Source organism: Saccopteryx bilineata, chromosome 2, assembly GCF_036850765.1.
Source record: "Saccopteryx bilineata isolate mSacBil1 chromosome 2, mSacBil1_pri_phased_curated, whole genome shotgun sequence".
Lineage (NCBI taxonomy): Eukaryota > Metazoa > Chordata > Mammalia > Chiroptera > Emballonuridae > Saccopteryx > Saccopteryx bilineata.
Genome location: NC_089491.1, coordinates 262,549,682 through 262,665,509, shown reverse-complemented (window position 1 = coordinate 262,665,509; position 115,828 = coordinate 262,549,682). Strand labels below are relative to the sequence as shown.

The 115,828-nt window shown below is 47.5% G+C and overlaps 3 protein-coding genes and 1 pseudogene across 5 annotated transcripts; 2 read left to right on the top strand and 2 right to left on the bottom strand.

Annotated features, from left to right (window-relative positions):
- Positions 1–1,724: 1,724 nt before the first annotated feature.
- Positions 1,725–53,551, bottom strand: UBE3B (ubiquitin protein ligase E3B). Of its 2 annotated transcripts, none has more exons than XM_066260367.1 (28): positions 53,165–53,551; positions 48,895–48,996; positions 47,459–47,640; positions 47,217–47,337; positions 45,411–45,470; positions 45,137–45,241; positions 43,136–43,232; positions 41,811–41,896; positions 40,847–40,929; positions 35,440–35,545; positions 34,710–34,830; positions 33,566–33,743; positions 32,013–32,179; positions 30,810–30,977; positions 28,504–28,675; positions 26,612–26,730; positions 26,004–26,118; positions 25,154–25,253; positions 21,308–21,427; positions 16,757–16,933; positions 16,516–16,626; positions 14,004–14,141; positions 13,600–13,665; positions 11,765–11,823; positions 8,016–8,198; positions 7,476–7,587; positions 4,753–4,845; positions 1,725–3,824 (listed from the first exon to the last, which is right to left on the bottom strand). In XM_066260367.1, exons 3-28 carry the CDS (start codon positions 47,617–47,619, stop codon positions 3,633–3,635), a joined length of 3,210 nt encoding a protein of 1,069 aa, XP_066116464.1. In that variant the 5' UTR covers positions 47,620–47,640; positions 48,895–48,996; positions 53,165–53,551; the 3' UTR covers positions 1,725–3,632. The 2 variants fall into 2 exon arrangements, with proteins under 2 accessions (XP_066116464.1, XP_066116463.1); XM_066260366.1 differs by having other exon boundaries at positions 53,180–53,551.
- A 55-nt stretch (positions 53,552–53,606) lies between these two features.
- On the top strand, positions 53,607–74,287 carry KCTD10 (potassium channel tetramerization domain containing 10). Of its 2 annotated transcripts, none has more exons than XM_066260365.1 (7): positions 53,607–53,698; positions 57,089–57,302; positions 66,668–66,837; positions 69,573–69,659; positions 69,954–70,006; positions 70,956–71,151; positions 71,947–74,287. In XM_066260365.1, exons 1-7 carry the CDS (start codon positions 53,696–53,698, stop codon positions 72,169–72,171), a joined length of 948 nt encoding a protein of 315 aa, XP_066116462.1. In that variant the 5' UTR covers positions 53,607–53,695; the 3' UTR covers positions 72,172–74,287. The 2 variants fall into 2 exon arrangements, with proteins under 2 accessions (XP_066116462.1, XP_066116461.1); XM_066260364.1 differs by having other exon boundaries at positions 69,570–69,659.
- A 1,124-nt stretch (positions 74,288–75,411) lies between these two features.
- MYO1H (myosin IH) lies at positions 75,412–115,558 on the bottom strand. The gene is made up of 31 exons (XM_066255051.1): positions 115,400–115,558; positions 113,004–113,119; positions 112,322–112,520; positions 111,320–111,400; positions 106,665–106,844; positions 104,859–104,957; positions 103,750–103,863; positions 103,382–103,453; positions 102,620–102,739; positions 101,363–101,430; positions 100,685–100,790; positions 100,310–100,390; positions 97,313–97,404; positions 94,477–94,571; positions 93,386–93,432; positions 92,097–92,177; positions 90,685–90,790; positions 89,842–89,959; positions 86,757–86,870; positions 85,669–85,745; positions 83,938–84,006; positions 81,897–81,981; positions 80,699–80,858; positions 80,050–80,133; positions 79,217–79,310; positions 78,974–79,029; positions 78,133–78,268; positions 77,712–77,782; positions 77,465–77,562; positions 76,326–76,425; positions 75,412–75,435 (listed from the first exon to the last, which is right to left on the bottom strand). Exons 1-31 carry the CDS (start codon positions 115,523–115,525, stop codon positions 75,412–75,414), a joined length of 3,069 nt encoding a protein of 1,022 aa, XP_066111148.1. The 5' UTR covers positions 115,526–115,558.
- On the top strand, positions 108,812–108,939 carry LOC136327694 (U2 spliceosomal RNA; annotated as a pseudogene).
- Positions 115,559–115,828: the final 270 nt, after the last annotated feature.

Sequence of the window (115,828 nt, the reverse complement as noted above, 5' to 3'; positions counted from 1 at the left end):
TTTGGGCACTTTGCAGTATCTTTTCCTTTGGCAGTACAAAGGAAGCCTTCTATGCACGAATTCCTCTTGGGTGCCCAGGCTTGGTGCCAGCTGTTATAAAAGGGCCGGTAAGGCTTTGAACACTTCTTTCCGGAATCCCTGGATTTTTTTTTTTTTTGAATCTCTGGATTTTGACAGGCCAGTGTCCTACCATGACCCTCAGGCACTCCCAGGCCAGGGGTGGGGGGAAGTAAGCCCTCACAGATGAGGAAAGCCACGCAAGGCAAAGCTGGAGAAAAGGGCAGGTTTGAGATGGCTTTCCTGCTGGCTGTAAGGCTGTTTGTCAAACAGAATGAGACAGGGCCATGTGTCCTCAAGTCTGATCCTCACAAAGGGACAGGAGCCGAGTGTGTCCAGACGGAGTTGCAGAACATTACTTCATACACTGATGAATTGTCTGGATTCTTTTCAACCGCACCTACCACTTTTTATCGATTACTGTGTAGAACATGCAATGTGGCCCTGGCTGGTTGGCTCAGTGGATAGAGCGTCAGCCCAGTATATGGACGTTCTGGGTTTGATTTCTGGTCAGGGCACACAAGAGTAGCGACCATCTGCTTTTCTCCGCCTCCCTCTCCCTTTTTTCTCCTCCCTCTTCCCCTCCTGCAGCCACTGGCTCAACTGGTTTGAGTGTTGGCCCTAGGCATAAAGAAGACTCCGTTGGTTGGAGTGCATCAGCCTTAGGTGCTAAAATTAGCTCAGTTGATTCGAGCATTGATCCCAGACAGGGTTGTTGAGTGGATTCCTGTCAGGGTACATGTAGGAGTCTGTCTCACTATCTTCCCTCCTCTCATTTAAAAACAATAAAACAGCCTGACCTGTAGTGGCACAGTGGATAAAGCATCACCTGGAATGCTGAAGTTGCTGGCTCAAGGCCCTGTACTTGCCTGGGTCAAGGCACATGCAATAAGCAACTATGAGTTGCTTCCTGCTCCTCTCCTGTCTTTCTCTCCTCTCTAAAAAAACCAAAAACCAAAACAACAGAGAAACATGCAATGCAGAGTGATGGCTGCCTCTGGGAAGTGGGTAAGAGGAACAGGAGCCTGGATGGTGCAGAAGGGGACTTTAGTTTTATCAGAAACGTGTGACTTAAAATCAGAAGCAAATGTGACAAATTGTCACCCGCTATCACCTCTGGTTAGGCAGTGAGCAGTTAGACTCAGGTTCTGTTATGTGACTTTTTTTTTTTTTTTTTGTATTTTTCTGAAGTTGGAAACGGGGAGGCATTCAGACAGACTCCCGCATGCGCCCAACTGGGATCCACCCGGCACACCCACCAGGGGGCGATGCTCTGTCCATCCGGGGCATCGCTCTGTCGTGACCAGGGCCAGTCTAGCGCCTGGGGCAGAGGCCGAAGAGCCATCCCCAGTGCCCGGGCCATCTTTGCTCCAGTGGAGCCTCGGCTGCGGGAGGGGAAGAGAGACAGAGAGGAAGGAGAGGGGGAGGGGTGGAGAAGCAGGTGGGCGCCTCTCCTGTGTGCCCTGGCCGGGAATCGAACCCGGGACTTCCGCATGCCAGGCCGACACTCTACCACTGAGCCAACCGACCAGGGCCTTGTTATGTGACTCTTTGTATCTTCTTCCCACTGCGGGAGCCCATGTCCTTAAGCCCCAGCCACCCCATCCTGAGCTACCCAGGGATGTGGTCGGAAAGCGCTCCTTCAGATAAAAAGCGGAACACAGCCATCACGTGCTGAAGTACAAATTTAATAAAGCCTTTGACTACATTTTAATCCATAAGTTATCTGTGAAAACAAAAAAACCCCAAAACTAATTAGAGCCATCAAGAGCCATTGCGGTGTCCCTGAACACCTGCTATAAAAGTACAGATTTAGTGTTTTAGATAGTGCAATATTTCCAGCTGTTGAAGAGAAGGATTTAAATGAAATTACAAACTACCCCTCCTCGTCAAAACAAAGTTGATGTGGGTGCTCAGGAACCTCTCTCGGCCCAGTCCCACACAGGACAATCCTCAGGTGATCAAGACGGGACATTTTTTTGCGCACGCTAAGATTCTGTGGGCCATTCACTAAACGCACGGAACCTGCTCAGTGCACACACAATGGGACTGAGCATTTAGAGAAGGGCAAATCCACAGACTCAGAGATAACAAATCCTAATGATAAGTTCCTGTCTGTAAATTCTTTGCTGTCCTTCCATCAAAGGAAAGCCCACACTGTTCTCTAGCACAGGGTTCCAGCATAGCCAGACTCAGACCACAGAACGCTGGTACCCCACAGAAATGCTGCCGGAAGCCACGGAGACAGGTCCTGGCCACTTGGCCGCTGAAATGGAGGTTGTTGCTGAAAGGTGCTTTGCTGTTGGGAAGAGAGTGAGCAACAAGCCCGAAGCCGCTCCACGGAGCAAAGGGACCAGGCACTTCTGGCTTCCATTCTGGCTTCCGTCTCCATGGTCGGGAGACAGGAGGGGGTGATGAGTGGGCGAGAGTGGATGGTTGTCAACACAGACCACTAACGTGGCCTTTGCCTCGATTCCCTGGATCTGAGGTTCTCATGATAAAGGTGAAGAATGAGGAAAGAACACAATGGATTGAAAGAGAAAAAGTAGTAAAAAAATAAAACACAGATAACCAACCCAGAGGGCCGTGAGTCCGGAGCCCCGTGAGCTGTCAGTGCGCAGGGCCCCGGGTTCCCTGTGCTGAGGAAGGATGAGTGCGAGACCCTAGTCTCCTGGGACTTTACAATCAGTGGAGCAAAGCCGCGCCCAGACGGGACAGGTACCTTCGCGAGTGTTTGTTCCTTACTAGGTAACAAGTGGGCAGACAAGCAGGAGAGAGCTTCAGGTAACAGCCAGAGCCTTCTAGAAATGGAGCTGCTCTTAGGACCAACAGGTTTTTTTCTGGCAAACCCAGGATGCCCACGTGAACACACAGCCGGGAACAAGCCAGTAGAGGCTCCCTGGCAGCGCAGCCCACTGAGGACTCGTGGTTTCCTGGTGGGCACAGCGCCCCGACCTTTCTGTGCTGGTGACCTCCCCAGCAGGCATCTACTTCTCTGGGGGGCCGGGGACTCGGCTGGCTGGAGAGGCTGCTGTGGACGGCATGGAGGCAGAGGCTTTGTTGGGTGCATAGAGACTTGGCAAGGCCTTACCTGAGTAGTTTTCAGAACGGAAGGAGAGCGTCCCATGCGTACTAGGCTTCGTGCACTTGGACCCTTGTCACGAATGCCACTCTGGAGCCTTGGAGCGCCTGGGTCTTGTTCATGCACATCTCACTCAGAAAGTTAAGGAAAGAAAGAGTCACAAAAAGACCAAACTCTCAAAAAGAGAAGCCCCTCTGCAGTCACAGGCCTGGGCTTCAGGCCACTGGGATGTAGGAAGAAAGGACCAATGCTGGCGGACTCCAGAGGTTTATTTCCGATACCCTTTCCCCTTCAGTGTCACCTGGAGAATGCTGTGCAGAGTCGTCATGTGCGTCTAAAGTTCTTGAGGCCACAGGGGAGTGTCATGGCTATAGAGAGGGCCTGGGGGCCACTGTCTCCTGGCATGTTGGTCCCGCTGCTAGGGCAATGCAGCCTTCTGGTGCGGGAGGTCCCTGGCGGGCCAGGCGTCTGTGGGGCAGGCGGCGGGGTGGGGCTAGGACAGCTCGAAGCCCGTGTTCATGCTGACGGCATAGCGCAGCTTCTCCCGGAGGACGCTCTTCTTGCTGTAGTTGGGCAGCTTGAGCAGGTTGAAGCAGGTGGAGGAGGTGGGCAGACGGCCACCTGGCTCCCGCTTGCGGATGGTGAAAAAGCCCCGGAGGACGCTGCCCAGGGTGTCGCCGGTGTCCTGCAAGCATACATCACAGCCTCGGGTTGGGAGCTGTCTGGTGTGGGAGCCTGGGCATGTGCCAAAACGGGAGGCCAAGGAAGAGGACCCAACCAGCACCAGGGTGCCGAGCGGAGTGGGCGTGCGGCCCCGGTGTGGCTGAGCCTGAGTGTGCATCCCAGTGCCGACGTCAGGCCCCAAACTGAGAGCAAGCCTCAGGGGCGAGCACACCGAGGCAGCCCTGGCTCTGCGGGCCTGTACAGGGGATCTATATTAAGCTCTAGGAACTGGGAACTCTGAATAACCACTAATTATCAAGTAACCAATTTTCAAAGAGCCAGAATACTGTAAAAATCATGTAGGTCCCAAACCTTTTCCTCCTTGACCTTACCAGTGCTGTGGCCATGGCAGACTGTCACTTGGGGCAGCCTTCCTAAAGCAAGGAGGCTAGTGTCACCCAAGAGAGACTGGAGCCCAGACTGCAGCATCCTGAAAGGGGTGACGCTCAGGGGCCACTAGGATGTCAGGAGTGGGGGGGAGAGGCACTTTTAACAAGGGCTACTATTTGAGCACCAATCCCACAGAGCAGGAACACCCCTAAGGCATTCATTCATTCATTCTTTCTTTCTTCACAGATGACAAAAGGAAGTCACTTGTCCAGACATGCAGATGGAGGAGTTGGCAGTCAGTCCTTGCTTGTTCAATTCCTAGGCTCCTAGGCCCATGTCCTCAACCCCCTCACACTGCCTTGCCCTGGCCAGACCACCAGCTACTAAATGCCCCCAGCTAGTCTCCCTGAGGCAGCAACAAGAAAGGGACTAAGAGCCAAAGAGGCAGGGCCAGCCTGTTCTCCCCGCAAGAACTGTGGAACTTTCTCACTGGCTCCCAGGAGCCCAGCTGCCTGCCCTGTGGCGGGCACAGCAGACAACACTCCCCCCAGCAGCGGTACCTGGTCATCTGACACTTCGACACAGCGAATGGAGAAAGGAGGCTTGAGGTAGGCGAATCCCAGGAGTGGAGGCCGGGAGCAGCTGGTCACAAACTGCAACACAAGGCATGGAATCAGCAGACAGAGGGGCTCGTGCTCCCCCAGAAACGGGCCCTTGCTGTCTGCTGTGCTGTTTTATTTGCTCCAGTCTCAGTATCGTTAACTGCTGTTCAGCTGGCAGGTTGAGTCACAGAAGGCACATTCAGCCCAAGAACTGGGACACATCTCACATGGCTCTTAAGGGCTCTCTCTGGGGCTAAAGCACATGAGATCCCCAGCAGCGGACACGACTAGTCATTTGTGGGTGTCTGGTGGAGAATGTGTGGCTGAAGAGTTAGGACCAATGCAAACGGCCAGCAGGGGAGTGGTCTCCAGCTGGACTGCCAGGAAGGCAGAGGAATCACTCTGTTGACAACTCTTTTCAGGGATGCCATGCAGCAAAGGCACTGAGAGGACAGCAACCAAGTGTGGCATGGGAGAAGGCTGTGCCAAGGGCTGCAGCCCCAGGGCTGGGGGGCAGGGAGCCCTGATGCAGCCACACCGCTCTGCTTAGCTTCTTAGCCACGCAGGGAGGACGCACAGGTGTGCTTGCCCAAGCCCCCACCTGCTAGTTTGCAGAGCAGTCTGTGCGTTTGGCTCCAGGGGGCCCTTCTCTAACAGACTAACCTGCTCTCAGCACACTGACAAAAATCAGGCCTCAGAGCCAGCAAGATGGAGGGGCAGACCAGGGCCCCGGGCACACCAACTAGGACCTAAGGGCAGGCAGCCACACTTCCCTGCTACACTCTGGAATTCATTTCTAGATGGCAGCACCACTGTCATTTCTCACAATGTGCACAGGGAAGTCCTAAGAAACCATTTGCTTCCTTTAGTTCAACAGTAGCCAAAACTGTTCTCCCTTCTCTGGGGGATGCAGGGAGCTGCTACTCACAACGAGCTTGCTTCAAAATTCTGTGGTGAGTTCACTGTGTAGGTCTTTTAATAAGCACTACTATTTAAACAGTTATAACTGGGTGTGAGATTCCTGAGGTCATCTGAAGATGGTTTGTGTGTCATGCTTCAAAAATAGTTTTTTATAAAAATATTGACAAGACAGATTACTGTTCTAATGTGTTTTCTTCACCATCAGAACCGTAGAACAGTTTCTATTTAGCAAGCACTGTGGAGGCTGCACACTGCCAAGTGCTCCGTGAACCCGACCTCATCTCATCACTCTGCAATGCTGTGTGGTTCGACCTGGATTAAGGAGGAGGAGACAGACCCGAAGAGCCTGTGCACATTCCCACTCATGCTGCCCAGCCAGGCTTGCAGCCAGCCGCTGCTGGGGAGGGTAGGAGGGAGGGCGCTCCCACTCTCCTGGGACAGGAGGAGGAACGGAGGCACGGGAAGCCCCTAGATGTCCTGCTGTCATTGCAGCTCAAGAAAGTAGTCACGTCCCCTCCCGCACAACAGTTCTGTGGCTCCCACCTGGCTCTGGGGACTGTCTGAAGCTGCGGCAAAGGGCAGACTCATGACAGGAACTGCAGGTGACAGGCTCTCCAAAGACACCAGACACCTGCCCACAGAGGGGACCAGGACTGCATGGTGAGAGACACTGGCTTTCCTCTCTAGGAGAGGCAGGAACTATTTTTCCCACAAAAGGCACTGCTGGAAAAACAGAACTCATCTCTTAAGAACCAACTTCTGGAAGTGTGTCTGCTTGCCCACCGAGTCCCTCTAGATCTGCGAGGATGACCAGTGTGTGTCTACATCTGTAGACTGAAGGGAGGGCCTCCCTGACCTCTTCTTGGAAATACAAAACAAGGAGAAAGAAACCCATTTCAACTGGTGATGATATTGTCCCTGAGGTCACATGGGACTACATGAAACCCAAATGTCTACAGGAAAATATTTCAAGAAACTTAAATTTACCCCCAAGAGTATGGCAAAATGTTCATGATGAAATAGCAAATAGAAGAGCAGATAGCAAAGTGATATGATTCCATTTCTATAAAAATAAACACATAAAACACAGCCATGTGTGTCATCTGGTGTCCTATGAAACACTTTGCTGGTGTCAGTAACAAAAACAACATGGTGGCACTGGGGGAACATTTTGAACGTTATAACTTTAAAGACACCATACAGGAGTCTGGGTTAATGTCAGCCATTCTGTTTGCAAAATATACATTAATACTCGTCTACTTAATTGTATGCATTTTATTGGGACATCATATGTATGGTATTGCCTGTTCATACTCTTGAGAAAAAGGGTACACAGAGGTGGTCCCTGGTGAGCAGACATGGAGACTGTTTAAAGCCTACACTGTAGGAACACAGACTGTTTAAGAGCTTGTCTCTATTTTCTTGAGATAAGGTGATAAACACTGTTTACTTCTATAATGACAGGAAAGCAAGAAAAAGGTTTGGCAAGGCCAGCACCAGCGAAGGGCAGATGCAGGCCTGTCCCTGCACAGCGTCCGCAGCAGGCTCACTGGCTCACTGGCCTCAGCCTCAGCCACCTCGCAGCCCTCTCTGGTTACTACCTGACCCACCACCTAGGTCTGCCTACGGGAAGGACATGCTGATAAGATGAGGTCCTCTTGGTAACTTAATTTTTTTCAGTATAAATTATTAATTAGCTTCTAGATTTATGAGAATATCCATGTATGCACGAATGCGTGACTAGGTCACATGTACAATACCTTCAGAAACATGGCTCTCTCGTTGGGGGTGAAGTCAGAGGCCAGAATATCCCAGAGCCAGATAATGACCCTGTGACTTCCATGGAAACCACCATAGTACACTGTGTGCTTCCTGAAAAGAATCCAGACAACGGGCTCAGCCACAGACACAGATAAGCACGAGATTCAGACAAGTGGCACTACTAACTAGTAAGTTCTCTTAAAGCCAGGAGTTCATGCCTTAATAACCCAATGTCCCTGGAAGCTGAATAGGCGGAGGTTTCATGAGCTAGCCCTTCTGTTCCCAAGCACGAGCCAACAGGAGATCCTGCAATACTGTTTCCTAGAACTTCAGAGCCCAGCAGTCCTCAAGATCTGCTTCCACTTCACTCTCCAGGCAGACAAGTGGTTGAGCTTTTATCCCACAGCAATTCACCCATGGCTAGGGAGCATCTTTGGCGATGGGCTCCTGAAATAACTCCGAGAGGAACCCAGCAAGCGAGCAGCTAGCTTTCTAGGAGGCCCAAGTCTTTCACCCTCACCCTCTCACTCACTCCTTACTTTAAATCTTCCAGATCAATCTCAGCATTGTCACCGGAGATGAGGCGCTGAAGCTCAGGGGTTGAGAACATCCGGATCCACTCGGGTTTGATGATAGAACGGAATCCACTAATGAGGGCAGCTGTCTGGTTTTTGATTTGCGTGTGCATTCGAAAATGTGCCATCAGATGGATGTAGCTAATTCTGTTGCCAACAAAAGAAAACAATGGAAATTAACAGGACAGGGCAGGCTGTTCCCAGTGGGCTGGAAGATGAGTTGTCACTGATGGACCATTTTACAAAAACACAAATAGTACCAGAACATTTCACCAGAACAACGGAGATGATGATAGCTCTCCTGAACAGTAAGTACACTGTGCGCCACTGTGAATGCATTAAATGTTCAAGGACATGCCCTCATTCACTCCGCCAAAAAAACACTTGGGTCATACATTAGGATAACACCTACCCAACGTGTCAGGAATCAAAGCAAGACATTCTCCAAGTAAGGAGAGAACCCTTCTTGGTACAAAGGATATTTTTCAGACTTGTATTCACCCTTTTGTAAACAAACCAATTAAAATATAATTCAGTCCTACAATAAGCTTTAAAGCAGAGAAAAACAGTTTTGTGTTGAAACTTCAATCAGAACCTCACTAATGTGGACCAAGAGTCTAGACCATGAAAAGGTAAACCTGCAGAAAGTTCTAATCAAACGCTGTTGGCTTAGGTTTAGTTTCAACTAGGAAGTCAGAGCACTAACAATGGCTCCAAGCAGACGGTGTTCTGGGTCTGGTTTTTTTTTTTATTAATTGATTTTTAGAGAGAGAGGAGTGAGAAAGAGAGAAGGGAAGGAGCAAGAAGCATCAACTCCCATATGTGCCTTGACCAGGCAAGCCCAAGGTTTTGAACCGGTAACCTCAGTGTTTCAGGTCGACGCTTTATCCCACTGCGCCACCACAGGTCAGGCTTCTGGGTCTGTTTTTATGAACACAATGATCACATCTACAACTCTGTAGTATACTTCAATGTTTTGTTTTTGTTGTTGTTGCTTTTATGTATTTTTTTTTCTTTTTCTGAAGCTGGAAACGGGGAGAGACAGTCAGACAGACTCCCGCATGCGCCCGACCAGGATCCACCCGGCACGCCCACCAGGGGCAACGCTCTGCCCATCAGGGGGCGATGCTCTGCCCCTCCGGGGCGTCGCTCTGCCGCGACCAGAGCCACTCTAGCGCCTGGGGCAGAGGCCAAGGAGCCATCCCCAGCACCCGGGCCATCTTTGCTCCAATGGAGCCTTGGCTGCGGGAGGGGAAGAGAGAGACAGAGAGGAAGGAGGGGGGGGGTGCAGAAGCAAATGGGCGCTTCTATGTGCCCTGGCCGGGAATCGAACCCGGGTCCCCCGCACGCCAGGCTGACGCTCTACCGCTGAGCCAACCGGCCAGGGCTACTTTTATGTATTTTTTTTTCTGAAGTTGGAAACAGGGAGGCAGTCAGACAGACTCCGCATGTGCCCGACCAGGATCCACCCGCATGCCCACCAGGGGGCGATGCTCTGCCCATCTGGGGCGTTGCTCTGTTGCAACCAGAGCCATTCTAGCACCTGAGGCAGAGGCCATGAAGCCATCCTCAGCGCCTGGGCCAACTTTGCTCCAATGGAGCCTTGGTTGCGGGAGGGGAAGAGAGAGATGGAGAGGAAGGAGAGGGGGAGGGGTGGAGAAGCAGATGGGCGCTTCTCCTGTGTGCCCTGGCCAGGAATTGAACCCGGGACTCCTGCACACCAGGCCGACACTCTACCGCTGAACCAACTGGCCAGGGCTTGTTTTGGTTTTTTTATAAATAAATTTTTGTTAATTTTAATGGGGTGACATCAATAAATCAAGGTACATATATTCAAAGAAAACATGTCCAGGTTATCTTGTCATTCAATTATGTTGCATACCCATCACCCAAAGTCAGATTGTCCTCCGTCACCTTCTATCGTTTTCTTTGTGCCCCTCCCCCTCCCCCTCCACTTCAATGTTTTTGAACAGTTAAAATCATTCCAACAGTTTTGCTAGCATTGCTGATTTCGTAGCAAATCATTTACTCAGAGATAAAAGAACCTGAACCCAGAATTCCGAATCAGTACAGCTCAAATAGATCCGTTTTACTCCACGGCACTCAGATCTAAGTTACTGACCTGGAGAATATCTCTATTTAAAAAAATTATCCAGCAGCAAATGTGCACATTAATATACTTCAATACAACCTTTTCTATTATTTATTATCTGTGACTCTATCTGATACTCTTTGAAGCCACATACTAACACTGTTCCATTTTGCCAAAAGAAAGAGAGGGACTTACCCAGTTAACAACTAGGAAATGCAAGATCAAAGATCACCCTGAAGGAGGGAGAACTGGCATTGCCAGGCCTCTAAGGGTAGTTTACAGTACTGAATGCCCTCGCTCTTACACTGCGGTTTTACGCTGAGAACACATAAGGGTTTGTGAAATAGTTTCCTACATAGGTTTCCGGGCAGTGCAGGCATCTCACTCAACAAAGGTGTGCTGATCCACTTCCTCTGGCTGTCATACAAGCAACTCCTACCATCACCCCGTGCCTTCATGTCTGGCAAAAAGAATGCCAATCTCAGGGTGGCTGGCTGTGACGTGTCAGGTTTGATGATGGTAACAATCACTGCTCTCCTTTATTAAGGCCCTTCTTTGAGCCTGATACCCTGGAAGGTACTGTTCATGTGTCACCTCACATGAAGCCCTCTGAAGGGAAGGTTAGAGGGCACGTGGTGGGCAGTACCAGGATCCACTTGTTCTGATGCCTCCAGGCAGATCCTCCCAGCCAGGCTCTCTGTTCTTTCTTAGTTGTCAAACCAACACCTTGGGGTCAAAGGTCAAACTGCTGTATTTTAATCCTGTTGAGAACTGGGTCTGTTCTTCTGACTTCAGACAGTCCAAATACAAGCTCCCACGTAAGCACACTGACCAAACCAACCAACCCGAGAGAGAAGTGATGCTCAGGAACACCGGGCCAAACGACTCACCAGGTGGGGCTGAGCTCACACTCATCACTGAAGAGAGTGACGCTCAGGTTACAGTTCAGATGCTCAGCCGAGCCTGGTGGCAGGAGAAGATCGACAGATTGACAAAGGGGCCAATATCAACTCCTCGTGCTGGGTTCTGCTGTTTTAATTAGGTAGGAACAGGGCCGGGTGGAGACAGTGCATTGAAGGATTTTGCTTCTAGGGACCAAAGAGGTTGACGCTTATAGATTCCTAAAAGCCTGTTATCTGTGACAACAGCTGCCAGGCCTCCGAGTCTCCCCATGTCTAAGGACCTGTCTGCTGCATTTGAATTCGTCACTATGTGATCCCCAAAACAGTGTGCTATACAACTGCCACACACTATTATTCCAACGTGATCTGCCCCCCGAGGTGTCTTTCTGCCTCGGAGCCCTCTGGGTTGAGACTGCATGCCCGAACGGCTCAGAACCCATCTGTCTGCATCTAGAGCCGTCATTCAATTCCTCCAGACACTGTGGCCTGGGCGCCTCTGACCTTAGAAGTGCTACTGCAAAAAATAAATTGTCAATTCTTATTTTGCAAATCGAATTTAATACGATTTTGGCCTATGAACTGTAACCAGTAAATTCCATTATGATATTTATGGCCTCTTTCTACTTCAATCTATCTTAATAAATTCTCAAAGTAAGCCCAGGGAGCCGGAATGAAGTCTTTTCAAGTGGTGACCTTAAAAATCGAATTGCTATACTCACTTATTTTCATTTGTAACAGGAATGGTCTTCCCTCCAGGAATCAGTTCATGGCAAACAAGCTGGGGAGAAGATGGGGAACAATTACTCGCGAGAATTCTAATGGGGGAATAAAGCTCCTGGAGATGAGAGGGTCCGATACCAACACCCACAATGACAGAATTAAGATGAGACACGTTTGTGATTCATTATTTTCACAAAAAGCCTGGGCTTAAACATCGACAAGCAGCCCTGGCATGGTCAATATGGAGGGTTTCCTCTCATTGGGTCCTTGTTCAAACATCTGTATGAGGCTTTGAACGCGTTAGCATTTAAGCACAGCAGGATGATTAAATCAATGCTGGTGCACTCACACCTTGGAACACTGTGCAGCTGTTAAAAAATATGATAAAAATGTATATTATTGAAAAGGTGTGTGCATGGGGGAAGCACGCATGGCATGGTTTCATTTCTGCAAACAGAATTACGTGCGTGCCCAGGGAGGAACACCTAGGAGGACATGCACGTGTTCTCAGCGGCACTCTCCAGGCCCGGCGTGGTGCATGGTTTCCATTTTCATCTTTATGCTCATGTTAGAGTTGATATTTGGTTAGGAGTCTGCATTATTTTTAAAGTCAGGAGAGAAAATTAAGAATGTCATGAGAAAGTCTCAAAATCTGATTTAAAGATTTGGAAATGCTATACTCAACTAGTTGCCTCAACTTCAGTAACTTCTGTGAGTTACCTATAAAAATCAAAGAATGCATCCTTCTAAAGCTAACTTTAATAGAGATATTATTAATATAACTCTGAAGATGTAGAAAGTTTGGAAAACAGTGACCTCTAGAGCCACTGCTGTGTAAAGCTTAGGGCACACCAGAGGATTTTAAAACTACAAGGGCCCTCACGAGTCGCTCAGCATGGTGTTTCCCACAGAAGGTTCCAGGGAACACGCTGTCCGTGAGCTATGATCTAAGAAGGCTTCTGTGAGATGGCATCTCCCTCTCTGAAAGGAGTCCCATGACCAAGAGGGCTGGGAAAGCTGAGGCTAACATACCCACACTAGGTCTCGTTCTCACAGGCCTCTCGGAGCCCTTCTGTGCCAGCACGCTTGGTGCTCTCAGGGGGTGGGGGCATGCAGGCATTTACAGAGCATCTGCTGACAATGGTTCACATTTGGCAAATGGTGCTTTTTGAGACAAGAAAATTGTGGCTTAGACCTCTCCAAGGCAACACAGGCTGGGCTCCACAAGCCAGCCCCGCACTGTTGAGCTCAGGGCGTGGTATCTCCAGAGTGGCCCTCTGACCACGTGCACACAAAGGCTCGTCAGTGTCCACTGGGCCACAACCGGAAAGGACGGAGGGCACTTCCAAGAAAAGCCGAAAGGAAAAACTCGGGGAGGAAACAACGCTGCTGCCACGATTCCCAGGGTCCTTCTCTCCGCTCTTCGAGATGAGTTGGAACAGGGTAGCATTCTGTTAGCGGCACGCCTCCTCAGTGCTGTACCCCCCCTTTCTAAGTCACACCCGTCCTCGTGTGTGATGGCTAATCCTCACCATGGTAACAAAAATCTACAGACAGGGAGGTACGGCTTTCATCAGGAATGACCCAGAGTGCAGAGCAGGGGATCTCGGCAGAGTGGGGGCCGAGCAGACAAAGGTCAGGTCAACTGGGAACGGAAGGAGAAATGCCTTCCTTCCGGCCAGGTGGGTCGAGGGGGATGGACACGGGACCCAGGGGGCAGAGAGGCCAGACAGACAGATCGCCATCCGTGGACCTCATAGGGAAGCAGCAACAGCAGGGTGGGCCTCAGGAAGCCAAGGAGGGAGAAGATGAGTTCAGCCAGAGGCCGGCCTACCTGACCCATGACGTCCTCATCATACGACAGCGTGAGGCCCAAGTCAGCAATGTCCCCATCGTAGCGCTAATAAAACAGAGAAGGAGAAAGTGTTGGGACCAAGGAGAACTATGTCCTTGAAATACTGAACACTCCTGCCTACAATGTCTGCTTGAGCAGTAACTGCTGCGGCTGCTGTACAGCTTGAAGCAAAGCAAAAGGTCCCTCATCACTTTGAGGAAGGAGGCCATGATCATCAGTCCCGAGAGGTGTCTCCAGGGGCACGTGGGGGCCTGCGGTGATGGCACAGAGGGCGTCTCCACCATGGCAGGAACCCTCCTGCTGGCACACCACACCCTGCAGGGCCTCACATCTCTGCTTTCATGTTAGTGCTCAGCTAAGCCCTCCCACCTTTCCACACTGACCTTAATGGAAGTGAGGTTTTTATAGAACTCAGAGTCCAGGGAAGGCAGTTCGTCCACAGAGCTATAGAAGATACTGTGGTGGTGCCCGAGCAGCTGGCTCAGGAAGAAGGATGCAAAGGGCACGTCCACCACAATTCCCTGGGAGAGAGGAGAGAGAGAAGCTTGCCATCCGCCGTCTGTCTAGGATTCCGTCTCAATAATCTCATCGGGGCAGTTCAGGCTGCAGACGGTGCCAACAGCACCTCTAAGCACTTCCTCGATTTTCAATCTGGACAAAACCTCCCATCACTTAACACAACTGAGTACCTCTCGGGGACATGACAGCAGTGGTTAGGGGCATAGGCTTTGGAGCTACACAGTTCAGGGATCAAATCCCAGCCCTGCTGCTGCCGGGCCACAAGGCCTCGGTTTTTACACCTGAGGATGGGTAACAGCACAGCCTGTCAGCAATAAGAATTACAGAAGCAGGAAGTAGGGGAGCACAGAGGACAAGCTCTCCCCCGGGAGGCAGAGTGGGGGAAACTTATAGGAGGAAGAGACATGTAAGCCAGACCTAAAGAAGCACAAAGCCTTTATATGAGGCCCCCAGGCATGCTCTGGGAACAGAACACAAATCTATCACAGCACAGTGAGAGGGACGGAAAGTGAGTGCAAGGCCAGGGAGGCAGGCAGGGCCAGGTGAGAGGGCTTCACAAGCCCCTTGGGGCCTGGATTCTATCCTGAGGGCAGCAGGGCGTGCTGGCAGGGCTCTAAGCGGGAAGTGCTACATTTGTCTACTGCCAGGGAGAACTGCCTACAGTGTGCACCAGGGCAGCGGCTGAAAGGGTGGAGAGAGGTGTGTGAACTGGACAGATTTAGATGGAGAGTCAACAAAACTCAGTGATGGCCCGTCACAGAGGATCAGGAGGGTTACGTGAGTTAACAGGTGCTGCTCCTCGCATAGGGCCCAGTATGTCCTAGTTTTTTTCTTTCACCGGTACTATTCTCATCGTTGTTGGAGAGGGAGACAGAGATGGGAACCAGGAAATATGGGACGATATTTACAACAGCTGGGAAATCACGTTTCCCGGCCAGCCTAGATTCTTCTGGGTCTCACCACAGCTACACATTTAAAGGAGAATCATGGCATATACCCAAGTAGGTCCTCATGGATTTTTCTTTTTAATGGGAATCAATTGAGAAATTGTTTCCATTTTGAGAACATGAAAACAAGCATTGAGAATGAGCCCAGGCTCCCCAACTAGTCCACAGCAGAAGGAGGACTCAGATGGGGCACCTGACTTCACCAAGGCCAGGGGCTGAGGCTGTGGACGGCAGCTGTTTACACAGAGAGGATGATGGATTACGTGAGAGTCAAGGATGTTCGCCCCACACGGCCTCCTTCCCTCCTGGCCCAGCGTCTGGCTCCTCGCCTTTGGAAGCATCCTGGCTTCTCTGGGCTCCCGACAGCATGTGAGCTGAGTGGTGCTCAGGTGGCTCGCTTCCTCACCGCCTGGACAAGCTCAGCAGCGGCTGAGTCCCAGACAGGCCCCCTGCTGCTTTGGAGCCCAACGTGAAGGCCATGAAGACTGGCCACTGACCAGCTCATGCTGCAGGTCTCTCACAGTGCGGGGTCACGTGCCGCCTGGAGGGAGTTCTGCCAGCGCCGTTCTCAGGGGACGGGGACTCGGCCTCACCAGGGCCTGCACAAGTCCACACAGCCCTGACCCCATGGCACTAAGAGGAAGTTCGTACACCCTTCCTCTTAATAACAGCCAAAATGGCAGCTCTACTTACCCATGACCAAGTAACAGGCAACACAGGTGTTTTACCTGTACTACCTCCTTTACCATCTACAGCAACCCAATAACATAGCCTGTGTTAGTCCCACTTCACTGAAGAGAACAGCGACCTGATGGAGAAAAGCGACTCACACGTGCAGTCACATGATTAGCCGGGAAGGCCCGTCTCCACCAGCTGCTATGGGCCACGTCCTACCTTCATGTTCTAGTATATAGGCATCTCCCAGGAAGCTCTGGCTCCCTTTGAAGCACTCACTCAAATAACAAAAGGTTTTTTTAATTGTTAACAACCATCAAATTCCATAAAATGCTGCTCGCCTACAACTGAGACCAAGCCTCCATGTGGAGACCTGGCTCTGATGCACCACCCCTCACCCCTCTGGGACGCAGAAGGCTGGTTTAGGACTCAGGCTACCTGGGTTCAAATCTGGATCCTACCACTTAACTGTCAATGAGACTGCGTAAGAGACTCCTTGCAGCCCCAGTTCTCATCCCTGCATGAATAGGACAGCTGCGGCCAGGCCACAGGACTGCAGGTGATTAAATGGGAGAACACATGGAAGCACCAAGCACTTGTGGACAGTCATTTTGGTTCCTGTCCTCTTTCCTTGCCTTTATCCTAATGACAGGTAGTTCGCACGGCCAGGCCCGATCACAGAAATGCCCACAAAGCCCATGGTATGTCTTACATGCTATTTTCCTTTCTGGTTCAATGCTCCTTAACAGCCTACCTCATACACAGCCTTCCCCAGCATCTTGCCCACGAACTCAAAGAGCTGCAGGTAATTCTCATGAATGTAAGATGTGGGTGAAGGGTAGAGTCTCTCATCCCCACTGGTTGTCTGCAAAGCAAAGAGACAGATAGAGGCAGGGAGGTTAAAAGCCTCGTAACGAGCAAGCCCAGCCCTTCACAACTCGTTTGTCACCTTGAATTTGGCTGCTGTCAACCCTGCTCTCACTCCCCTTAAGTACCTTGAACAGGTTGAGTGCCGGGTCAAATACTCTCTTGATGATCTCTTCCAAGAACTCCTTGAAAACCCCGTCTTGATCAATCCCTGCCTCGTCCACCCCGAGGTCGTTGACGAACTTCACTCGGATCACGCCCTTCATAGCATGCTGGGAGAGCTGCCGAAGCTGCTCGTAGCCGTCCTGCCAAGGGCAGAAGGGAGCCCGTTAGGAACCCAAGGCCTGCTGCGTAATCAGGGCTCCCTCTTTGGCTCCTTCTCCCCGTGCGAGGCCTCCTAGTATCATAAACGTGCAAATAGGACGCACGGGTGCATGAGAAGAGCAGTCCTCACTCAATGTTAAATGGGAGCCTGTTAAAAGGAAAATGCATTTTGGGGGATGTGACTTTACCACTCTTGGGCAAGGGGACACTGCCCTCGAGAGGGGCAGAGCAGCGAGACAGGAAGTCAGACAAGATGAATCATGATAAGTCCTCAGCCATCAGACAAGGGATGAAAGAAACCTGGGCAAGATTTCCCCCACTCTTTTTTAATGCTAGAATTATCTTTTAGCTCATGGTAAAAATAAGTAAATCAATGTAAAATAAAAATACCCTCCCCTCTCAACTCCTGGTACTTAACCCCTAGATCATGAAAAGCCTTGTGAGTCACACTGAAGAATTTAAATTATATCCTCTGAGGGCAATGGGGAGTCACAGAAGAGTTTATGCAAGGAGCAACATGGCTGGCTCTCTGTCTTGAAATGATCTGTCTGCTGGCAGCAGAACAGATGGTGACAGGGGAGAAGGCAGAGCGTAGGGAGACGGGGTGCTGGGCATGGATGAAGGCAGGAGCTGGGGGGCCTCCGTATGCCTCTGGTTGATGTCCAGCTCTCTCGAGGCACCCAGCCAGTCAGCACATCTCCCTGTCCAGACCCCCTCAGACATAACTCCAGAGTTCTGCTACATCGTCATGCTTAGTTTGTCTCTGGATTATAATCTTTTGGGGTCTCCCTGGCTCCTGATTTGGCCATCTGACACGCACTTCCGGCATGCGGATGGCAAGCAAGCTGCTGAGCTTTCACTTCAGTGATTATAAGCACAGCTGTACAAGACAGGACGCAGGGAGGCGCCCTTCGGCCCAGCAGCGGCCATCACCAGGGTGAAATCTATGTCTGCAGATACTGTCCCAACCGCAGCGCTGCCAGATGTTCTGCTGACATTAGAGACGCCATCTCCACAGCTTCCATCCACTCATCTGCCCTTCTGGTCCCTTGTCACAAAGTGAACAAGGCCAGTCTGGCGAGACCTGTTTTGGGGAACCCTTGCTGGCTTCCTGCTAATCACATTTCCCATGTGCTCACCTAGGGATCCAAAAGACTGTCCTATAGTAGCCCCCAATTCTATTCAGAGCCAGGCTCCAAAGTCAATGAGCACGGAAAAAAAGTGATCCCTGAAGTCCCCTAAGTCACCTGAAGGAACAGGAACACGATTTTGAGTGCACAATCCTGAAAAGTACTTTCACGTATACAAAGTTTGGGAACCATTATGTTGGATGAAAAGTAGAGAAAAATTGGAAGTCGCCATGCAGCTGCTGCAGCATTTAAACCATTTAGTCTAAATTTTTTTGTTTGTTTTTATTTTTTAAATTTATTCATTTTAGAAAGGAGATAGAGAGGGAGAGGAGAGAGAGACAGAGAGAGAGAAGGGGGGAGGAGCAGGAAGCATCAACTCCCATATGTGCCGTGATCAGGTAAGCCCAGGGTTTCAAACTGGCGACCTCAGCATTTCCAGGTCGACGCTTTATCCACTGCGCCACCACAGGTCAGGCCCATTTAGTCTAAATTTAAGATAATTATTTTGGCACTGAATTGGGGACCAGTGGAGAATACAAACGTGTCCCCGTTTGCCTGCAGATTGCCTCCATTCTGCTTTAAAACGGTGCCTCCTTGACCTTAGTGCACATTAGCAGGTGTTTGGGCAACGCAAAGTCAATGAGAAGGTGTACGTGAAAGCACTTGGCACACAGATGAACACACAGCAGGTAGCCAAGGAGCATTTGCTGGACGCAAATTTCCATTTGGCTTGATCAGGCCCATGTTGGCCTCCTCTTTGAAAAGTTGAAGAGAGGGATTTGCCACCTGCCTCCTCTGATGTATTTCCTGTTGTACCCACTGCACAGTGGGCACTGATGGCATTAGGTGAAGACTAGAACTTGCCCCTTGGGCGGGTGAGCGGGGGCAGGGCATTCCTCTTCTCTACTGCCCCTCAATGAGCAGACGCAGACCCCTGACCTGGGGATGGGAGAGCTGGCTTTGTTCTTCAACCCCTTCAAGGCCTGATACCCAAGTGCCTCTGACCAAGAATCAAAATTGCTCTGGCCTCAGTTTGACCACTGACAGGGTGAGGGGAAAGGGCTGGGCAAGAGTTTGTCTAACGTTCCTCCTAGTTCTGAAATGCGCAAAGTTCCAGCTCCAGTTCACCCTCTGTGAGGGGATGCTTGCCCGCAGAACTAACACCTAGGCCTCATGCTGAAGCACAGCTTTCAATACAAACCACAGAAAAGGAAAGAAAAAAAGCTTTGGACATCAGGAGTCTATTATCAGCTTATGATGCCCCCTTGTGTCCAAATCAAGCAAAGGCTCTCATGACCCAATAATCAAACCACCAGATCACAAGACTGCAAACTGAATAAACGACCCTCTCACCCACCTGATTCAACAGCAACACCAGGAATCAATTTCACGACAAGATATTTCCAATGGGACATAACAAGGGAAACAGACTTTGCCTACAACCTAAGACAGACATCTCTCCTTTGACATCCCTGAGAGTTGTGTTTTAAGAAGTAAATCAGTTAACCGGGATGTCAAGTGACGTTTCCATTAACAATGACATATAAGGGAGGAGACATCAGACACTTGACTGCCTCAGACTTCCCATGGGTGTTGGTCACATTGGGGTGGGGTGTGACAAGTGGTGGGACTGGGAACGTTAAAAGCTAAGGGAGCTGCACCTGAAGCAAACGCTGGAGAAGTGAGTTCCTACAACACAACCAGACTTTTTCGAGTCAAAGTAGAGGCTGCAAGTCGGCTGGATGTGGTTGGAAGACAGGTGTTATCTGACCTTTCAGGTACTTTATAAAATTTCATTAGTTCCCAACATAAAAGATCTGGGGATTGCATACAAACCCTCAATTCTGGCCTTCTCTTAAAAAAACAAGTGTCATGGAGCCCAAATCTCCAACAGTCAGGTGGAGCCGAGTGCTCTGCGGGACACGTGTTTTCCCTTGCCCACTCTCTACTGCTCCCCAGCTCCGAGGCTAGACGTTGGTTGTCATTGTTCAGCTCATTCATGGGCTGTTTCTTAGGTAGCACTGCCGAGACCAAGGGCTGTGTTCAAGAACAGTGGTCATCAAGAATGCTTCCACTTGTTTAGCGTGCAAACAAGGCACTCCTGTGCTGAGACTGCTCAGCCAGCTTTCCCCATTCCCATGACCTGCAGGGTCCCTGTGGGCACCTTTCGTTTCTTATCGCTGCTTTTAACAATGTAGAAAGTATCACCTGTTCATGACATGACACCTTTCCCCGGCAGTCCTCAGTGTCAATCGCCAGCGGTCAGGGGAACTGAAACAAGCTCTGCAGGAAAGACCATGAGGCCCCAAGGGAGAGAATGAAAACACGCAGCGGGGAAGGCTGGACCGCCATGCGCTGCCCTGGGACCCCACGACTGCCCTACATTGCACAGCACGACCTTATAATGAGGACCTGGGGCTGGAGTGGGACAAAGGGTCTAAGGAGCAAGCATGGAGAAGTAAATCAAGCCAAGCCTCTCCTGGGAAAGGATGTTTGGGGCTCAGTCACCACATCCACACTGCACAGCCCTGGGGAAGGGTGTGGCACGCACACGGCTACATTGCAGGCATGTACATTCAGCATGACAGTGTTCCTGCAGGTGGTAGCCAGTGTTTTGTTCCAACAAAATCAATGTATTATGACAATCTTCTGACACATGGAGGTACAGTGTTCTGAGACCAGGCCACCTATTTCTAATTCACATTAAGTTGACACAAGTGGTAACTGTGGACACCGGCTTTGACTTCAGAGGGCCACTTCCCCTATGTCTTAAAGTTTATGTCTACAAAGAACTTCTAGCTCCGTGATAAATGCATTTCCCTGTATGGCTCTGTAAGCTCAGACCTACACTACAGCCTCCACACTCACCACTGGGAGTCTGGGTGAAGGCCCACCGGGACAAACGGAGTTCACAGACACGAAACTATATGTACCCCGCACTTCCTGTCCTCATTTCAGGAGGCACGAAGTGTTTGATGCTCTAGCCCAGGGCCCTCCCGGTGATAAGGAAAAGAAATATTACACTGTGGTCCCCAGCCCTGAGGACACGTTCAATCAAGCAGCCCTCAGAGCAGGAAGCAAGACAAACGGCCATTCTCCTGCTCCCAGAGCCTCGATCTCAATGTCATCAGATCAAGGAGTGACAAGAATAAGGTCAGAGGCAACAGATCATCCACTATACCTCCCACATTTCACACAGAGCACACCCCTCTGTGGGCATCTCACCTCCAGCATCCGGGACCGTCGGATGGTGATGTGAGTGACGTGAGGGGAGGCGGAGCTGGTCTCCACAAGCCCCAGCCTCTCCTTCTCCTTGGTAACCATGTTTCGGAACAGGAGAACTCTCTGAAATGAGCAAAGGGGAGGCCAGAGACACGGTCAACACTGCTGATTCCCTAAAACACGCTGTGTACAAAATGAATAAAATTTAAGTCGTACGAGATGCTACCAGAGCGGGATGTTTCCGTATGTGCTGCAGGTTAGAAGGGACTTGGGGGAACAGGAAACATTCCCCAAAACACTCCTGGGAATTAGACATATAGCTGAATTCATGCCAAGGAATCAAGGTTCCGGAGAGAGTGATCTGGCTGCGGCTCGAGTCCCAGTTAAGAACAGTTGGGGAGAAATCAGTCTCCCTGTTCAGTCAATAACCCACTATGAAGGCCTGGCAGTGAGACAAGTTCCAGAGGCAGCTTTAGACAGCCGCGCCTGCTTTAAAGGAAATCAATATTACAAATTTAAAAAACAGAAACATTTCCAAGGTAATTTTTTCCACTGTCAGAATTTTCTTAGATGATCCTACAGAATAAAGGCTCCCAACCTTTTATCTGCCTCCTCTGAGCCCTCCGGCATACTGTGGTCCCACTGGTAATATTTCTCAATTACTGTTTGGAAGGAACCTTCTCTCTCCTTTCTCAAGATTCTGATAAGGCCCTTCAGGTGAGCACTGACCTGCCCCATTCCGGGTTTGAGGATCACTGCTGTAATAACATTCAAATAATGCCACCTGAATGAATAAATAAATCCAACCACAGCTGTTTTTTTAAAAAAATCAGAGTCCCCCCCAAAGCCAAAGGTTTTGTTAAACACAAATAAGAACAGTAATAAGAATGAACTATATACAAAGGGAGGCTGGTGCATTGCATTCGATCATTTCTTTTAACTTAGGAAGTAAATACGGTTGTAATAGAAAAAAGCAACTGCCAACAGCCTCCTAAAAGGAGAGATGTATTTGGTGGAGGTGCCACTGTGGAGTGAAACAGCTCAGTGCGGCTGGTGCATGAGTCTAGAAACAAGGACTGAGGTGCTCTCAATAGTATGATCAGTTTTGGGACTCCGGGCCCACGTGCACGGGGCAGTGGGCTGAGGACAGTGAGGTGGGTGAAGGGCACTCTTGCGTCTCTTCTACGGCAAGGAAACTGGAGACTTTGAGAAACAGGTATTTAACATGTGTGGAGCCACATGGCACAAATGCTTCCTGTACCCCAAATCTTTAGCATGATCTCCTAAACAAGGGGTGCCATTGCACGGAACATGAGTGGGTGAGCTTCACATCCGGGTTAACTGGTGCAGGGCAGAGAGCACACATGGAAGCAGAGCTGCAGAGGTGACCACAGGGAAACCAGCCTCCCAGGAACCAAGGAAAGACTGGATGGGGCTGGGCTTCCATGGGGTGTGGAAGGTCTGAGGCAACCATAACCAGCTTTCAAGGGACAGTGACCTCAGCAGCAGCAGAGGACATCTGGGTGAGAATCATCATCCTTACCCAGATAAAAAAACTGACTCACCCAAGGACACACAGTTGGTGGGCAGGGGGGTGAGTTTCAAACCTAAAGCTCATGCACAGAACACTGCACAGCCGCTGTCCATCCCACATGGCACTAAGCCTTCTAGGGTAAAACAAGAGAGAAGCCTGAAGTCCTGGTTAGGAGATGAATTGCATATTAACACGTAATAGCCACGTAAGAGAATGCAGAGAATGAAGTGTTGTGTGGGTGAAGCAGGCAGCTTAGGCTCTTAAAAACATTAAGGAAATCAAGAAAGGCAGGAAAAGCCCCCTACTTGAGGGAGATCAAGAGCAAGGGAGAGGTTCAACATCATGGAAAGATGCTGAAACTGCTATCTTGGCTAGTACTTTGTATAGTGTCCAACAGATTTCACTGTGCTCCCCATAAAACTTCAAATACCCTGTGGCAACCCAGGGTGCCCCAGCAGACCATCTGTGCGCTGCAGATACACTGAGTGCAGATTCCAGGCTGTAAGATACGGGAGCGCTATGGTCCAGGGCTCAGTTCACGGACACACAGATCCAGGAGGTGGCATGGCGTTTTAAGTCCGACTCTACCAAACTGGACTAGGCCCAGGAGACAAGGGGCTGAAAACTGCTTTAACGAGTAACAGTTGGAGAAAGCTGCTAATCCTTGAAAACAGGAGACTCAGAAGGCAAATGAGAGTTGCCTGCAAACCTCAGAAAATTATATAGATTCTACTGTTAGTGGCCAAAGGGCAGAATTACAGAGAACTGAATCGTCACAGAAGAGAACAGCGACGGAACAGCCTGCTCTGCAGAGTTGAGTGTTCTGTGAGCAAGGTCAGGGAGACTGCTGAGGGCCTCTCTCCCCGGGGCATGTGACTAAGCCACCTCCACGCGGTCCCTCATTTCTGAGGCGCTCTGCTGTCAGGGGCAATAAGCATTTAAGCAGGAATGCCCATTTGTGAGCCACCGCTGCAGGGTAAAGAAGGACTACCCTAAGTATTCCCGTCAAGGTCAAAACAGTATCAGAACTGTGAGAATTGCCTCTAAAAAGCAAAATTTAATTTGTAAAAATGCAACATAAAAAAAAAGAAATGTGACAGGCTTTTCTAAAAATGTCTACTTTGTCAAAAACAAGAAAGGATAGGAAGGGCACATCTAGACCTGTCAGAGCCTCTCCTAAAGGAGCACAGCGCTGTCACGGCACCCAACAGACGTTTCTAGAGTGTCCATGACACACGAGAGGTGAGCAATGCTTCCCGTCGGCCCCTGGACACTCCTGCCACAGTAGCTGACCCCTCCCAAGTCTCTCATGTCCCTTGGGTCTGGGATACCACACTCTGCTGGTGTTCTCCCTGATTACTCTTTGTACTGGCCCTTCAAGGGACAAGTTCCGCAGGGCTCGAGCCTCAGTCCCCGATCTCCTTACTCTGATTCCCTCCACACTTCACCCATGGCCATGCACGCAGTTAGGAGCTTTGGGTGCTGTCTTGAGCCCAGTCCTCTCTCCTGAGCCCCAGACCCATGCGTCCAATGGCCTTGAGGAGTCACAGACACCTCCCATCCTTACCTGCTCAAAGCTGACCTCCCCAGCACACCCCAGACCTGCTCTTACCATGTTCCTACCATAGGGAAAGGCTCCCCCAGGCACCCAGGCCAGAAATTTGAGTGTCACCATTATCCAAAGCCTGTAAGTGTCACCTCCTTCAAAACCTCTTCATCTTATTGTCTTTCTACTCCTGCAGCCCCACCCAAGTCAGGCCAGGTTGCCTAAACACCTCTGCCTCTAGCCAGTGCCCCATACTATACCCACAGGAATTTTCAAAAGCATTGCTTTCACCAGGTGCCTCCAAAGCTAAAAACTTTCCAGTGCCGTTGGACAAAATACAAGTTCCTGCCCTTGCTCGACAAGGCCCTTCTTATTACAGTTCCTATAAACGCTCTGAGCTGCTTAGCTCCCCCCTTATGTTCTCTGCAGCAGCCTGCACACCAGGCTCTCCAACAGCACTGCACTCGCCCTCGCCGGAAGCCTGAAAACACTGCCCACTTCCGCCTGTGCTCCTGACCCTGTCCCTGGACCCCCACAGCCCACATCCCTGCAGCACACCCCCCACTCCACCAGGACTGCCAGTTCACGTTGTCTTCAATCTCTGTATTTAGCTTCCTACCCAACACAGAGTAAGATCCCATCACGGTTTGCATTTGCCGAATGAATGATCTCATTTATTTATTTCCAATTGCGGTCACAGAGATGGAGAGTCTGGAACCATGTGATGGGTCAGAAAGACACATAGGAGCCCAGCTCTGGTGTGACTCACGTTTTTGTGAGGAATGACATGAGGGATGTACTGCAGGATCAGCTGGGCGCGTTTTCTGTCCTTGTCCAGTTCTTGGAAGAGCACACTAGGTTTGAGATCCCTTAAAAAGAAAGACATCAGTTTGGGATAATTAAAAATACAAACAAAAAAACTTCTTGGCAAACTATACCCTGCCCTTCAAATCCAGCCTGCCACTTATTTTGGTAAATAAAGTTTTAATGGAACACAACCACACTCATTCATTATGTACTGTCTCTGGCTGTTTTCATGCTACAACAGTAGAGTCGAGTAGTTGCAACAGAGATTGTCTGGTCTGCACGGCCTAAAACATTTACTGTCTGGACCTTTACAGAAAACGTTTCCCAGTCCTGTTCTAGGGCCATGACTTTGAGATGACATGTCACTGATAAAACAATCTGGAAATGATCTTATATTTAGTTGTTGCAAAAGGATTCCCCAACCCTATCCCCCAAAAGGACCTAGCCACAGTTTTTATCCTACTAATTCTGATTTTTAAAAACTGCCATTTAGCTAACATATCCTGTTGCTCAATTCAGCTGGAAACTTTTCTTCTTCCCAGTTTGGATAAGAAACATTTGCTAAATGGCCTGGCTTTGCACTATGGTGAGCTCCGCTCCAATCATCTTCAGCGCTGGCACACTCTAACAGAAGCGATGCTAGGTGATCGCCAGCAGGTGCTTCCCAGGAACGACAGCAAGCACAAGATAAAGCAGAGGGACAAGTCTCTCTCGGCCCTAGCACACACGTGCAGAGCACCCGGGCAGCTCTGCCACAGGCAGCGTGACAGTGGGGACCGGCTCACAGCCCTGCTGCCCCACCCGCCGCTCACTTCCGCAACCAGTGGTCCTCAGGGGCGAAGCGGCGCCGACAGTCCCGCTCGTACAGCACCATCAGCCAGCCGTGGACGGACTGGAACAGCTCCAGGGTCTCGCCCTTGGCGTTCTCTATGGGGCACACAAGCAGGAGCGTCACACTCACAAAGCTGATCAGAACTGGAGAGAAGCTGGGGGACAGTTCTCGTCAACAAATCCCGTTATGGTCTTCCTCTCCCTCACTGAATTTTACACAGAACCGCAGAATTCAGAGGCACGGGGTATGTTCGAAGTGTCTACAGGCCTGAGGATTGCTTAGACACACCACTCACTCAGGCTGCCTCCCACTAGTACGTCATCCAAGGACCTTTTAAAGTCTAAGGGGCTTTGTACTGAACCACTGGAAACACATCAGGAGGTAGACTCTAATCTGCGGTATGACCCAGCTCACGTTTTATCTTCTCAAAGATAAAATCAACTCCAAGATTTGAGGCAGAATTAATCATCATTAATAATTCTTGACACATACACGCAAATCTTGTAAGGCTAAGAACCAGCTGTGGTTACCGACTCTGGCCTTCCTACCAGTAGGGTAAACAGAACAATGGCTGCCTTCTCTGCTTACCTACGATCCCATCCCAGATCATCTTAAACACGAAGGAGTTCAGGAAAGAGGAGATGGTGACCAGCTCTTCCAGTTTGAATGAAATTTGTTCTTCGTAAACTTCAATGTCATCAAGGATCCTAAATCAGACAGAAAATGATTCACAACTGTCTGCTGAGGAAAGGGAAAAATGAGATCTGTACTTCTCAGAGGACAAAATAAGGTTAAGAAATAAGCTCTACCTTTTAGATACTGTAAAATTTACAAATAAAGTGATAAAAGTCTAGGACTTATTTAAAAATAATGAGTGAGGAGAGCGGGTGGGGGCATAGAAGACTGGCCATGAGTTAACTGCTGAGGCTGGTGATGGGCACAGGGGCTCACTGTACTGTATTCTCTCTACTATTGACTTGAAATTGTCCACAGTAAAAGGCTAAAAACACAATTAAAAAAACAAAGCTCTCCTCTATATTTTTCTTACTCATAAGAATTCAACTGTAACACTTTCTTAATTCATGCCTGAAATCACACCCAAATATCAAGGAGTCTTGACTGAGTGTCTGTCTACTGAACAAAGCTGTGGACTCTTATCTGCACCCACAATTGGCACTAGCAGCATTTAGTATGCACTTGAGAAATACTCATGCATGAATGAATAATGTCTGAAGGAACATAAGAAAAAAAAGAACCATTTAAGATACAGCTCTATTGAAAATATCCTAAAGCTGCTCCATTCATTTCATAACATGACTCATTCTTGGCTCACCCTTGACCCAGCAATCCAGGGCACCTGCACAGCAGCTACATACCCTGTTCTTGCCTCTAACTCCTCCGTAAGCCTTTCCCTCCACAATTCTTACCCAACCTACCACCTACAAGACCCTGATGCCCTCCTGCAATGTCTTCCATTCTAGCTTATAATTCTTCACCAACCTTTTGGGGAAAAGTGGAATTAAACTAATACCAAATATACCAAAGACGAACTGGGCCCTGGCTGGTCAGCTCAGTGGTAGAGTATCGGCCTGGTGTGTGGAAGTCCTGGGTTCGATTCCCAGTTAGGGCACTCAGAAGAAGCGACCATCTGCTTCTCTACCTCTCCTCCTTCTCTCTATCTTCTCCTCCCACAGCCATGGCTGGGTTTGAACAAGTTGGCCCTGGGTGCTGAGGATGGCTCTGTGGCCTTGCCCCAGGCACTAAAGTGGGTCTGTTGCTGAGCAACAGATCAGTGGCCCTGGGTGGGTAGAACACCGCCTGATGGGCTTGCTGGGTGGATTGGGGTTGGGGTACATGTGGGAGTCTGTCTCAATCTCCCTGCCTCTCACTTAATTAAAAAAAATTTTTTTTTAAAGAACAAAGGAATTGAATGGGACTAACGTTTGTTAATTTCTCATGCTGGGCCAGGCACTGCAATAATTGTCATTCGTTTTCTCATTTAGTCCCTAACACACTGGTGATGTTATCTCCAGTCTACTAATGAGGAAACAGAGGCTCAGGGAGGCACAAACTCTAGTGCCATGGCCTAGGGTATCTCAGTAAGTGGTGGAGTCACGTTCTGCACTTTGGCTCCCCGGCTCTGAAACGTTGTGGTAAACAACTAGCACAGTAAGGAAGTGGCCAGAGTAATTTGGACCCAGGTCAAAGAAACCCCAAAGCCCACATTCAGTGGTACTGATCCCGCTCCCCTGAAAGGAAGGGAATGGACACCTGCCAAACCCCTACGACATGCCACCTACTTTGTAAATGTTTCCTCATCTAATTCTTCCAAAACTTAATTTCAAAATCAAGCGGCGGGCCCTGCCACACAGGCCCGAATGTTAACAGTAATCACATCAGTGATGGCTTCCTTCTTGACGCTGTTATTTGGTTTCTCCATATTCCAGGAAAGGCATTCAGGACCACAGCAGTCAACCTACGTGATGAGGTGCCGGGAACAGTCACAGAACAGCATCAGCATGGCCAAGAGCTGCTTAGACTCCTCAGTGTCGTTGTTGAGGCACTCCAAGAAGAGCTTTAGCCCTCCATGAGGCCCCAGCTCACAGATAAATGCCCATAGTTTGGGCAGCAGGTCATCAAGGTAAGTGAGACCTGGAAAATAGAGAAACCCAAGCCTAAGGTGGGGGCACCTGGTCCATTATTTCTTTATCCATAAGGAAAACAAAACATACCTGCTAGTGAACATTTAACATGTGTGAGAGAAAGAAGGGGTGCACTTACTAAGAAAATCATTATCACCATGAGAATAATGGAAACAGCTAACATTTGATAGGTGCTTACTATGTGCCAGACACTATTCCAAGTACTTACACACACTATCTCCTTCCCAGTGTGAAACCCAATGTTATCTCCGTTTTTGGGGAGAGGAAATGGAAGACCAGAGAGGTTAATTGGCTCATCATCACACAGCCAATAAATGTCAGAGCCAAGAACATAACCGAGGCCTGTGTGATTCAGTGTTTATGTTTTAAATCAGAGATCAGCAATTTTTCTGGAAAGGGCCAGAGTCAGTACTTTTAGGCTTTGCAGGCCAATCTCTGTCACAACTACTCAATGCAACCATTATAGCACAAAAGGGGCTACAGCCAATATGGATGTGGCTTTGTTCCAACAAAACTTTATTTAAAAAAGCAAGAGATGGGCTGTATTTGGCCCACGAGCTATAGTTTCTCAAACCCTAAACTATCTTGTGGGCTTACCCACCTTAAGCAAAGCCAAATCAGAACTCTCCCGCCCCCAGCCAGTCATTCCCAGCCCAGCAAATGGCACCACTATCAACACTGTTGTTGCTTGGGCCAAAAATTGGGCCTCATCTTTGAAACATGTAGAGTCCAGCGGTAGTCAACCTGGTCCCTACCGCCCACTAGGGAGCATTCCAGCTTTCATGGTGGGTGGTAGTGAAGCAACCAAAGTATAAATAAAAAGACAGATTTAACTATAGTAAGTTGTTTTATAAAGATTTATTCTGCCAAACTTAGCAAAATCTGACATAAGGTATTTGGTAATAATTATTATTATATGCTTTAACTTGCTGTAACTCTGTTTTATAAATTTTATAAAGTTACTTCCCTACTTTATAAATCACCATTACTGTGGAACCGGTGAGCAGTTAGAAAATTTTACTACTAACAGATACAAAAGTGGGCGGTAGGTATAAAAAGGTGGACCATCCCTGGTGTAGACCCCAGTCTCCCAAATCCAATCTGCCTCTGAAACATATCATAAACCCTCCCACTTCCATCTCCATCACTACACCAGTTCAGTTGCTCTTAACCAGGATGATTCTATCCCCAAGAGCATTTGGTAAAATTTGGAATCATGTATGGTTACCACACCCAGGGGGCAGCGGAAGGTGCTACTGGCACCTGTAGGTAGGGGCCGGGGCTGCTAAACACCCTACAGTGGACAGGACGGCTTCGACAACACAGGATTATCTGGTCATTATCTTCACTGTCACAGAGCCCAGCATCACATTTATTTTTCCCTAACTTATGACTGGTCTCCCCCTCCTGGAATATAATGCTCTTGGAACACAGACTATGGTTGTCTTTTCAAAAAATATAAAATGTAGCTGAGAAGTTCTTAATTCTTTATGTAATAAACAGCTTCATAGCTTATAGACTTCTTGTCTTTATAATACCAATTCATAGTAACTCCTGCACTGCCACCTGAAAGACCCTGGTGTCCAATTCTTTGCACACAGAGGGAACTTTCTTGTCAGCTAAAAAGGAAAATGTTGGGCATATCCATGCAATGACATATTATGCAGCCTATACAAATGAAGTTTTTGACATCATAAAATGCTTACAAGGTGACTAGTGGAAAGGGAAGGAAAACACTACATGTTTCAATCTAAATATACAGACAAGTAGCACACTCAGGCACAGGTAGTTGCGTCTGGATTGTGGGATTAAGAATGGCTTAAGTTTTCATTTTTCTGCTTCCTTGTCTTTTCTAGTTTTCTGTTCAGAAAATACAGTAACTTTTGGGGAAAAAAACACACAATAAAAACAAACCCTGTACTTCATAATAAACATAAAGAGCCAGGTCAGAGGAATGAACCAGAAGGGCAGGACAGAGGTTAGTTTGATCTGTTTAACTATTTGGTCTCTAAAAATGGCTCAGAAATGCCCTCCTTGAAGGAAGCCAGAAGAAAACCAACTTGTCCAAGCAAAATCGTCAGCCAAATGTGAGAGGCAGGAGGAGATGCCTCAGGTCTCCAAACCTGTGAGTATCTGCAGCCGGATCTGGGTCAGAGTGGTCAGCGAGGTCTGATAGAGGACACAGATGTTGCAAACCTTCTGCACCTCTGCAGAGTCAACGCGTTTACCCCCCACGGGCTTGAGAATGTTCCGCACCGACGCAGACTTCTGAAACGCCCGCTTCAGGAGATCTGGCAGTGAAGAGGAGAAAGAACGTGTAAGCAGAAGTGTAGCCATCTGCCACGTTCCACCCTGTAGAAGGAAGAGCACTTCAATAAAGCTCCTAATTTATAACCACAACCAGACAGTGGGGGTTGCTGCTTGATTCAAGTCATCTCTTTGGGATAAATTAGAAACACATTAACAATAGGTTTTTAGGTAAAACCGCAAGACGTCTGCAGAAGCAGAGAATTTCTCAGAAGCCAGACAGTCTGATCCTCACATGGGATCCCCAACTTTCTGTGCTTTTTAGATGGAAGAAGGGACGTCAACCTCAAGTAGTGATGTTCAGCTGGGGCTTGTGCTCCACTTTTGTGTTAAGCCTTCCCATTTATATCCCACTGAAGTTACATGTGTTGAGCCCACGCTTGCTGAAAGCTACAAGATGGAACTCTGTAGCACACTGGCTGCCAGAGAAAAAGCCACCTTGAACCGGGATGTTTGAATTGTGTTAGCAGCATTTCCTTAAATGCTATCAGAGCAGGCAACAGGAAATCTTTCCACAAAATCCATTACTGACCCTGCCATGGGGACAATGCTGAGCTGGTAGCCCGGTTGGTGACCCAGTGTCCCCTTTATCAGAAGCCCTATAGGGAGATTTCTTTTATGATTAGGAGCTCAGAAAGCTCTACTCCCCCTAAGAAACAGGTCTTCCTATTTATGAGAAGAATGGGTCCCAAGTCCCTTTTCCTTTTGGCTACTAGAAATTCAGAGCCAAATGGAAGTTAAGAGAAAATGGCAACAGCCCTCATCAACCATTTATCAGTGGACATTGTCTATGTGTGACCTTGATTTTGTTCACCTGTTTCTATTTCCCAGGTCCTTGTTTTCTATACCTAAGGGTTTTCTGTCATTGTTTTGCTAGACGCAAAATCGATTAGCAGTCTCAAAATCTTTGCAGGAGAAGTTAGAGCATCACAGGAACAGGGAGGCAGGCACCCGGGAACACGCATAAGTGGTGCTCCGGCCCAGCAGAGCCACGGCCCAGGCCTGCTCCCGCCACTCACTCTTCACGGGAAGCACGTTCTGGGGGGAAGCTGGCTGCATGTGGGCCGCCGGCTCCTGGTTCTCCAGCAGCTTCTTGCTCAGGATGTCACTGAAGAAGGTCCGGATCAGAGGCACCCCCCACAGAACCTGCAGCTGTTTGGTGATTAAGGGCATGGACTCGTTAAGGCTGGAAGGAAAAGGAGACCAGGCGTGTCAGTGCCCCCTGGTGGATGGCCAGGGAAAGCCCTTGTGGCTCCCGAAGACCTTCCACTTGGAGGTGTAGCGAGGGTCTGCCAATCAACATGGTCAGTAAGATCGTCATAATAATTTTAAAAAGCGGATCCACAAATTGCAGCTGAGGCCTGGATGAGGAAGGCACTGACCCCCTATCTTCCCTGTGGCTCCACCAGACTTCCTGTGCTGCCTGTAGCCCTGCTGCTCTCCGAGGTCTCAGGCTCCATTCACCACAGTCCCCTAGTCACCCTGTATCTGCTCCTCCTCCTACCCCGTCCTGTTCACTGCGCAGTTGACAAGTGCTCTCTCACGCCTGCTGTGCTGTCTTCCCCTGCACAGCCGGCCTACAGGGATGGCCCACAAACCTCGCTGATTCTCCGGCCCGAAGAGTCTCCCTGCCTTCTAGTGCTCCTTTCTCCACTCCACACCGTACCCCAACATCAGACTCACACCCGAAATCTGCCTTCCTCACCTCCCTGCTCGGCACCCCGTATGGCTTCCACAGCCTTTTGGCATCAGTGGACGGCCACCCCCCACTGAGTTTGGGCCAGGCCAATGGCAGCCTTGGACGTGCATTATCTCATTCAACCCTTTGAGCTATTCCTGCCCCTATATTTCAGATGAGGAAAGTGAGGGGAAGCGACTCATCCAAGGTCCCCCGGAGGAGTACAGCTGAGACCAGGCGGTTCGCCTCTCTGACGTTCTGCCCACCCTCTGCCCACAAATCCTGATGCCCAACACACACGCCCCTCTATCCTCTTCAGTGGGGCAGCACACTAGTCAGTTGATAATCACTCTTAACTGGATACCACTCAGATACAAGAACAAAGGGAGAAACCTGGGGATCTCCTTCCTTGGCCGTCAGTTTTCTGCATCAAGAGCACCTGCCAGGGACCTGGGCCTCAGGCAGGCACATGAACAGGAGCACAACCCAGCGAGCGGCACAGCTGGCACAACTCCTAAGACTGCTTCCTGTCACCCGGGGGCACATCTGTAAACCTGTCATGCCACCTCACTCAATCTCTATCTTCTAGCCTAGTGAGTTCTTTTTTAATTAAGTTATTAATTGCAAATTTTTAAATTTATATTCCACCTCTTGAAAAGGATCTGAGCTAACATCTATTCCCTTTGAATTATGTGCCTTATTTTAGTATCTCCAAAACATGGCAGTCTTGGCACTCAATAAATGATATTGACGAAGAGAAGAATACTAACAGATAAGGTTCATAATTGACTGAGAAGAACAAAATACACATTCACGTGACCTCATTTTTGTGGGACAGGAAGCAGGTGAAGAGGGCAGGAGGCAAGAAGGACAGTGATCTGCCCAGGGACTCACCCATAGTCCACAGATTGGGAGAACCAGCCCAGGACAGGGTGCCAGTGGGTCAGGTTGGACTTCTTCTGGGACACGTACTTCTGACAGTAGCACAGCATCTGGGTGAGCAAACTCACGAAGCCATCTGTCTCCTCCTCTAACACTCGGGGGCTGAGGGAGCCCAAGTGCAGGAGGTTGCCTACAGAGAGAGAAGGCTGAGTGCGCCAGGCGCAGACAGATATATGCCCGCAGACAGACACGTGCCGCCACCTCCCAGATCTGCTCTCTGCCCGGGCTGGAAGGAATTCCACGCAGAGGGGCACCCGTCTGTGTGGGGACTACGAGGTGAGGCAGGACTAAAACATGCGCCCACCTGACTTCCAGTCCTGGCTCTGCCTCAGACCACCACTGTGACCCTCAACCTGCCTCTCGAATCTTGTTTCCTTATTTCTAAGACTGGAATCCCTACTTGTGGTGTGAAAGTTGTATAAAGTAGCATGTAGAATGGCTAGCACACAGAAATATGTGAGATTTAGCTAGTATGACATTGTAATATTATGTTGAGATTTTAAAACCAAGGGTTAACATCAAAAATGACCTTCTGAAGAGTATCTGACCTTCCTGGAAAATCACTGTTATTCAAAGTTCACCAAAGTTACTTAACCTGCCTTATAGGAGGACTCCCTAAAAACTGAGCCCCAAGAACATTGGTCTATGTAAAATAAATAAGGTGATGAAAATTGTGTATGTCTGCTGTTTTCACATGCCTCCATCCACAAAGCCTTTCATCTACAGTGAAAACGCAGTGAAACAGACAATGCAGGTCTTATTCTCACCTAGCCCCCCCCCCCCCAACTGCGCCCTCCCTTCTCCCGAGGTGGGAAGTATCCGGGTAACCCATCATGTCTTCAATTCTCCCTTGGCCTCCAGGAAGCTAAGGGAAACTTAACACTCACTGGCAATCACTCAGCTGCTTAGCCAAGATGATATATTTTCCATGTGACTTTCAATTTTATGTGTTTACTTTAACTGTCTGATTACACATTTTTTCACTATAAGCACTTCTAATCGTTATTAAAAACAGCTCTCGTGACCTCCAGAATGGCGAAGAGCAAAGCACTCACGACGCCTAGTTCCCAGTCACATTCCAGCCACGAACACTCACCCATCAGACAAAGCGTATGGCATCCTTCTAAACTTTCACAGACATCACGGCATCGATCCTTATCTCTTAAAAAGGTGATGAATTTATGAAGCATGTCATGAGATTCTAAGACGGTGAGGCGCTGTAAACAATCGCAGACTGTTAAAACAGAATCTGGCAGGAAGTTTCCCACTAAGGCATTGGTCCCCAACCTTTTTTGGGCCACGGACCGGTTTAATGTCAGAAAATATTTTCATGGACCAGCCTTTAGGGTGGGACGAATAAATGTATCATATGACTGAGACAAGCGTCAAGAGTGAGTCTTAGATGGAAGTAACAGAGGGAATCTGGTCATTTTTAAAAAATAAAACATCATTCAGACTTAAATATAAATAAAATGAAAATAATGTAAGTTATTTATTCTTTCTCTGCGGACCAGTACCAAATGGCCCACGGACTGGTACCGGTCTGCGGCCCAGGGGTTGGGGACCACTGCACTAAGGCACGAACTTGACCGCCAGATTACTGCCTAGTCATCAAACATGCTATTGATGGCCAAGAGCAAAATGAACAAAGACGAGAACATGGTTCTTTGGGCTATGCACAGAAGTGTGTCTACAGAGGCTACTGACTTTGAGGAAAAATCGGGGGAGGGGTGGTAGTGGTAATTAACCGAGAAAACATTTTACGCTCTAATTTCTAAGAAAGAAGACAAAAATGGAATTGGGAGGAACTCCCAGAGCCCACTTACCTCAGGGGTCACCACGCCGAGATGAGTCACGAGAGCAGGCACAGACATGATGTGGATAAGGAACGGCCGAAGCAGATTGTCTGAAAACTGTGCAGCAATCACAGGGCTAGACAGACAGACCACCGTACTCAGACAGGTGTGCACGTGAGCCGGGAACAAAACAACCCTACCCACGCCCCAAATTATGCTTCACAGGACTTCTAAAAAATGAAAGACAGGGATGACTCTAAGGAAATGGTTGGGTCAATGACAGTAGACATATGACACAGCTATAAAAAATCAATTTCGACATTTTACTGACATGAGATAATGTTCAAAGTATATGGTAAACTTAAAACAAAAAACCCCAGCAGAATAGGAATCTTTATATGCATGGGAGAAGAGAAGAGAGGAGTTAGTGATTGGCAGGAAGAAAAACAGGATTTCGGAATGCTGGCACTGTTGTTCTATTTCTCAACTAGGGGTAGTACTTACATGGGTGTATTTACTATGTGATAACTCACCAATAACTCATACTTGTTAAGCTACTTTAAATATATAAGCAGATGACCCTTGAACAATATGGGGGTTATAGGCACTCACCCCCTCTCCATGCACAGTTGAAAATCTGCGTATAACATTTTTTTTTTTTTTTTTTTTTTCTTTCTGAAGCTGGAAACGGGGAGAGACAGTCAGACAGACTCCCGCATGCGCCCGACCGGGATCCACCCGGCACGTCCACCAGGGGCGACGCTCTGCCCTCCAGGGGGCGATGCTCTGCCGCTCCGGGGCGTCGCTCTGCCGCGACCAGAGCCACTCTAGTGCCTGGGGCAGAGGCCAAGGAGCCATCCCCAGCGCCCGGGCCATCTTTGCTCCAATGGAGCCTTGGCTGCAGGAGGGGAAGAGAGAGACAGAGAGGAAGGAGGGGGGGGGGTGGAGAAGCAAATGGGCACTTCTCCTATGTGCCCTGGCCGGGAATCGAACCTGGGTCCCCCACACGCCAGGCCGACGCTCTACCGCTGAGCCAACTGGCCAGGGCCTGCGTATAACTTTTTTGATTCCCCAGAAACTTAACTGCAGTTGTCCTCAGAATCCATGGGGGATTGGTTCCAAGATCCCTGCTGCTACCAAAATCCATGGATGCTCAAGTCCCTTATATAAAATGGCATAGAACAATGCATACCATAGAACAATACATATGTGGACTCCCAACCCTGACTGAGAACACACACAGTTTTCGATCTGTAGTTGGTAGAATTTGCAGATATGAAACCTGTGGATATGGAGGGCCACCTGCATACTTATTGAAAATATCTGAGCATAAGTGGAGTCACACAGTTCAAACCCATGTTGTTCAAGGGCCAACTTTCTTATGATATATTATGTATTAAATATTCAGTATTTTAATATGTATGTATAAACACACAAATACATGTAAATTAAAAAAAGACCAAGAGGAAAGATTAAAGAACTGTTAACATTGTATCTTTGGGTTGTAGAATAATGAGAAACACTGTTTCTGTCTTATTCTTTTCTATTTTATCCAGGTTTCTTACAATAAGCATGTATTACTTCCATAATCAAAGAAGGTAATGACCCCTACCTCACACCATATACAAAAATTAACTCAAAATGGATCACAAATGTAAATACTAGTTTTACAACTAAAACTATAAAACTTGTAGAAGAAAATGCAGGAGAAAACACAGGTCATGCATTAAAAAAAAAAAAAAAAGAGGCCCTGGCCAGTTGGCTCAGCGGTAGACCGTCGGCCTGGCGTGCGAGGGACCCAGGTTCGATTCCCGGCCAGGGCACATAGGAGAAGCGCCCATTTGCTTCTCCACCCCCCCCCTCTTTCCTCTCTGTCTCTCTCTTCCCCTCCCGCAGTGAGGCTCCATTGGAGCAAAGATGGCCCGGGTGCTGGGGATGGCTCCTTGGCCTCTGCCCCAGGCGCTAGAGTGGCTCTGGTCGCTCGAGCGACGCCCCAGAGGGGCAGAGCATCGCCCCCTGGTGGGCAGAGCATTGCCCCTGGTGGGCGTGCCGGTTGGATCCTGGTCGGGCGCATGAGGGAGTCTGTCTGACTGTCTCTCCCCATTTCCAGCTTCAGAAAAATACAAAAAAAAAAAAAAAAAAAGATAATGAGAACAACTTACAGGAGAAAAATGATCCCTTCTGGCTAATATGCTCTAATAGCAATGAGCAGATAAGTTACAATTAGAATTTATATTATGATCTTTTACTTTCAAAAGTATAAGGTCTACTGGAAAGTTCTGTCCGTTTTTGGAATAAAACAAAATACAAATTTTTCTTACCATCAATAAACTTTATTAAATAATATAATTGCTATTATTATTAATGATTTCTTGCCAGCATGAGGGCAATTTGTATATCCCATTTTTGAAAAATGTTTTATCTTTTGATGCGAAAAATTGAACCAGTGCTTGATTGATATCTTCTTCATTTTTGAATTTTTTGCCCTTCAAAAAATTTTGTAAGGACAGTATCTTCTTCATTTTTGAATTTTTTGCCCTTCAAAAAATTTTGTAAGGACAAAAACAAGTGATATTCGGGGGTGCTAAGCCCGGGGAATATGGTGGATGCGACAGACATGCTTCTTTAGCATTTCTTCCTTGTTGAAATTCGTAAAAATTACAGTGGTGTAAATGAACTTTATCAGTAGCCATGGGTATACTATCGCTTCACACATAAGACTAATGTGAATCAACTTTGTTTTAGTTAATTTGCTATGTCAGTATGTATACATTAAGTGATAAAAATAGAGAGGCACACATGCGCCAAATAAACATGTGCTTACGTGTCGAAACTTGTGATAGAAATGGACAGAACTTTCCGTTAGACCTTATACTATTTTGGGGACAATAACATTTTATAAGGCTGACGTGCTCAAAATACAGGTGCCTATGTCAACCAAATGTCTAGAGCAGTGGTCAGCAAACTCATTAGTCAACAGAGCCAAATATCAACAGTACAACGATTGAAATTTCTTTTGAGAGCCAAATTTTTTAAATTTAAACTATATAGGTAGGTACATTCCTTATCGAGGTAGCGTCTGTACGTGGTATCTTGTGGAAGAGCCACACTCAAGGGGCCAAAGAGCCGCATGGGGCTCACAAGCCGCGGTTGGCTAACCACTGGTTACAGGAAGCTGACCAATCACACTCAACTCATTGAGCAGAGCCAGACAAAAGAGGGAGGCCTGAAGACAAAAAGAAGTTGTGTTCTCAGTAGGAGGCAGAGCTGCACCTGTGCTTTAGACTCAGGCACCTGGTCGACCTGCCTTGACTCTGACCGAGGAGAAGAGTGGGCGATGCTGCTGCTGCTGCAATGAGCTGCCCCAGAAGGTGACTCAGGAAAGGTCACACAGTAAATCTGTTACCAGGAAAACCTGTTTGTACCTAGATGTTATAACTCATTAAGTATGCCTTGATGTGACCTCTCTCTAAGGGTGAGACGAAGGTCTGATGGTTTGCTAGGTGATTTGGCCTACTTCTATAACTAGCTGCAGCATTACTGGTAAGATCCTGTTCCTCTGTTGGGTGTCTAGCTTCTGGAAGCGTGCCGTCAAATACAGTAGCCACTGGCCACATGTAGCTCCTGAGCACTTAAAATGTGGCTCATCTAAATTCAGATATGTTGTGTCAAACCACACACCAGGTTTTGAAGACTCAGCAGGAAAAGAAAAAATAATAATAAATTTAACTAAGAGAGATAATTTAAGAATACTGACTATATGTAAATATGATAACATTTTGGATATATTGCTTTAAATCAAATATACCATTAAATAATTTTTCCTTTCTTTTGACTTTTTACACATGGTTCTCACTGTATTTCTTTGGACAGTGCTGCCCTAGACCAGCCTTATCCAACAGAACTTCCTGTGACGGTGGAACTACTCCAAACTTGCAGTCCAACACGGTGATCTAGCAACACTGTCACTAGTCACATGGCCCCTGACCAGCTAAAATGTGGCTAATGCAACCGAGGAACTGAACTCTTAACTTTATTGAATTGTAATAAATTTCTATTTAAACACCCCATCTGGCTAGCAGTTAGCAGAAAACATAGTTGGCAAACTATGGCTCACAGAACAAATTCTGCCCACTGCCTATTTTTTGTAAATAAAGTTTGATTGAAACATAGACACATTATCTATGTCTGCTGTGTGCTTCAATGCCAGGGTAGCTGTAACAGAAGCTACGCGGTCCTCAGGACTGAAAATATTAGCAAGCTCTGACACATTTAGAGAAAGAATTTGCCAACCCATGCTTGAAATCATCATTTACCAAACTGGTATTCCACAGAAATGACTGACTGGTTATTAATAGACATACTCCACCATCTGAACATCAGGCGAGGTATTCCACATGCAGATGTGTTTGGGCCCACGTCAAGTTAACCATGCCCAGGGACCTGTGCTACAGTGGGACCTGCCGGAGTGCCGGCACACAGTGCACCAGGGGTCAGCAGGAGGTCATAGAGCAGGGAGCTTTACCACGCTGTCTGACCATGGCCCTTCTTCTTGCCCAGGTTATTATCTGGGGGGATTAAGATAATCAAGTCCCACTAAGTAGCATTCCTCTAAACAGCTTAAGAATGTTCTGGACCCATGAATAAGCACAGCTTTTCATACTTCGTGGTTTTCAGAACTGTGCGATTTCTATTAGGAAATATTTAGTTTCTCATGTGCTGTCTCTTAATTGGCCTTTCAAAATTTTAAGCTGCCCTCCTCCCCTCTTTGCTGGCCCTCTCCCAGCTCTTAGGTTGCCTTTGTTTTACCAACTAAAAGCTCAAAAGGAGAAAGTATCTCATCGTGGCTGCTGGCTGACTGAAAGCAAAAACATTCAGGGATACAGAGGGAAGATAAGAAAAAGGACAGGCCCTGGCCGGTTGGCTCAGTGGTAGAGCGTTGGCCTGGCGTGCAGGAATCCCAGGTTCGATTCCCGGCCAGGGCACACAGGAGAGGTGCCCATCTGCTTCTCCCCCCCCTCCCCCCTCTCCTTCCTCTCTGTCTCTCTCTTCCCCTCCCGCAGCCAAGGCTCCATTGGAGCAAAGATGGCCCGGGCGCTGGGGATGGCTCTGTGGCCTCTGCCCCAGGCGCTGGGGTGGCTCTGGTTGCAACAGAGCAACACCCCAAATGGGCAGAGCATCGCCCCCTGGTGGGTGTGCCGGGTGGATCCCAGTCAGGCGCATGCGGGAGTCTGTCTGACTGCCTCCCCGTTTCCAACTTCAGAAAAATACAACAACAACAAAAAAGGACAGTCATAGAGGTGCCTTTTTCACCAAGACCAATACTCCCTGTGACTGCTGACCAAGTGGGCAAACCCACACACAACATGAGTAACGAGAGGAGAAAAGGAGGAAGAAGCCCCCGTCCCATGCCACCCTCGCTGCGGCCCCTCCTTACCGCAGTGCCAGTGAGAAAGCCGCAGTCAGAGTGCCCCTGGACAGACAGGGCCGGGGCCGCGCCAGGCCACGGGTCAGCAGGGCCTGAAAGGGACATTTTCACTGGTCAGGGAATGAGGTCAACTTTGCCTTCATTTGTTCATAAAAAAATAATCAAGTGTAAAAGATGAGTGCCTCAGATTAAAACAAAAACTATATTGAAATGTTTTTTACAAAGAGGGGAGAGAAAAGTAATGGGTATGGAGGTCCATTATACCCTCCCTCACCTTTAAGTGATACATTTAATTTTTTTAATAATAAACAGTTAAAAAATTAACAGCCGATAAAAATACCAGATTTAAAATGTCAAGACAAGCTACATGTTAGAGGCAGTCTGAACTACGGTGCCAGCAGACACTACCTTGCTGGGTGAACTGCGGGTAATATCACCTTTGGCCGTCCCACCACGGGGCTGGTGTGAAGATAAAATGAAGCCACACCAGGCCAGACCCCACCTCAGTGCCGGCAGAAGGAAGAGCTAAAGCAATGTTACTTCTCATACTCGAGAATTCCAAAGTCCTTCTACACAGCAATAAGGCCCTGACCACCCCTTGGATATATGGGCCGGCACAAAAGGTGCAGTGTGGACAGAGGCTGTTTGAGGACACAGAGGTAGGAAGTTCATTCCAGACACTAGCCAAGAGGGAACCAGCCCTGGGGCCTCCGCCCTCAGTTTAGATTTCCAGCAATTGGATTACACCTGAGGCCAAAGACAGAGTGCATTACAGAGACCCCAGAGCCATTGCCTCCCTTTACACACACCGCAAGTGACCCAGGCAGGGGGATGGAGGAGAGGACGCTGAGCGTTCCGCCCTTCCTGCCAAGTGTTTCTGTGAGGAAGGCATCAGATATGCCAAAGGCAAACGTGAAACTCCAAGTTCAGGTTTGGAGAGCAAGGTCACGTCTGAGGGGATGGGGTCACAGACCTGCAGCACAGAATAAAGTCCGTGCTGGTTGAGATGTCCCATTATATTTGCGCAAATGTGGTTCATGGCTGGTCGGAGACTCTCACCTAAATAAAGAAAAAAGTGTGAGGAGAAAAAAAACCTCTAGACACAATACAAACTGCTTAGGTTGGACAGAAAATCCTGTCCCAGGCCCAGGCCACAAGAAATGAGACGTTCTCCACTTGCCTTCCTGCCTCCCTCAGGTCTGGGGCCAGTGCACACGGAGACACCGCATATCCGAGCTCTTGCTTCCCTGAAAGGCCAGCTCATGTGTCACCTCTCAGGTGTGAGGCCCACTACATCCCTTTCCAGAAGTACCACCCCCGCCTCTAAGCTCCAATAGCACTTTTTAAATCCCCTCCGAGGGACTGGCATTTTCTATTCTCTGTGGCTGTTTCCTCTCTCCTATGAGATACAAGCTCCCTGGCCGGACTCAGAAGGCAACGTATTTTAAATCCTACCCAAATCCAGGGTAATGCCTTAAAACAAACCCTCCTTCCTGACCTGGGCCCTTTCCACATGCAATTTCCTCTGCTTTCAGAGTTTGTCCCTCCTCTTCCATCTGTGAACTCTCACTCTTCCCCCAGCTCTAAGCTCAGACACCACCTCTTCGAGAAGGCCTGAGCCCCTGACAGAGCAAGGCAAGGCTGTACCTGCCCACTCGACTCTCACTTCTCTGTACTCTTCCTTCTGAGCACCACTTCACACACTTTTGTTGTGATGTGGCATATGCACATGACTTCTTTACTACCTGTCTCCCTCCAGTGAGGATGCATGTGGTCACACTGCAGGAGTTCAGCAGGTAAAGCCCCTCACGGGGAGGGACCGTTTTTGTATCTCTAGTGCCTGCATGGTATATGGCCCATAGTGGGCTATTTGTTGAATGGATGGACTAAGTGTCTGAAAAACGTAAAGCTAAGTATAATATTCAGAAAAGGAGGCAGCATTACAATGCAAATTTTATGGCCAAAAGAGAATCATTTGCTGCCAAATGATTCGCCAAATGAAATGACAAGGCTTTAATAAGCAAACATCACCGCTTGGTGCTGTGGGAGGAATACAAAATCAGATCAGAGGGACATGGATTTAAACATAAATTCCAAAAAGGGAGAGACTATCACACACAGCACTGAACATATTCCGGTCACTACAGTGCAACCTGACGGGACATGCGGAGGGCACCTTTGTCTGTATGGTGGCAGGGCCTTCCCTGAGGCTCGCGGGGGCAAAAATGCTTCTTAAAAAAATGAGAGGGTGCCAAAGTTCTACTGCTTAGGGAGGATTTTGAAGCAAGTCCCCCAGACCTTTTCCCCGGAGAATTTTCCACGTTGAAGTGCCTGTGAAGGTGACAAGCATCGTGAGGTACAGGGTGATGAGTCTGGAGTCTTGTAAGATTTCAGGCTGCAAACAATGAAGGGAGTAAGATTAAGGCACACGCCAGCCAGTCCCAGACAGGAAGCACCCATTTCATAACTTTTTCAAGTGTGCTCAGGCTCAAGTAAGGGAGTCAGGGTTATAAGTAAGTATTCTTTTTCTCTCTCTCTTGGGGAATGACCACTTTTAGGAGTTAAATGAGAGGGATTTTGAGCCACTCATGCTTGGGACTGTGGAATCTGAAGCACTCCTGGGAATGGAGAATAGGGACCCCTGAAGAACAAGATGACCCACGCTGGCCTGCTGGTTTTGTGCACACTTAGGAATATACGTATGTTCACAAGCACACTGGAGCGAGAGTGGGAAAGTAACTGAGCCTGACAGGGACCTGTGCTCAGACCTCTCCCTTACCACCTACTCGCTGTGGGGCCTTGGGCAAGTTCCTTAGCCTTCCGTGCCTCGGTTTCCTCATCTGACTAGGGACAGTATGGTTATTGTGAAGAATAAACAATTCATGTACATAAAGCACTAAGAACAGTGCCTGGCTCAGAGATACTTCTGTGTAATACTGCTATTATTATCGTTTCAACAGACCAGGTTGGGAAAAAACCCTCACTCTTTTCTAGGCTCAGAGGCCTTTTAGCACGTACACCTGCAAGGGACCCTGAAGACCATCTAGTTCAAACCCCTAAGCTCACAGAGAATGAGAGAGGGGAAGGAACTTGTTCAAGGCCACATGAGAAATCGGCAGCAGTCAGGACTAAATTTAGATCTTCCTGGCTCCAGGTCCAGTGTTCTCGTCTAATGTGTTTCTTTGCATAAACTTAAAAAAACTTTTTTCAAAACAGAAGAGCCTTTCACCTCTTCTCAAAGAGAAGTCTGTTGTGGAATGCAGACACAGAAACAGGTAAAAGAAGAGACCACTACTCTGCATCATAATGCTCCCCCCCCCCCCCCCCGCACCTGAAAAGCCAGCTGTGGCAGGGTCAAAAGAGCTGTTCACCAATGCCCAGAGAGAGGTGGCTGGGAGCGGGTTGCTGAGAGCCCTGCTGATACTCGCTCCACTGCTCCGCTGCCTCGGAAACCCCTTCCTCCTTACATGCAAAATGGAACAGTGCCTGCTGTTTGTGTCTGCTCACACCTCTGTCCACCTTCTCATAACACAAGGGTGGGCAGAGAGCAGGCTGGGTCAGTCAGTGGTAGTGGCCCAGCTGCACGCTACTATAACCAGTCAAAGGTTGAGACCAGGATCCCACTGAGTCTTTGTGAGACCCTCCCAGATTTTTCAACTGCTGGAGTAGTCTGCTCTTCTCTTTGGTCAAGACGGAGTAAGAATGTGAAGCTAGAATTGTGGCTGCCATGATTGTAACAGAAGAGGACAAAGTGACTCCAAAAGGCGTTAGGGATGAGAAAAAATGAGGGGAAGAATCCAGAAGCCCCTGGCTGCATGTTACAGAACATATTCTATGACAAAATGTTCTTTCTTGCTTAGCTAGCATATATTATTAGCTGTGCTCTTGTTGAGTTTCTGCATTTATAACCAGAGACCTGACTAGTATAATATGAAGTATTCATTATACCAAAAGCATGGGTAGGAAGATAACAGATTCCCTGGCATTTAGACAGTGGCAAGCACAGGTCAATGTTCAAAATACTGCATATCAAAGGAGGGCTCATATTGAAGACAGTATGTAACTTGCTCTCTCCTAGAAGGGGGGCTCTAATAATTCTGTCAGACCCTGACTGACAGATCACCAAAAGTAAAACCTAGGAGGGAACCATGGGGACTCTGAAAATATACTACTCACACAAAAATTAGGGGATATTTCAAAAATGAATATGAAGCTATAAAATATCCCCAATTTTTATGAGCAGTATACATCCCTAAGGCCTGAAATGGGAAGGACATATTCACAGTGTTTCATTTTTACCTTGAGCTGCTCAAGAAACTCACAGCAATACCACAGAATGCCCTTGATCTGTTTAATCCATAAGAGGGTGAGATCCTTGGAGAGAGCCAGGGACACATACCACACCTACAAGCCGGAGAAAGAGAAATGTAACGGGTAGGTATAGGGATCAAATTACCTATGTTCTAACTACTGGCATGAGACCAATCAGCTAGGTCCAGTGCCAGATGATGCAGTGAGGCCCAGTGAACAGCTAAGCAGCCAACAGGACTTAACACTAACCCATCCCGCTTACCTTGGGTTCATTCTCAGTATCCATGCTGCTCAGGATGCAGCGACACAACTTTTCAAATCTCTGCAGAGGCAAAATAGGGGTTATAAGTTCCTGTAACTAATAAAAAATGAGGAAGAAGCAAATGTTTTGCGGGCACCTGGCATGTGTAGGCATTATGAGATCATTTAAAATTCCTTCTTACAAACAGATGGGGAATTGAGAATCAAAAAGGCTAAACAGCCTGACCTGTGGTGGCATAGTTGATAAAGCGTCAACCTAGAATGCTGAGGTCACCAGTTTGAAACTCCGGGCTTGCCTGGTCAAAGCACATACAAGAAGCAACCACGAGTTGTGTTTCCCGATCCTCCCCCTCCCCCCTTTCTCTCTCTAAAATCAGTAAATAAAATAAAAAAAAAAGGCTAAAGAAAGGCTCTCAAACTAATAGCCCACTGGCTCAATGAGCCCTACATTTGTTTTAGAAGCTGGTATATTTCATATAAAAATCCAGACTGGGGCTCCTTTTGTTTTTTTTTTTTTTGCATTTTTCTGAAGCTAGAAACAGGGAGAGACAGTCAGACAGACTCCCGCATGCGCCCGACCGGGATCCACCCGGCACGCCCACCAGGGGCGACGCTCTGTCCACCAGGGGGCGATGCTCTGCCCATCCTGGGCGTCGCCATGTTGCGACCCTCCTGGGTGTCGTCATGTTGCGACCAGAGCCACTCTAGCGCCTGGGGCAGAGGCCACAGAGCCATCCCCAGCGCCCGGGCCATCTTTGCTCCAATGGAGCCCTGGCTGCGGGAGGGGAAGAGAGAGACAGAGAGGAAGGCGCGGCGGAGGGGTGGAGAAGCAAATGGGCGCTTCTCCTATGTGCCCTGGCCGGGAATCGAACCCGGGTCCTCCGCATGCTAGGCCGACGCTCTACCGCTGAGCCAACCGGCCAGGGCCTGGGGCTCCTTTTGAAAAACAAAATCTGGCAAAGCTGGGCTTGGATTCCTGTGGATGAGCAGCTATCTCCTACATCATGCTCTCCTCTTCGCCATTTTGTACGCATCATGTAGCATCACTGTAATCTTGAAATGCAAAAGGAAGAAAAGTGGAAGCTGGAAACCAGGCTACACTGTGGCATTACCAACCCTGGATCCACCCTTAACAGTGGCCTCATTCTGGGTGGCAAAAATGAACACATAACCCCAATCAGCCAGAGGCATTCCTCAATGGGTTGTTAGTACTATCACAGATAACTAGTGGCTTCTGGAATTGTATTTTCTGGGGTAATTCTAATCCCAAAGGTACAACCAGCATGTTTTGTTTGGTTTACAGGATTTAAAAGGAATCTGAAATTAGCTACCAACTTTTTACAAAATAGAAAATGGACTGCAAAGAAGTCCAATGCCTCTTTAAAAACACCAGAGGCTACCACTGGCTGAAGCTGAGGAGAGGCTGCCCCTCTGGATGGGCATGCCACAGACCCCATTACTCCTTCTGACGTCCTTCCCACCACTGTGAGTTACCGTTTAACGTGACTTGTTTTATGTTTTGTCTCATAAATGGCTGCTTTCATTCATTTACCTAACCTGTCTGGCTCCTGTATGCATCTAAGTTCAACAAGTGCATGGAACAGTCGATGAGAAAAGAATTGTTTTCAGGCCCAGAAGCACTGGGAGTTATCCCTGTAAAACAGGTCCCAAGAAAACAAAAGGGCGGGATGTGGGAGTGACAGCGAGCTGCCACCTCAGGAAGTTGCTGTAAGGGTTAGATGATGTAATAGTTACAAAAGACCTGGCAGACAGTAAGTATGATGGACATTTGCTCTCATTATTTTACCTCATTGTCCTCTTTAATTCTGAACAAGAACAGCAGTTTCCTGGCAATCTTAAAAATACAAAGTGCGCTTCTTTTACTGGGCCCAGAGTCATCTGCTTTAAAAAACTCATCGATCTCTCTCCTAAAGGAGGGAGGGGCAAGAAAAACAAAACAAAACAAAAGGCATTCTTAATTCAAGCTCACAGGAGCTGGCAGGCTTTTCAGGAACTGTAGGGAGAATGTGCTGAGTCCCTGGCACCCACCGGATCTCTCTCTGCAGCCGGCTCCGACAGAGAAAACTCCGGACATGGGCCTGAATCCCGACAGCGGCCCGCTCCCGCTCCTTCTGCACAAGTCTTTCCTCTCGGGCCTGACGGGCTCTGTCAATGAACCAGGCTCTCGAGGTCTGAGAAACGGTGAACATGTTTACAAACTTGCACAAACCCTGCAAGGAAGGAAAACGTCAAACAGTCGGTGTAGATCATTATACGAAAAACGCACACAGAAAGGGGTTCAGGGGCAAAGGGTGGGCAGGGGTGGGGGCGGCAGCAGAGAGCTACTCGGGCCCTCCAGCACCCTCCGAAGTGCTAATAGCTCTCCTGGCACAAGTCCCAACTTTCCCTTGGCTCTTTTCATGCAACTCCCAAGAGCAGCGAGGCTCTTTCCTACATTAAATAATTACATTTTCTTAAGAGAAGGAGCACAGCGCCTGGCATAGGGTATGGGTTCTGTAATTGTTTAACGAATGAACAAAGCATGACACAGTCCCATTTATAAAGCACTAATGCACCAGTAATGCAAACCAGGCATCCTCTAAGTCAAAGCTTCCTAGATATTTTAATTTTTTGCAGCAGTCCACAGTATCTGGGAAGCCAGCATCAAGCAATTCACTTTTATTTTGCCAAGAGAAGATGTAAAAGAAAAACCAATCATGAGTATTTACTGTCACGGTTAGTTTAATCATCCATTCAGTCAACAACTATTTACTGGTACATACCTGTGCCTAGCGCACACACACAAATAAGCCCTTTCATTTTTTAAAAGCATTATTTTCATTAAAAAAGCCAAAGGTCCATGATCCCAGAACGCACAACAACCTGCTAAGTTGAATATGTTCTGTTTTATGTGTAACTTATTCCATTGTCCTTACTGATCCCATTCTGCCAAAAACCAATGAAGTCTTGAAAGCGGAACGGCTCCCATCCCTGGCCCGTACTTTCTGGACAGAGGCCCTGAAGGATCCATTCCACATTTTTACCTCAATCACCAGTAACTCTTTTCCCAAAGGGATGGTTCTAGCTAGCAGCCTCAAGCACACAGTTCTGGTCCAAAGTCATTCTATCCAAAATCTGAAATCAGCCCCACTGACAAAAAGCACTGAAATGAGTTATTCATAAATCTAGACTTCCAGAAAACAATTGCTTTGCTAGGTTACTTCCCTCAAAGCAGCACTCATGTGAAAACATCATCAAATAAGAGGCTCATGCAAGGCTCCTCCCATGTCCACATAGTAAGGGACTTGTGTCCCCTTTGCAGTCCTGCTTCATACCTGCTAAACAACAGGTCTTTCCCAACATGGCCATAATTCTCTCTATAAATTAAAGCCTGCCTGACCACAGGAGGGTGGGTAAGATTAGCGGAAAAAAGGTCATCTGACCATTCACTTCCAGCCCCAGCAGGGGAAGCCCAAAGAGCTCACCTGAGGACCTGCCTGTGTCGCGGAAATGCCACGTAATCATTAGTGATCTTGCAGAGGACTCACAGCCAAGGTAGCGTCTCACTTCTGAGGGGCTTGCCTGCTCTGGAAGGAGCAGAAGGAAAAAAAATCCTGATTTAGGGTTAAGTTGTATAGGTAGGGCATCATGCAGTCCTTCACTGAGTAAAAGTAATACAGTGCCCCTGGTTTAAAAAACACCACTGTGTTCTCTTTAGCTTTTTTGTTTGTTTGTTTTTTGTGACAGAGACAGAGAGGGACAGATAAAGACAAGACAGACAGGAAGGAAGATCAGAAGCATCAATTCTTCATTGCAGCACCTTACTTGATAATTGATTGCTTTCTCATGTGCCTGGACCGGGGGGCTCCAGCAGAGCCAGTGACCTTGGGCATCAAGCCAGTGACCTTTGGACTCAAGTCAGTGACCATGGGGTCATTCATGTCTATGATTCCATGCTCAAGCCAGTGACCGCACACTCAACCCGGATGAGTCCATGCTCAAGCCAGCAATCTCCGGGTTTCGAGTCTGGGTCCTGTGCATCCCAGTCCAATGCTCTATTCACTGTGCCACCGCCTGGTCAGGCACTGTGTTCTCTTTAGTTACTGTCTGGTCTAAATGTTAAACTTTACCTCCATAGCACTCCCAGTTTAAAGGGAATTGGTTGAAAATACAGTTGATTCTTGAACAACACGGTTTGAACTGCATGGGTACACTCACATGTGGATTTTTTTTCAATAAACATTGTAAATGTCTTTCCTCATTCTTATGATTTTAATATTTTTTTCTAGCTTACTTTATTGTAGAAATACAGCATAGCCCTGGCTGGTTGGCTCAGTGGTAGAGCGTCAGCCTGGCGTGCAGGAGTCCCGGGTTCGATTCCCGGCCAGGGCACACAGGAGAAGTGCCCATCTGCTTCTCCACTCCTCCCCCTCTCCTTCCTCTCTGTCTCTCTCTTCCCCTCCCGCAGCCAAGGCTTCATTGGAGCAAAGTTGGCCTGGGCGCTGAGGATGGCTCCATGGCCTCTGCCTCAGGTGCTAGAATGGCTCTGGTTGCAAAAGAGCAATGCCCCAGATGGGCATAGCATCGCCCCCTGGTGGGCGTGCCGGGTGGATCCTGGACGGGCACATGCAGGAGTCTGTCTGCCTCCCCGTTTCCAACTTTGGAAAAATATAAATAAATAAATAAATAAAAAGAAATACAGCATATAATATTGTTTATGTCATTGATAAGGTTTCCAGTGAACAGTAGGCTATTAGTAGTTCAAGCTTTGGGGAATCAAAAGTTATATATGTGGATTTTCAACTTCATAGCAGGGGGTGGGGGGTTGGTGTGCCCCAATCCCTGCATTGTTCAAAGGTCAACTATAATTCCAAAGTTACTCAGTTAAAGCTTTACATGCTGTGATGTAAGCAAGAATAACATAGGGGAACATTAAAAAGCTGCTGAAAATGTTTGACATTTTTAATACTGAAAAATGTTTATGCCGAAGAAATTCTGTGAACCACTTAAGATCTCAATTACGTGAAAAAGAAAATTTTCCGTGCACAGATACAAAACTGGGTGAAAAATACTCCAGCATGTTAAATAAGAGTCGTTTTGAGAGAGTGGTATTGTGGGAAATTTCTTTAATTGGTCTGTTTTCGAAGTTTTCCACAAGAAGCTCATGTGGAGGCAGCACTCCCTATGTCTGCCACATACTGTTGGCTAATGTTTCAGAACCTTTCTGTCTCCCTTTGTTAAATGGCTCAGAGGCTACGCATGAGCCAAATAAGGATGTACTTCAAGTACCTACTGAGTGCTGACAGAGCAGTCAGTAAGTCTGATATTATTTTTATTGACATTTTTTTCTTTTTAAATAAAGTCTTCAGCAGAGGCTCTTGTCCCTAAGGTTTCTGGGTAGGAAATAATGTTGGGACCTTTACATACCTCACCCATTAGATTTTTCCCCCTTATCCCAGGGTACACTAAGATTCGCTAGTCCTGTCATGTGGGCAATGAACCCCCGGGCCTGTTTAGATTGGGTAACAGCTTCAAGCTCCTGAAAGCTGCAAAAGAGCTGGGCCCAAGCAGCGAGCACAGTGGTATGCTCTTTGCTTACAATGTAGAAGGTCGTCAAACTTTTTATAAAAACCTCCCACTTTTGCAGTGCTGGTCAACCTTATTATTATTATTATTTTTTTTTTTTCTTGAAGCTAGAAATGGGGAGAGACAGACTCCCGCATGCGCCCGACCGGGATCCACCCCGCATGCCCACAAGGGGGCGATGCTTTGCCCTTCCGGGGTGTTGCTCTGCCGTGACCAGAGCCACTCTAGCGCCTGGGGCAGAGGCCAAGGAGCCATCCCCAGCGCCCGGGCCATCTTTGCTCCAATGGAGCCTCGGCTGCGGGAGCGGAAGAGAGAGACAGAGAGGAAGGAGAGGGGGAGGGGTGAAGAAGCAGATGGGCGCTTCTCCTGTGTGCCCTGGCCGGGAATCGAACCCGGGACCCCTGCACGCCAGGCCAACGCTCTACCGCTGAGCCAACCGGCCAGGGCCCAAAACAAAGTTATTTAAGGACATGCTATATCTCAAACTTTTACTTCTCCCAGGGGGCCTCTCAGGATAAGATCCTTTCCTTGTGATTATCACCCCCTCAGCAATATTATATGTTGGTTTCTGTTTGCAACATATGATCATCTATACTCCACAGTTTTCCTAATTCATTCTTATGCACCTCATCTATTTGCAGTCTGTCTACTACAATTCATCAATAAAACATGTTATAAAATATTTATTAGGTGCTTACTCTGCTAAATGCCATGGAAAATCAAAGAAAAGGCTGTAACAGAAAAAGCTCTGGATCAGACAAAGTAGTCCTTGGTTCATTTTAGTTCTGATTCTACCTCACTTGGCCAAGTTACTTACCCTCTTTAGGTCTCAGTTTCCTTATCTGTACATTGCGGATAATAATATTAGTGTATCTACTTCTTAGGGTTGCTGAAAGGATTAAATTAAAAGGATTAAATAAAAGTTACCCTTCTTATACCTCAATTTAGTCATTATGACACTGTAAAGTTAGCATTAAATGGGATGTTAAAGAAGCACCTGGACGCAAATAGCGCTGACTATATTGTCCTTAAGCAGCTAAAAATCCAGTTAGGGAAACAACAGAGATATAGGTGGGAAGATTAGGAAACAAGAGGTTGGTGATAATCAAGATCATGCAAAACACAAAAGAAAAACATGTTGACTGCGTACCCACTATCGGCCAAGCTAAGTGATTTCCCCTAATAAGAAAAGCAACCCTGTGAAATGATTTAGTATCTCCCATAGGACAGGTTAGACCACTAGTAAGAGTTAGAGCCAAGATTTTAACATGAAGAGACAGGACTCAGATTCTCCTTTATTTCAATATTTCCAAGAGATCTGCTCGAAATCAGTCTTTTCAGGATAAGGCCAACTTCACTGGGAAGTGTGAAAGAGCAAGAGAATCCAAGGAGTATTGTCCAAAAGTGAAACGCCATAAACGCCCATTGCTGACTGAGCCCAAAAGGATTCTATTTGGTAGGAATAGCTGGGTAGCCAGATTTAATTACCATCACCACCACCTAGGTGCGGGCTATTATCAATCTCACCTTCACAGGGAGAAAATGAAATGTAGAGAGGGAACAGGACTTGTCACAGGTCACTATGCTCCTGAATTTGAACTCAGGTCTGACTCCAAAGCAATTATTTATTTGTAAGTGAAACACACAAGACCCAGAGAGTACCCCAGCCACAGGCTGGCAAAGAAAAGCTGAGACTGCAAGGCTGCCATGGAGCTAAGTTACAGTCAAATTTCGAACCGGTATCATTAACTCCAGCTGCCTCTGATAACAGCGGAGTGTCTGGAACAGTACTAAAAGTTGCATTATACAACATCCCCTGTGAAACGAGCTACACCATTTCACAGAGGAGGAAACTGAGGCTCAGATAGGTGACAAAAGGTTACATTGCGAGAAAACAGGATTCCAACAACGGTATCAGTGACTCCTAAGATCCTCGGCAACAAAAACTACAGTAAGAAATCTTTTTCACCCAGCGTTAAAACGTTTATAAAGGCCCCAGCAACGAAAAGAGATGGTAAAGGCTAAGAGAGGCCACCCTGAAGCGCCAAGGCAAGCCTCTAGCACCTGCCCCTCGGACCAGGTGATGCAGGGACCCGGCCCCAGGGCCACCTCCCTTAAAGTCCCGGCCCCACCACCGGGTGAACCCACAATCCTGTTCCCACTCGCTACCCGCAGGCCATAGACCTTTATCCGCTCGAAGCCCCCGCGCTCGGGATCGGAGCCGCGCAGGTACTGTCGCCTCAGCCCAAAACCCCTGAGCTATGCCGGACCCGGGGCAGCGGCCGAGACTCCACCGCCATCTTGCCCCGGGATGTTCTTTCTCAAAGCTCCGGCGGGAAACAACGATCCATTTCTTGTCAATGACAGTTCCGTAGAGCTTCTCCGCCCCGGGAACGACAACCTCCGTGAATCTTTTCCTCCTCTCTGGAAGCTGAAAAAACCGAGCATTCAGAAGCGGGATAAATGCCTGATCCATCAGAGAGGAGGTGCGACCCAATCCAACCCGGCATGCTGAAGGAACGTGGCCAATGTTTAGGAGTACAACGGATCCTTTAGGAAGGCGCCCTCCGCGGAGCGGAAGGGCGGTACAGACAGCGGAAGTTTCCTCTTGGCCCCGCCTCCGCCCCTGGCTTAAGCAAGCTGGGTGTTTCCTGCCTCTTTCAGTCCGGGTTGGGAGACTCCGGCGTCCTCCGACTTTTCATGGTAAGGAGGGCGGTGCCCACCGACTGGGGACTCCGGGCGGCGGAGAGCACGGGGCAGACCCAGAGTAGAGAAGGAAGGGGTCTATAGGAGGGGGTGCGGTAGGGAGTGTCGCAATAGGGAAGAGGCATTTGGGGGATAGGATGGGGGCGAGGCTGGAGGTGGGGGAAGGGCATTGAGTGGAGAATTTGGGGAGGGGGTCCCTGGGTGTTGGGAATCCAGGAAAGGGCATTTGGGCTTGGGAAGTAGATTTGTGTTTGGGGCGTATGGGTGGGTGGTGTCTGAATCGAATGCTTGTTTGAAATGGGAATTGGTGATTGTGAAGAGAACAAAGGGCTGTCATTGAAGACGGGCATTTGGGGTGGAAAATTAGGGTTTGGAGAGCTGTGTGGGAGAATAGATAGGTTATGAGAGGGTGAAGTGGGATTCCTTGGGTTGGAGAGTTTTGGGTTTTTGGAAGTTGTAATTGGAGTCGCTGGGTTCTGGGAAAGTGGAGAAGGGACTTCTATTCTAGGTGTGTCTGAGCACACAGGCGAATGTAGGAGAGGATTAGAGGTAGCCGGCCGGCAGGTGCTTGGAACTTCCCGGAAGGATGCAGGGGCCTGAGGCCAGGGTACCTTCGCCACGGAGTCCAGCGCCTTAACTGGTGCTTGGGTACCTGTCTAGTCACTTCCGTTGAGTCCCGAGGTACCCACACCTGAGGAGCTGGAGATGTCTCACGTGCAGTCTCCTAGCTGTGGGAAGTTTCTGTGTGCTTGGGTTCCTTCAGGAGTCTGTTGCTTGAATAGCTCTTTGTCCCTGAACAGGGATGAGCAAAGTTCACCCTAGATCCTCATTTTACTTGTTTGCCAGTATCTCTTCCCTGGGAAGTGCAGTCTTTTAAGGAAGTCCTGAGGACACTGCTAAAGAAAAATGAGTCAACCTGTATCTTAGTTTGATCTGCACCATTTTGTGTACAATAAAGACCACCTGAGTGGAAGAAGGCATTAAACCAGTAGTTCTCAAACAGTGGTTCCCAGACCAGCAGCCTTAGCTGGAACTTGTTAGAAATGGCCAAATTTTCAGGTCCTACCACAGACTATTGAATCTGCCTGGGGTGGGGCCTCGCAATCTGTTTTAACCAGCCCTGTGGGGGATTAGAGCAATGATTTCTTGTTTGGGGCTTTATAATGAAAAGGACATCAGAAGACCTTAATAGCTCTTATTCTTAATTTTTTGCTTTTAAAAAATGGTATTGATGACAACATTTTACTCACTGAACTGGTGAGAGAAATAGGCCACTAGTTTGTGTACGAAACACAGGAAAAGAGTGTAATTGGCCCAATGCTTGGAAATAGCAGCAGCTGTCCTATAGGTTTTGGATGCAAAACTGTAATACACTTCTGTAGCTGATTAAATTTAGTTTGGTTGAAAGGGAACCACAGGCTTTTCTGAGTTGTAGAAATGCCCTCCATTCGAGGGGTGGGGGATGTGGTGGGGGTAGGAAGGAGTTGTATAATCAGCTTCAGGGCAGCCACTCTTAGATCTAGCTGGTTAAAAAGAAACCGCCTTGTCGCTTAGGTCTGGCCACACATTAGAATCACCCGAAGAGTTTTTGAACTCTGGTTTCTGAGCTGCCATGCTCCTCCTTTCCCCTCCCCAAATTTGATTACTTGTTCTGAGGCCTGAAGGGGGTGCTTAAAAAAGAATTTCCATTTTGGAGCAAAATTTCTTAACTAACTCTACCCTCCCCCAATAAAAAACCCACAACTGTAAACCTTCTCCTCTCCACCACCAAGTTTTCAAAGTTTTTAGAAACTCTTTATTCCCATAAGCCACTTCTATTATCCCATGAACAAAGAGTTTCCTGGAGCCTCTCCTAGTGTTGAGGTGAGCGACCTTTGGGAGAGTGGGCTCCGGAAAGGCTCAGAGCTTTCTTTGTCTAGTCTGGAGTCTCCATCTAGATCAGGATGGTTTCTGCCTTTATCTCTTAGTAATTCAGTCGCATGTCAATAGAGCTGGGACCAGCCTCCAAAGAGAAGGTAATCTGAGACTTTGGGAGCATTCCCAAACAGTCATCCTTTGAGTGTTTCACATTTGAGTATTTGCCCTGAGCCAGGGACCGTGCAGAGGGCATCCTTCATAGCAGACCCGGGAGGCAGGCCCCGCTGTTGTCCCCACCTGAAAGACTTAAAGACCAGACTAAACTCAGACAGATGACTCACCCAGGTTCCCACAGCTGGTAAATGGCAAGGCTGGGGACTTAAGTTCAGGTCTGCTTCCAAACCCAAGCCCACAGCCACACTTTGCTTCTCATCTTTTCAGAGCTTTTTCGTACTTTCTGAAGCAGCAGCTATGGCCCTCCTTTCTCAATTTATATGTCATAGCTCTATACATAGTAAGCATGACCATGGATAAAATCATGGGCTCAAGGCCAGGCAGGACTGGCCCACGTCCTTCCATGCCTCCCGTCACCAAGCCACCTCCATCACCAACTCACTTTGGGGAGTGTCTGAGCTGTGGGTCGCTTTCTCGGTGATATGCGCAGATTCAGGAAAGATTCTGCCCACTCTTGGGCATCTTCTCCAGCTAGTCTACCTATTCAAGAAATGTTTTCTTTGAGTACACTTGTGCCAGGTACTGGTCTCCTTTCCTGCGCCAGCTTAAATCTGGACACAGCGTTCATTTCTCTCATATGTATGTGAGAGCTGGCAGTGTTGCCACAGAAACTGTTATCAGATCCTGCTGTTTGGAGCAGCGCTAGTACAGGAAGTTTCTAATTTTGCAATAACTTGCTTCCAAGAGTTTTCATATAGTTTTTTAGTCTTCAGGAACACTTTTCTTCTATAGGAAGTATTAGGAGTGGTAGTCGGGATCCTACTCACCTTCAGAAAAGCTTATTTCATCTGTAATTCAGCTGAGAGGTGGCACGTCTAGCTGTTCAGTGTGCATGGCAATAAGGAAAGAGCCCTGGACAGTGCTCCAGGCCACAGCCTGTGTTTGCTTTCATGGGTAGTGGGCAGAAAGGAAGTCCTCCTAACCCGGGAGTTTGTGGCAAAGTTGTCTCTCTAGGGTCAGCAGATGAGGTCAGTGTATGAGGCCATCTGGGTGGAGTTTAGGGCAGATTGGGGAATACATGCCCTTCCCAGGGGGCAGTCAATACTCAAATTCCTATCAGTTGTTGCCCCGCTGGCCAAGTTGGCTTCTGATTTTAAGAGAAGCCAGAAATCCATACTTTTTCTGTGAACTCTCCTGAGCTGTCATGTCAGTGTTGCGAGTAAAGTTTGTTTTAAATGCAGTAGACACTTGGTCTAAGCAAAGTTTATCTGGAGGCCAGATGCAGCCCAGTGGCTTTAAGAAGTAAACCAAGCCTGGTGCCATGACCCTGGTGACCGTGTGTCTTCTCCCTGGCAGGAAGAGATGTCAGGAGAAAGTGTGGTGAGCTCAGCGGTGCCAGCGGCTGCTACCCGCACCACTTCCTTCAAGGGCACGAGCCCTAGCTCCAAGTATGTGAAACTGAATGTGGGCGGCGCCCTCTACTACACCACCATGCAGACGCTGACCAAGCAGGACACCATGCTGAAAGCCATGTTCAGTGGGCGTATGGAGGTGCTCACCGACAGTGAAGGTAAGCCCACCTTCAAGGCATTGGGAACATGCTATGGTCGAGTGCTCAGAAGGCCACCGTAAAATGCACAGTTGTCCACATAGCTGCAGATCTCCTGTTGTGCTCAGTGTTATCATGGTGTGTAGGGAGACTGGATCTAGTCTGGGCTGTGTGGTCAGGAGGGCTTCGTGGAAGAAGTGACATTTAAGCTGAGACCTGAAAGTGAGTAGGGGACAGCTGGACAGACAGGGACTCACAGTCTTGAGTTAGTTGTTGATTTGCTGTGTGAACTCACTGATTTGCTGTGTGACTTTGAGAAAGGCACTCTCCCGTGCCAGGCCTCAGCTCTGTAAAATGGAAGGTGGACTAGCTACCCTGTTTGGTTGGTTCCCTTCCTGTTCTTGCAGTGATGAATCTCAGATGTTAGAGTATAACGCAAGTGTGAGTCATAAGCATTTTCTTCGGTCACTTGTCCTCCTAGGATGGGGTCCTGACAAAGACCCAAAGACCTGGAATTGAGTCACAGCTCCCTGTTTCGTAGCTGGCGGGGCGGTCCTAATCAAGTTGTGTAACTTGTTGAGATCTCATTTTCCCCATCTGGTGAAATGGGCACAGTGATGCCCACCTCGTAGGGCAATGAAGACGTACTAAGTATTCAATCTATGTATATTCATTACTTTTGTTTTAGCTTGTGGAAAGTCATGTTACTAAAAGGCAAAGGATTGTTTAAAGTCATCTTACCATAACTACTTCCTACCCACCTGGAACAAAGAGCACCTGACAAAGCAGGAACATCCTTACCTGTCTGGGTTCAGGGGGCAGGTCCAAGGAGGTTTACAGATGGCCCTGTCCTACGTTCCTCGGGCCTGAGATTGCTTGAGACCAGGCCAGACCACAGCCCGGCTTCCCTGGTCCTGAGGCGGGCCTCTGTGCTGGTGCCCCTTCCTTCCTTCCTGACCGTGGTTCCTGACAAGGTGGGCGTGTTTTGACACAGAGGGTGGGATTGGGGGTTCTAAGCCTGGTGTACACAGTACATTCTGCGATCCGAAGGGGCTGAAGCGTGGGCTGTCACTGTGGAGTGCCACCCTCTACGTCCTGGAGAAGGCCCGGCTGCAGGCTGCGGTTCTGCTTCCCTGGGCGTCCTGAGAACTTGGCTTTCCAGAACTGCCCCCATCTTCGGGAAAAAAACCCCAAAACGAGTTCTTCATGAGTGGGAGGATCTCCCTGGCCATGCCACACCCAGCATTGCCCAGAGTGTTTTTAGAAATCAAGACAATGGCACCCAGCTGCAGGAGGAAGCAGACCTTATCTGAGAACCCAGGATTGTTGTGGCTTTTCTTCCGCCCTTCTCGGTCCCCGGTCCCTGGTCTCCGGCAGGGCGCAGGAAAAGCTGAGTCGCTTCAAAAGCAAAGAGGAAGCCTCGGCTTCTTGAAAGCCTTTGCCTTAGTGGCCTAACACTTGTCCCAAAAGAGCAGCCCTTGAGCTCCCCGTCCCCGAGGTGCAAGGTGCATGGCAGGGGTACAGGGTGCTGGACAATGTCCTTGCCCCTTGCTTCCTGGGGACCCAGCACCTCCGGGCGGACGGTGCTGCCGCTGACACTCCAGACCTCAGCTGTGTTCATTTCACTCCAGAGCCAGCTGCTCCATGCCCTCAGGAGTAGCTCACAATGTGGCATTTTAGGGGTGTTACCACACTGATGCCTCACCTTAACCCTTTGAGGAGTGGGTGCCATATGGTTACGATTTGATAAGTGAGAGGCCCACTCTCATGTTAACCCAGGACTTATGGCTCTCATCATCTGCTCTCTGTGGTTTGATGGAGTCCCAGCCCCCATCCAGGTCGCTGTAGTGTGGCAGCCTTGGGGCTCAACCAGTGGCTTCATGCTGAAGCCCTTTGGGTATTGAGTGAGGGCCTGGCCGACACTCAATTCTAGTCCCCCAGCCTGTGCTGTGCCTGGCATGGTGTCCCATTGGCAATCTGGTCCCCCAGCTTGCACTGTGCCTGGCATGGTGTCCCGTTGGCAATCTGGTCCCCCAGCCTGCGCTGTGCCCGGCACGGTGTCCCATTGGCGATCTGGTCACCCAGCCTGCGCTGTGCCCGGCACGGTGCCCCATTGGCAATCTGGTCCCCCAGCCTGCGCTGTGCCCGGCATGGCATCCTGTTGGCGAGTCTACAGCACAGCCTGACCTGTTGCTTTGAGAACCCTGTTGGGTCCATAGATTGGCAAGATTCTTGCACAATGCTGGGAGAAGCAGGTCTTAGCAGCATGGAAGGGAGAATGGGTCACCTTGGCCTTGAGGAATGAGTGAGCTGCAGTCCCACAGCATCCCCATAGGGGTGGCTTTCTTGAGAAGCCAAGGACACTGTGGCAGTGAGCGGGCCTTTGCGAGACTCCTTCACAGAAGGAGTCAGTTCTTACAGTTCTAGAATTTTTACCTGAGCCCTTAACATTGCCATTCTTTTACACAGTTGCCTGTGTCATCCTTGTTGCTTAGTGCAGTACTTCCCCCCCTAAAGTGGTTTCTGGGCTCTTGCTATGTTTCTGGAATGAGGGAGTATGTTTCTGGAAAGAAGAGAGTCATTCATGTTCTGTACACACATTCCCTAGAAAAGTAGTAGGGACATTAGGGTAATAAGAGAAAACTGCAGTACCTGGGGGGTTTCCCCTGAAATCTTCCAGCCTCCTACCTTTTGTAAAATTCTGAAATACATTGAGAGCTTTGAAATTGTGGGTACTGTAACAAACTGCCCTGTGCCCTGCTCAGGCAAGGAATAAAACGTTCCCTGGACTCATGGATCCTCTCTTCACCTTTTCTGTTTGCCACTCTTCTTTCCAGAGGTAACCACTGGCCCAACTTCGAGGTCTCTGGTAGATTTCAACGTTGGTGGCACAGTGAGTCACCCTCAAAGCTAAATCCTGATGCCTCGGTATTCCCTCAGAGAGCCATATGAACTTGGGCAGGGTGTAGTGGGGCCCTCGGACTTCTAAGAGCTCTCTGGGGGTTCTCATGTGTAGCCAGGGCTGAGAACCACTATGTGGATCTTTCCACCATTTACTTTTACTGCAACTGTTGCTGTCCCTAAACAATGTATCATTGGTGTTTTCTTTTAAATAACTATTTTGATACTTTTATTGGTTACTTTATACTTTATTTTTTAATTACAGTTTTTTGTTTGTTTATTTGTTTTTTGTTTTGTTTTTTGTATTTTTCTGAAGTTGGAAACGGGGAGGCAGTCAGACAGACTCCCGCATGCGCCCGACCGGGATCCACCTGGCACACCCACCAGGGGGTGATGCTCTGCCCATCTGGGGCGTTGCTTTGTTGCAACCAGAGCCATTCTAGCGCCTGAGGCAGAGACCATGGAGCCATCCTCAGCACCCGGGCCATCTTTGCTCCAATGGAGCCTTGGCTGTGGGAGGAGAAGAGAGAGAGAGGAAAAAGAGGAGGAGGGGTGGAGAAGCAGATGGGCACTTCTCCTGTGTGCCCTGGCCGGAAATTGAACCTGGGACTCCTGCACGCCAGGCTGACACTCTACCACTGAGCCAACCAGCCAGGGTTTTTAATTACAGTTTATAGTTAACATTATTTTGTATTAGTTTCAGATATACAGCGTAATGGTTAGACAATCATATACAATACAAAGTGTTCCACTCAATATTTCGATTTCAAGTACCTGCCTGGCGCCACTCATAGTTATGACAGTTTTCTTGACTATTAGATTCCATATATAAGTAAAATCATATGGTGTTTGTCTTTTCCTGTCTGCACACATTTTCCATTTCTTCTTGACTCAGTCTTGGAAGAGTGTATGTTTCTAGGAATTAACCCATTTCTCCCATTGTCCAATTTGTTGGCATATAGTTATTCATAGTATTTTCTTATAATTCTTTGTATTTCTGTGGTGTCAGTCGTTACTTCTCTTTCATTTCTGATTTTATTTGGGTCCTCGCTGTTTTTCTTGATGAGTCTGGTTAAAGGTTTATCAGTCTTGTTTATTGTTTCACACATGATCTTATCCAAAAGGCTGAGAAGCGATGCTATCTTTTCAGAGAATCACCCCTTGCTTTCATATTTCCATTCTGATCTTTATTATCTTCTTCCTCCTACTCACTTTGGGCTTCATTTGTTTTCTTTTTCTGGTTCCTTTACGCATAAGGCTAGATTGTTTACTTGAGATTTTTTTTGTTTCTAGAGGTAGGCCTGTATTGCTACAAATTTCCCTCTTAGGACCACTTTCCTTGTGTCCCACAGATTTGGGGTTGTGTTTTCATTTTCATTTGTTTTAAGGTATCTTTTGATTTCTTCCTTGATCTCATTATTAAACCATTCCTGTTTAGGAACGTGTTATCTAGCTTCCATGTATTTGTATGTTTCTTGGAATTGATTTCTGTTTTCATGCCATTGTAGTCAGAGAAAATGCTTGCTGTGATTTCAGTCTTCTTAAATTTGTTGTGACTTTTTTTGTGGCCTAACATGTGGTCTGTCTTGGAAAATGTTCCATTTTCACTTGAAAAGAATATATATTCTGCTGCTTTGGGGTGAAATGCTCCGAAAATATCAGTTAAATCCATGTGATCTAATGTGTCATTTAAAATTCTTTTTTATTTTTGCTGCTCTGATTGGGTGTTTTCTGCTACTTTGTCTTCTAAATTGCTGATTTGATAACTCTGTTTCATCTAATCTGTTGTGTCCTTCTCATGTATTCTTCTTCACTTCAGATATTGTGTGCTTACTTTCTGACTTGTTCTTTTTTTATGATTTCTATGGGGTTTTTTTTTCATGCTTAATATCTGCTTGTTGAAATTTTCTGTCACTGAGTTCCTTCATTCTCCCCCTAAGTTTCTTGAGCATTCTTATAACCATTGTTTTGAACTCTGTACCTGGTAGATTGTTTGCCACCATCTCCTTTAGTTCTTTTTCTGGGGTTTTCTCCTGTTCTTTCATTGGGGTATGTTTCTTTCCTCTCTATTTGTTTCTGTGTATTTGGTAGGTATGCTATGTTTCCCAGTGTTGGTGTGTTTTTAAACATGTAAATAGTGTTACATTGTTTGTAGCCTTTTTGCTTTTGCTCTACTTAGTGTTAGGCTGGTGAGATCAAGCCATGATACATACAATAGTTCTAGGTCAAATAGTTCCCTGACCCAGAGTGTGCTATTCTTGGGATATATTGCAGTTCTTGGATTCATATTCTATTGATGGCTATTTAGATTGTTCGTATCCACAGTTAGGAATCGTTTTTGTTTGTTTGTTTTTTTACAGAGACAGAGTCAGAAAGAGGGATAGATAGGGACATACAGGAACAGAGAGAGATGAGAAGCATCAATCATCAGTTTTTCGTTGCGACACCTTAGTTGTTCATTGATTGCTTTTCTCATATGTGCCTTGACCGTGAGCCTTCAGCAGACCAAGTAACCCCTTGCTCGAGCCAGCGACCTTGGGTCCAAGCTGGTGAGCTTTTGCTCAAACCAGATGAGCCCTCGCTCAAGCTGGCGACCTTGGGGTCTCGAACCTGGGTCCTCCGCATCCCAGTCCGACGCTCTATCCACTGTGCCACTGCCTGGTCAGGTGGAATATCATTCTTGAACAGTCCCCCTGGCACGTGTGAGTTTCCTAGGCAGCCTTTGTCACACCAGGGCAGCCCCAGAAAATCATATATTTTTACTTTGGTAAATGAAGGGCCTCTGAACTCCCCAGACCCTACCCAGCTGCCCCAGGGGCTGCAGCATAAAGATCTTATACACCTGGGAGCTCTGTCTTAGAGTTTATTCCCAAGAGAGGAACTGGGGATAGCACCTTCAGTTCAATTAGATATTAACAGTTGTGTCAAGTTCCATTCCCCACAGAGGTCTGAATTTTTGCCGTCACTGGGCAATGTCAAACCTTTTTATTCTTGCCAATTTGATGGTTATGATATGGTACTCTGTTGTTTTAATTAACATTTCCTAATTTCTAGTGGGTTGAGCATCTTTTTATTTATTTGTATTTCACTGCCCGATTACATCTTACTTACACAATTTCCCATTTCCCTTTTTGCTCTGTAGAAAGAAGTGTGTATTTTAGATTTTAATCTTTTATGGTTTTATGTCGTAAATATAAACAACGTAAGTCTGACTTGCTAGCTTTCTGTTGTTGTAGATTTTTTAATGGTATCTTTTGGTGCCTCAGTTTTTACGTTGTTTTTTCTCCCCCCCGCTTTGGTCTCCTGTCTGCCATGGTGGCATTCAACCAGGGAATTGGATCCCCGGAGGACATTTGGCATTGTCCAGAGACATTTCTGGTTGTCACAGTTTGGGAGTAGAAGTGCTGCTGGCCTCTAGTGTGGGCCAGGGATGTTGGTGAATCCCCTAATACGCGCAGGACAGTTTATTCATAGTCAAGAATTGTCCAGCCCACAGTGTCAGTAGTGCTGAGGCTTGGAAATCCTGCCCTAGGGATTCTGATTTGGGAATGAGGCAGCTTCCTGGAATCTGAATTTGTGACAAGTGCCTCAGGTGACTTATGATCAGGCATGTTTGGGAACCACAAAAATATGGCCTATAGACACCTTAGTAAGGAGAGGAGAGCTCAGTAGAAGCTCCTGTATGAAGGGGGAGGGAAAGGAAAGAGGACTACATAGTATGCTGGTGGGGCCACAAGAGGGCCAGCCCAGTGGCCCAGGCCCTCTGACCCTGAGAGAAGCCTGCCAGGTCCCCCGAAAGCCACACGCTCCCTCCAGGGGGCAGAACATGCCCCCTCTGGCTGCTGCTGCTGCTTTGTCCTCAAGTAGTGATGATGAAACGTGCAAAGGGCTTACCGTCAGAGACCTATTTTAAGTGCTGCCAATAGACTCAGCCTTGTGCCATGTGGTTCCCGTGCATACTGCCCTTGTACCTCTGTGCCAGCCCCGCCAGGCACCGTTCCAGAAGAGGAAGCTGCTGGAGTGGGAGGTTAAGTGAAACACGTCATCCAGCAAGTACGCAGAGCTGGGTTTCCATCGCCGGCCCACGCTCTTACCCCTGTGCTGTGCCGCTCCTCCCACACCGTCCCAGAGCCTCTGGTCTGCACCTGGCCTGTTCTCTCCAGCCTTGTCCAAGGGACTGCCGGACCCCGACTGCCCCGACCTGTCCAGCTTTCCGTGGCCCGAATGCTCGGTGGCCGCAGGAAAGACGCCCTGTGGGCTTGCACTCCATTTGCTTTTCTACCTGCCAGGCTGTTTCAAAGGGAGAGATTCCTGCTTTGAAAGCAACTAAAACTCTTTCAAGTAAGAATGCTAATTGAAACCTCATGGAGATTGCGCCTGGCTTCTTTGCCCTTATTTGTCCAAAGTATGATTCCTTCGCCACAAGCATTTCCTGACGACATTCTTGAGCTTGAGCCCAGTGTCATGGTCCGCCTGTTTATGGAAACTGTGACAGTCTGGAGTAATTGAAATCACTTGAGTAATTGATTTCAGGGGCCTCGCTCTCTGCAGGCAGCTGAGTTGTCCATGCGTCAAAGACGCAGTGCTGACGGATTCCTCCCCGAGCCGCTGGGTGGAAGATAGTGACCATTTCTTTAAAGACTGAAGTTCTGCTTGTTCTCTCAATTCCTGTGAAAGTAGTTTTCCTAAGTTTCTTCTTTATGGTCTAGTTCTGCCTCCCCAACTTGGGGGGATGCCCCGAACTTCTCTGAGCCTCTGGGTTCACTTGAGGAAATTCAGGGGATGAGCCTCGCTCAGGAGGATTGCTGGGAGGGTAACACTGTCTTCCCATGCCATGTCGGCTGTTGGAAGACAAGCACTAGATCAGGGTCATGCAGACCTAGAACAGCCTGCAGGTGTGTATGTTTACCCTATAGTTGATTAATGGCAGGGTTGTTGTTTTTTTCTGAAGTTGGAAACGGGGAGGCAGTCAGACAGACTCCCGCATGTGCCCGACCGGGATCCACCGGCATGCCCACCAGGGGGCGATGCTCTGCCCATCTGGGGCATCACTCTGTTGTAACCAGAGCCATTCTAGGGCCTGAGGCAGAGGCCATAGAGCCATCCTCAGCGCCCGGGCCAACTTTGCTCCAATGGAGCCTTGGCTGCGGGAGGGGAAGAGAGAGACAGAGAGGAAGGAGAGGGGGAGGGGTGGAGAAGCAGATGGGCGCTTCTCCTGTGTGTCCTGGCCGGGAATCGAACCTGGGACTCCTGCACACCAGGCTGACGCCCTACCACTGAGCCAACCAGCCAGGGCCTGATGGCAGGGTTTTTTAAATTCATTTACCATTCTTTTTTTTTTTCTTTTTTTTTTTTTTTGTATTTTTCCAAAGTGTGGGGGGGCAGCAGATAGACAGGCTCCCGCATGTACCTGACCAGGATCCACCTGACATACCCACCAGGGAACAATGCTTGGCCCCCTGGGGCGTTGCTCTGCTACAACCTGAGCCATTCTAGTACCTGAGGCGGAGGCCATGGAACCATCCTGTGCGCCTGGGCCAACTTTGCTCCAATGGAGCCTTGGCTGTGGGAAGGGAAGAGAGAGACAGAGAGAAAGGAGAAGGGGAGGGGTGGAGAAGCAGATGGGCTCTTCTCCTGTGTGTCTTCGCCAAGAATCAAACCCGGGAGGGACTTCCACACGCTGGGCCGATGCTCTACCACTGAGCCAACCAGCCAGGCCTAGTTTACCAATTCTTTAAAAGTCATATTTCACAAAAATCTGCATTTTGGACTCTGCTTAGATTAGAACATCAGAGGCTCATGCAACCCAGACGCACATTTCTGCCTGGCCCTCTCCCTGAGAATTTTTCAGTGCCTGGTTCCAGTCCACAGGGATTTTAAATAAAAGCAAGTTCTGGTGGCCCTGCCCTTTTTTATTTTATTTTATTTTATTTATTTATTTATTTATTTTTGTATTTTTCTGAAGATGGAAATGGGGAGGCAGACAGACTCCGGCATGCGCCCAACTGGGATCCACCCGGCATGCCCACCAGGGGGCGATGCTCTGCCCATCTGGGGCATTGCTCTGTCTCAACAAGAGCCATTTCCATTTCCCCGTGGAGAGTGAACCGTTTGAGGGCAGGGTCTTGTCACATTGATGGCTGTCGCTAGCCAATAAGTGCGAGTGTGGAAGCTAGGGATGAAATTTCCACAGTTTCCAGTGGTGGTGCCTGTATGTGTGGGCTCACCCGCAGGACATCAGGGGCCCTGGCACAAGAACCTGACACCAGATGCATCCGGGGTGTGGCTGTTTCCAGCCTTGAGGGTCTGGAGGCTGTGATGGTGCTGCTCAGGCAGGGCCTAGTCAGCCCTTTGCTGATGACTCTGTGGTCCTGCCCTCCCTGGGAGGCGGAGGGACCCAGGAGACACCCCGGTTCTCCTCAGTGCCTTCCAAGAGAGGAGCACCCACGTAATCAGCCCTTACCTTCCTCCTTCTCCCACTGCAGGCTGGATCCTCATCGACCGCTGCGGGAAGCACTTTGGTACGATACTCAACTACCTTCGTGACGGCGCCGTCCCCTTGCCCGAGAGCCGCCGGGAGATCGAGGAGCTGCTGGCAGAAGCCAAGTACTACCTGGTCCAGGGCCTGGTGGAAGAGTGCCAGGCCTCCCTGCAAGTAGGCATCACCTTTTCTTCCCATGGGGGGAGGCCCAGACCCACCTGCCCCCACCACACCCCAGCAACATGGGGCATTTCCTACCTCACTGACCTCTTGTGAGAGTTGATGGGATTTATTAATTCTGGAGCCTCTCACCTTTGGTCAGAGTGACCCCTGAGAGGCTTTTCTGTAATGTTTAGGCCACCTAACTACTTTCTGACTTCTTTCAGTCTCCATGGTGTTGGGTCAACTCACATATACATTGAATTCGAAACCCTTTAGTACTGAGCCAGGGGTTGTAATACTTCATCAGTTTTTTGGATGCATCTTGGGACTTATTCTTACCCCATGAGTTACCTTTAAGAGCCTAGCATAACCTCTGCAGACACTGACACCCCTCCATCCTCAGCTGGGTTTGGGGCAGGAACATCGGGGTCAAGTCTAATGACAGCAAAATCCCTATAAAACCAAAATGCTTCTAGACATAGCCAGTGGTCATGTATGTCAAAGTTCCAGCATGGCAGAGAATCATGAGTCCCTTTGGGTCGTCACAGGAGTTGGATCTGTATACTTGAAGCTGTTATTTGGACCTCTCCGAAGCCATGTGTCTGGCCATGCACTGGAGCAGTACCCATAATGCCTAGCTCCTCAAGGAATTGTTTCCAATAACCACCTCTACTCTGAGAGTCTGTGAACTTGCTGTACATCTAACAAAATATTGTGTAGCCTTTAGTATTTTTCTTTCATTTTTATGTTCATTAAAGTAATTCATGTACATCATTTTAAAAGTCACACACTATTGCAGGGTTCATGTCCAGAATACCACTCGAGGCCTTCACCCTGTTATCCCCCACCCCCGAGGCAGCTTCTTAATGATGGATAAAATGGCTACTCAGGCGCTCCCACAGTTTCTGCCTTTCACTTCTCATTCCTTCAGCAGGGATTTGCTTTCATATTTATTATACTGCTATTTATTGACATTTCCGTTGTCAACATTCTCTGGGATTACTATAAAAAATTTAAATTTAGCTCATGCACTCCGGCCATTTCCAACCATTAGCAAACTTACACATGTTTCTCTCCTGGTCTCCCCACGGAGGTTATCACAGTTTTGGAATAGGTATTCAAATATTACCCTAGGATGTCTATATTGTCAGCAGTTGAGCCACAGGGCATACAATGACTATTTTCTTTGTCACGTAACTTTTCAGTTTCCCAGAATGGGCAAATGCTTCATTGTTTTGTTTGCCTGTTTTTCTAAAGTACATATCTGTAATTCAGCCCTAAATTCTCAGAAAAGTTCGTCTCCTGTCTGTGGGTTCGGACACATCAGGGAATCTCTGCTTCATCTTTGTCGTGGAGACATGCCCTTTGGGTTTCCGCTCTGTGGTTTCCATTAGTCTGAGGTTAAACTTCCAAGAGGACCTCCTGCCAGTTTCTATCGCTTTCATCTCCCTGTTCTACTTTCTCTGAAGTTTTTAAAATTTTTCCTTTAGTTCTATTTTTTCAACCCTTTCATTGAAATTTTCTCCTTCTGTCATCATATTTCTAACTCCCAAGAGCCCCTCCTTGCTCTCGGAGTAACCGAGCGGGCTGCTCCTGTTTCAGGGCTGCGACGTCGGCTCACGTCCGTCTGATGATGCTCGTTACCTGAAGTTTCCTTTCTGCCGCCTTCATCTTCTGACTCCTTTTCTTACTTTTCCCCTCTTTGTTTGGTCTCATGTGTAAGAGAGGCTCTCCCATGTAATCTGATGATCCTTGGGCAGTTGAAATTTAAGAGTAAGGCTCTGAAAAGCTGTATGCGTGTGGGTGGTCCATGTTGTCCAGTAGGCTTCAGTGGCGAATGATAGCCTGACTTTCCCAGTGGGAACACCCAGTGTTGGGGCCAGAAGCCTCTTTTTAGACAGGTCAGTTCCTGGTAGAGGAATCCTCCACTCTTGCCCCGAGGGGCTAAGCCTGGCTGGCCGCCTTTTGAGATCTGAGTAGGGGGAGGAGCTGCTCGGGGTGGAGGTGGTTTAGCATTGCGTGTGTAGACTCTTAGTCCTCCTGTTTTCAGAATAGCAGCTCGGCCTGGCCCTATACAAACCACTCCAGGAAAATGACCCGTTCTTTTGCCAGGCTGGGGAAGGGTATCTATCTGGGGGCCACTCCAGTGCTTCTGCAGCCTGGCGAGCAAGCCTCTTCTTGTGCCCTGTGTCCACCAGCCTCACCCTGTACCCACCTGCCTTGAGAGCTGCTCTTTGAAAATCCCTGGGACTCTTTCCCATCTGCTGAGTTCCCCTGGGTTATCACTCAGCTGTGATCTGTTCTCCAGCCTCAAATTTGTTTATATTTTTTGTCTGCTGACCTCACTGCTTTCATCCTTTTTTTCTTATGAGCTTATACTTCTTTTTTTTATTCCTCTGCAGTCATGGCCGTGGGGTTTTAGGAGCTTTGGTGCAGTCATATTTTATCTACCATGTTTAGGGTTTATTTTTGAATGGCTCCCTGGGCTGTGGAAATGTGTCATCGTTGTTAGTATTTACTGAGCGCCTGGCATATAACAACAGCCCTGGCCAAAGAGCAGACTTATCGGAGAACTCGGCTCCTGGTCGTTCCCCCGTCCTAACTCACTGGTGGTAAGAATCCTCCTCTCTTCCCACCCATGAGTGCCCATCTGCCCTCGCCAGAGCTTGCCTTCGCCTGGCAGGCCAGCTTCAAGAACCTGGTGCTGGGCAGGCCTCCTAGGCTGAGAGCGTGTTTTGTTCCAGCAGAACAAAGATGCTTATGAGCCTTTCTGCAAAGTTCCTGTTATCACCTCATCCAAAGAAGAACAGAAACTTATAGCGACTTCAAATAAGGTATGTTGGAGGCACCCTTGTGGCATTCTTTTTGTTATCAGAGATGTTAGAGGTTCTTCTGAATAAGTTTTGAAATGAAAACTTGTGTAATTGCCTGAGAAAGACCTGAGGAGGGGTTAAGATTGGGAACCTGGCTCATCTTGTGTCCCTTGCTATTGGGTCACACCGTCTGCTCCTCAGGCCCCCTCACAGCCAGCAAGCAATGCTGTCTGCTTCCCACCTGTGGGAATCTAGTGGTTTATTGCATCTGCACTCCAACTAACCCTCTTCTTCCTTTTTTAAAACAACCCACAGCCAGCCGTGAAGTTGCTTTACAACAGAAGTAACAACAAATACTCATATACCAGGTAAGGCGTCAGCCAGAAGAGCCATGTGTACTTGCTGGAAGGCCTCCACTCACACTGGCCAGGCGGGCTCCTCTTGTTCCTTCAGATGAGGGTGGCTCTCCTGCACCTTGAGGATGCCCACGTAGAAAGAAAGAGTGATGATAGCTAGGAGCTATACTTCACCCTGTTAAAGTATATAATTCAGCAGTTTTTAGTATATTTACAAAGTTGTAAAGCCACCAGCTGAGTTTTGAACATTTTCATCCCCTCTGGAAGAAACCTATACACAACTCCCCCTTTCCCTGGCCCTAGGCAACTACTATTTTGCTTTGCTTTCTGTCTCTATGGATTTGCCTACTCTGGACATTTCCTATAAATGGAATTGTGTAGCCTGGCCTGTGGTGGCACAGTAGATAAACTGTCGACCTGGAATGTTGAGGTTGCCGGTTCAAAGCCCCAGGCTTGTCCAGTCAAGGCACATAAGAGAAGCAGGTCTGTGTTGTTCGCATTCATTCTCTAGCTGTTGCACAGCACAGCCAAGTGGCCACTCTATCACACCAGTTAGGAGCACAGAGAGTGGCCACTCTAGCACATTGGTCAAGAGCAGTGCCAAGCAATCGCTCTAGCACACTGGTCAGGAGCACAGCAGGGTGGCCACTCTAGCACACCGGTTAGGAGCACGGCCGAGCGGTCACTGTAGCACGCTGGTTAGAAGCACAGGCTGAGTGGCTAGAGCTGTCTTTTCTGGGTTTGGCTCTGCTATTTATTCATTTTTGACCTTGGGCAGTTATCTAATTTCTCCAATTCTCACTTTCCTTCTCTAAGCATTGGGGACTGGGGTGCCTTTCTCATGGGATTATTGTGAGGTTAAGATGGCAGAGTGGAGAAAATGGGCCCAAAATGTGGAGAAACAGCTAGTGGTGGCAGTTATTACCAGGTTGTGACCACCTTATCAAATGCTCTTTTGCAGCAATTCTGACGACAATATGTTGAAAAACATTGAACTGTTTGATAAGCTGTCTCTGCGCTTTAACGGAAGGGTCCTGTTCATAAAGGATGTTATTGGGGACGAAATCTGCTGCTGGTCCTTTTATGGTCAGGGCCGCAAGATTGCTGAAGTCTGTTGTACCTCCATCGTGTATGCCACTGAGAAGAAACAGACCAAGGTAAGGGCTTTGAGCGGACGGTTCTGAGCAGCTAGTCTGACATTTGTACCTATGCAGCTTCTGTCATCTTTTGGGTCCCGGTAAGGTCCAAATGTAGGTCTAGAGAATCAGAATGGCTTTCCTTTGGTGATGCTCGGCAAGCAGAGGCAGTCACATTGCGTCTGAATTCCTTCGCCATAATGTTGGTTCAAACATATCCTTAAACCTGTGTGTCGCCCGCTGCCAGCACTGTCTCCATCCCTGGTGACCCGACGCTGCCTTGGCACACCCTTGCCCTCCACACAGCACGTTCCCTCCAGCATGACCCCGTCCCGTCTGGATCATCAGAGGAACAGTGCTGTGTTCAAGACCTTGGCTTTCTAGTCATGACCTACTACTTCCATCTGTCCGTCTTCCTCCTACACACTGACCCAGAGCGGTCCTCCACCCTCACAGGGCCTGCTCGGCACTCCCTAGCGCCCACTCTTACTGGCTTCCTTCCAAGCACACGACTCCCTGACTGATCCATACTGAATCCATTCTTACATCATCTGCTCCAAACCTATATATATACTTGACCTCTCCCTCGACTCCTGTCTCTGTGCCGTTTCACAAAGCTCATCCATGCTGCGAAGTGCTGTTATGACCTGGTCCCCCGGTAGGTGAACTGTACTCCATTCGCTCTTCTGTTCACTTGCTCTCCTTGGCCTCAGATGGAGTCCCAGGGGCCTGAGTGAGCCTGAAGGTTCCTAGGTGGCGGCAGAGGTGGTAGACTGTGTGATGTTAACTTACCTCCTGTATTTTGTGGGGGCGCAGGTGGAGTTCCCAGAAGCCCGGATTTATGAGGAGACCCTGAATATTCTGCTGTATGAGGCCCAGGATGGCCGGGGACCTGACAATGCACTCCTGGAAGCCACAGGTGGGGCGGCCGGGCGCTCCCACCACCTGGACGAAGACGAGGAGCGGGAGCGGGAGCGAATTGAGCGCGTGCGGCGGATCCACATCAAGCGGCCGGACGACCGCGCCCACCTCCACCAGTGAGCAGGGAGGCAGCCCGAGCCACCCCCCCTGGCCTCCTCCTCCCTGCTCCACACTCAGATCCTGTGCAGGCTCCCAGGCACCTTCCACTCCCCCGGAGTCCAGAGATACTTTTGTAACAAGCCAGATGATTATTTTGATATTTCTCGACAAGGTGAATTGATTTTTACCCAGGTGTATGCTCCCTGTTGCTGATAAGCTGTGTCAAGGGCTCTGCTTTCTGTGAGAATCTGCAGCCTTAGAGCCAGGCTTGCTGGGTTCTCAAAGGAAAAGTATGAATGGGTATGACGTGTACGCGAGAAATTTCGTATGCAGTATTTATTTATGTGGATGTGGACGACCTATTGAGTTTCTTGGTTGGCGTTGCCTTTGTTCGGGGTTCAGTTTGACAGCTCTGAGAGGGATCCTGCTGCTGGTGGCCACCGGGGGTGTCTTCAGGCTCCATGTTGCAGCCCAGCACTCTGGCTCCGGTCCCCGTGCACTGCAGGGGGCAGTTTGCAGACATGGCTTGGCTAGATTTCCATTCTGCAACGGGATTTCATGCCAAGAGCTTACTGGTAAAGAATCACAGCTTGTAGCAGTGGAGACAGGGCCTGGGGCATTCTGTGCCTCTGAATCGTTGTTCCTGTGTCACTCTGGTTGCCTAGCTCTGTTGAGGAGGCAAGCCTGCTGCTTCCTTGGCTGGTCTGTTGTCTGGTGCTTGTTGGGGCCCCACATGTCTGGCTGAGGGCAGAGCTGTCCCTGGTCGTGAGTGCTCAGCTCTGTTCCTGGCTTTCCTGATTCCTGCCTCTCCCAGTCGCCCTCCTCATTGGCCGCTGCATTCCAGGAAGGCTGTCTGGCTGGTTAGGGCTATAGCTCACACACTGTGGGATCCAGTCCTTCCCCCTTGGCCTCCTTTCCTGTTAAGCTGGGCTTACCGCCGCAAGTAGTAGGTGCCCTGCTCTTTGCTTAGAAATTCAGTGTGGCCCCAGACTCTGTCCTCCCAGCTCGGCTCCATGGAGGACCACCACTCACCAGCAGTCTCGGGCCAGTTTGCCTGCTGTAAACGTAGCCATCGCATGGAGACCCGCTTGGTGTCTTTGCCTCTGACTACAGAGTGGCCATCAGTGAGCAGTGAGAGGACGTCCAGAGCCTTTCTATTAGTGTCCGTGTTCGTGTTGTTTAAGGGACGTGTGCGACTGTTGATGAGGATGTGTGCTCGTGGGCGCTGGTGCTCGTGCAGGATGGATATTCTTGGTTACCTACCTCCTCTGTGCCTATCAAGGGGCGGAAGTGAGTTGTGACTAATGTGGGTGGTTGAGACTAGATTAGGTAGAGTAGTTACAAGGTGATGTGCATGTGTGTAAGGTAATGGATGGGTTTTGTCCGTTTTTCAAGGGAAACGTTACTGTTTTATACCAAAGGTATTAACATGGACAGCCTCTGACTCAGTGTATTCCAAAAAACGAGTTTATATTTTGAAATGGTTTTTACAGACTTTGTACGTACTGCCCAACTTGAGATAGTTGTCTGCCTTCATTTTGTATCCAGCAGCAAAGCCTCCAATAAACCTTCAAAACAATCGTGACTGAACCCAGAAATCAAGTATTGGGTAGATGCTTTTTAAACTACTGTGTGGGAAACTTTCTTACGAGACCATTGGAGTTTTATTAAGTGCTAAGGAAGGGGGTGGGGCTTAAAGATGTTTCTACTTAGTTTCAACTTTTTTAGAAAGTTAAATTGAATGTCCGTTCAGATGTTTGCTGTAGGAATGGAAAAGCCATCAAATGTATTGTTTCTTTTTTTAAAATGTTTACAGGAAGAGTACATTTGTGGAACAGCCTGACTCATTTGGGCTTCAACACCTTATGATCCAATGTTTCTGACAGCCTACTTACTTTTCCTCCAGTTTGACACTGATAGTTTTGAGTCATTGCTTTCCTGGGCTATGACAGGTCCCTGAAACATTCCAGGTTAGTGAGCCTGCTAGCTGCACCCAGCTGTGGGCTGACAGGACGGTTTGGCTGGTCCAGTTTTTACCAAATGTATTCTATAAGAAACTCATTTTTCTTCTGCTAGGCCTAAGGCAAACAACAGTCAGTCTTGACACATAAGAATCAGCCACACAAATCACAGGCCTGAGACTTGGTAAAAGAGTAAAATTTTATTACATTACAATATTTAAAAAAAAAAAAAAGGTGGAACAGCTTTTGGTCCCTTGTCTTCAAGTTCCTTCAGATACGCCACCTGGTTGTGGTGACCAGGGCGGGGACCTGTGCACAAGACATTCCCGGCACAGCCTGGCGTGCACAGCCTCGCACGCTGCTGCCAGGACTTAGCTGATTGGTCGCTGGGCAGCAGCTCATCCGGACCCCGGTGTGAACACTCGGCCCTGACTGTGTGTGCTCTACACATCTGTGCCTCACTAACCTTTCTGTCTGTGCTATGAAAAACAGTGCTGTACGTTTTAGAAGTAGTCTCTGTGTGTTGTATGAGCATTTGTGGACATATGTAAAATAAAAGTTATATAAATGCTCTACTTCAGTCTGTTTTCTGGGTCTTTTCAGAGCACCCAGCTCAGTCACACCCCGAAGTACAGTTTTCAGCAGGAGAGCTAGGTGGGGGTCCCGCCTTCCACCTTAGTGTTGCTCAGAGGGGAGGGATGAGTCGTTTCCCTGCAGTGCTGAGAGCTAAACACCACAAGGAAGTCAGGCAGAAATGCTGCCGTGCTTCTGAAAAAGCAAAGTGAATCCTCCGCCGCCCACCGCCGGTTCCCTGTTGGGGAGGGGTGTGTGGAGACACGGCGCCACCAGGAACCTAAGGAGCCTTTCGGAAATGGTGAGGAGTCGGGTACGTTTCTAAGTTCCACCTGTTTAGAGCAAAACTCAAATTCTGCAGCTTTATGAAATTTCATTTACTTACTCTCAGACCACATAGGATACTTCTCTGTGCTTTGGCGGCAGCTTGACAAAGGTTGAGGGTCTGTTGCCTCCCTTAACAATGGCGGGTTCACACGTACATCCTATCAGGGACGTTTGAAAACACGCTCTTGGGTGACTTGACTCCCCGGAAAGGACATTTGAATCTCGTGCCACGGGGCAGCTCGGGAGCTGGGGTTGACTCTGGTAGGGGGTGCCACTTGGCCTCTGCAGAGGTGAGGATCCCCTGCCTAGGGCTGCTGCTGTCACGGTCCCTGACAGTGTAGCATACTGGGTCACATTTCCCACCTCCTGAGCAGTCCCTTCAGCTGGGCGCCATCCTCTGTCAGGACTTCATGCGGACAGACACCTGGGAGAGAGAACACATCGGCTCAGAGGCCGCACCTCTCCCCGCACAGGAGGAAGCCGTCCTCCCTCTCCCAGCCGTCAGCATCGGCCCGGGAGGCATGGCGGAGCTTCGAGAAGCCCTGTTTAGAAAAGTGCTCATGGAGGGCGGCCTGTTCGCATCTTCAGCCCGATGCAGGCAGGCAGGCTGCGTGACTCCCGAAGAGACACTCGAGCTCTCAGCTTGGACCCCACTAAGCTCTGTGGACTGCTTGCCAGGGAGGGCTGGGGGGATCAGCAGGAAGGGCACGGCACTCGACTTCTTCCTGAGACGGCAGTGGTCCCCACGCCTCCGCTCCTCAGACCCGGTGCTGCTTATAGGCTTATATTCTAGAACCCAGGCCACACCCCCTCGTTACACTCGGTGCCTGGAGGGGGGGCACCCACAGATTCCAGTGTGGAGTTTGAGAACCGCTGTGATGAGGTTCTTCGCCACCCAGCGGAAAGTGGGAGAGGGGGCACCCACAGATTCCAGTGTGGAGTTTGAGAACCGCTGTGATGAGGTTCTTCGCCACCCAGCGGAAAGTGGGAGAGGGGGCACCCACAGATTCCAGTGTGGAGTTTGAGAACCGCTGTGATGAGGTTCTTCGCCACCCAGCGGAAAGTTGGGCTCTGTCATTTAAAACTGAGGGAGGCTTTCGTGTCAACTTTCTGGTTTCCATTAAATAGGGCAGGTAAACTTGCTCTTCAATTGGTGTTCGAATCTATACCTCCCATACCAATCAGGTGTAGAATCAGGACTAGAGAGAGAGCAAGCTTATGATTCCAGACCGTCTGTAGAAGGACCAGGGTGGAATTCTAATCTTCATCTTCATCTAAAACTGCTCACCCCCTGCCCCACACACAGCCACTCACCACTGTTAACTGTCCGTTTTTATCTTTATAGACTTGTTCCTCTGGTCCGGTGTCGAAAACTATTGTGCCTTCTCTTCCAGGACTAATATAAAACTGTAAACTTGAAATACACAAAACAATGAATTACTGGCCTATTCTCTTCTTTTTCTCTCTCAGCCTTTGGTCTGCGAAAGGAATTTCCTTAAGACATTTGGCTAGTTTTGAGGTTGAATCCTGTTTTATTACTGAGTTTTATTGCCTACGGAAGAAAACTGTTTCCACAATTGGGAAACTTACCTCCTGTTTCTGCAGTTAATACTGAGATCAGTGTGGCCCATTCAGTTCTTCAAGGGACCTATTTGATGTCTGAATACCCACTTATACGTGTTGTAGGACAACTCTCACCGGGGCCGGGTCTGCCCCCGCTGGTAGAGCAGAGCAGAACCAGCACTTTCCAATGCCTCCAGCTCTCCCTGCCCCACATATGAATTTATTCATCTGGTTATAAAGACTGGGACATAACAAAAAAGAAGGAGGGGGTGGCCTGCTGTCCCATGGCCTTAGGAAACCACGCACCCTCCCTGACCAGCTGCGTGACAGTCAGCTCACTAGTTAACTAACTGCCTTGCACCCGTGAAAGGGCAAAGGTGACACCTACTTCAGAGCTGGTGAGGGAACTGAACAAGTACTCTGTGTATCAGGGTACTTTTCTTTTATGTCCTAAAGAAGTTTTTAGCACTTTTCTCTAATCAGTCTGTAAGCAGCCTACAACAGCATTCCAACTAGCTGTCCCAAAAAACAGGCTTCAACGACAAAAGGTGTGGCTGCCACCTGCTCTGGCCCCAAGGTGCGCCCTTCACTTTGTGGCAGCTTCCCTCGGGGATGTGCACAGCTCCCTCCTTTGAATACTGGATGGTAAGGCCCTGCTCCCTTAGGTCAGTGACTTCATATTCCCAGAGCCCCCGTCATGGGGGTGAGGGAGGAAGTTCTTTCTCAGGAAGGCAAGGGGACCCACTAGAGGCTTCTTCCCCACCCCCTGTCGGCGGGCAGCGAGGCAGGCATGGGACACACGTTTGACAGTCACTTCATCCTCTGTCCTCGATCGTGAGTAAACATGTAAACACTGAATTACTTCCTCAGCTAAAGGTGAGGTCACTTACCTCCCTTGAACAACATTTACAATGTTTTCTTTTTTAACCAGCATGACCAGTTTTGTAACAGCTTCAAACACATGTTCACACTGTAGGACGGCATCCCCCTGGGGCGGGAAGGAGAGGACAGGACAGTTTCAGTGGTCGTGATTTACAGACAGATGCTCCCCAATACTGCAGTTTCACGGCAGTCCCCTCAACATTGTGGCTGTGTGTCATTTCCCTGTGTCAGCAGAGACTGGTGGCCACCACTTACCTTTTGCTTGTTGGCTTCGGGCGAAACATGAATGACTAAGATTCCATCACTCAGGTTGCTCGTAGAGACACCTGAAGACAGACTCAAAGTTAGGAGCCAGGAACTAGACAACTTGACATTAATACAGATAAAAGAAGAGGTGCCCCGGGGGGTCCCCCGCCAGGGGGAAGGCCTGCTCTGTCAGCATGCTGTCGGGAGGTAGTGGTTGTGCTCTGAATAATACACGGCCTTGTCGAAGGTGGCTACTGTCCAGCCTGGACACTTGAGTGAAGGGGTACCACTGATACTTAACGCCAGAATAACAGGCCCAGACTGGGTCCGAACACCCTACACTGCCTTCCCATTGAGGGCTTCTTTGTTCCTGGGGTGCCCGGGAGCTCAGTCTACCCAGTGAATTGTCTTAAGACTGCCTGTGCCTTACCTTTGAGTGTTGAGTACTCTATTTTCTGCTTGATCTTGGCAAGTTCCACCACATACGCCGCCTTCTGGGTGAGAATGAGTTGCCGCTGTCGCGCCTTGAAGCCTTTCCGGTCGTATTTAATGACCGGGATGCCATACTGCAAGGAGGTTACCGTCACTACGAGGGGAAGGCCATCTCACGGCGGGAGGGGGCAAAGCACCGTGTTCCTGGTTACTCGGACCCTGGCCCAGTGAGTCCATGCACGCTGCGGCACAGCGGATTGTGCGGGCTTTTCCCGCACCCCGGCCCTCAGCCAGGTAGATTTTGATTCCTAGCTCTGCCTCTGGTGTCACCCTTCTGACAGGGTCAAGGCTGTGGCCACCAACCGCCTCATGGATCTGCTCTGAGCTGTCGACAGAGATGCCCTCTCTTTAATGCTCTGTGGGCGAATGAAAGACCTCAGCCAGAGGATAACTCAGGTTTCTGTTCCCCAGGGGATCAGATGTGATAGAGCAGCCGGGGGAGCCACCAGGAGCTTACGTAACCTGTCCAGCCAAGTCATGAAGCCCGGAGAGCACAGGCACCTCGCCGTACTGCTCACGAATAGGGGATGTTTAATGATTAAGTGCACACATTTCACTCCATTTTACAGAAAATCAAACAGTTCCTAGGATGGACTAATGAGGGACCATAAGAATAGCTACAGGTCTCTAACAATCATGGTCCCCCCATCTTAGCTAATACTCAGCATCACAGTTGCAAGCCCGCTCACCCCATACCCCTGCATGAACACCCTGTTCCCAGACTCTCCACACAGAGCACACCCTGTTCTCAGGCTCCGTCAGGGAACCCTGTTCCTTACCTGGATTTTCTCGCTGCCAATGAGTTGAAGCACCTTGGGGTTAATGTCTCCTTCATCTAGGGAGGGAACCAGAACCCAGTGAGTCTCCACCAAATAGCACCTTGTGCAGAAGCCGCTGGCATCTACTGGCTTTATGTCCCTCTATGAGCAAGACCACCAGGAAATGCTACAGAGTTGAAAATTTTCCTTTGACTTTTTTTTTTTAAATAGGAAAATGAGTCCTCAGGTGAAAAATGGACTTACCTATCCGAGTGTTAGCAAAGGGCTGATTTAAACTTTCCGCGTAGCCTTCTTTCTTTCCCCTGAACACCGCGCTGGTGATCACCTTCTGCTGCATCTGGTAGCACAAAATTCAACATACAAAAATGGCGGCCACAGTACCCTTTGGGACAGAAGAGCTTTAAGGGCCACTGTATCGCACACTTTCCTGGACAAGCTGTGGGACCTGTCACACTCCCACACAGAAATCCGAACACATTCCTGGCTTTGGCCAAATGCCCTAAAAATTATACTGGTAGAAACGGAGCTGACACTTAGGCTTGCTTTTTCGCTTGCACTGGCTTCCTGGAAGTGGAATTTTCAGAGTTTAAGGGAGCAGTTTCTGTCTCCTGGGTCAGACATCTGCACACCACAGCCCACAGGCCAGATCCAGCCTCCTGTCCGGTTGTGTGAGTCAAGTCATAATGGAGCACAGCTAGGGCATTCGGTCACACGTTCTCTCGGCCGGGGGCCAATGCAGAGCTGAGTAATTGCAGCAGGGTCCTAGGACCCGCAGAGCCTAAAATATTTCCTCTCTGGCCCTTATGGAGAAAGGCTGCTGACCTGCAGATAAGCATCAACAAAACCAGACGTCCAGCATCTAGGGGTCCCGCAGGGGCCATCTGGATTGTGTTCTCACGGTGACAATGTAAGTAATGCCGTTTTTGACAACTGCCATTTAACAGGGCTCTGTGCTATGTGGTCTTCATGTTTAAGCCTCAACATGTGCAAGGGGTATGGGCCATGTGTGACTCTTGGTTTACAGGTGAAATGGGTGAGGACTGGGGCCCCTCCCGCCCTGCCACCCACGTCCCTACCAGCGCTCTCCTCTCCGCTGTGATCCCGCGGCAGTACTTCCGAACCAGGTTCCTCGTGCACATCTTCCTCAGCAGATCCGATGCCTGTGTGGAGAACACACTTCTTCTCCACCTGCCCCACGCATACCCTGTCTCGGACCATGGCCTCCAAAACAGAAGCTTTGAATGCATATCTGAATTCAAAGGACAGCATTAATACTTTACAAAGAAAGTAGCTAGTCTATCCAGTCTTGCATTAACTTTTCGCCACTGCAAAGCTAGTGGTTCTTAAATCTGAATGTATTTGAGTCACCCTTTGGAGCTGTCCGAAGGGAGATTCCTGCAGGTGTAGACTCAGTGGGTCCAGGTTGGAACCCAAGAATCTTATAGTACGCATAGGGTCCTTGGGCCATCTTTAGAGAAACACTCTTGTAGGCGACAGTCACCTAACCCTTCTCGAGGGCTACATCAAGGACAGATGCCATTTAAAAGCGATATGTATAAACAGACCTCCAATGGCTTTATACATCTGGTAAAAATATTAGGGATCGTGAGGAGTAAAATTTCTTATACAACACCCTTATATGGAAGTGCTTTGTTAAGGCGGCCCTTTCAGAAGCTCCATGAGTGCCCTCGTCACCTGCACCATGAGTCCCAGCAGAGTCCTTACATTTTGCAAGATGCCAGGAGGCGTCAGCCAGCTCTTGTCCAAGACATTCGTTGGGACATGATACCGGAGGTTCAAGATGTAATTCTTCCGCACAAACACGACAAACTGCTCGTTGTCGGGGCACAGAGGCTTGTCTCGATTGATGAATCCCTTTACGAACCTAAGTAGGAAGGAGTTTCATTGGTTTTCTGACCTGTTTCTTCACTGAGTTGTGGGTTCTCTCCATTCCTTTAACTCAGAGGAGACCAAATGGTAGAGATCATGTAGATCAGTGGTAGTCAACCTGGTCCCTACCGCCCACTAGTGGGCGTTCCAGCTTTCATGGTGGGCGGTAGCGGAGCAACCAAAGTATAAATAAAAAGATAGATTTAACTATAGTAAGTTGTTTTATAAAGATTTATTCTGCCAAACTTAGCAAAAATCCAACATAAAGAACTTGGTAAGTAATTATTATTATATGCTTTAACTTGCTATAACTCTGCTTTATAAATTTTATAAAGTAAAGTTACTTCCCTACTTTATAAATCATTATTACTGTGGAACCAATGAGCAGTTAGAAAATGTTTCTACTAACAGAGATATAAAAGTGGGCGGTAGGTATAAAAAGGTTGACTACCCTTGATGTAGATGGTCACATAGGTCAGAGCCACTAATGTCGCCTGCAGGCCAGATCTGCTCCAAAGATTTGTTCTGTTTTATCCACACTAGTTTTTTTTGTTTGGTTTGGTTTGGTTTTGAGTAGCTTGAATCAGTTGCCAATAACAACCACAACAAAAAGAAAGATTTACATGGAAGCCAGATTTCCAGCTTTCCTGAAAAATCCCAGGCTCTGCCTGGCATTTCTCCACATCAGCCAACTTCTGAGATGGAATGAGTGTTCCAGTTGGCTGCAGTCCCTACCATGCCTTATTGTCTTATCCCAGCTCACGAGACTCCCTCAGGTGACCTGCCTTGCACCGGAAGGCACTGCACTTTGTGAATTTTGAGCTAGACCAAGAGAAACTACAAATGGACTAAGTTGTGATCACCATCAAATTAGGGTGCCCAGAGGAAAGGGAGCTGAATTCCTAAGGGTTGACATCCCAAAAGGGAGATTTCCATTCTGCACAAATCCCAAAAACTCAACCAAGCCCATGACCACCTCCACAGCACACTGGCGCTGAGTGGCCGCTCCTCCCTCCCGTACTCAAGCACTTACTTCCTTACAATCTCCACAGCCCTCTTCCTCCTCTGGGCCTTCCTCCGAGCCAGAGCTCCACGCCAGTGGGTTTCAAGTTTGATGGCTGAAAGAGTTCACTGCTAGCATTAGGGGTCGAGTATGGTCGTATTAAAATGCAAAAGGCTTTTTCAGAATTAGTCATCCACGCCACAAACGTATCTGCACACCCATGACGGCACTTGGCCAGCCCCAGAGATGAAAAGTCCGATGACTGTCATCAATTCTTTCCTGGGGGAGTTCAGAGGAACACTGAGCTAGGGAGACAGGGACACGGTGCTAGAGGAAGCTTTGAGGCAAGACCCAGAATGACACAAAGGGACCAGATAGAGTTTCCCAAGCTCCTTTTCAGGGACAGAGTGGTGCCTGTGATGGTATACATTTGTCTTCCCACTGTGTTTGGTCTGTTTCACCATGTTTGCTTTGATTTAGTTGTCTACATTGAAAAATTGGGATACATGGGTCCATAAGATACATGGGTGGGTAGCTTAGTTGGTTGAGCATTGTCCCAATATGCTAAGGTTGTGGGTTCAATCCCTGATCAGGGCACATAACAAAAATAAGCCAATGAATACAGAAATAAGTGGAACAACAAATAGATATTTTTCTCCCCCTCCCAATTTCCCTAAAATCAATAAATAAATTTAAATAAAAATTGGAATATATAATCAAATTGGGACACAAAAATTAGATTTCTGGCTTATTTCCCCACTTTTAAATGCTTTTCAGATTTTTCTCAGTTATTCAGATTTTTTAATGCTTTTCTTTTATTCCTCACTACTACCAAAACAAAAAACAAAAAAACAAACAAACAAAAAAACCCCAAGTGGAAACAACTCAACTGTCCATCAACAAAACAGCTAAATCATATATACTTATCAGCAAATACAGCCCTCGAGCTGGCCACGTGTCTTTGTAAAAGAAGTTTAACTGCAACACTGCTGTGCCCATTCATTTATATACATAGTTGCATAAAGTGGCTATCACTCATGATAGCAGAGTTGAGTAGCTGCAACAGAAACCCAAGACTCACAGGTCTGAAATACCATCTGGCCCTTTAAAAAAAAGTTTGCTGCCCTCTGATATAGTGGATTACTATGCAGCTATGAAAATGAGTAACTATACCCATTTACTGACTGAATTTGAACAACAACTTAGTGCAAAAAATGTTGCCAAAAATACAGTATAATTAAGTTCAAAACGTGCCAGCCTATAACTACATCAAAAGGTGCATCCATAGATGGGAAAAATATTTCTAAAAACCCAAGAGAGGGCCCTGGCCATTTGGTTAGGTGGAAAAGTATTGGCTGGCATATGGAGGTCCCAGGTTCCATTCCCGGCCAGGGCACACAGGAGAAGCGCCCATCTGCTTCTGCACTGTTTCCCCTCTTCTGTCTCTCTCTTCCTCTCCCACAGCCAGGGCTCCACTGGAGCAAAGTTGGCCCAGGCACTGAGGATGGCTCCAAGGCCTCTGCCTCAGGCGCTAAAATGGCTTCGATTTCAGCAGAGCAACATCCCAGACGGGCAGAGCATCGCCCCCTAGTGGGCATGCCGGGTGGATCCCAGTTGGGCTCATGTAGGGGAGTCTGTCTCTCTGCCTCCCTGCTTCTCACTTCAGAAAAATACAAAAAAAGAAAAAGAAAAGAAAACTCAAGAGAATTATAAATGCAACATTCGGAAGAGTAGCAGGGCTGGGAAGTGACCAGAGAGGGGCAGAGAAAACTCATGGTGTTAGTAACCTTTTAAAAAACTTACTCTTTAAACATACATATGTTGTGGATCGAATAAAATATGCCCATGGAACAAATAGAGACCACTGTGTTATAATCTCTGATCAAGAGAGTAATAATGAGAAGAGGCCCCAGAATTGGACCCCCAGGCCGCCCCACAGCAGGTTTCAAGGACGGGCAGGGGAGGGGATGCACAAAGGAGCCTGTGTGTCCAGGATTAGGGTTGGGGGAGAGACGAGAGAGAAATTGCAGGGGGGCTGTTGCACATTGCAAGGTTTCTGTTTCATTCTCACCTGCTTGTCTTTTTTTCACGTAGGCTCTTCTTTCTAGGCAGGCTTTGTATGTGGCTTGAATTCTTGCAACTTAAAGTAAAACAAAAGTTTTGGTGAAATGACTTTTGTGTGTGTATAGTCGTAGTTGTGACCTTGGGGGATGTTAGAAGTGATCTTTGGGGCGTGCAGTGCAGAGGGGGCAGCGGGTAAGGACCAGAGCCCCCATCTAGCGAGCCTGCTGGCCCCTGGTCCCATGTTGGGCATTAGATTTCACCCTCACACCTCACCCTGCAGGGCAGACATCAGCACATTGTACTAATGAGCCTGCACGTCACAGAGTGAGGAAATGAGAGGAAATGTGCTCACTGCTAAGGCAGTGCAGGTACCAAGGAGGGGTACTACCCCAGGGCTGCCGGATCACACCCCACCCCACCCCCTCCTCCTAGTGACTGAGGTCCCACTAGCTCCTCGAGGGTCCTGCACACCATTAATATCACAGTCCCTGGGAGCTGGCTTGAAATGCTGGCTCAGGGCCCCCGCAGCCAGCACCTGCCTAGGAACCAGATCCCAGGGACTGCTGCCCACATTTTGTAGGGGTCAAAATGTCAGACCATTCGGCCCTGGCCGGTTGGCTCAGCGGTAGAGCGTCGGCCTGGCGTGCGGGGGACCCGGGTTCGATTCCCGGCCAGGGCACACAGGAGAAGCGCCCATTTGCTTCTCCACCCCCACCCCCCTCCTTCCTCTCTGTCTCTCTCTTCCCCTCCCGCAGCCAAGGCTCCATTGGAGCAAAGATGGCCCGGGCGCTGGGGATGGCTCCTTGGCCTCTGCCCCAGGCGCTAGAGTGGCTCTGGTCACAACATGGCGACGCCCCGGAGGGGCAGAGCATCGCCCCCTGGTGGGCAGAGCATGCCCCTGGTGGGCGTGCCGGGTGGATCCCGGTCGGGCGCATGCGGGAGTCTGACTGTCTCTCCCCGTTTCCAGCTTCAGAAAAATAAAAAATAAAAAAAAATAAAAATAAAAATGTCAGACCATTCATCTCAGTGGTTAAGATTCCAAGCCCTGAAGCCAGAGAGGCCCACATTCAAACCCCAGCTCTGCTGCTTACTATCTGCGTGGCCTCTGGCAAGTTCCCAACATCTCTGGGCCCAGTGACCCTGACTGTAACGTGGAGATGATAACATCACTCCATAGGTTTGTTCTGAGGATACAATGACATCATGAGTGCAAAGGACTTAGCGTGCACTGGCACCCAGCCAGCACTCAGGTTACTCAAGCAGTGTCTTCCTCAACAGGCCAGTTCCAAGGAAGGGGCCCCTCTGCCTCTGTAGTTTTAGTTTTTCATTGTCTGCATTTCCCCACCATCTAACTTTTCCCGCCTGCCATTCACAACAAACACCCAGGCTGTAGGCTTTGAAGCTACACGATCCAACATCAGATACATGATCCAACATCAGATACGTATACAAATAAATATTCATTTAAGGGGGATGGACTCCTGTGGGATGACAGAGTTGGATCCAAACTAGAACTGAGTGTCACTACAACATTTAAGGTTCCATGTGCATCCATGATGACCTCCAAACACTAAGGCATAAACTCACATGTATATTATCATAATCCCATATCTTTTTGCTGGTTTCCCAAAGCCAATGCTTCTAACATTGTATCAAATGCCATGTTTAAAATGTATCCCAAGTGAAGCTTTTTTATTTCACATTCTATGGAAGTCAGGACAGGGAAAAAAAATCATACCTAATTGATGCTTACTAAATTCAAAGGCATCTTCAGTAGCAAAGAGAGTTCTGGGGAAACGAATGAATATTTTTGTTCTAGAAGTGAAAGGAAAAAAAAAAGGTGCTTTAATTATTAAATGGTCAGTTACCATCTGTAGTGGGTTGAATAGTGCCTTCCCCCAAAAAACTCACATCCATTCAGAACTTCAGCATGGGATTCTTATTTGGAAATATGGTCTTTGCAGATGTAACCAAGGGAAGGATCAAGATGAGATCATTAGGGTGGGCTCAAAGTCCAAGAGTGTCCTTATAAGAGACAGAAAAGTACAGAGAGATACAGGGAAGAAGGCCATTGGAGATGGAGGCAAAGACTAGAGGGATGTGGCCACAAGCCAAGGAATGTCAGGAGGCCTTGGAAGCTGGAACAAGCAAGGGATCCTCCCATAAAGCCTTCAGAGGGAGCATGGCCTGCCAACACCTCAGTTCCAGCTTCTAGAACTGAGAGAATAAACTTCTTTTGGTTTAAGCCAGCTAGTTTGTGCCAATATTTTAGGCAATGATAGGAAACTAATACACCATCCTAACTTACAGTTACTTCCCTGAGCTTAAAAAAAAAAAAAAAAAAAAAAAAAGATGATAAAAAAATATGGGTCTAATTTTAAAAGACAATTCCATCAACTAGTAAACTAGAAAACTATTCAAAACCACGGAGGGACTCATGGGAAACTCCAATTTATAGCCGGCTAGTCAGAAGCAAGGTAACAACCGAGACTCCCAAGTCTGCTGTGAGGAAGAAACTGTCTTACAGGACTGGGCTGTTCACCCGTGGGATCTGACACTGTCTCCAGGTAGTGTCAGAATTGAGTTAAACTGTGGAACTCCCAGCTGGTGTCAGAAGTGCTGTGGCGTATTGTTTTGAGTGAGTCAAGTGCTGAGAGTGAAGACCCACCAGAGAGTTTTTTTCTTTAAAGAGCTGCACTTAAATTGAATGGATGGAATGCTCTGCTTGTAAATCTACACAACTTCCCGAAAAAAGTAATCTCTGGGCTCTAGGTGGATACAGATCAATGCCGGAAAGACTCTGGCAGGGACTTCCCAGCCACTTACCTCCCTAACTTGTACTCTTCGGGTTTGTAGCCAATATACTTGATCAGCCGCTCTACGCCCTCTGCTGGAGGCCCGCGCCAGTGCGGCCAGGTGTCTGGGCACAAGGACTTGTACCTAGGGAGAGGAAAGGCATACCCAGAAAGCCACGGGGCCCTACTCTATCCCCCCACTAGGGGTCGCTGTGCCTGCTGCTCAGCGTACTGTAGACGTATTACCTTCTTGAATTCAACAATAATATGCTTGGCAAAAGAAGAAAGAGAGGAGCTATTTCAATTGGGTGGGAGGTTTGGCCTGTCTTCATAGAACAATGACATCAGCAGATACCTCAAAGAAGCTCAATTCCACTCCTAGATATACAGGATGAGGCAAAAGTATGTTTACAGTTGTGAGTACATGAGTTTATTCTTCTATTTTTTAAATTATTGTATTATTTTCCATACAAACAACTGTAAACCTACTTTTCGTGTCAAGAGACACAAATACATACATCTGTGCAAAGCTTATATAGCAATGTCTGTAGTGTCATTATTCATAATAGACAAAAGGTAAAAACACATAGATGTCCATCAGCAGACGAATGAAAAGAAAAACGGATGTGGTCCAGCACGGAAGTAAAGGTGCCGTGCCTGGTAAGGGACCGGGGATTTTTCCCCCAAGGGTAACTTGGGCTGCAATGTTGATTTAAGAACCTGATTTCAGAATAAAATGCAACTCTAACGGGCAGTCACTAGGAAGATAGCCATGATGTTGGTAATATAATGAAATAAAGAAGAGAATCCAGAATTCAAAGAGCCTGTGGACCAAAGCAGGAAGCCAACAAGCAAAGCTGACAGATTGGAGTCGCACTGCTGGGATTTGAGTCGGCTGGTGAGCTGGACAAATCAGTCCTCTCTATGTGTGCATGAGAACAGTAACAGGACCTTCCTTGTGGGGTCACCAGTGAGACTGCAATAATTCACTGACGGTGCCTGGCACAATTCAAGACTTCAAAAAAAATATTAGCTATGGCATTCCTAGTAAGCTTCTTTACCTTAATGTCATTATATGGTCTATAGTATTTTAAAACCAAATTTTAATCTGTTAAGAGCCTTTATTTCCCTGGAACAAATCTATTAAGGGCATTGCAATGAACTGAATCCTTGTGTTCTCCCGCCATTCATACTTGAAGCCTAACCCCCATGGGAGGCCATTTGGAGGTGGGGCCTCTGGGCAGTGATTAGGTTGTGAGGGTGGAGCCCTCATGTGTGGGATCAGCTCCCGTAGAACAGAGACCCCAGAGAGCTCCCCAGCGCCTTCTGCCATGCGAGGACACAGCCAGGAAGGAGATGACCGTGTACAACCCGGAAAAGAGCTCCAAGCAGAACCTGACTGTGCTGGCACCATTCAGAGTCCCAGCCTCCAGAACCGTGAGAAATGAGTTTCTGTTGTTCATAAGCCACTTGGTTACAGCAGCCGGAACTAAGACCGGCATGAAGTGTCACGTGTTCTTCCCTGACTCCCTCCATCCGCCCGCCCACACGCACAGGTGCATGCCAACCCCAGGAAGCGCAGTGCAGCCACACGCCCTGCACTCGCCCTTCTGGCCCACACCCATCACTGGCACACGCCGTCAAATCTGTCCAAACATGGGCTACAGACACAGAGGCAACGAGAAGATGCCTTAAATGTCTGTAGGCTGGAGGAAGTAGTAACTGCTGTCCCTTTCAGCCTGCGACAGTGCAGCTTCCTGACCGTCGGAAGCGGTGCCGGGCGGGGTGCATGCAACGGGCATCTCCAACCTGGCCCTGTGACCCACTCCTGCCTTTCTCCCCAGGGCCACTGACCCGCACCACGCTGGCCTTCCAGCTGGTCCTGGAGGCGGCCCATTCCCACCCCCAGGCTCTCCTGTATGGATTGCTGTCCCCAGATATTCGCAGGGCTCCCTCCCTCACTCGGAGAGACCCTTCCGGACCACCTTACCTAAAGAGGCCACCTGCTACTCTTCCCAGATTCATTTTCCTTCTAAGAATGTACCCCAAACCGATCGCCTGTCTCTCCTTGTTATTATTGCCCGTCCCTCTCACTAGAAAGTAATCACCATGCTGCAGGCATGGGGTCTGTCCTGTTCTCCACAGACCCAGCACCCAGGATGGCGCTGGGACACAGCTGGTGCTCACTGCTATTTATGGAGAGAGTAAACGAGCCTCAGAAAGCATCAAAATAGAAAAAAAGATGCATAAAGTTTAAAAGTGCAGGAAGATGGGAATGTCAAGTGTGTTTGCAGGGGCAGTGGCCGCTACATCCTGCCATCTTCAGCAAAAAAGAAAAAATGAATGAGGGTGAATGAGTAAGTAGCTGATGAGCAAAAACAGTATGTGCCCATTTTTCAGATTTTGCAAAGGGATTACATTAAAAAAAAAACAAAAAAAAAACCAGTGCAATGGATAAAGCACAGACCTGGAACACTGAGGTCGCTGGTTCGAAACCCCAGGCTTACCCAGTCAGGGCACATCTGAGAAACTACTACTACTACTACTAAGAAGTGATGCTCCCCACTCCTCCCCTCCCCACTTTCTCTTTCTGCCTAAAATTAATAAGTAAAACCTTACAAACAAAACCTGGAAAATAGTCTGACAGTTCCTCAATTAAACATTGAGTTATCATCTGACCCAGTGATTTATTCCTAGATATATGCCTGAAGAAATAAAAACATATCCACACAGAAACGGCATATGAGTGGTCTTAGCAGCATTAGTCATAACAGCCAGAGACTGGAAACAACCCCAATGTGCATCAACAGATGAATGGATGATTCAACTGTGGTCTGACCACACAATGAAATACCGTTTGGCCATAAAATGGAACAAATTATGTATGATCCATAACATGACATGGAAGAACCCTGAAAACATCATGCTGAGTGAAAAATGCCAGTCACAGAAGTCCCCCTATTTAATGACTCCATTTGTATAAAATATCCAACTTAGGGAAATCTACAGAGACAGTAGCATCCAACTGGGGGTCTCGGAACATATCCTACATGGGTAATGGGGGACTGCTCTAGATGTCTGACTTTATGGCTTCAGATCAACAAAACAAACTTTACCTTTGCAGGAAATGCTCATATTTCCGCCGGTACGCAAAGCCGGCCCGTCTCACCCGCAGGTGTTCCATCAGCCCCAGGTACTTGACCTGATGCCTTATGAGGAAGTCGTCAAACTTGCCTTCGGAAACACAGAAGGGAGGGTGGCAGTAAAAGGACCCCATGGCTCCATTTCAGCCAAGAGAGACCAGAGGAGGGCCTGCAAGCTGATCGTCTGTGAGCTGGGTCCCCGATGTGCTTTCTTAGGCCCTAATTGTGTTTTATTTCATGGGATGGGGGGGATTTTACAAAAAAATCTAGATCTCCGGTTTCTCTTGAAAACCCATGAGATCTGGCCATTCTGGGCCTAGGGTCCCACATGACAACAACAGCAGGAAGGAAGTAGTGCTGCCCCTTTAGACAGGGTGTGCCCTCTCCAGTTTGCCACAGTCCCCTCCACTCTCTATTGCCTTATGCCCAGTCTGCTTCACTCGTTTACACTTCCCGCCTGGCCCCTCTGTAAGCCTTTGACTATGACTTTGTTATAAACCATGGCATGAGTTTAGAAAATAGATTGTTTTTTGTAAAACTGTTCACAGTTTGGAGAGAAGCAGCATTGCTTCCCCTCCATTCTGATGCCCGCCTGGCTCAGCTGTGTTGCTCCTAAAATGAGCCAAAATCTGAGCACTGCTCACTCAGGACCCCCCCCCCCTTATTTACGTCCTATTATGAAAATGAAAACAATTCCTGTCTAGAGGACAAAGACAAGCCTGTGTCGGGTTTTTAGGATTTTCACCCACCGCCATCTTGGTTTTCCTCCCAGCCTCATTTCTCTGAACTCCGCATTCAGAACAATTCACAACTCACTGGGTTCCTTCCTCTCATTGGGCTTGATGCAGCGGATGTACGAAGGTTCCTTGGAGATGAGAATTTCCAGAAGGCTGCTCAGGCTGTTTTTAAACTGTGTCCCCACCTTCAGGGAGAGAGAATGAACTAAGTTGACATCGCTACTCCCAATTAATACCAAGAAGACTGGTTAGGGCATGAGAATCCGGCCCTTTAGACCCAAACTCTTGATACATTGTTCTACCTGTTGCATTTTCACCCATTAAGAGAAGGCTTTAGAGCAGGGGTAGTCAACCTTTTTATACCTACCACCCACTTTTGTATCTCTGTTAGTAGTAAAATTTGCTAACCGCCCACCGGTTCCACAGTAATGGTGATTTATAAAGTAGGGAAGTAACTTTACTTTATAAAATTTATAAAGCAGAGTTATAGCAAGTTAAAGCATATAATAATAATTACTTACCAAGTACTTTATGTCGGATTTTCGCTAAGTTTGGCAGAATAAATCTTTATAAAACAACTTACTATAGTTAAATCTATCTTTTTTATTTATACTTTGGTTGCCCCGCTACCGCCCACCATGAAAGCTGGAACGCCCACTAGTGGGCGGTAGGGACCAGGTTGACTACCACTGCTTTAGATGCCCTGGCCAGGCAGCTCAGTTGGTTACAGCATCATTCTGATATGCCAAGGCTGCTGGTTCAATCCCCAGTCAAGGCACATACAGGAAACCAATGAATGCATAAATAAGCGGAACAAATTGATCTCTCTCTCTCTCTCTCTCCCCCCCCCCACCCCGCTTCCCCTCTCTCTAAAATTAATCACTCAAAAAATTTTTAAAAAGAAAAGGTCTTGGATGTCCTGGCCTTTAAGTCCCACATTCTTGACAGATTGTCCTATTATATTTTGTCCATTAAGAGAAGAATTTGGATGTCCTGGCGTGAGAAACCCAAGCTCAGGATGGTTCAGCAGAGGTTAGACAAGCATCTACCCAGAATGCTTCACTCAGCAAGTACATAGTACCTGTTAGGAACCAGCATCACTAGAGAGCCCATCACCCCCACCACACTCCCCTGTTCCCTTGTTACCAAGCTTCCCTTATGACACTCATATTACTTAAGTTCTTTGTCAGATGGCATTTTCCTATGCCCTCCTTGACTAGACCATAAGCCCTGTGAGCTGAGGGACCTGTTTTCTTCTTGTTAAATCCCCTGTGCCCAGCCCAGGGCCTGACATAGCAGGTGCTCAATGAATGTCTACAAATGAACACACTGGTTGCCAACCTTGGGAAAATATATTTGACAGAACCCACTGGAGAGTGATACTCCCAGGAAAAGGGAAGGACTTAAACAAGGTAGGTAGCTGGAGCTCACTGCACTCTCCGGGTAATGTTTGCTGTCTTTTCCATTTGCATGGGCATTTTCCCCACTCACCGTTGGCGACCTCCTCCGGTTTTCCAACTCGGCCATCCGGAAGCATTCCTTTAGGATGCTGTTTCTGGACTTGCACAGCACCTGTCACAGAGAGAAACGAGCGCCGTGCATGCTGCTTCAGAAGTCACTATGGGGCCTTCAGGAAAGCTCATGTGAGTGTGCATGGTGGACCAGGGCCATGTGCTTCGGGAGCACTTGAAGAAGAGGACGGGAAGAAACATAGGAGTGGAAGGAAACGGTCAAATACTATATCCACTGTTCTATTTGGTGAGGATATCCGACTGTTTTTCCTCTGACAGGGTGAAGCCATAATTGTCCCCAGTCCAGCCCAGCTTCTCCTGAATAGATTGGGTCTTTAAGAATGATCTCCAGCCTGACCAGGCAGTGGTGCAGTGGATAGAGCATCAGGCTAGGATGCAGAGGAGCCAGGTTCAAAACCCCGAGGCCTCCGGCTTGAGCGTGGGCTCCTCTGGCTTGAGTGCAGGGTCGCTGGCTTAAGCGTGGGATCATAGACATGACCCCATGGGCACTGGCTTGAGCAAGAAGGGTCACTCGGTCTGCTGTAGCCCCAGACAAGGCTCATATGAGAAAGCAATGAACTAAGGTGCCACAATGAAGAATTGATGCTTCTCATCTCTCTCCCTTCCTGCCTGTCTTTCCCTATCTGTCCCTTTCTGTCTCTATCACACACATACACAAAAAAGAATGATATCCAAAGGCATGTAGATGGCCAACAGTCATATGAAAATATGCTCAACATCACTAACCATATGGGAAATGCAAATCAAAACCACAATGACACCACCTTATACCTGTTAAAATGGCTATTATCAACAAGACAAGAAATAACAAGTATTAGAGAGGATGTGGAGAAAAGGGAACCCTCACACAGGGCTGGTGGGAATGTAAACTGGTGCAGCCACTATGGAAAACAGTCTGGAGATTCCTCAAAAAGTTAAGAATACAGCTACCATATGACCCCGCAATCCCTCTTCTGGGTATCTAAAAAAACTTAAAAAGTTATCTGTAAAGATATATGTTCCCTTATATTTGTTGCAGCATTATTCATGGTAGCCAAGATATGAAAATAACTTAGGTGTCCTTGGATGGATGGATGAATGGATAGAAAAGATGTTGTACATTCATATGTGGCCTATTCTCCATGACATGCTGGAGTCCTAACACAACGCCCAGAGGAAAATCCAGAAGAGCAGATGTACTCAAATTCAGTCTCACAAGCAGAATCCCATACCATCACAAACACACAGTTACATTTCAGGCTGACTTACCTCTTTCAGATGTCTGTACAGGATATCATTGTTTTTTTCCAAGAATCCTACAAAGCATTGAGTAAAAAGGAAAAAAAATGAATCAATGGCTTTGCCTAAAAATGCAATTCCATCCCAACTGATTGCAAAGGGAAGTCCTAAAAATAATCTCTTTCAATTAGATGCGAGTTCTCAGCCTGGGCATTATGACCTTGGAGGCTGGATGATTTTGTGTTGTGGAGACCAGCCTGTGCATTGTAGGACATTGAGCTGTGTCCCTGTCCTCTCCCCGCTAGATGTCAGGTGCACCTTCTCCAGTTGTGACAATCATATATCTCTCTAGACACTGCCAGATGTCCCTGGGGGAGATATCTGGGGAACCAGGTCCTCATGCTACACTAAATTCTGGTAGGTGACCACAGGAATGTGCAGCCTTTATACTAAGTTCATATATGTGACCACCCTTGGCTGGTAGCAAAGAACACCACAAACAATGAATGACATTGACACAATGGAGGGGGCACGGACTGTCAAGGGCCACCTGGGGAGGCCATGCAGAGGGATGAGAAAATCAGCCCCACACCTGAGGAAGCTCAAACTCAAGCGCCAGGGCTTGTGGTGCCCGAGAAAAATATAGCACCATTGTTCATAATAGCCAGCAATTTTGAACAACCCAAATGCTCATCAACTGATAAACGGATAAACAAATGCAGTGAACCCATGGATAGAATATTACTTGGCAATAAAAGGGAATAACAATATGGATGGATCTTGAAAACATCATCTTAAGTAGAAAAAGATAAGATAGACTTAATAAAAGTTAAAAAAAAATCTGTGCTTCAAAGGAAAACATCTGAAACGTAAAAGGACAAACCACAGATTAGGGGAAAGATGTGTAGCTCCTATACTGGTAAGGGACTTGTATCCAGAATATGTAAAGAATTTTAAAATGGCAATTTTAAAAATGGGCAAAGGATCTGAATAGACATTGCTCCATGGAAGCTACGCAAAGGGTTTGTGGGGCTAGGGAACCTGTGAGATGAATGGGCAGCCCTTCTTCAGTGAACACAGAGGCACCTGCGTGGCTGTGACCTGTGCCCATGGGCACTCACCCTTGGTGCAGTACGTGACTGCTCCCGCATAGTGGAAGAGTCGGAACTCCATCCAACCAATCCTCTTTCGGCCCTTTGGACCCGCCAGCTTCCGGCTACAGCAAGACGGGAAACAGATACGAGCTGAACCTTTCTAACTCTACGGCAACAAAAGGCACCAACATATAAAGCAAAGAGAGCGAAGCCTTTGGCAGGCATTTAGTACCCGACAGTCAACCGAAGGCCAGCAATGCAAGCTGACCGCGTATGGCAGCTCCCAGGAGGCCCTGCTGCCTATTTTACCACGGCCACAGATTAAGGTCTAAAATTAGACCTTCCCTTCTCATAAGCACTGAGGAGTTTAAAGACTTTATTTATTCCATTTTTTTTTTTTTTCAGAGAGGAGAGAGAATGAGAGAGAGAGAAGGGGGAGGATCAGGAAGCATCAATTCCTGTATGTGCCTTGACCAGGCAAGCCCAGGGTTTCAAACTGGCAACCTCAGTATTCCAGGTCGATACTTTATCCCACTGCACCACCACAGGTCAGGCAGCACTGAGGAGTTTAAAAACATACATGAACCATAGAAACTCATTTATTTTTATTATAAAGCAACTTCCGTTTCTCTAGGTGACAACTAAAAAACAGTTTTACTACCTTATATTTTTATGATGTTGAGAGACTAAAATACTCATGAAATAGGATTTTTCAGATTCTGGCAATTCATAATTTTTATTTATTTATTCATTTTAGAGAGAGGGAACAAAGACAGAGAGAGAGAAGGGGGGAGGAGCAGAAAGCATCAACTCCCATATGTGCCTTGACCAGGCAAGCCCAGGGTTTTGAACTGGCAACCTCAGCGTCCCAGGTTGACACTTTACCCACTCACTGCACCACCACCTGGTCAGGCTACTCTTCCACTCTAGATTCATTTACATATCCAATCCTAGTACATATCCCTTCCATATTCTACAACAGGTTTAATAAGCCACTACCATTTATTGAATCCTCACTGTGGCCAGAAATGGCACTAGGTGACTTGTGTAGTCATTTACAATTCTACATGGTGGGCATATTAACATCCCCATCTTGTAGAACAAGAAGCACAGACATAGGAGTGTTGCTTGCCCAAGGTCAAGTGTCTAATAAGTGGCTGAGCTGGGATTCAAACAAGGCCTTTATGACACTAGAGCATATGTTCTTAAATTCTCTCCTCATCTCAAAGACCAGGTTAAATTTCTAGTTGATGTTCCGGGATACTGGAAATGCTCTATCCTTGGATGTGTGTGGTGGTGATGTGGTTATATGCAGACATAAAAATTCATCAGGTTGGGCCCTAGCTGGTTGGCTCAGCAGTAGAGCATTGGCCCGGTGTGTGAAAGTCCCAGGTTCAATTCCCTGCCAGGGCACACAGGAGAAGCACCCACCTACTTCTCCACCCTTCCCCCTCTCCTTTCTCTCTGTCTCTCTCTTCCTCTCCTGCCGCCAAGGCTGGAGCAAAGTTGGTCCGGGTGCTGAGGATGGCTCCATGGCCTCCACCTCAGGCACTAGAATGGCTCTGGTTGCAACGGAGCAGCAGCCCAGCCCAGAGAGCATCACCCCCTGGTGGGCATACCAGGTGGATACCAGTCGGGCACATGAGAAAGTCTGTCTCTGCCTCCCCCTTCTCACTTCAAAAAAAATACAAAAAAATTTTTCATCAGGTTGTACACATCAGATCTACACATTGCTGCATGTACTTTATATCTGAATTTTTTTGTGTGTGTGGCAAAGACAGAAAGAGTCAGAGAGAGGGACAGATAGGGACAGACAGACAGGAAGGGAGAGAGATGAGAAACATCAATTCTTCATTGCAGTTCCTTAGTTGTCCATTGATTGATTTCTCATATGTGCCTTAATGGGCTGGGGGGGGGGCTACAGCAGACTGAGTGACCCCTTGCTTGAGCCAGTATCCTTGCGCTCAAGCTGGTGAGCCCTGCTCAAACCCGATGAGCCCATGCTCAAGCTGGCGACCTCGGGGTCTTGAACCTGGGTCCTCCGCATCCCAGTCCGACACTGTATGCACTGTGCCACTACCTGGTAAGGCTATATCTGAATATTTTTTTTAAAAGACTATTTCATATGGACATGTCCCAAATGAAAAATGCTCAGGAATCAAGCAAGATACAAAAATCCTTTTAAAATTTGACTTGGAATTCGAGTTTGAAGTTTACTAACCAAAGGTGTGCATAGTCAGTAGGTCCTCACTTAACATAGTCAATTGGTTCTTGGAATGGTGGCAAAACAACATATAATAATACTGTAGGCTAATTGGTATAAACAAGAGTCAAGTTCCTATAGCCTCTCATCAATCTTACAACAAAATGTTATTCGATGACATGCTGTATGTGACTTGATGCATCATAACTTTATTTCTATTATGAAGCAGTAGCTATCCTCTTGGGGAGCACTGTCCCCAACCAAGGAAATGGGTATACCAGGGGTCCCTAAACTACGGCCCGCGGGCCACATGCGGCCCCCTGAGGCCATTATCCGGCCCTTGCTGCACTTCTGGAAGGGGCACCTCTTTCATTGGTGGTCAGTGAGAGGAGCATAGTTCCCATTGAAATACTGGTCAGTTTGTTGATTTAAATTTACTTGTTCTTTATTTTAAATATTGTATTTGTTCCCGTTTTGTTTTTTTACTTTAAAATAAGATATGTGCAGTGTGCATAGGGATTTGTTCATAGTTTTTTTTATAGTCTGGCCCTCCAACGGTCTGAGGGATAGTGAACTGGCCCCCTGTGTAAAAAGTTTGGGGATCCCTGGGGTATACAATGGTCTTCCTCCAGGTCACCGCTTGTCAGATGAGATACATACGTTTGGAAGTGCGCGTGCCTCCCCACTTTCTCTTCCAACTTCTCCAGGAAACTCAAGTCGGTAGCAGGACCAGGACGAATACATTCTTCATCCTTCAAAAAATACAAGAGAAGCCTCGACTGTAGCACCACACTCCGTCAATTACAAGTTTAAATGCTTTCACCAGCAGGGGCCGAATGTACTGGACTAAAATACTGTAGTCTCCCACAAGTTCAGGTGAACATTTCAGGGGCACGGCTAACCCATCACTTATGCTCAGCTTCTCCGATTGGATAAGGGCACCATGGAACTGGAAATTCCATGACAAATCAACTCTGCCACCCACCTGCTGCTTATTTCCAAAGTCTTCCCAAGCGCACTTCACGGCTTCCGTGCACAGCTCACTTCAACACTCAACCTCATTTTTTCTTAACTCCACATTGCTGGCCAAGAACATACCCCCTTTAACTTGGAGCAGAGCATTCATAGAGAGCAAGCTATAAAACCACGTGAGCCTAACCTTTCATATTTCTCAAGCTATGCCTTTCCAGTTCCTATTTTGGGACCTCGACAGTGATAACATTGAATTAACCACCTTTAAAAAAAATTAAGGATGGGCCCTGGCCAGTTGGCTTAGTGGTAGAGCATCGGCCTGGCGTGCAGGAGTCCCGGGTTCGATTCCCGGCCAGGGCACACAGGAGAAGCGCCCATCTGCTTCTCCACCCCTCACCCTCTCCTTCCTCTCTGTCTCTCTCTTCCCCTCCCACAGCCAAGGCTCCACTGGAGCAAAGTTTGCCAGGGCGCTGAGGATGGCTCTGTGGCCTCTGCCTCAGGCACTAGAATGGCTCTGATTGTGGCAGAGCGACGCCCCAGATGGGCAGAGCATCGCCCCCTGGTGGGTATGTCGGGTGGATCCCGGTCGGGCGCATGCGGGAGTCTGTCTGACTGCCTCCCCGTTTCCAGCTTCAGAAAAATACAAAAAAAAAAAAAAAAAAAAAAAAAAAAGGATGAATCAATCCTCTAGCTCTTATTAAAACAGTAACAGCAACAAAAACCTGGTTAAGGTTGGTGAGACATTTATATGCTTATATGCTTTCTGATTTCAGCTATGGAAAACCAAATGGAAATACGCACTTTTTACTCAAATAGCTTACAACACTAGTCTAGCAATTTATATGAACACTGTGCATATAGTAGCTCTGTCAGTCCGGGTTTCCTGGAACGAGCTTCCCCAGAGGTCCACGTGGCTGGTGCCCTCACCTCCTTCAGTTCTTTGCTCAAGTGTCACCTTTTCAATGAGTCCTTAGACCATCTGATCTAAATTTGAGCCCCCTCCCCTGCACATCCAATCTTATCTTTTTTTTCCATTGTGCAATCTACATATTTTTCCCATTAACCTATTTGCTGTCGGCCCCTTCATGCTGGAATTTAAAGTCCCCCTGAGTACAGGGGTTTCAATCTGTCTGTCCACTGCTGTGTCCCAAAGCTCAGGGTACACTCCCGACACCAAGTAAGCTTTCAGTGAGTATTTGTTGAATGAAAGAAGTCCAAAAGCTTACCATGGAACAGACACAGCTCTGAGCCCTCTACTTAGCTTATTTCACTAAGTTTGCCCTTACCGCTCTTCTCTGAGGTCAGTGCTATTATCATGGTACCCATTTTAGGATGATAAAATTGGAGCTCACAGAGGTTAAGATGCCTGCCTAAAGCTTACCCAGCTAGTAAACAGAGGGGCCGATATTTGAATCCAACTGGGGCCCATGTTCCTGGCAACTAGAGTCACCACTCATTAATGTCCCTGCTGTGTTTTACCACACTGGTTAGGTGGGGTGGTAGGTGGGGGGGACCAGTTATTTCATTAAGAGGGTGGGAAAGAGTGGTGTACATGATTCTGAACAAAAAGCGAGGCAAGGAAACCATTTCTCACTGGCCTTTAGAATTCATTTGCAAAAAGGATATTTGAAAATTGAAACAATTGTGGCTTTGAGGACACTGATGTTTTCAGAAGTCAGAATAGTCCACAAGGTCACTGGCCCATCCCATAGAGCCTCCACTCAAACTCCAGGAATGTTTTTTATAATGTCTCCCTTTGGCTTCCTGCTCGGAGCTAAGCATGAAATCAGTCCTTCCCCAACTGCCAGTGAGCACCTGTCCGCACGAGGTCCCTTTACCAGCTCAACCTTCTATGTCTGTGGGTGACAGAGACGCACTTTCATTGCAAAGGTCCTTCCTCTCTCTCCCCAAGGCCCATCGGTTAGGTCTCTAAATTGAAATGAGAGGGAAGAGGCCCTGGCCAGTTGGCTCAGTGGTAGAGCGTCGGCCTGGCGTGCAGGAGTCCCGGGTTCAATTCCTGGCCAGGGCACACAGGAGAAGCGCCCATCTGCTTCTCCACCCCTCCCCCCTCCTTCCTCTCTGTCTCTCTCTTCCCCTCCCGCAGCCAGGGCTCCATTGGAGCAAAGTTGGCCCAGGCGCTGGGGGTGGCTCTATGGCCTCTGCCTCAGGTGCTAGAATGGCTCTGGTTGCAGCAGAGCGACGCCCCAGATGAGCAGAGCATCGCCCCCTGGTGGGCATGCCAGGTGGATCCCAGTCGGGCACATGCGAGAGTGTCTGACTGCCTCCCTGTTTCCAACTTCAGAAAAATACAAAAAAAAAAAAAGAAAGAAAGAAAGAAAGAAAGAAAGAAAGAAAGAAAGAAAGAAAGAAAGAAAGAAAGAAAGAAATGAGAGGGAAGAGCCCGGCCAGAAGCTCCAAGCAAGAATTCAGCAACAACCATTCAACTTGTACTTTTCAATCATCTAGTGCAGTGGTTTGCAACCGTGGGTCCACGAAAGAGTTAACTATCCTGATGTCATAGGAAGATTGCAGACCCAATGATCACAGATTCTATAATCTTCCTACAGTTGAAAAACACTGATAGTGGGTTCCACTTTCAACCCTTTCTAATCCTGGGGAAGCTTCTCCCATGCGTCGTAAACACTGTATGAACGATGAGCTCTAGGTCAACGTTAACCTTCTCACCAGAATAGAAATGATTCCTTTGTGTCTTTCTTCAACCAAATCACAGATGATCTTGTTGTTGAAATAGTGAATCGGCTCCCACTAAAATGACAAAGAGGAAAGAATTCGCCAAGAAAAATGTAGATGAGCATAACATATATTTCTTTTAAAATGAACTTTCCAACATTTTTTCCCCAAATCTGATTTTTATCTCCCACATTATAAAAATAATCCTCTCTGAATATCAAAACAATTTCCCAGGAAATAAGCAGAGAAGGAGTGAAAAATAACTCTTAATACTAAGCAGGAAAAATCGCCAATGAAATCATATTTTTGAAGTAAATGTCCTTCACCAGACGAAGATGTCAAATGAGGAGAAAACATCAAAACGTTTACCTCTATACCTTCCATTTCGTATTCCGCCTGTTCAGCTTTTAGGGTGCTCTCAATTAAGAGTTGCTGAAGTTTCTCATTGCAGTAATTTATGCAGAACTGTTCAAAGCTGAAGATGCAAAAGATGTAAGTAACTAAAGCTATGCAAGGAGACCAATTTTCTTTTAAAAAACATTTTATTTTTAAAATTTTTTAAAATTAAATTGATTGGAATAACATTGGTTAATATGTTTCAGGTGTACAAGTCTGTCATACATCATCTGTACACTGCGTTGTGTGCCCGCAACCCAAAGTCTAGTCTCCTTCCGTCACCATGTATTTGGAACCCCTTTACCCTCTACATCCTCTCCCGACCCCCTTCCCATCCGGTAACTGCCATTCTGTTGTCTGTGTCAATAAGTTTGTTTGTTTTGTTTGTTTGTTGCTTTCTGTTTTATAGTATTTACTTTTCTTTAAGGATTTTTTTAATACAGGAAAAGCAAAATCCTTATTAATCAGATAAATTTACTAAACAGATTGCAGGAGTCAAACTAAAAGATGTTTGCCTTCTTCATGGTTATTCCACTTCTAGAACAGTCTATACATATCTGGAGAATTTCTGGGAACAGAAAAATCAACTCCAATAACATGAGAGATGCTTTAAACCAGACTCGGACCTTAAAGATGAACCAAGGGCCTCACCCATTCTTATCGAAGACTTCAAACCCGTAGATGTCCAGCAATCCAATCACAGTTTTCTTGGTGAACTCCTAGTCAAAATAACACACACTGTTCACTGTTAGGTTTTGTACTTTGTGACACTTAAAATCCAATAGCTGCCTCCAAAGCTGGGACTTGGCTATAAGCTCATGCATCATCTCTCCAACAATGGCTCCCAGAAGAACTTTAGGGTGGAAAAAATTTTCCCAGCCTGTTCCTCCTGCCTGCAGCCTGCTCAGATCCCATCCAGTTTCCATATTCTTCACCTGAGCAGTGAGGACTTCCCCTCCTGATTCACTTCTTTGCTTAACCTTTCTCAGCCTCCCAAGCCCACATTCAATAGGAAAGAAGGAAGGAAGGAAGGAAGGAAGGAAGGAAGGAAGGAAGGAAGGAAGGAAGGAAGGAAGGAAGGGAGGGAGGGAGGGAGGGAGGGAGGGAGGGAGGAAGGGACCCTATAGACAGACAGCCAAGGAGACATTTGTCTAGGAGAGAAGACAGGTGGTATAGGTATCATTTTAAATCGAGGGCCAAGTACTGTCAGGCAAGGATGGATATTTAGAGAGTATGTGCCTATTTTTAAAAAGGGACACATTTAACACTCTGTATGGTGTACAGACATACTTCATTTTATCATGCTTAAAATATGATGCAAGACCCTCCAGCAGGAAAAGATTATAACTGTCATTACCATGATACTCGCTTTACTGTGGCGGTCTAGAATCAAACCCACAATATCTCCATGTCCGCCGGTACTGAGTTGATGTCTCCTGAATCAGTCCTTTGCCGCCTAAGCTCTGTGACTCTTACCACATCCACATTCCTCAAGCCCCTGTATCATTTCCTTAATTTCTAGCTTTGAGTAAATTCCCTTTTTATTTAAATTCACTTTAAAAGGAAATATGACCACAGGGTAAGCTCAAAGGAGTCATTGTATTTTTTTCTGGTACACATTAAATATATTACTGTTAATATGAAAAGTTTTTGCGTGTACTTAAAGCCATCTGGCATACTTCCTACGCTCTGTGTCCCCTACTTTGGGACACACAGGAAGAATCGTTCGGCAGGCATTGTGATTAGCCTACTGTGTGCTAGATACCAGGAATGTAGCTGTGGGAAGATACTGTCCCTACCCATCAGGAGCTCATGGTCAATTCTCACAAATAGTGTAGAGTGACGATGTAAATGATAGGCATTTCCATGTGCTAGCAGGAGCAAGTCATCCCAAATGTGTGGCCCCACCTTGCTTGCTAGGGAGGAATTGATTTTGTTGACTAGCCAAGTGAATGTTCGCCCATAAACAGCCTTCGCCATTGCATCTCTAGCATAGACAGAGAGTTCTAGAGTCAGCGGGCAGATCACCTGAAAAAACAAACAAAAAGTTAAAAAAAAAAGTCCCAAGTTTTCAAATCAGCCTTTAATGATGATCACGCTCCCCTCCTCCCACTGCACACATGCACAGAGAAGCTATTTCTCAAGTGCCAGGCACTGTGCTGAGCTAATGTGAAATGGCCTTGACCAAGACAGATAGCTCCGACCTCTGTAGGCTGAGCTCACTTTTGGGGAGGTGGTGGGACATCTGATAAGTCGCACAAAGAGGAGTCATGTTATTCTCAAGCTGAGAGTGACACGTGCTATAAGGGGATGCACATGAATGACACTGTAGGGTAGGGGTGACGTGAGCAGGGACGACTCCTTGAGGAAGTGACCCTGGGGACAGAAGGACGAGGAGTAAACTAGATGAAACACAGGGAAGCGTGTTCCAGCAGAGGGAACAGCACGTGCAGAGACCCCATGGAGGGAAGGCATGGCGACTGTAAGGCATGGAGAGCGAGTGAGGGTATGACGTTGGGGCGTGAGAAAGTTGAGGCAGGAGACACTGGCAGTAGCTGGGCCATGCGAGACCTGGTGGACAGTGTTCGGGGTGTGCCCTCCCCTGGGGCCACCATCCTGCTGGCAGTGCGGAGCAGAGGACAGACGCGTCTCACCCAGAGCCACTTTTACCTCCTCGGTGTTGGCTTCGATTTTTCTATGGGTGAGAGCTTCCAGAAGGACCGATGGTTGGAACCCCAGGAGCTGAGTGAAAACCAAAATGCCATTCAGTGACCTGGTTTTACTCACTAGCTTACAAAGAGTTTACAGAGTTTCCAGGCGCAGGGTGATTTACCCTGCCTGATAATTGTGGTTTAACGCAAAACAGACAATAGATCTTTCAGCCAACTGACTTTTACCCACACCCACAGTGACCCCACACTCCTTACACCTCCTAACCCATTGGAAGAACAGGGTGTCAGCCATTCGGGACATGGGCATCCCAGCTGCCTTACTCCCCCACCGCCCCCCACCTTACCACCTCTGAGAGTCGACATCACCTTGGCGATCCATTTGATCTCATGGATGACTGGTATGGTGGCCCAGCCTTGGTGGTTCTCTCTAAAACAAATGTTCCCCAGGTGTAGGACGCTGGCAATAATTCCAAAGAGATTCTAGGAACGTGGGAAGTGGTGAGAAGGACAGGGAGAGAAGACGGCAGCCGCCTAATTGATAAATGTCATCAGAGAAGATACCCGAGGGAAGACCACCCCCGCTTCCAGCCCCAAGCTCACAGATCTGAGTTTCTTCCTTTCCCCGACATGGGCCTCTCATTCATTTCAGACACTAGGGTGGAGGGGGGCGGTGAAGAGCCTCCATGGAGGGTGGGGAAGATATCTCGCTCAGTCCCCTGCACAGGACACTTATTTTTATATCTCCTCCCACCTCATAAATGTGTGTGTGTGTGCACACGCACGTGTGTATCATATTCTGGTCTTTGAAAGATCAATAGTTTAACAAGCAAGCCCTGACCGGATAGCTCAGCTGGCTAGAGCATCATTCCGAAGCACAAAGCACAGAGGCTGCTGGTTTGATCGCTGGTCAGGGCACACAGAGGAACAGACTGATATTCCTGTCTCTCTCCCTTCCTCTCTCTCTAAAAATCAATAAAATAAACATTTAAAAACAACAACAACCAAAAGACAGAAAGATGTTAAAACAATGTTTACAAATCCTATCATCTGTTCCACTTTGTTTCAAATTAGAAGAGTAAATAAATAATTCTGTCAGAATTCATTCCTGGTCAGATTCTAAGAGATCTACATGGTTGGGATGGGAATTGAGGAAAAGAAGAAACATCACTTCCTCCTCTCACACACATTGAGTCAAGGGTCAAGGGTCAACCGAGGGCTGACAGAAAAGTGCAGAGCACCCAGTTAACTCCTGAATTTCCAATAAGCAATGGCTAATGTTTTAGTGGAAGTTAGTCCCATGCAATCTTGGGATACATTTATACTTAAAAAAGAATTAGTCATTGTTTCTTTGAAATTAAAATATAACTGCATTTCTGTGGCGGGACTCTGGCTACCCTCCCATGCTGTCACCAGGAAACCAGGACCGTGTCCTCGGTTCCAGACTTTACTGGCACTGCCGCCCTTGAGGCCCATACCTCCAGGTCATCTTCAGTAAAAGCGATGACAGAAAAGGCATTGGAAACGGTTTTCCAGTCGTTTTTGTCATTAATAGATGATTCGTTGGCACCATGACCCTGCGGACACAGAACTGGGTTGCTTAGCGGTGCGTTTATATGGACAGAGAGGCATGTGAATCCCTAGTCCTAAGTCAAAATGGTTTTGTCCACAAACATGCACGAGCTAGTTCTACATAATGTTCTCAGTTGTGGAAAAAATATATATAATTTTTACTCTAATGATCTAGTAGATGATGATTTGCCAACTGCTGCTTTATTCAAATTTATTTGGAATTTCATTTTTAAAAATCTCTGTTCTGGGAAAACTTTGAAAGTTATGTTCTAGTGCTGTAGCTTTTTGTATGTTTTTAAAAAGGATTATGGATTATTCTTTTCCTCCCTGATTTACTAGGAAGTGTTGCTCGTTTTACAAGCTTCATTTTACAAGATCTTGTTTACTTTCTCAAATGAAGGGACCTCCGTTCAAAGCCAGGCCCCCGTCAGAAGACAAAAATCCAAAAATCTTGGGGAAAAACAGTGCCAATGACATTAAATACTGACAAGTGCTATACATCCTGGGCATTCTAGAACCCGAGTGCTGGCTGAGAAAAAAAAAAATGAGTGCTGGGAAATTAAATTCTGAAAGTCAGTTTGACAGATCTCAGGACTGCTTATAGGAACGGCCTGAACTATTCTTTTACGGGACTATGTTCATTTTGCAGCTAACAGCTCTCTGAATGGAAGGCAGGAAGGTGAGAGAAGTCTTTTCCACACCAGATCTGGAAGCAGAACAATGTAGCATAAATTGTGGACATAGAGTATAAGCAAGTTTCCATCACTCCTAGACCAGTAGGTCTCCCCTGCTGGGCTGCTGAGCGTTAACCTCATCAGGGATTTATTGAATTACATTTACTATATAATCATGAGGAAGTGTTTAAAACAATCCTGAGGTCCAGGTTCCACCCAGACCAATTAAATCTGAATCTCTGGAGGGTAAACCCCAGGCATTTGTGTGTTTATAAAGCTCCTTGGGCCCTGGCTGAATAGCTTGGTTGGTTAGAGCAGGGGTAGTCAACCTTTTTATACCTACCACCCACTTTTGTATCTCTGTTAGTAGTAAAATTTGCTAACCGCCTGCCAGTTCCACAGTAATGGTGATTTATAAAGTAGAGAAGTAACTTTACTTTATAAAATTTATAAAGCAGAATTACAGCAAGTTAAAGCATATAATAATAATTACTTACCAAGTACTTTATGTTGGATTTTTGCTAAGTTTGGCAGAATAAATCTTTATAAAACAACTTACTATAGTTAAATCTATCTTTTTATTTATACTTTGGTTGCTTCGCTACCGCCCACCATGAAAGCTGGAATGCCCCCTAGTGGGCGGTAGGGACCAGGTTGACTACTACTGGGTTAAAGCATCATCCCAATATGCAAAGGTTCTGGGTTTGATCCCTGGTCAGGGCACACAGATAAACAGATCGATGTTTCTGTCTGTCTGTCTCTCTTGTTCCCATTCTCTCTCTCTAAAATCAATAAAACAAACAGACAAACAAACCAACAAAGCTCCTTGGGTGATTCTAAGTTCAGCCAGGGCTCAGAACCACTACTGGGGACAGTACTAAGGTGATTTATCTGCCAGGCACAAAAGGAGAGGTTTTGATGTGTCAAGAAACCAGTCAGTAGGGTGCTTCCAGAAGGGTACGAGAACTTTCTTAGGGTATCCCAGAGAGTCCCCCACAATCACCCCTGACCCCCCTCCAAAGGGGTGGCCTATCCAACCTGTGAGAGGTATCTGTACAGCTGGGGATCCCGCTCCAGGCCCAGGTAAGCGAGCAGCTCCGCTTCGCCGCCCTCTAGCAGCTGGTAGAAGATGTGGAAATTCCGCTCCCCTTGGTTTTGATAGACAACTCGAGACTTTTCTATCAAGTAACTGATGATATGCCCGCCTATCGGGATGCCCTTCAAAATAGGACAAAAAAATATGGCAATGACAACAGTAACTGGGCCACTCTCTTATGGGCGTGTTTTAAGGAACAGAAATCTTGAAGCTGAATGAACTCGGATCTCTCAGTCTTCTATGATTAGTGTTTTCTGGGCTCTGTTTTAAAAGATCTTTGCCTACCACAAGGTCAGAAGATGTTTTCTGGTTTTATCTAAAAGCGTGATTGTCTAACTGTTCATGTTTAGGACTAAAAGAATTACTGTTTAATTTTTGTATATGAAGTGAGGTCGGGGTCACAGGTCTTTTTATCTATATGAATTTCCAATTGATCAGCACCGTTAATTAAAAAGACTATTCTATCCCTACTGAATCACTGTGGCGCTTTTGTCCTAAGTGACCAATACATGGAGGCCTTTCTGGACTCTATTCTGGTCTATTGTCCTGTTCATATATCCTTGTGCCAATGTCACACTGTCTTAATTATTTTTAATAATACATCCCATAAAGGATTTGTATTCCAGAACATAGATAGAACTCTTATCAACCAATAAGGAAAACAACAGCCCAATTAAAAATGGGCAAAAGACTTGAACAATGACCAAAACTTCATTAATAATCAGGAAGATACAAACTTAAATCACAGCAAGAAAGCATTATACTTCACCAGAATATCTAAAACTGGAAGGAATGACATACCAAATGTTGGCGAGGCTGTGGAGCAACTGGAACTGTTATTAATTACCAGAACATTGTTGGTAGGAACCCAGCAATGCCACTCTGGGGTATATGCCCAACATAAATGAATGCTCATATCTACTGATAGACACGCGCAAGGACGTTCAGAGCACTATTTGCAATAGCCCCAAATTGGAAACAACCTGAATGTCCATCCTCAGAACAGAGAAATAGTGACAAAGTCATACAATCAAAAAAGATCCAGGCCCTGGCTGGTTGGCTCAGTGGTAAAGCGTCGGCCTGGCGTGCAGAAGTCCCGGGTTCGATTCCCGGCCAGGGCACACAGGAGAAGCACCCATCTGCTTCTTCACCCCTTCCCCTCTCCTTCCTCTCTGTCTCTCTCTTCCCCTCTCCTTCCTCTCTGTCTCTCTCTTCCCCTCCTGCAGCGAGGCTCCATTGGAGCAAAGATGGCCCAGGCGCTGGGGATGGCTCCTTGGCCTCTGCCCCAGGCGCTAGAGTGGCTCTGGTCGCAACAGAGCAACGCCCGGGAGGGGCAGAGCGTCGCCCCTGGTGGGTGTGCCGGGTGGATCCCGGTCGGGCACATGCGGGAGTCTGTCTGACTGTCTCTCCCCGTTTCCAGCTTCAGAAAAATACACACACACACACACACACACACACACACAAACCGTTTACAAGCCTCAGTGAATGAGTTTACAGTCTTGTACTAGTACAGGAGACCCACTCTGTCTCCTAATGTGATTACTAATGTGTGAACTCCTTCTGTGACACTGATTAAAAGGGGAGAGCACTTGGATTGGCTGGGTTTTATGTTTTCATCATCTACTATTTTGTATTCAGAAGCATGTCTGAAAATTTCTTTGAGTTCTAAATATTACTGATGTTCTCCATGAATTCATACTTATCTTGTCCTTCTGAACATCTAAGGATATTTGTTAAATGCAGCACAGGAAGAAAGTAGAATGATCCAGTAGTTATTAACAAGATGGTGAACATTTACCGTTTTAACACAGATCCTGCTGACCCCTATAGTTGGTAGCTATTCATCAGCCTGAGTTCTGAGTGCACAGCTTCTAATTACGGGTTTTCCTGAAGCCTTGATTCTTTTCAGCTGAGGGGAGCTGCTTTCGACAAGGAGCCGCTGTGGCCAGGAGCTCCCTCCGCAGGCCTCCCTGGCTCGGGGAAAGGTGCTTCCCCTATACTGATTGCATTTCATTTAGAAGAAAACCTTTAGAAATTCACTTAGGGCTGTTTTCCTTCAGTCTGTTCAATATTAAAATTAATGTTATATATCGCTTCTCAGCCTTTTGGCTAAGATCAAGTGTAGAATCTGTTCTTATCAGTTTAATAAAATTAATGTTATAACTTGCCTAGAACTGAATATAGAATACAACTTTTCTTGCCAACTTGGAATCGCCTCTGTCCCTTGGAGTCCTGTTTATGTGTACCCACTCAACCCTCTCTGCAAGTAAGTGGCTCTGTAGCTTTTCCTGGAGGAAGCCGAGCTGGGGACAGTGTTTACCTTGGCCTCCCTTCAGGGTTGCCTGTGAACTGTGTCATGATCCTAGAAAGTGAGATCAGGTCAGAAGCTCCTCTTGCGTGTAAAGGTGTCCTCTACCTCGAGACTTAAGTATTCATTGAAGAACTTTCTCTTCAGTCATTTTGCTCCGAAAGAGTCCTTTTCCATCTTTACAGAGTAACAAAATGCAGCACATAGGCTTTTAAAAATATTGACCAGAGAGGTTGTGGGGATCCAGAAAATATCTTGTCATTTTGCACTAAGATGGAAATAGCCCAGCCTGACCTGCGGTGGTGCAGTGGATAAAGTGTCGACTTGGAACACTGAGGTTGCCAGTTCAAAATCCCAGGCTTGCCCACTCAAGGCACATACAAGAGGCAACTACTATGAGTTGATGCTTCTCACTCTTCCCCTGCCCTTTTTTGCTCTCTCTTGCTAAAATCAATAAAGAAAATCTTTAAAAAAAAAAAAAAAAAGATCAACAGCTGCATGTAGAACATGACCTCTCACTAAAATCAATAAATAAAAAATAAAATATAATGTACTGTATAATTTCATTAATGTGAAGTTTTAAAACCAGTAAAATTAATTTGTGATTATGGAGGTCAGAACAGTGGTCACCTTGGGGGGCTATGTACTGTCAGAGAAGGGTGGGAGAACCTTCTGGGTGCTAGACATTTATATCAGATATGATCTGGTTACACAAGTAGAAACATTGGTAAAAATTCATTGGGTTGTATTAATGATTTGTACCCTTTCCAGAATGTGTGTGAAAGCTCAACAATAAGTTTAAAAACATACACAGCGGCCCTGGCCGGTTGGCTCAGCGGTAGAGCGTCGGCCTGGCATGCGGGGGACCCGGGTTCGATTCCCGGCCAGGGCACATAGGAGAAGCGCCCATTTGCTTCTCCACCCCCACCCCTTCCTCTCTGTCTCTCTCTTCCCCTCCCGCAGCCAAGGCTCCATTGGAGCAAAGATGGCCCGGGCGCTGGGGATGGCTCCTTGGCCTCTGCCCCAGGCGCTAGAGTGGCTCTGGTCTCGGCAGAGCGACGCCCCGGAGGGGCAGAGCATTGCCCCCTGGTGGGCAGAGCGTCGCCCCTGGTGGGCGTGGTCGGGCGCATGCGGGAGTCTGTCTGTCTCTTCCCCTTTTCCAGCTTCAGAAAAATACAAAAAAAACCAAAAAACATACACAGCTATTAAATTTTTTCAAAGTCCAGACACACACCTTTGGAGTTCCAAGCACCAGCCTCTGGAAAACCCTGAGAAAGTCTGTCCTCATTGCCACACTCAGTGCTCAGCTGGGTCCTATTCTCTGGCTGAAGTGTCACTTTGTCACTTGGAATCATATCCGCCTGTCCTTGAGAACTCTGTCCGCCTGTCCCACTTGCATTAGCCCCATTTAAATTCTGGCACAACTCAACCACACTCATGCCTTACATATTCTCTCTGGCTACTGTCATGCTGCAACAGCGAAGTTGAGTGACTGCAACAGAGGCTGTGCAGCCCATACAGCGTCTAAAATATCTACTATCTGGCCCTATCCAAAAACACTTGTCGACCCACATAATTATGAATGTTTGCAAGTTTTATAAGAAACGGTGTCACACTGACACATGGGCCCAAGACCTGTCTGTGTTCTGTGTAGCTGTCACTCATTTGCTCTCATTGCCAAAGAACCCCTCACTGAGTGAACCACCATTTAACCAGCTGTTCTCCTGTTGGTGGACACTCAGTCCTCCCCAGATGTGTTGGTCGTTTCCAGCCCTTTTGCCATCGTGAACAGTGCTTGTGGGCATGCTTGCACACCTGGACGAATATCTCCACCTTAGGTTATGTGATTCCAACTTCAGAAGATAATACCGGGTGGGGCAAAGGGAGGTTTACTGTTGTGAGTACGTGAAACACAGTTCGTTCCTGTGCTATTATTTATTAATAATTGCATGATTTTCCATACGAACAACTGTAAAGCTACTTCTGCCCTGCCCTGTCTATTGTTTTCCAAATGGGTTCCACCAGCTGCGTGGAAGAGCTCCTAAAGGACTCACATCTTTGCTGACACCTGGTATCATCAGACTTCTCAATTTCTACTCATCTAGAAAGTAGAAAATGGTATCTCATTGTGATCTTTATTTGCGTTTTCTAAAATGAATACTGAGCTTGGAATTTTCAGCTGTTTTGAACCAATAAATGCTCTTCTTCCTTTAAGATGCCCTGGGTTGGGTTTCTGTTGCTGGTAAATGAAGGAGTCCCCATGAACCAGTAATAGGAACGTGAGTGTACCTTGAAGTCAAACTGTATGTCCATGTACTTCCCAAATCTGCTGGAGTTGTCATTCCGGAGCGTTTTGGCATTTCCGAAAGCCTTGGAATACAAAGTGTGGAGAGAGGAAGGACTGAATCAGATTGTCATGCACTGTCATCTAAGCTCACTACGCTCACCAAATTCCTGACCCCAAATGATGTGCATATAATGGAAACAGGAGGGGAGAGTCAGGGATAAAAGCTATACTTTATCTTCTAAGAAGGAATCACTGACTACAAAGGATTTGACGCCAGCCACAAGGGTTGGACCTAGAGAAATAAAGGGAAAAATACCAAATATCTTCTCCCTGGAATCTAGTCTAGGAATAAATTAGAAACAGCCTAAGGAGAGGTATATAGGACCCTCAGCCCATGCTGTTCTAGAAGGCACAGTTGACGGCCCCCATAACCAGACCCCTTCTTCTTATATCACAGAGATAAACCATTCAGCCCAAAGGTCCACTGGGAAAATTCCTTCTACCTTAAACATGTTTTCCATGAAGGGCAACAAAAACACAGGAGAAAATAACTTGTTCAAAATTATCCAGCAAGTCTGAATTACAAGAGTAGAAACAATCGCTCACATGGCTTTAATTCATAATAAAGATGTTAATAAATAATGGAGCATTATTTCAGTGCTTCTTAATTTTGCTTCGTGCTTTTTATGCATTCATCTCATCTAATCCTCAGACCCTCTTAAGAGGTAGGGACTATGAGAAGACCCATTCCGCAGATGGAAAAACAGACCCCAGGATGTGACATGACTTGCTGAAGCTTGCTGGTGTGTGGCTGCCCAGGGATTAGCATCATGCCTGCTGGACTTCAAGGCCATGCCCTGAACCACAGTACTACCCCAGAGACCCCTCTTCTTAGCTCCCAAGCAATGATTTTCCCATGTTAACTGACCTGCTCAAACAGAAGACTTTTCCCACTGAGTGACCTCCTTGGAACTCCCCTGTATAGGTCCTCCAAGGTTGCCTACCTCCAGCACTGGATTGGAGAGCAGCAGTCTATCACGGGCTATTTCCAGTGACTCGGTCATTGGGCAGGTCATTGCAAAATACTGGAGAATCTTCTTGGAGGCCTCTGTTTTCCCCGCCCCACTCTCCCCAGAAATGAGGATGAGGTGGTTAGTGAGCTCCGAGCACATCATGCGGTAAGCATTGTCAGCTATGGCGTAGCTGGAGAGGTGGAAGGAGTGGGGAGTGGCTATAATGCTACTACCATCGGCTCTGACACCCACAAGAGCAGAAGGACCAAGCAGCCTGCACCCAGGAAGCCACATCCAGACCATGGTACAAGGATACTGAGCTCAGACAGAGATAAAACCCCACCCTGACCCATTCACTGATCACACATTATATGTCCTAGATTGCAAAGCTCAAATGGTATATGCGACAGAGTGGAGGATTTCAGCCGTAACAGAAATAACTTTTAATTGAACAGATTTGTTTTTTAAAATCTATCAATATTAAAAAAAATTATTTTTATTGATTTGAGAAAGAGAAAGAAAGGGAGAGAGGGAGAGCGAGAGAAAGGGATGAGTGGGTAGATGGATGAATGAATGTGTGAGTGGGTAAATGGGTAAGGGAGAGGGAGGAGAAAAAGAAGAAGGTAAGAAATAGAAAAACACTCCTATCAATGACCGGATGAGCACTACTTACACATGTGGTGGCAGTTCAAAGAAATTGACCCCTTGATAAAGTTTCATCTGGCTTAAGGTGTAGATTCCAAGCTCCTGGTACGGATTCACAGACACAAGGAGGGTGCCAATGTAAGTCTGGAGGAATGAACCAAAATACTAGTGAGGAATTCTAGGGTATAAATGGCCACAGTAAAATACCATCACATGTCACATGCTATGATCCCCATGCGTTCATTCAGCGCTGGGGATATAACACAGTAAGTAGACAGGTGGGGTCTCTGCTCTCATGGAGCTCATGTGGCAGGCAGGGCTAGATAAACAACCAAGGGATCAAAACTGTTTCCATTCGAGATAAGGGATAAGAGCGCACGACTGAGGAAGGCTGCTTCAGCTAGTGGGCTCAGGGAGGGCTTCTTTAAGGAGGTGACAGTCAAGCTGAGACTTGAAGGACAAGGAGCAAAGTGAAAAAAAAAAGTCAGCAGGAAGGGCGTTTCCGACTGAGGGAACAACTATGGCTGGCTAGCTACAGTGGAGGCCAGTGGTGGAGGGGAGAACGGGAAATGGAAAGGAATGGCGTTGGAGAGGGAACAAGGTCACATCACACAGAGTATGAGGAATTGGGGGGTTGTTCCAAATGCAACGGATGGTGGAGGCAGCACTCTCACTGCTGAAATGAAATCCCTGCCCTGAATTATTACGTAAAATGGGTTACTATAACAGGAGAACACATGCTCTGATTTACATTTCTCCAGAGTCTCTCTGGCCATCGGATGAAAACAGGGTGAGTGTACAAACCAGTCATCCAAAATTGGGCAAATGCTCCTACTGCTGCCATTTATGTCCCTACATTTCAGCATTGGATTCCACTAACACTCAAGTTTTGGAAGTACTTATATTTATAATATAACCGCTAAGAGAAAACTGCTTGGTGTACACAATTATGAATAAACAAAGTTCTGAGCTCCTATAGAAAAATGAATAAATACTCAGGCTCCTTTGAAAGTACATCAGGTACTCTCAGATTCTGGGTTTATTGTTGCTTTTCATTTCAGGGTCTCAAATACTGGAAGCCCTCAAGCCTACAATTAAATGATGCTAAAATCCTTCCAACTATTATTTCTAATCTCTAGTACAAAGTCAGAGTACCAAAACAGAGAAGATGATTTTGACTAAAATTCTGCATTGCCTCAATCAGTAGAAAGCTTCCGGAGTAGAATGTTATTTCTGAAATGCATCTGTTCAAATTGAGAACATTTATTCATGATGATGTTATCACACACACACACCCTTTGCTCATATAAAAACAATTTATATATAAAATCCACTTCTGTGATTAAAAATATACCCTCTGAGAAGCACCTTGCTTATTTCTTCTGGTAACCTTGTTCCAACATATAGATTAAGTCACAGGCACCAGGACAAACAAAATAGCTACAAGACAGATTTGTTTTTATGTTTTAGTATTTTAAAACTGTTCCTGACCAGCTAATTTACTCTTAGCAAAAGCTAATAAACTCTCTATAAAGGTAAACTTAATGACACCCCATCACATACACAGAGACACTGTGGAGTTTACCCTGAAAGAATTTACCTGAAAATTGACCAGTCAAATTAGGGTGTGGTGATAAATCAAGAACAACAATTGGTTGCCACTAGAAGCAACAAGACCAACCTGAGTCATTTTTGACCCTTGGAGATTCAGGGGATGTGGGGGCCATCTCTTATTTTTGCCTCCCTGGTGGTATCTAGTTCCCCTTCTTCCAACAGGTTCCTTTGTGGAACCCTCTTCCCCAGTACTCAGTCCATATCATAGGGTCAGAGAGGCACTGGCCTCACCCCTCACCTCTGGCGATGGGTTTGGGTAAATAGTCTGTTCAATAATAATATTCCTCATTCCTAACTACTGAGATTGGTCCAGAGAGAGGCACATGACCCAAGATGGGCCAATCAGAGCCAACCAATGTCTGTGTCTCTGGGAGGATTTGCTTTCTTCTTGGTAACTACTCTAAGTTGATGTCAGCATGGTTCTGCTGGCAGCCATCTTGTCACCTTGTGGAGAGGCTGCCCCAGAAGGAAACTGATGCAAAAGAAAGCATAGAGGTGACAAACATCCCTTTAGATGGAAAAGAGCCCTCAAGACATTATCTGAGACCCTAGATCTATTCCTATACCCTAAAGTTACATAGGTCAATAGATTCCATTTTGGGGGCTAAGACCGGTTGAAGTTGGGCTTCTGTCACTGGCCACCATAAAGGCCTTAACCCAAAGGATCTAAAGGGCATCTGATAGCAGTCCCTCCACACCTTCCTTTACTGGCTAATCTAATAGATTTATATTGTTCACTACCATCAAAACTGAGAAGGCAGGGAGGGAACCACCACTGGAGGAAAACAGCAGAGAAACAGGGTACATTACATAGATGAGGTTCTCGCTGAAACGCTTGCGAAGGTTGTCCAGGAAAGCAGACTCGCTGGTGTACGCGTCCAACAGCACAAAATCCTGCACCCCAACCTTGTCCCGGGCGGTCAGCGCACCTTCCATGTGCAGGCGGATGTGCCTCCTCCTCACTTCTTCTTTCTGCAGGGGACAGAGCATGCTCAGCAGCCTGCTTATTCTGTAATATTTATATATTGCACGTCGAATGTGGAAATAGCAACATGCTACATCCTGGGAACAATAGAGCCAAGATTACATTATGCTGTCTTCATTAAGCATTTACATCTGGTTAGGGATAGGAGAGGAGGATGATAAGAGCAGCAATAGTAACAGCAGCAGCTGATGGGAAATGAGCATTACTGTGTTAGGCATTGAACACTTGACATTTGATCCTCACTTTGACTCTCT

Excerpts from the sequence above, each read along its gene's own strand:
- MYO1H (XM_066255051.1), bottom strand. The coding sequence starts at position 115,525 with ATGGAAGGTGCGCTGACCGCCCGGGACAAGGTTGGGGTGCAGGATTTT. Across the intron at positions 94,572-97,312 it reads AGGCACGCGCACTTCCAAAC|CCGGAAGCTGGCGGGTCCAA; the intron begins GTATGTATCTCA and ends GTCTTGCTGTAG. Across the intron at positions 76,426-77,464 it reads GTAAATGTTGTTCAAGGGAG|TTTACAGTTTTATATTAGTC; the intron begins GTAAGTGACCTC and ends GTGTATTTCAAG.
- UBE3B (XM_066260367.1), bottom strand. The coding sequence starts at position 47,619 with ATGTTCACCGTTTCTCAGACCTCGAGAGCCTGGTTCATTGACAGAGCC. Across the intron at positions 47,338-47,458 it reads CGGCTGCAGAGAGAGATCCG|GAGAGAGATCGATGAGTTTT; the intron begins GTGGGTGCCAGG and ends TCCCTCCTTTAG. Across the intron at positions 32,180-33,565 it reads TCCCAATCTGTGGACTATGG|CCTTAACGAGTCCATGCCCT; the intron begins GTGAGTCCCTGG and ends TTTTCCTTCCAG.
- KCTD10 (XM_066260364.1), top strand. Across the intron at positions 57,303-66,667 it reads GGTGCTCACCGACAGTGAAG|GCTGGATCCTCATCGACCGC; the intron begins GTAAGCCCACCT and ends CTCCCACTGCAG. Across the intron at positions 69,660-69,953 it reads TTATAGCGACTTCAAATAAG|CCAGCCGTGAAGTTGCTTTA; the intron begins GTATGTTGGAGG and ends AACAACCCACAG.